The sequence below is a fragment of the Anguilla rostrata genome, chromosome 18 (assembly GCF_018555375.3).
Source record: "Anguilla rostrata isolate EN2019 chromosome 18, ASM1855537v3, whole genome shotgun sequence".
Lineage (NCBI taxonomy): Eukaryota > Metazoa > Chordata > Actinopteri > Anguilliformes > Anguillidae > Anguilla > Anguilla rostrata.
In genome coordinates, this window is record NC_057950.1 from 2,701,439 (window position 1) to 2,844,237 (window position 142,799).

At 42.9% G+C, this 142,799-nt stretch overlaps 11 protein-coding genes and 2 long non-coding RNA genes across 19 annotated transcripts in view; 9 read left to right on the top strand and 4 right to left on the bottom strand.

The window, feature by feature from the left end:
- LOC135244503 (AT-rich interactive domain-containing protein 5B-like) overlaps positions 1–11,772 on the top strand; it is a 75,327-nt gene extending 63,555 nt beyond the window's left edge. Inside the window, exons 9-10 of the mRNA XM_064316834.1 lie at positions 5,373–5,556; positions 7,140–11,772. Coding sequence (XP_064172904.1) covers positions 5,373–5,556; positions 7,140–8,867 — 1,912 coding nt within the window. The 3' untranslated portion in view covers positions 8,868–11,772. The remainder of the gene's footprint in view (positions 1–5,372; positions 5,557–7,139) is intronic.
- A 1,692-nt stretch (positions 11,773–13,464) lies between these two features.
- On the bottom strand, positions 13,465–22,957 carry rtkn2 (rhotekin 2). Of its 3 annotated transcripts, none has more exons than XM_064316836.1 (12): positions 22,747–22,957; positions 20,797–20,999; positions 20,355–20,413; positions 19,755–19,808; positions 19,334–19,451; positions 18,599–18,799; positions 17,938–18,032; positions 17,449–17,555; positions 16,516–16,644; positions 16,067–16,238; positions 15,069–15,176; positions 13,465–14,703 (listed from the first exon to the last, which is right to left on the bottom strand). In XM_064316836.1, the coding sequence occupies exons 1-12, from the start codon at positions 22,888–22,890 to the stop codon at positions 13,937–13,939; spliced, it is 2,157 nt and encodes a 718-aa protein (XP_064172906.1). In that variant the 5' UTR covers positions 22,891–22,957; the 3' UTR covers positions 13,465–13,936. The 3 variants fall into 3 exon arrangements, with proteins under 3 accessions (XP_064172906.1, XP_064172905.1, XP_064172907.1); XM_064316835.1 differs by having other exon boundaries at positions 16,516–16,647; XM_064316837.1 differs by lacking the exon at positions 22,747–22,957 and adding an exon at positions 22,077–22,202 and having other exon boundaries at positions 16,516–16,647.
- A 75-nt stretch (positions 22,958–23,032) lies between these two features.
- On the top strand, positions 23,033–31,114 carry znf365 (zinc finger protein 365). Of its 2 annotated transcripts, none has more exons than XM_064316839.1 (5): positions 23,033–23,318; positions 25,712–26,508; positions 28,128–28,299; positions 29,119–29,165; positions 29,630–31,114. In XM_064316839.1, the coding sequence occupies exons 2-5, from the start codon at positions 25,724–25,726 to the stop codon at positions 29,799–29,801; spliced, it is 1,176 nt and encodes a 391-aa protein (XP_064172909.1). In that variant the 5' UTR covers positions 23,033–23,318; positions 25,712–25,723; the 3' UTR covers positions 29,802–31,114. The 2 variants fall into 2 exon arrangements, with proteins under 2 accessions (XP_064172909.1, XP_064172908.1); XM_064316838.1 differs by lacking the exon at positions 23,033–23,318 and adding an exon at positions 23,333–23,741.
- Positions 31,115–31,322: 208 nt separating this feature from the next.
- On the top strand, positions 31,323–35,383 carry LOC135245152 (uncharacterized). The gene is made up of 3 exons (XR_010327166.1): positions 31,323–31,541; positions 33,478–33,584; positions 34,814–35,383. It is a non-coding gene; the product is annotated as an uncharacterized LOC135245152 (long non-coding RNA).
- Positions 35,384–42,113: 6,730 nt separating this feature from the next.
- Positions 42,114–55,819, top strand: LOC135244696 (uncharacterized). Of its 4 annotated transcripts, none has more exons than XR_010327038.1 (5): positions 42,114–42,213; positions 45,007–45,150; positions 52,319–53,675; positions 53,907–54,013; positions 54,465–55,819. It is a non-coding gene; the product is annotated as an uncharacterized LOC135244696 (long non-coding RNA). The 4 variants fall into 4 exon arrangements; XR_010327036.1 differs by having other exon boundaries at positions 52,319–53,374; positions 53,495–54,013; XR_010327037.1 differs by having other exon boundaries at positions 52,319–52,465; positions 53,495–54,013.
- adob (2-aminoethanethiol (cysteamine) dioxygenase b) lies at positions 42,138–44,224 on the top strand. Its single transcript, XM_064317186.1, has one exon. It carries the CDS (start codon positions 42,429–42,431, stop codon positions 43,182–43,184), a length of 756 nt encoding a protein of 251 aa, XP_064173256.1. The 5' UTR covers positions 42,138–42,428; the 3' UTR covers positions 43,185–44,224.
- On the bottom strand, positions 46,496–48,704 carry egr2a (early growth response 2a). The gene is made up of 2 exons (XM_064317185.1): positions 48,367–48,704; positions 46,496–48,016 (listed from the first exon to the last, which is right to left on the bottom strand). The coding sequence occupies exons 1-2, from the start codon at positions 48,527–48,529 to the stop codon at positions 46,998–47,000; spliced, it is 1,182 nt and encodes a 393-aa protein (XP_064173255.1). The 5' UTR covers positions 48,530–48,704; the 3' UTR covers positions 46,496–46,997.
- Positions 55,820–64,947: 9,128 nt separating the features above from the next.
- Positions 64,948–104,375, bottom strand: rassf4a (Ras association domain family member 4a). The gene is made up of 11 exons (XM_064317207.1): positions 104,034–104,375; positions 85,073–85,155; positions 84,808–84,883; positions 73,060–73,205; positions 71,182–71,273; positions 69,380–69,546; positions 68,137–68,238; positions 67,972–68,023; positions 67,079–67,200; positions 66,669–66,766; positions 64,948–65,909 (listed from the first exon to the last, which is right to left on the bottom strand). Exons 2-11 carry the CDS (start codon positions 85,126–85,128, stop codon positions 65,840–65,842), a joined length of 981 nt encoding a protein of 326 aa, XP_064173277.1. The 5' UTR covers positions 85,129–85,155; positions 104,034–104,375; the 3' UTR covers positions 64,948–65,839.
- Positions 77,025–78,235, top strand: LOC135244967 (protein DEPP-like). Its single transcript, XM_064317687.1, has one exon. It carries the CDS (start codon positions 77,402–77,404, stop codon positions 77,897–77,899), a length of 498 nt encoding a protein of 165 aa, XP_064173757.1. The 5' UTR covers positions 77,025–77,401; the 3' UTR covers positions 77,900–78,235.
- On the top strand, positions 86,991–89,810 carry LOC135244947 (interleukin-8). The gene is made up of 4 exons (XM_064317640.1): positions 86,991–87,145; positions 87,606–87,735; positions 87,903–87,983; positions 89,151–89,810. The coding sequence occupies exons 1-4, from the start codon at positions 87,079–87,081 to the stop codon at positions 89,257–89,259; spliced, it is 387 nt and encodes a 128-aa protein (XP_064173710.1). The 5' UTR covers positions 86,991–87,078; the 3' UTR covers positions 89,260–89,810.
- LOC135244707 (growth-regulated alpha protein-like) lies at positions 91,029–96,845 on the top strand. Its single transcript, XM_064317209.1, has 4 exons — positions 91,029–91,165; positions 91,258–91,369; positions 94,073–94,153; positions 95,773–96,845. The coding sequence occupies exons 1-4, from the start codon at positions 91,096–91,098 to the stop codon at positions 95,831–95,833; spliced, it is 324 nt and encodes a 107-aa protein (XP_064173279.1). The 5' UTR covers positions 91,029–91,095; the 3' UTR covers positions 95,834–96,845.
- On the top strand, positions 97,987–101,825 carry LOC135244706 (C-X-C motif chemokine 3-like). Its single transcript, XM_064317208.1, has 4 exons — positions 97,987–98,146; positions 98,229–98,361; positions 99,938–100,018; positions 101,228–101,825. Exons 1-4 carry the CDS (start codon positions 98,080–98,082, stop codon positions 101,286–101,288), a joined length of 342 nt encoding a protein of 113 aa, XP_064173278.1. The 5' UTR covers positions 97,987–98,079; the 3' UTR covers positions 101,289–101,825.
- Positions 104,376–108,119: 3,744 nt separating the features above from the next.
- Positions 108,120–116,488, bottom strand: tmem72 (transmembrane protein 72). The gene is made up of 6 exons (XM_064316647.1): positions 115,779–116,488; positions 113,777–113,816; positions 113,462–113,509; positions 112,971–113,042; positions 110,776–110,915; positions 108,120–109,657 (listed from the first exon to the last, which is right to left on the bottom strand). The coding sequence occupies exons 1-6, from the start codon at positions 115,846–115,848 to the stop codon at positions 109,221–109,223; spliced, it is 807 nt and encodes a 268-aa protein (XP_064172717.1). The 5' UTR covers positions 115,849–116,488; the 3' UTR covers positions 108,120–109,220.
- Positions 116,489–142,799: the final 26,311 nt, after the last annotated feature.

A 142,799-nucleotide genomic window follows, 5' to 3' on the forward strand; every position in this document is an offset into this window, starting at 1 on the left:
GGTAAGCAGATTACATTGGACAGAAACACAGTAAACATCACTCCACTTTTTTAATTTTCTCCATCATGGAATAGTGTGCCCTCTAATGATCGATAAAAGGAGTTGCATCAAAAGGATATAACATATAACAATTTTGCAATTTTGTCATTATTTCATAGAAATATAAATTCATACAATGCCATTCTTACTGGCATGTATTGTGCACTGGCTTACATGGTGTGATAATCCATGTTATGTACATGTGTGCGCTTGCCCTCAGAGACACACTGGGGAAGGTCAGGGTAGCAGAAGGTTTGTGCAAACCGCAGCCATGTTTATTTTTTTCCACCTCTGTATGGTGAAGCCCGCGCTCCCCACTTCCTGTTCCTGACCCTCCCTCCAACGGTTCAAGTCTGTCGTTGCTCACCTCCTGTGAGCAAGAAAGTTCCATTTTACCCCCAGCTGGGCCTGGCTTCCTACACACGCACTCACACTCATACACACACACACACTCACACACACACGCGCGCACACACGCGCACACACGCGCACACACGCATGCACACTCACACTCTACACACACACACACACACACACGCGCACACACACGCGTGCACACACACACACACACGTGCACACACGCATGCACACTCACACTCATACACACACACACACACGCGCGCACACACACGCGTGCACACACACACACGCGCGCGCACACAGTGCAAACGGTGGCTGCGCAGGATGTTGCAAAAACGGCACGTTTATAATCGCACCGTCCAAGCGTGGCTTTCGGAACGGAACGTCACACGCCTCAGTCGCTCCCTTTAAAACGAGAGCGGCCGTTCGCAGCGCATCGTATTCTCTCACCCCGTGGTACTGCGTTAGCACGTGTGCAGCGCCCGTACCGGTACTTCATTCCTACCTGTGTACCGGTGGCTGTCTGCACTATGATGCTCAGTCCGCTCACAGCGCTGCGTGTCCCAGGGGGAGGGACAGCGTGACTCAGAACCACGGGTCAGAGCCGAACACAGCGAGCGCCTTCGTGCGATTACGTTCCTCAAGAGACGTTATGTAAGGACTCTGCGTTTGGAATGGTCCTTATTCAAATGGCCGTTATGCAAGATGGGGATTCGAAGCTTGCAGGACAGTGGACACTGCAGATGAATCTCATTACCCTTGCCCAAACAGTGGCACCCCTCTAGTGGACACTTGGGGTATCACAAAGGCAGTGTGTTGGCCAAGTTGGCTCACAGCCAGCCCTTGAAGTATTGGAAACTTCACCCACTTGTGAAGTTTACAACAGTAGGCAAAGAATACGGTAATGAGCTGTGTGTTGAGGCAATCTCGATCTTTTCCAGAGTCATTTTGGTGCCTGGGTTGGTCTGCTCTTCCTCAACATGTGGCGTAAGCCACACCCACTTTTCTTAGAGAACAAAAAAAAAAGAAACAAAGTGTGGATTTCCAAGGAACCTTGACTGAAAGGGATTTCTAAAGCGATCAATCAGTATGTCAGACAGTCAATTAATCAGTGGTACCCATTTACACAATGAATTGTGATTTCCCAATGAATCAAGTACACAGTTGAAGACGTTCTCTGGAAAACCCAACTGGGAAACATTTCAGGACATTTGCAGACTTGCCCCTTGGGAAGGGCAGTCATTTACACGCATTATACTCTGAGGCACAGCTTGTAATTGAGGACGAAAACCATGTGGTAAACTGCTGATGACATGTCTATTCATGATTCGCTTTGATTGAAAGTGTTGTTTAAGTGTTTTCTTTAGGAAAGTGTGGAAAGAATGTTCCACCCACTCATTTGCAGTGAGTAAATCGTTATGCCCTGGTTGTGTACCAGGTGATATATATATATATATATGGGGCCTTTCTGTGTGGAGTTTGCGTGTTCACCCCGTTTCAGTGTGGGCTTCCAGGTGTGTCTCCCACAGCCCAAAGGCATGCAGGTTAGGTTCATTGGGAGAGTCTAAATTGCCCCTAGGTATGTGACTGTGTGAGTGAATGAATGGTCTGTGTGTTAGCCATGCGATGGACTGGTGACCTGTCCATTCCTGCCTCTCGCTCAATGCATGCTGGGATAGGCTTCGGCACCTCCCGCAACCCTGACCAGGACTACGGTGGTTAGATAATGGTGCATTGATGGTGTCTGTGTGCATCTGTAGGTGAAAAGGATGAAGTTACTCATAAATTTATTATATGAATAAAATTCATATTCCGATGAATGAAAGAGAAATCCGAGATGCTGAGATGACTCATTGGCAGGCGGCATCGTTTGCTCCTGGACTGGAAGTGCAGTACATTGCCAGGGTTTTAGAACAGAGGACTGAAATTCCACCTCATGTATTTCTGACAGAATCTAAATGATTTATTGAGGGTGGCGATGGTTGGAAGCGGCCTGCACTGACAGAAAGGCAATAATCCGATGCCTGCGGCCTAACTTGACAGTCGGCTGGAATGACCGTGCACTATCAGTCTTAGTTTCGGGGCTGGCATCCTGATCCAGGCTGAAGACATAACCAGGCCTCGCTAGACATGGTCAACTGGAAGTATTAAACGGCAGTCCGTATGTACCGTGTATTTTTCGGTCTATGCCGTGTTCCAGTACAGAAGTTGAGTGAATGAATCCGTATTTCACTTGGCATTAATGAAATGTTCAGCTGCGTCAGAACAGAAGGGCGTTCAGAAGAGTTTGCTGCCTTCAGTTCATTTGTCACTGTGATGCAAATATATAGTTTATGTATTTTATCTGGTAGAAAAGTCGAATTTAACTTCTCCCCACACGACATACAAGATGGCTTCTTTCATTAGACCTGCTCCTGCAGTCACCAGGAAAAATCCCGTTCTTGCAATTTTTTCCCTCTGGAAGGGCAGAAACCATTTTGCCATCTTTTTTTAATCTGCAGCGATGTTGAAGAGAGGGGGGGGGGGGGCTTAATTGTTTTTCCTCGAATGGAAACAGAGAAAATGATGTTGGCATTTGTGTAAGGTAAAAAAAAACTTAATTGCAGTTTTGTACGTCATGAGACCTACATAAAACAAGAGAGTTACAGCTCAGAGTGTGAAAAACTCAACTGGCTTCAGATTTTTTGAGATTTCTCAGCATTAGTTAATACTGGATAAATCCCTATGTGTGTATTAGGTTTTCATTACATTAACATAATTGCAGCATTGCAGTGTGGGAATCGGGCACTTCACAGCTGTGTGCTGTTTTTCTTTAGCTGAGCGGAGAAAACATTTTCCAGCTTCAGCAGCTGGGACTTGTTTAAACTCTCTGTAATGGGAGCTGAAGAGGAACGTTCCCTCTGGCTTCGCAGACCACTTGCCTCACCCGCCGGCAGCTCAGTCTGCACCCTTACTGTCTGCTGGGCATGCTCAGTGTGCACCCGTTACTGTCTGTCTGAGCATGCTCAGTGTGCACCCGTTACTGTCTGTCTGAGCATGCTCAGTGTGCACCCGTTACTGTCTGTCTGAGCATGCTCAGTGTGCACCCGTTACTGTCTGTCTGAGCATGCTCAGTGTGCACCCGTTACTGTGTCTGAGCATGCTCAGTGCGCACCCGTTACTGTGTCTGAGCATGCTCAGTGTGCACCCGTTACCGTCTGTCTGAGCATGCTCAGTGTGCACCCGTTACTGTCTGTCTGAGCATGCTCAGTGTGCACCAGTTACTGTGTCTGAGCATGCTCAGTGTGCACCCGTTACTGTGTCTGAGCATGCTCAGTGCGTACCCGTTACTGTCTGTCTGACCATGCTCAGTGTGTACCCGTTACTGTCTGTCTGAGCATGCTCAGTGTGCACCCGTTACTGTCTGTCTGAGCATGCTCAGTGTGCACCCGTTACTGTCTGTCTGAGCATGCTCAGTGTGCAAGTTACTGTCGTCTGAGCATGCTCAGTGGCACACTTACTTTTGTCTGAGCATGCTCAGTACTGTCATCACTGTTCTGAGCATGCTCAGTGTGCACCAGTTACTGTGTCTGAGCATGCTCTGTGTGCACCAGTTACTGTGTCTGAGCATGCTCAGTGCGCACCAGATACTGTCTGTTGGAGCATGCTCAGTGTGCACCAGTTACTGTGTCTGAGCATGCTCAGTGTGTACCACTGTATACCTGAGCATGCTCAGTGTGCACCAGTTACTGTGCCTGAGCATGCTCAGTGTGCACCAGTTACTGTGTCTGAGCATGCTCAGTGTGCACCAGGTACTGTGTCTGAGCATGCTCAGTGTGTACCAGTTACTGTGTCTGAGTATGCTAAGTGTGTACCACTGTATATCTGAGCATGCTCAGCATGCAAGGTGCATACTTAATGCCTTCAAGCACATTGAGCATAATATGTGTTACACTAAAATTTAGAATGCTACTTGACAAAGAAATGTGACATTATTGAATGTGATTCTGTCTTTGTCATGTCTAATAATCATGTAAACTTTGATGCCCTCTAAAATATGAGATATGTGTGTATGTGTGCGTGGGTGTGTGTGTTTGTGTGTGTAGACACACTTCCCCATTCCCTTGCTGCTCGACTGATTTCGCAGCATCCTGTAGTTGCTTGTATTTTTCATTCTGCCTCAAATTATTCCCACAGTGACTCATTAATCATCTAAACATTTTTTTTTTTACACTGTGATTGCAGCACAATATACTCCTTACAATTACAGCGTCTTATCAGCAGTCTGCGTGGAATGTGGAACGGATTAGATTGGGGCGGAAACTCCGCAGTGTTTAATCTGGTTGAAACAAATTCGGGAGGGGGGGGGGGTGGAGAGGAAGGATATCACATGACGCTAGAATCGGAGAATAAGCCCTGGCTGTGTTTTCCCAAGCTGCAGTCATTTGCGTGGATCCCTGGGGGAACCCCCCCCCCTCTTCCAGAGATCTAACTGGGGCACCGTTACCGCGGCGACAGGGAGGGACCGGCCTCATGTCAGCAGCTACTGGGCCCAGGCAGCCTTGTAATTAGAACCGGGAAGATTGGGCTCCGTCCCCCGCTATCTCAGGAGCACAGAGGTGCGCCTGCTCGCATGCTACTTCCAATAGGCTGTTTAACGTCCCAACACATTCAGGAGTTTGTTTATATTTCGTTTTTTTTTTCTTTCCTAAACTGTGACAAACATTTTAGGTTTGGGAATGTCAGTAATTTTAAAATGCCTGTGCAGAAGGCAATGTAAAGGGGCCAGGTGAGGCTCGTTTGTAATAGGTTTGATAAGCAGGGGGCGTGGTAAAGGCTGGTTTTTGTCTGGCCAATGAGAACTGGCCTCTGACGAGCTATTCCAGAGATGCGTCGAAAACTGGATTGCCGCAGCTGGAGGAAACAGTTATGGAATGAGGAGGGGCGTGGTATCATGGGTCAGCACCAATCAGCTTTCTTCTTCCCCCCCCCAGGCTCCTCCTCCCCTACGAGAGGCACATTAAAGGAGAGGAAGACAGGCCCCTCCCCCTGGTCAAACCCAAACGGCCGGACCCCGGGGTTCAGGAGGGCACGGGGGGGAGGCGCCCCAAAGCTGCGCCGGGCCACAAGGCCCCGGGGGAGACGGAGAGCCCCCCGAAAAGCCCTCCGCCCTCGCCGGTGAGTCCCCGATACCTCCACCTCCCCCGCTCGCCACCAAGCAACTCCGCTCCCAGAATGGGGGGAAAAAAACAACAAACTTGTTTCTTTTTACTCAACCAATAACCTGCCAGCTTTAAAAGGGTGCTGGCAGGAACTGCTGCTGGTAACAGAGTAAATTTAGGCCAAATTGAGACGCAGCGCAATAGAGTGGAAGTTCCTGTGCTGTAGCGACTCTGGGTAATTATGGTGTTTTTACAGTCCTGTTTTTTTTATGAAGTTTGAAATGTAGGAACAACAGTCTCACATTCGTCAGCTGACCTGAGGCGTGTCCAATGGGGGTGGCCGGGGTGGCCATTGGCCATCTCTGGAATTTGATTGGCCACCCCAGGTGCCGCCCCTAATATCTCCACCTAAAATGGCCTTATTATCATTGGCTAATATAACTGTTGGCGATAGTGTGCCTTCCCATGAAGGAAATCCTGGTATCCCCTGCCACTGACTGAGCACTTGAACGATCAAGTAACTCCACCACAGAGCCAGGCCTGATATTGTTTTCTGTATTAAATTACATTCATTTAGTGGACACACTTAAGAAAAACAAAACAATATATGTGCATTAAAAGCAGGAAAACCAAGAGCAGCTGTACTACAGAAAAAGGGCCAAAGCAAGAGCAAAGCATCGTAGTTTCAGCTTGGTGCTTGTGTAACTGCAGTGCGTTTCCTGTTTGGAGCTGTTCTGTATTTAGGCCTGTTTTGCTAGTGCAAACGGCTGGTGTCTGCGGAGATGCTGTAGATCCAGTCTGATAGGCTGCTGTACGAGAAGTGGAGCCATATGTTCCTGTTGCATAAGGCTGTTCCATTCCAAAAAGGCAGCGATTCCGTGGGGATTCGCCAGTTCTCCTAGATAAGCGAAAAAAGGCTCTTTCAAAAGCAATGAAAAATCAACAACGGAATCGTTTTCCTGTGGTTGACCAAATGATTACAATGGGAGAGTAGGCTTTTAGAATTGTGTTCCAACAACAATGCATTTTGAGCACACTTACGTACATGCATACTGTATATGCACATTTACACATTCTACACATTTCTATGCAGTTTATGAAGACATTGACTGCGTGACAAGGCTTACAGCAGTCTGTTCACCTGTTGTAGACCTTTTCTTTTTTTCTTTTAAAACTTTCTGTCATTCAAAGATGGCGGAATTATATGGCACACAAACACCACGGGTGTCACAAAAACACCTTCATCTGATTGTCACTATTCCAGTGGAACTCCCTATACTGTGTGTGCAGTGGACTATCAGTTTTGTGAGGGCTCATTGTAATATGTGCGAGACAGTTTGGATTGTTCTGGACTGGGGGAAATGAACAGTGACACTGTTACCGCGGTGTCGTTCTGTGAATGACAATGAAATGATGAAAATGTCAATGATAGATCATCATTATAAGGAAGAGATTTTAAGGAGCCTTGAGTATGACATAAGTGTATGTGCAGCTGTGTTGTGCAGACCCATACTGATTTGAAATCCTGTGCTTTAAAATGCAGCTGAGGGTTTATTATGGGATGAAGTTAGTCTGGCTCACTGCTCTGTGTGTCTGCAGGATCCTGGCGGTGAGGAAGAGAGCGCTGAACCTGCACACCCAGCCAAGCGGGAGAGGAAGAGTGAGGACGAGGAGGAAGAGGAGCTGCAGCTCACCGTGAAGAAAGAGACTCCGTGCGGCGGCGCGGCGGAGGAGAAAACGCCGCCTGGCGAGGCGACCGCGAGGCTCTCCGGGGACGAGGTTTCCCCTCAGGGGTACCCCGAAACGCAGGCCCGCGCGCCCCCGGACCAAGTCCTGGAAAAGTCCCCGTTCTGCCAGTCCCGCGCTGGAGACCGGCCGCCGGCCCCGTCCACCGCCAGAGAGGCCGCCGCCCACGTGGGCCGCGTGCTGCCCACCCCCCAGCAGAACCCGCCGCAGGCCGGCGCGGGCTCGGAGGCCCCCGCGGACCAGGAGGAGGAGGAGGCGGAGGAGGAGGAGGACTGCCGTTTCGGCTGCAGAGCGGGGGCGCCCCCTGGGGGTAACGGTGGCATCATGTCGCCCCTGGCCAAGAAGAAGTTGCTGTCGCAGGTTAGCGGCTGCGCTACAGCCGGCGGGTACCCGTTCGCCCCGCCCCCTGCCGTCGCCCACGGCGACCACCGCGCGCACGGGCCGGGAGCCGCGGTCAGCAGGCCCTCCGTCATCCGCCACGCTCAGAGCCTCAAGGCCCTGGGCAACAGGAAACAGGAAGTGACCTCAGAACTTTTCCAGTGGGACCCGGCGCAGCCCCGCCCCACTGCGGGTCCGTACCCGGCGGAGAGGCGAATGGGACACCCCTCCCACGGGCACGGCTTCCCAAACTTCTACGCGCCGCACCCCCTGCTCAGTCTGTACCGGCACGGGGAACACGTCCTGAGCGGGGGGGCCTCGTTCACCTGCAACGGCGGGACGGGGCCCCGCTTCGCCCCGAACGCACATCCCGACTGCCCCGGGTCAGGCTACTGCCCCCCTCTGATGGACGAAGACCCGCCCTGTGGGGAGGAGCCGTCCGACGACCAGCCCACGGACCTGAGCCTCCCCAAACCCTTCCCCCACAAACCGTCCCCCTCCCGGGGCGGAAAGTACGCCCACCCCCACCCCCACCCCCACCCCGCACTCCATCGGGACTCCCCGCACTCCGGTCTGGACTATCACCCCAAAGCCTGCCGCGTGCCCCCCATGGCCGTCTCCGCCCCCCGCAAGCCCCTGGACCCGCCCCCTCCCCCGCGGGCGCTGGGGAAAGACTCCGTCCCCGGACGCCGTTCGTTGGGTCCCGCCGGGTGGGGCCCCCAGAGCGTGGGGACGGCCCGGCCCCTGCGCCGGACCCTGGAGGAGCTGGAGAAGGGGCCCCCGGAGAAGAAGATTCGGGCGGTCTCGCCCATGCACCCCGCCAGGGCCCGCTCGCCCGACCCGGAGGCCAAGGACCAGCCGGGGGACGGGTTCGCGAGGGGCCTCAAGTTCCCGGTGGGCGGCCCGCTGTACCGGCCGCTGTATGCGGGGGCTGAGGAGACGTGTGACAGGCTGGCGTACCCCCACCCCCTGCAGCGCTTGAAGAGCCAGCCCCCGCTCCTGCCCCCCCTGGCGCTCCACTCCCTCATGGTGCAGAGGCACCTTCTGGCCTCTGCCGCCGCCCCCCACCTGTACCGCCATCCGGGGGGAGCCACGTACGGAGACCTCCTGCACCACGGCCTGTTCCCCATGTCCGCCCTCCACCCCCCGCCCGGCTTCAGCAGCCCCCAGCTCCCCTCTCTGCACCCCAGTACCAAACTTTAACACCACCCCCCCCCATACCAAACTGTTACAGCCCCCCAATTCTGACCTCCCATTGCTGGGGAACTCCAGCAGAAAAGAAGCCTAACTAAAAGCGTTGCCCCCCCCCCTTAAGGATAACTTATCTCTTCATTTCTCACGTCACACATGGTGCTTCACCTCTCAACAAATTTAGAGAAAGGATTCAGGACCTTTTAATGGAGTTCAGATATAACCGAACCAAGAGTCCAGTACTTATGTCTTAAATTTGGTGATCGTGACTTTGGAAATATAGAGAGAACAGGAGATCACCACAGTACTCTCCGTGAACGGAAATAAAAGATGCATTATATCACTTCAAAATGGTCTTTAAGTGGATACAGATTGAAGATTTCATTTTGACAAATGCTTAGTGCAGGCCAAAACAGTTGTTCTTAGGGTAAGACAAGTACCAAATGATGATTTTTTGGGGAGTTCTTTTAAATTTTAACAGGCCAGCAAGCATGACCTGTCATTCTTTTCTGCTGAGAAGCGCTCAGGCAGAGATTGCGGAAGTGACATCGAACCCAGTAAACCCGGCGCTGTGCGGAAGACGCCGGAATCCAGGATGAAACCTCTTTCACAGAAGATTTTTAGATTTTTCTTTCTCCCTGCTCACATGGATGATTTGCACATTTGTTCCAAAAACGCACCAGTAAGCTTGCTTCAGACCTGTAAAGCAGTTGTCGATCTCTGATTCTGACTCTGATTGAGGAATGGCGAGATCGCAACACTAATGGTGGGGGGGGTGGGGGGGGTGGGGTGGGGGGAGTCGAAAGGACAAAAAAAAAAAAAAAAAACCCTGCGTGACAAATCAATGCAATGTACAGTGCAATTTCTCATTTACAAACCTTTACATTACAGCTACACTGTTTAAGCACTGTATTCATGACATATGGTCAGGAAAGATCAATCTGCATTTCAATATGGCTCCGGTCTGTTCGTTGTGGATTTAGGTGCGCAGTTAGAATGATCCACAGCGTAGTACTTCTGCGTTCATTCAGCACAGCAGCTATCTGAATGCAGCTGAATGCACCCACAGCAATGCAAGAAGCGGCATATTTTCATGGCTACAGTCACGTCTGGCTGAGCAGAACTGAGCAGATTAATGTCCAGCACTCCTTCGCAGAGTAATTTGAATCGCGTTTTCCACATGGAAAGCGTGGACCGATTTCAGCCGTTTGATTGGTGCAGTGTTCCTCAGCTGATGATGTCATTGTGAAATTGTGTTCCAGAGCTGACCGTGTTCTCTCTCATGTACACTTTCAGCATGATAACTTCGTAAAGGAATTTCAAGGAAAAGGGGTTGGGGGGGGGGGTTGTTAAAGCAGTTTAGGATGACAAAAGATGGCAACTGCCACAGTGAAGGAAAAGGGTTCTCACTGCTAATGATGCAATATGTTGTATGAGAAATTTCTGTAAGCTCTGAAAAATTTAGAGGCTTATGTCATTTTTTGCACAAAGCAATTGGGAAAAGAAAAGAGTGAGAGAGATTACTCTGGTTGGGGGAAAAAAAATGTTAAAATGCAACAGCGCCTATTAGAACTCAAATTAGTTGGAATGCGTTTTCTCCAAATAGGTCTGGAGAAGCACTCATGGTTGCTAAGTAACATTATTTGGGTAATAAAAATCTTGTGTAAGTGCTGAACAGCTTTGATTTTTGGTGCAGGAGTCGAATGCTCTTTTGTCATTCTGGGAGTTCGGAAGATTTTTCTTGTTGTATGTAACCACGTCGTTTTGTACACGAAGAGAACAGTGTTAAAGAACATTTCTGCTTTGCAAGTTCTTGTGCCTTTTATGAGCAGCTGCAGTGTATTCGATGATAATCGAGAGGAGGTGTAAGGATGTGTTCGAGCGAAAAACACATAATAGATTAAGGTTTCTTTCTCGCCAGGCATTGGCCTGTATTCTATCAAACGTCGGTCCTGATTTTTCAGCAAACGCGTTATGTAACGGGACTATTTTTCTTCACAAACTCAGTTCAGAGAGTTAAGTCTTGACGACCGGTGAACTTGACAAACTGTGTTTGTAGCTGGAGGAAAAAACAAGAGAGCAAAGATGATAGATTGAATCCCAGCCACAACGATTGGCATGTGCAGGGTATGATTTTACCTAATCATCTCCTGATTTAATTGGCTAAAAAAAATGTTCTCTCCCTCCAGTGGAGCTGCTCAGTGACCAACAACAGAGGATTGTGGTTGTTCTGGGCAGCTCCCAGGTGTGAATGTGTATGAGTGTGAAGCAGGGCGTTGCTGCACAAGAGCATCCGTGCTCAGCGAACCTACCCTGGGTAAATAAAGGTTAAATAAATTTTAAAAGTACTTTATGTGTTCAGTGTAATGGTGAGCGCCAGTCTCACCTTCAGTTACAGAAAGAGCTGTCGGCCAGATGATCATCACAGCCATAAGAAGCACTGGGAATCTAAAAAAAAACTAGAATGTTTGTTCATAGCAGATGATGATTTACTTCATTGTATTTTTGTCGCATTAAGCAGTGTGTGAACTTCAGTCTGTCTGATTGCTTGGGATGACTGAACACAAACCAGTTTATATGGGGTTTCTTTGCTGTAAATAATGTACATTTGAACCTTTAGTACTGTGTTTGTGGCTGATGTACAGTATATCGTAAAGCTATGGTAAAGGTGTAGTTTTATTGTTTTGAAGGTTGAATGACCACATAAGTTTAAACACTACAGGCAGAAAGGTAGTATTGATTTTCACCCTTGGTATGTCTTGTATTTTTAGTTTATTTTATTATTTTTATTATTTGTTTCTGAACTTCTGGAAATGCTTTTGATACTATGTGCTGTCAGTTTCCCAATCACATCACTGGCAAACAAAAAACTTTGTATTTTATGATCCACTGTATAATTAAAATATTTTGCTACCAATTTCAGTTATATTTTAGTTCTTGCTACAACTGTGGCAGTCTACCCCAATGCACTGTTTGCTATGTACGGTTTAAGAGCAATATTTGCATATTGTGCACTTTCCCCAAGTGTCCAAAGTTGCAGAAAGGCCTTCATTATGAGCAGGCTTATGTTGTTCATGCTATGAATATCATAGTGAATATAAATTGAATGATCTGGAGCAGCATTTTCAGATTTAGGGATTTATGTCTCCACGCTGTGGAGATTATATTCACATGCATTTTAACAGATTTTCCCATTCTGTGTTAATATAGCATATGGAATATACTCCAGACTCACTAATGTGAACACTTGGCACCTGCAAAGAACCGCGCGACACAAAGGCGGCAAAGATGTGTGATTGAACCCATTACCTAGGGGTACCTTAACAAGTTTTTTATTTTTTTATTTTTTTTTTTTTAGAGGAAGACTTCTGATGTCATCCAGGTTCTGTTGTTTCGCACAGGTGCGATTTCCTCATCCCCTGTGAGGCGTCCCCCTGGGTCACGGGCATTGCCTCCGGAAATTCCATCACGGGATTACATCCAGCCCCTGTGCCCCGCAGCGCGTTCTATAAACGAATCAGCGTCGTCCCAAAATGGGGTCACCTTCGTGCCTCGTGTCTTACGGCTGTGCAGTAACCCGTTTTCTGATATCTACGGGGCGCAGCGTTTTTAAACGGATGATTCGCCCCCTGTTTTCGGGGTCTGTGCGGTGATGCCGGACCCAGCCCGTCTCTCTGTTTCTCCAGAGCTAATAGCACACCCAGCCTGGGGAGGGAAAAAAAACACAACGACAGCTAATCTGTGAAACGCAGGCTGAGGCTGAATGAACTGTGTCCCGTTGCTTATGAAGGGGAGCCCGGCAAATCAGGTCAGCCAGATTTACTAAAGTCATGTTTTTATTCTAGAGCTGGAACACATCTCAAGGTCTTTAACTGCATTCTCCTCTTGTGAAGTATGCATACATTCAGTCCTCTCTCTCTCTCTCTCTCTCACACACACACACAGTGATCCAAAACTGTCTTTTGCAAACAAAGCATTCTCTTGTGTGACTGGAATGTTAAACCTGGAGAATAGTTGGCCCTGCATCTTTACTGCACCGCCTCGTATCTGTACAGTGGAGTTCCTGCTGCAGTTTGATTTTAGCGCCACCTGCTGGTCCAGAGCGTGCACTGACGTTATTTGCACCCATGGCAGCCAGCATCTCTTGATTAATTAGTCCAGCAGCAGCTACTTAACTGGGAGAGATTCTGACCGGCAGATAAGTCCCCCAGATGGGCTTATCGGTTGGTAAAAATCTGTTTTAATTAGCCCTGCTAAAGTTCTTCTGAGTTGAGAAATGTGCTTTTCCTCTCTAACTGTCAGTGTTTGGAGTATAAATTCTGGACAGATGTTATGCAGCCCCTTCCTTATATGATGTAATGTTTTCTTATTACCTCATAAAACCCCGTTCTTGTATGATCTAATATTTTTTATCTGGCTGGCCTTGACCAAAAAAAATAATTAAAATTTTTTTGCATCTGATCATCACAAATGAGGCTAGTTTTTTTCTGATGCCCGAATGCAGTTGGCCTTTTCCCCCGATGGCTTTCATGCTCCAGTGAGTGTCATAATAAACCATCACTGTTTAGCCTTAGTGAGGGCCAGCGGCGGGTTCCAGCAGTGGGTCCCGTTTGCAAGGACGACATGACTGAGCTATTTATGTGGAAGGGCCAGGAAACGCCTCATCCAAGGAATGTACCGTTTACACAACGGTCAAACAATAAAAAGACTACACAGGAAAATCTGAAATGAAGGAAAATTAATTGCACATCTTCCTGCTATGGACAACTATACATTCACAGTACCTCCGTTAACACAGCTTATACTAATTTCTCACGATACGTTTGTTAAATTCTGTTAGTTCATTGTAGTACACAACTTAATCTTAAGCTAACATGCTAAATAGCCTACTGAGGCTACCAGTCGGTTTCTAAAGTGTATAATGCATAACATTTTTTAAAATCCAAACGTTTTTAGCCATGCGGATGCAATTATTAGTTGATCAACAGTTTGTGAGTTTCACTGGTTCAAGGCAGCATGGATAGGATGACATAAGTGGTGTCAAGTGGCGAGTGGTCTGTCCGTGTTGAGTGTGATCAGTTTCACCAGCCTTTGGGATTGATCTTCTCCCGGAAGGACTTGCGCGCGTGGCGGGGGGCGGGGGCCGGCTTTGGGGGGCGGGGCGGCGGCTGGTTCTCGGAGCCCTGCGGGCGGACGGGGGCGGGCTTGTGGGCGGGGCCCTGGCTCTTCTGCAGCTGCTGGATGATGGCGGAGAACTTGGCGTCCAGAGAGGGTCTGCCGGTGCGCGCGCCGTGCTTCCTCGGCTTCTGCTCGTCCTGCTGGAGGGCGCCGGCTATGTTCGGGGCGTAGGGGGCGCTGTTGAGCGGGGTGTAGGGGGCGTTGCTTATGCTTGAGGCGTAGGGGGCGCTGTTTATGTTCGGGGCATAGGGGGCGCTGGTTATGCTCGAGGTGTAAGGGGTGCTGGGTATGTTCGGGGCATAGGGGGCGCTGGTTATACTCGAGGTGTAAGGGGTGCTGGGTATGTTCGGGGCGTAGGGGGCGCTGGTTAATTTCGGAGCATAGGGGGCACTATTGAGCAGGCCGCGAGGGCTGCTGTTGGGGGCTGGGGAGTAAGGCTGCTTATCGGGCGGGGGGGGCGGGGCACGTCTCTTTTTGGTGCCGCCGCGGTTGGGGCTGGGGGAGAGCACGCTCTTCTGCACCACCAGAGGGCGGGACCCCCCGAACAGCGCCGACCAATCGGGGGCCTCCGTTTCCTCCTCCTGCCCAATGAGGAAGCGGCCTCCAGTTTCCTCTATCTTGTTGTGGATGATGTCTGTGAGGCTTTCAAATTTCCCCGGTGAGCCGATGCCTGTGGGAGAAACAGCGTGGCGTGTGGTGTGTACTGAAGCTGTGACAGTATCCCATGATCACATGTCAAAGAGCACACCAGTGCAGCACCGTGTATGATAACCGTGCTGAATATTCAAAAAAAACCTGCTTTGGTCACATGCAAGATGACTGCTTGGTTTTGCTCAATCACCTCTAACTCAAATCACTTCTCAAATTCAAATTAAAACTCAAATAACACTTTGGGCTGGTTTCTCTGAGCCTACATCTTAACTGAATTTTTCTTTTAGTCTCGGACTAGGATTAGTCCATGTCAGGGAAACCGGTCCTTCAAGCGAAAGTTAAAGAATATCAATATTTAGGCTGGCGTGGGTAAAGGGTACTCACTCAGATCGTTGTAGACCGAATCGGCATGCCTGGCCTGGAAGAGCGGTGGTTTCCTTGGAGACAGCACCTCGATCTTCATCAGCTCACTGCAGCAGTGCTGCCATTCAGCTGGAAGAGGGAAAAAGCCACGGTTACCACAGCATCGGCCCTCTCCGTGGAAACCACCCCGGTTACGACAGCATCGGCCCTCTCCGTGGAAACCGCCCCGGTTACGGCAGCATCGGCCCTCTCCGTGGAAACCGCCCCGGTTACGGCAGCATCGGCCCTCTCCGTGGAAACCGCCCCGGTTACGGCAGCATCGGCCCTCTCCGTGGAAACCGCCCCGGTTACGACAGCATCGGCCCTCTCCGTGGAAACCGCCCCGGCTACGACAGCATCGGCCCTCTCCGTGGAAACCGCCCCTTGGTCGTACAGGTGATGCCAGAAACGGGCACACGGTCGCATTGGTCGTACAGGTGCACAGTCATGGTCAGGGCTCACCTTGGTCGTACAGGTGCACAGTCATGGTCAGGGCTCACCTTGGTCATACAGGTGCACGGTCATGGTCAGGGCTCACCTTGGTCATACAGGTGCACAGTCACAGTCAGGGCTCACCTTGGTCATACAGGTGCACGGTCAGGGCTCACCTTGGTCGTACAGGTTCACAGTCAGGGCTCACCTTGGTTGTACAGGTGCACAGTCACGGTCAGGGCTCACCTTGGTTGTACAGGTGCACGGTTGCAGTCAGGGCTCACCTTGGCCGTACAGGTGCACGGTCATGGTCAGGGCTCACCTTGGTCATACAGGTGCACGGTCACAGTCAGGCCTCACCTTGGTTGTACAGGTGCACGGTTGCAGTCAGGGCTCACCTTGGTTGTACAGGTGCACGGTTGCAGTCAGGGCTCACCTTGGTTGTACAGGTGCACGGTTGCAGTCAGGGCTCACCTTGGTCGTACAGGTGCAGTCACGGTCTGGGCTCACCTTGGTCATACAGGTGCACGGTCATGGTCAGGGCTCACCTTGGTCGTACAGGTGCTGCCGGAAGGCCTCCATCCAGGCCTGCAGCTGCTCCCTGCTCTCGGCTGTGAACACGCCGCTCTCTCCCGCCGGCCCCGCCCCCGCGGGGTTTATTATGGTCAGGCTGTCTGAGCCCTTCCTGTGGTCCTTATCCACCAAGCGTGTCCGCGTGTCCTGCACAGAGGAGAACCGTTTCATCCCCGGAAGCACTCAAAATACCAACAGCACAACCATAACTGCAACCACAAACACCACAACAAAAACAACAACAACCGCAGCAGCAGCAGCAACAACGTGTGGTTGTTGTTTATTGGAATTGGCACTGCATGGGGATGGTCAGGGTGGGCTCCATTTTGGATCTACATTTCCTACATTTTGAGCTTACCTTGTTGATGGGAATGGTCAGGGCAGGCTCCATTTTGGCTCAAAATTTCCCTTGCTTTGAGCTTACCTTGTTGATGGGGATGGTCAGGGCGGGCTCCATTTTGGCCTGTATTTCCTCTGGGGAGTAGTAGCAGGCCAGGCACCCGGCTCTCAGGACGCAGTACAGCGAGCAGCACCTCATCACGCCCCCAACGTTCTGCTGAGCATGCCAAAAGCACCCGTGTTAATTCATCAATCGCATCAGCAGGGAAAATCTGAGGCTCACACACTTGTAGCAGTCACCAATATCCCATGGCGCTTGCTAATTAGTTTCTTTCAGTACGCATTATTTCGTTTTTCGCTTAGTTCGATGTTTCTTATCGATTTCGTATTCTCTCAGTTCGAAATTCCTGTGGCTCAGTGGTTGATTGCAGGGCTATGAGGATCAGCTGCTGATCAGTGCCTTGGAGACTGGCTGTTAATTGATGATTGAGAGCAGCTGTTGTGCATTCTTCTCTCGTCCAATCAGGATGTGACAGCACCCTTCCTGTTGGCCTTAAAACAGGCCGGAAGTTGCATATCCATTTATTTCTGATCCTGTCATGCTCATGTCAGCAGCCTCTATGAGAGGAACGCTATTAGAACTTTCATTTGAGAGTTTCATTGCTCTAGTTGTCAGACTAATGGAGGACTAGTAGTGAGAGTATTGGGAAGCCTAGCTATTTTCAAGGTGTTGCATTTATTAAAAAAAACACACCTTTGCTAGGTGAACGGTGCAAGGGTAGGGTAACAGAGTTAGCTTTGGCTTATCCATTGAAAGTTCAAATGGTTTGCCTAGCTCTTGAATTTAGGTTTTGTTTTTTTTTAAGCCACAAAACCCTCCTTATCTACCTAATTCCTTTTGCAATGATTTATATGTTTTATTGTGCTGTTCTCAGATGGTAAAGCCAGAGATTCCTCAGGATCTTAAGGGTGTGCAGATTACCTGCTGGGCTAGCAGTGACTCAGGTGTGCAGGTTACCTGCTGGTTGAGGAAGCCGCTCATCATTTCCTGGGTCATGCAGTCTGGCTGGGCCACCAAGCGGCAACAGAGGCTTCCGTACAGGGGCAGCCAAGAGGAACACTCGGCTAGACCCAAACACACACACACACACACACACACACACACTCTTATTCAGCAGCACACTCGACGCCTCTGAATAGTTTTTCACTTTCAAGTGACTTGAAACTAAAAAAAACTGATGAGTTCTGATGTGAATTTCCTGCCATTACATTCTGAACGGGTGTCAAACGAAACATTTTGTGTCCACGATGCCATCAAACAGTATGTGATTGCATCCCATTTTAAAAAACTATTTGTGTGAACACCATTGTAGCATGGTCTTCTTACTGATGGCATGCATTATGCAAACTTTGTTCACAATGACCACTGTGCACAGATGGGTAAAAGAAGAGTTTTAATGCCTCCAGATTTTATACATTTTTTTATTTTCCCGTGCAGCGGTCTCACCGTTCTGTGCGACCATGAGCGAGTGGGACTGGAATGTTCCCTCCGCCTGGGCCAGGCAGAGCGTGGTGTACGCCAGCAGGCTGTACCTCGCCGCGCTGGAACACAAGACGCACGCGCCCGTCAGCCCTGCCAGAGCCCCGCCCCCCACACGCCGCTCGGCATGCTGGTCTCACAACCGCTACGTTCACGCTCAAATCAGTCGCGTACTGACAGGCAGGTAAACGTACAGGTGATGCACGGACTATAGGAACATTTAATTCAGGGTAGTAGTGCGGTACAACGATTAGGTAACTGGGCCTTGTGACTTTGCAGAGGTTGCTGGTTCGATTCCCAGGTGTGGAATGTTGTAGCACCCTTGAGAAAAGTTACTAAACCTGAATTGCTTCAGTAAATATTCAGTTGTGTAAATAGATTCTAAGTAAAAAAAAAAAATGTAAGTTGCTTTTGGATAAGTCTGATAAATTAAACAAATGTAATTTGGATCTGCTGTGATGAAATTAAAATGGAAGGAATTCATTCAGGACTCCTAAATTGCCTTTTAAATAACATCCTATATTAAAACACTGTTTGGCTAAGCCTCGGGACAAAAACCAATGAGACGAACTCCGTCATATCAAGGCTGACGTAATGTAACTGGCGAAGGGGGGCGGGGATTTCTCACGGGGATATGGGATGGGACTGCAGGAATGACTCCGGGTCTCCTGCCTCCAGCAGGGGGCAGAGTTTTTTCCCGGAGGCCTTGCCCAGGGAATTCCGCAGCTTCTTAGCCAGCTTCTTTGGCGTGTTGACCAATGACGCGTCGTCCTCCACGGCGCAGCTGTACAGCTCCAGCGTGAGCTCGAACTGCGGCCGAGCGTCGGAGCTGCAAGGGGAGCACACGCGTGTGTGTGAAACGCGAGCACACATACACACACACACACACACACACACACACACGCGTGTGTGAAATGCGAGAATGCTGGGCGGGTCGCCCCCTGCGCTGAAATCACACCGTCGCCGTGGAGATTGACGGCCGCAGTGAGGGCCTGTCGAGGAAGGCGGCCAGAAACGCCGTCCGCTCCTGAAGATTCATTCATTCATTCATTCATTCATTCATTCATTCAGATCTGACTGCATTTACGGCTGGTGTCACAGGGAATACATACAGAGCAACATTTCACTGGAGGCCCCTTGACTATTCAATCACACTTTCATTTGCTGCACACATTCATATGACAGAAAGGACAATAAAATAACCATTTAAACTATGGATCAGTTTTCTATAACACTTGTAAGACTTGAAACATGTGTGACCAGTCAAGTATCAGCTATTGATATTGGTCTACTTGTGCAACATGTAAATTCCACTTTGTGTGCCTATAGATCCATTCAATAATGTCTCCAACTCGATACTTACAATATCGTTAAGCCCTCAAAGCAAATATCTGTTGCAGATTTATCCACCACCACCATTTCTGTGTCAAAAACTTCTGCTCCAATTTTCATCAGGCAAAACACAGCCACTCGTCTGGAGCCTATAAAAAGGATTCATGAATGCAAGGATTAAAATGACACAATGAGGCAATGCTAAAAATATCACACTCATTTCAGCGATATCATTACATAAACTCGCCAGGGACGATTCCCTCAGCAGTCTCTGTAAAAAGGTCAGAAGATAGGCCAGAATGAAATTCAAACTGCTGCGCAGAAACAGATTACTCTTTCATTCAGTATGAAATTTGTGAGTACCAGGGTGGAAATGGTTGAGGTGTTTTCTCTTTATATGGAAATAATTCAAGTTCACAATTTTTTACTGAAAACAGATCAAAAGCGCTTACTTCCTTTGTTGCTGAAGTGGTCAGAGTCTTTCCACATCAATGGTATTCTCAGCCCTGGAGAGGAAACGAAAAGGACACTATGCTACATTACACTGTTTGGCACGTCTGATAAATTATTTGTCACTGTTTTAAAAATACAAATGCGAACACAGAGAGATTGATCTGGAAGGGAGAAGCTATTGTACCCAGTTCATAATTTTGTCTCTAAGGGTTTTTTTTTCCCCAGGTACACCTGTCTGGTCCCATTCTCCCAGGTTACATCCATGCCACTGTCACACTTCCGCATTACACTGTAAACTGTAAGCCTGTTGTAAAAACTGTACACCAACTGACAGATTTTTATTCTTTGCACACCGTCGCAATTGTACAGCCATTTTAATTTCCCAAGGTGGAAGTTCAGCTAAACACTAGTAACAAAAGGCAGCAAACAGACCTGCTGTTCAACATGCAAGATGGCATGAACCATCTGTGTTTACTGCCAAAAATATGTAAACAAATACACGTGCAAAAGTAACATAGATTATTCCTTGTTAATTACACCATTCCTTGTTCTCGTTCAGTTTTAATTGGGCTTCAAATGTCATATTGCGCTGACTGTACCTGAAAGGGCAACTTTCCCCCTGCATGGCACTCGGTCCTCAGAAACTGGATCTGACAACCTGCAAAACACGAGCAGGAAGCTCACCTGTGCTCAGGTCTCTGCATATCAAACACCAATATAAACACACAAAAGTATGGTTCCACTGAAAAGAGCAATGCGTTGCATCAGAGTCACCCTGTTCCTGGAGATCTACCGTCCTGTCTGTTTCCATTTCAACCCTAATTTGGCACGCCTTTTCTACTCAATAGCAGATCTCTAGCTGTGGAATGAAGTGTTCATTGTTAGGATTGGAGTGAAAGCCAACAGGACTGTCGATCTCCAGGGACAGGGCTGGACGTCCCTCTTGTCACATGAACAGTATAAAAAGCAGACTACTTTTTTTTAGGTCTAGAGTAGCCTCCATCCACTAGGGGGCGCTGTTCTATATGAATAGACCCTCACCTCCTGTGAGCTGCGGCCTTTGCATCCAGATGCTCCTTCCTCTTCTGCAGCTCGGCCATGTAGGCCTTGATGCGGGTGTTGCAGGTCAGGAGGCTTTTTGAGGCGTTCAGGATTTGGTCTCGTTTGGTGCTGGCCACCAGTAGCTTGTACGCTCCCTCTCGCATGCGGACTTCGAAGTCTATCTTCTCCTGAATACTGCTATCCTGCAGGCCCCAACCCCCAAATATATATATATATACACATACATATAGACACAAGCAAATGCAGCAGCATCTGCCTCTCAGAATTCCAATGGAACAGATGGCGGTGTATTGCGGAAGAGCGTACACTGACAGGAGAGCGCTCAGCCAAAGACAGTAGCTCAACTAAATGAGTGAAGATGAGGGGGGTGACTGGTGGAGTGTATTTGTGACAATGTCTGAAGGGGAATAAGATTTTACATTTTGGAACAAGTTTAGTGCAGCAAATCTCCAAAAAAACACCATCTGTTCACTTACATAGAAGGTTACATAACAAACACAGAATAAACATGAAGGTATGGGATTTTTTCCCCTAAAAATCATACCTAATCTGCCGAGAGTATAACAGTACATATTAACTTTAGTGCAGGAAAAAATGTAAAAGAACAGTGGCATATAAACACTGCAGCTCTAAAATATGTCACTGAGAATGTGACTCATCTTCGATTAATTTTAATAACCACGTTATTCTCATTTAATCAGTCAGTGCGCAGGCGCAATTAATTTCTAAATCCAAAATCACAACAGAGTAAGCCGAATGAGATACGTACGCATGTGAGTATACGCGACATACTGTACATGAAATATGACGTAAAACAATAACATAAAACAGAATGACGTTGATGCGTGCGTGCTTGTTTGTTGGGGGTGGGGGACTGGGAGTGGAAGTGGGGTTCTGAATGCGAGTCCAAACACAAAATACATCTAGAATCTAGAGTGAACTAGTGTTAAACCGGTGTTATGATGATGTTTATAACAAATCAAATCACTTCGTCCTAAACATGCTAGGTCAGTTTTTTAAAAATAAATATTCTCTTTAATGGAATATAACCTGCCAACTATACGCCACGAAGTAGCCTATAATTGAATCAGTTTTTCTTTTCAGTTTTTTTCTGACAGAAATTATGTGGAGCTGAGCAAGCTGAACCTCGCTTTGGGTTAGACTGCACTGGATTTCATTCCTACTACAGTGTAAATGCAAAAATACCCAAAATTTTGAAAATAACCATCATCATGCACCTTCAACACAGTTTTTTCTACCTTTATTTTCTTAGATATCTGTCGTATGTACAACAAGTTCATGTCCTCTACAATCTGAAGAGTGTCATTCAGACTTGTACACCTTTTCATGAACTTTCCCTGTAAGAACATTTTAGTTTGATGTTAACGGAAAAACCAAAGAAAACAATTAAATTACATGAACGTTGAAATTGCATGGATTGGTTACAGAGCAGACTATTTTCACATACTGAAATGTAAAAAGACCCTTTGTCCTTAGCTTCTCGGTTTACATCTTCACCGATAAGATTACAGACGGCTATAAACGGCGGAAAATAATCAGAGCTACTTCATCAGCTCAACAAACTAGCGAAAGGCTATAACAACTACCACCAATCGCCCTCATTCGCTTTTGTGCCAGCCCGAAACTGCTGAAAACGTTGCTCTTCTACGGGAGAAATATTACAGGATGCTTTTGCATTCATGCATTTGGACATTTTGTACATTTGAGTAGTTGTGTACTCCTGCATTAATTTCTTGGGCACAACATAATCGCAAAGGAAAGAAAATCAAGGTACAGTGGGCGTAAACGGTTTCGATATGACAGAGTATTCCCTAGCTTGTTCGTTAACAGTAACTCTTAGGAACCCGCAAACTTTTTCATAACTAAAGCTAGTTTTCTAAGAGATTGGCTAAAAAGAGGGGGGGTCACCTCATTTGGTAGAAGTACTGTGCTCTGTCGGATCTTCTTTCTTTTTATCTCCATACCGAGGGAAGAGCAGGACGATACAGTAGCCCTGGCCCGTTCGTTCCTGCGGAAGTTTTGAATATCGCGCGGACCATCCATACTCGCCATTCGCTCAGCGCTGCCCAGGCAATAAACAGAGAACAGCTGCCTACGTCTGCAGCGTCACTGAGCCGAGCAAGGTCCGCCTCCCGGAGTCCACAATAGGATTCTACCATATTTCAATATTTGAATTTTAGGAGTTATCACTACACATTTTCATGAAATTTTCCAGTTTTAAACTGAGATTGTACGTTGTGCAACACTTTCTCGAAGACGCATTAATTTCGCTTTAAAGAAAATTGTGCCATTTTACCCTTTGCTTAGAAATGTCTTGTTGATTTACGTCCCCCGTCTTTCTAGGAATGGTTTCGTTCAAATGCCCGTCTCGCTTTGCAATGACGAGAATGCTAATATGTTATGTTAGGAATCAGACTGACAGAGTACATATTTGATTTGATTTTTGAATTTCACACTGTGTGTGACCCGAGGGTATCCAGGTATGCAAACAGCCCTTTCAGGCTCTCGTTTATTTGAAGTGAGCACATCGCCTGTAGTCCCGCATATTTGTAGCTGTTAAAGTGATACCCAGTGGTGGTTGGTGGGGAGGTTTGAAAATGAAAATCTAGCCATGAATCGAATGGTTCGTGGTTTACATTGTTGTGTACTCAGAAGCATCACATTGAATGCAGCGAGTCTCCCAAAACTAGCTGCCGCTGTCACGTTTACTCTTTGAAACCCGTGTTTTATCCCAAGGTAAATTTGGGCAAGTTAAAGTGGTATCCGTGGGAAAAATCCAGGCTACTGATTGGTTCCCTGAATTGTCTGGCCAGTCCGTATCACTGGAGTAGCCAGAATAGCGACCTGCAAGGAATAAAACTTCACGTGCACCACACTGGCTGTATGACGTCTTGTGCACCCAGGTAAAACTTCGAAGAATGTCATAGATAGCTGAAAATAGCCATTTTCATTACATGCATAGCCTTTTATTTGAGCTTACAACAAGTCATAATTGCTATAAAATCACGCTGCCACAAATGTGCCTTCTGATTCAGTCGAAATAACGCAATTGTTCTAAATACCATACTGAAATCGATATGGTCGACTGCTCAGTTTGAGTCTTTTTTTGTGTAATATGCCTCTTTGCATGTGATGTCTTTCTTCGTGACAATGTAGCTAACGCTCCTGCACGGACCTGTTAGATTTTTTCTTCTAAGGGCGTTTTAACGCAGGCGAATAGCGAGACAGGTTTATTTTTTGCCACAAGTAATTTATGTTTACGTATGTAAAATGATCGGGTGGGTTTGATCATTAGCTACTGATTAAAATGCCATTGATTAATTAATTACTGGCTTGTGCATATGCGATTGGTTACAGATTACTGGCTAGCCAGCCAGCTGCAGATATAACCTAACAACGTAGTATGTCGTGCGTATCGCAATTACATTGAGCTGACGTTGCAACTGTAACTGGCGACAGAAGAGGAACCTGATTACAAAAAAAGCCGTGTCTATGTTCAGCATTCACGAAGTCAGAGTTTATATGATTGCTGATAGATCTCCGATCTTTCCCTCTTAAATACATCTGCTTATTCGCTAATACGTCTCAATAGCTGTCCAAGAACAAATTGGACACAGCAGTTTGGTGTGCTGCTGTTCCGTAATTGCTTTCGAATGAAGAATGGTGTGTCACTACACCGCGACCTCCGTCTCTGTGCCGCCGGAACAAATTTACCATCTCTGTCTGAACCAGAAGCGATGTACACCTTTGCTATATGGGTGCTTGTGTCGGTCAGACGCGAAATGGACAAAAGTGGAGGAACCTGGGTGCTGTGTGTTTCCAGTCAGGTTCCGAGTGGTCAGACCTAACGAAACTAACATTGTTAAATCAGAGATAGTATAATTTCTGTAGATTCAGTGTCTTTGGCTAGTCAGCAAGTATGATTGTAATTTGGCATGCATTTATTTTATCCATACTGTGCAACATGTGTCATGCCAATACTTGAGTTGGGGGTTTTTTTTTCCTGCTCCAAACTGATTAGATTTTTTCCAAAATGCTCCAATGTAAATGTCACATTCTCCTTGGGTCTAACATACGGCAGTATTGGGACAAGTCAGCTGCGTGATGTGGTCTTTTGGAAAATCACACTGGAAGTTTCCATGTGAGAAAGCACTGCTGCACCTTCGAGCAAGATACTTCCTTTAGTGAAGTACCCAGCGGAATAAATCCACATTTCTTACCAGAATAACATGTAAAATGTCTGCTGTGGTGAGATGGGAAGAGTGAGATTTAATATACTCCACAATAGGCAGAGTTGGCAGTCAATCACTGACTTGCTCCAACCAATCAAAATATTTTGCACTCTGGAGCCAAAAATGGGGTACGACAGCTCTGCTCATTTCAGGTGTGGTGAAGCCTCACTCTTCCACTGCTAGTCTGCTATTTACATTGCTCCTTATAAGACATGCACTCTTAATGAGAGACAGAGAGAGGGAATTTCAGATAAATTATTAGCTTATTAGCACTAGCTGCTTCTATTTTTGTCTGTACACATATTTTTATTGTTTGTAATTGAAATTGTTTTTACAGGGAGGTTTTTGGCACCTCGTTCGAGCTGTCTGTTACATTACTATACAGGCATTTAGCAGACACTCTTATCCAGAGCGACTTACGCAACTTTTTACACAGCATTTTTTACACTGCATCCATTTATACAGCAGGAATATATACTGAAGCAATTCAGGTTAAGCACCTTGCTCAAGGGTGCAACGGCAGTGTCCTAGCAGGGAATCGAACCTGGGACCTTTCGGTTGCAAGCCCAGTTCCTTACCCAGTGTGCCACGCTGCCGCCTGCCTGTGTGCGATGCGGGCAGTGACGGTCCGCTCGTTCCAGGTCATTAATGAGATGCAGCAGAGGCTGAGCGTGAGGAACCTCCCACCGTGCCGAGAGATCCGGGAGCTTCCGTTCCGCTGCCCGCGGTGCGGGGAGCGGGAGAGGTTCCGCAGCCTGTCGTCCCTGCGGGCCCACCTGGACTACAGCCACGCCTACCACACGCTGCACGACCTGGGCCCCGGCAGCAGGTGGCGCCCCGCGGACGCCGCGCCGCTGCCGGACGGCCGGAGGGCCCGGGAGGGCCGCTGCACGGAGAGGTGCAAGAGCGCGCGTGCGGAGACGCGTCGCCCGGGAGACGATAACGACGACGGCGACGGCAACGCCACCGCCACCATGGGGAAGGGGCGCTCGAAACACGGCGAGGTGACTGTGAAGGAGGTGCAGGGGGAGGCGCAAGGGGAGGAGAAGGAGAAGGAGGAAGGGGGAGGGGCGCCCGAGGGGGCGGCAGCAGTGGCGGTAGTGGCGGTGGGGGCGGAGCCGGCAGGGGCGGAGTTGGCGGGGGCGGAGCCACCGGGGGCGGAGCCAGGCGCCCGCTTGCGCCGCAGGCTGCAGGACATGCTGCGGGCGACGGACGGCACGGCGGAGCGGAGGCTGCTCAGTGTGAGCACCGAGCTGGCGCGGGCCGACTCCGAGCTCCTGCGCCACCGCGCCCGCTCCCAGCACCTGGCGCAGGTGAAGCAGGAGCTGTGCCAGCGGGAGAGGGCGCTCACCCGCCAGGTGGACTCCGCCGTCATGGTGATCGCCACCCTGCGCCAGCAGCTCTGCGCTTCCCAGCAGGAGCTGGAGAGGAAGGAACAGTGAGTCTGCTGTGGAGTGTTTCTGGCAGGTTCCGTCTGTCTGTCTGTCTGTCTGTCTCTGTCCGTCCATCTCTCTCTCTCTATTCGTCCGTCTGTCTGTCTGTCCATCTATCGGTCTGTCTGTCTCTGTCTCTCTGTTCCTCCGTCTGTCTCTGTCCGTCCATCTATCTGTCTGTCTGTTTATCTGTCCATCTGTCTATCTGTGTACATATACACTCTTTGAAAAAAGGGTTCTTCGTCTTGTCTTCATGAGGGAACCCTTTTTAGCACACTTTACAGAGCCCTCTATGGTAGGTGTGAAAAGAGTGAAAGGTTCCCGATTTAACCATTTTGGCCAAAAGAAATAATACCTTGAGCTATGCAGGGTACCTCTATGGAGGCAGAGAATCCTTTTGGAAGCCTCTCTTCTAAGAGTGTGCTGCACATATCCATCTACCCGCCTGCCTGTCTTTCTGTTAGATATGCCAGGCATAGATGGATGTGTATCTGTCAATACTGGTCTGTCCATCAGTTTAATTGGTGTTGGCATCCAGCACTCGCACCATGCAGAAAGCTCCCTATCGCCCATCTCCTGTGTCTGACTGGGCCGCGCACCTTGTTACGGAAAAGTCAATAAAACGGGAAACTTACAATTAAGACGCCATTAAAGAATGCTGGCAGTGAATTGCTCTCAAACATAAGTCAGTACCACGACTCATTCAGGAGGGAAGCTTCCCTTATAATTAGAGAAGAGCGGCAACTACGCCATATCGTGGATGGGACAGACCTGTGCCTTCTGGCGGTACCACTAGGCACATGACTTGCAAAGCAAGCCTTAAATTTTGGTCTCTGCCCCTGTCCCCAGAATAGACGAAGCTCTAATTTTTAAAGAAGCCGTCAAAAAGTAGAAATGAATGTTTTTGGTGCGTAGGATGTAAACGCGTAATATCAAAAGTGAAGGTCCACGCTCAAATTTGTAGTGTTCATTTAAACATGTTCTCGATGACAGTCAGCATGCAACTGTTCTGAGTAAACACTTCTGTTTTGTTATTTATTTATTTATTTTCTGTTAACTGGTGCTTTAAAGGCCAGCTGGCTTTCCCTCACACGTTTGAAGGGCAGTAAGAAATCTCGATAGGCTCGGCAACTGTGACTGCTCTGTGCACTGTGCCTGCATCAATCTTCTTTGCTTTATGTAACATTTGTAGTTCCTGTGCTGTTAAGTCAGATTTTGGATATTAATTGACCAGAAGACCCTCTAAAAAGTTAAATGCCAGGGTCATTCTTAAATATCTCTTTCTCTCTCTCTCTCTCACAAAAATATTAAAATAAAATAGAAATTATATATATTTTTAAATATATAATTTATATAACATATATAATTGGTGTGTACAGTAACACTCCTGTGAAATATCATGAGTTAACAGCTTTATGCAGCTCTGTCATATGGTACTGGCAGAAGATCTGACGGCTGCCATTCCTGTAACTGCCAAGGCCTAAACTTTGGCAGCCCTGTCGCAGAAAGATCCAGAAGAAATAAGCCTTCTCATTTCCTCTCTCTTTCATCCCCCACCTCCCTCCCTTCATCCCTCCCCTCTCCCTCCTCCCCCTCTCATCTTCTCATTTTTAATTCATTCCAGGGAAGTTATAACAATTCATCACTTTCTGGAAACAGCTGTCCAGCACGAGATGTGTGGGAAAGTTCGGCTGCAGAGCTTCATCGAGAACCTCTTGCAGCGCATCAGTCTGGCGGAGAGGCTTTTGAAATACTATCAGAGCTCTTCCAGTCAGCCCAACTGCACAGCTCACTGTGTAAGTAACCCAGAGGGTAACACCTGTGTTCAAGATGGCCTGCGTATGACTGCCGACACCTTTAACCCTTTAAGGTGTGAGGTCACAAACATTCTAATGTGATGTCACAATCGCTGCTGGTAATTGAAAGCCAGTGGAGTTCTAGAACTGTTTTTGTACTGAGACACGAGAGCATGGATTCTAACAACATCCATACCCTGCCTGATTCTGTAAGCAGTAAGGTCCAGTGTCCCTGTCTGTTGTTGTCTATGCAGAAATCAAATCTGATATGTTTGACTACATCGTTTAGCAGGGCTCCTTTTCGGAAAGTTCGCTCTTTTTTTCCAAGGTTATTTTTTGGCCTCCATCCTTTTACTGGACTATATCTTAGTTAGCATTCGAGACAGGTTTGTAATTTAGTAGCCTATTTTCTTTCATCCGAGGGCTCATCAGAGATTTATCTCAGCGTTAAGTGAATGCGTTTTGAACGGCGTTCTGAATCGCCATTTATTCACTTGAAATGTGGACACAAAATCTCTACTGTCTGGCTTCAGGGGTAGAGTGCTGGAGTGGCGCATATGTTGACCATTAGGAAAATTAGTTTTGAAAGTGAGAACTAAACAGCGGCCAAAGTCGGTTTGAGGCAGAAGTAGGAAATGGTAGGCAATTTCCAGAACAATTTCCAATCGTTTTTTTTTTTTTTTTCCCCTACAATGTCCATCTGTTAAGGCCACTTGAGAGATAAGATCAGAAATGAGGGAGTGCCTGTCTCAGTTTCATTTTCGGGGGATAAATCCGAAACGCCCTTGTGAGCTTGTCTCATTTTGTCATTCTTTCCAGATGTCCCACACCATTGAAAATGGACCTCTGAGAATAACCAAAAGCAGGTAATTCTGGCAAAGCTTTTTTTATTGCAGGAGCAGAAAATTGCAACAACTAGCAGATAGGTAAATGGTAAATGGACTGCATTTATATAGCGCTTTTATCCAAAGCACTTTACAATTGATGCCTCTCATTCACCAGAGCAGTTAGGGGTTAGGTGTCTTGCTTACGGACACTTCGACACGCCCAGAGCGGCGATCGAACCAGCAACCCTCCGACTGCCAGACAACTGCTCTTACCTCCTGAGCTATGTCGCCCCACAGATAGGTGGCTGCGACTGTTTTTCCAAGGACAATTCTCAATTTAATTTGAAAATACCGCACTATCACGTGGTCGCTTCTTTACATAAATTGATTCTGCATGGACTTGTGCTGTGTAAAACCGTTTCCCTTGACTACACAATAGTAAATGCCGTAGCCTGCTCACCGGGGTCAGTAGCCGCGCTGAAAATCTGCCTCTGCAATCACAGGTCGGCTGGTGGCCTCCTGACGTCAGAGGACCCCACGGAGACGAGGGAACCTTCCGATCGGAAAGGGCGGCCTTTCACGAAATCCCCGAGAGAGAGCCAGGGACACTCCCCCGACTACAAGCCGGGAGAAGGGAAGGGCCAGCACAGACAGTTGGCCCGCTACGAGGCCTAAGTGATCTGGCCCAGTGCGGGTGAGCCCTCCAGTGCACCGATCCAGATTATTCCAGATTGTAGCGTAGCGCCACGGGAAAATTGGTCTTCATATAGACACATCTCTGAATGTAGCAAAATATTTAATTGATTGTTTAATGTCATTGCATATCGGACATCATGTTATCAGCTGGGATAGGGGACTGTGTTCCTCTCTCAAAACAGTTGTTTTTGCCAAATGCTGTTTATCATTCACCATATGGGGCGGGTTTCTTGTGTTTAGAATGTCCCACGCTCCATTAAAGGTGTGAATGTTCGTGTGCTTTTATAAGAGCTCAGTCTTACCGATAGGATAACCTTATGATATTTATTTATTGTTGTCTTGTTTATAGTGTACTTTGTATTTCTTTGATACTGTGTATTCAGTAAAATTAAACAGTGGATATTTGGTAACTAAAGGTGATTGTATACTAGAGTTTTCTGAATGCATTTTTAATAGTGCTGTCGTTATTATGATATTGTCGTTTATATGCTTTTTGCTGTTCAATTATGAATATAGAGCAATACTGTGCAATAGGAAAAAATATATATTTTTCTCTAAACTGATACTCCTCTACGTCCAACACTGTGTTTATACTGGAAATGGTAAAATGCCAATGACTGCTAATTTTCACTCATATTAATACTGATGAATATTTAGTAATCCTTAGAATCTGATACTGTGATCTTATGGTTTTGTTGTATATACCTCTGGTAGGTTTATTTTTTCAGATAGCCAGATACTTTTGGCTCAGCTTTTCAGAAATATTTTTAGAATCACTATATTAAATGCATGACCTGGTGATTTGCATATTGTTGGATCTGCATGTGCTTCTTTAGATGGTAAAACCTGTATTGCGATATAATATCTTGCACTATGTACTGTGGACCAAATATATTTTTGTGGTGAAAATTCTGTCGGTGCATAAACAACAATGCAGGTTTCTATATAAAACAGTACACCTGACAATCAGACAGATAAAGCAAATGTGCCAACTTTGTGGTTAGTTTTGTCTCTCGACTATTGTGTAATATCTCATAATGGGTATATTGATATTAAATATGATATAATATATATTATAAAATCTGATATTTTTGATGTTGAGTCCTGTTGGCTTTGCATTCTGCGTTTTAAGTGGGCAATGTACAACACTAGTCCCTTGTGTATGTGTGCCTTCAATTGGGGGGGAAAAATGTAGCCTTTGAAACACTGTGAGAAACACAACTCTGTATTCTTAATTAAAAATTGTGTTGCTCTCCGTCAAATCATAAAGAATAAAATTTAAAATGATGTCCTCTGGCCTCTTATCTGTTTATGTAACAAACGTCCATTTGGTTTTAATTTGTCTTAAATATCTACCAGGGTAGTCACTCAATGTATGGAACAGGCTTTTTTTTATCCAACCCATAATTTTAGATCTTTATCATTTGCAACCCCGTGTACGTTATTTTATGTCTGGAGTTAACGGTATTTATTAATTTATTTTTATTTTTTTAAAGGTATAGCCGCTGTGTCCAGGTGCACTGACTTCCACTGTCGAGAGACATGCGCAGTGAACGTTCGGTCAGCGCGCTTTTTTTAGTGTCTACTTACGCTAGGCTTTGCCCACCACTTGAGCACGCGCCCACGTGCCGCTGGCTAAAGTTCATGAAGCATTTAGAACTCTGCCCGACATTCCGGAAGCCTCTCGTGCCCTCCGAGTGCTCTTCTGTTCCACCTCTGGTAAGGCTCCGGTTTCTGAACCAGCCTAAGTAACACTGAAAACTCATCCCGTTACATCTGCCCTTGCACTAGGTGTTGTAGTTCAAAAATAACTATTTATCAAAATGTTGTTTTTTTATACCGTTAAAAACATTAAAATTATTAAAATTGTCACATTTTATCCTAACATTGAACACAGGTGATTAAAGAATATGCCAGTTTGTATCCTAATACTGAAAAAATGTGCATTTGAGATGAGCTATAAGGTTGTACAGTGTGTAGCATTGGTACTGCCAGTTAAACAGTGTTCTGTGACCGGCAGTGTTGACTGTCGTATTCGCACAGGAATAGCTGACAGTGACATTTCATTGACTTTGACCTGTAACTTTGACACATCCAGTCAGGAAATAAGCTGGTGAAAGTAAGGGAGGGAGGAGCTGAGGACCAGTAATCAAGTTCAACAGTGAATAGCTACTGAAGTTATGTATACTGTAACTGCCCTCTAGTGGTGAATTGGGCATTTAGCAAGATGAGCTTGGAATAGGAGATGGTCGGTTACTGATAATAGGCATTTTTCGCCTATGCGTCACATATGAGTGAATGATAAACAGAATTTTAGATGTCATTTTGGATGTTTTTTTTCTGGATTATAAATATAGTTCAGAATTGCCTACTCCATTCCACTTAGCTTGGATTAACTGTCGCGTTACTATCTCCTTAACGAAGCCACAGAGGTCTTTCCTGACACAGCCAGTGTCTTAAATCTGTGAGGGCTGTATGTGGGGGAAAACATCAGCTTCATATGTAATGGATTGTATGTAAAAACGAAATCTAGAGAGAATGCTGAATTCCTAAATGCAATGTGTGTGAACACAATACACAAAGAGGAATATATTATATTATTTCGACATAATCAGTAGATTAATAATAAAGTCACCAACACAATATTCCATCCAGCTTTCATTTAATTTCTTTAAAATGTAGTTTATGTGCTCATTGAGAAACAAACTCAAATGAAATAATATTGCCATTTTTGTTCAAAAATCTGTGCAGCTGTTAAAAGTGCTGTTCCTGAACTTGAACCCAAATAGATTTAATGTATGGTACAAAAATACAAACTGTGGTCCAGCCATCTTTTAAATGACACTTTAGATTTTTAGTTGATGTGGAATAATTTAGTTGTATATACAGTCAAGGGTCAATCAATGTTATTCTCTTTCTTGTGCGTCAGATGACGTTTTAGTCCACTAGATGGCGCAAAATCCTAACAGCAGACACCATTTGACCGTCTGTTGGGCCAGCAACTGATTTTAGATGCTGACATCATCGTTGAATTGATATGGCCTATTTGACATTCTATATTCCAGTTGGGCAAGCACACAGAAGAGAATTTGTTGTCATTTTTCGTTTTGTCATAAAGCATCTTATGTAATTTTGAGGACTTTGTGCACAAATGATCTATGTATGTACATTAGTTTTGACTTTTATATTATCACGGTTGGTTAACAATATGAATAATTAATGTTTTTGTTGTCCACAGTGGATCACCTGGTACAAATAAGGTGAAACAACAACACCTTGACGTAGCACATGGTCCTTAATTTATTTGGAGAGAATCTTGGTTTGACAAATCCTTAAGACTTAAAAATGCGGCCATTTTATTATCACACAGTACACAACACACAGGCAAGTTTGAAATCTTTAGGTTTTTATATTTTTTGTTTTAGCGATCTTTCATCTTTTTTATGGTACATACAGATCACTGCCCAGTATTTCGGCGTGTAGAGTTTGAAGTCCGGGCACATTATATCACAGAGTGATACCACTCACCGTAAAACTGTGTACTTTGTTCTTCGAGCAAACAGAAAGCCTCAGTGTGGGGTTGTGAATGAATGGTGTACAGTAGGTCACAGAAGGCTGCTTGGTGGGTCCGTTCTCCCTGTCCTGTGTTTCTCAGTCAAGGTCACGGAGGTCATGCTGCTAGGACGAATGAGGATGCTGTGGATGAAGTGACAGAGTACGGAAAAACTCTCTCAGCTGCGCAGACGACAAATTTTGCCTTTGGTAAAAAAAATTGTTGAAGTTGTTGAAATTGGTCACTGGGTGTTTCTTGTCACTAAGGACATTGTCCAATGGGTGGGAAGAAGCAGAAACACAGCTAATCGGCAGCAGATTTTGGATCAAAATTTCTCAAGCCAGTTCCTTGACCACAATCTCAGAGTACATCCAGCAGGTCCTGCTGTGTAAAACCAAAATAAAATCACCTCCTAATACGATGGGGACATAATTTATATCCACTTGTTTAAGTTTAAAGTTATACAAAGAATAAATATTAGAATATATTAAAAGCACATGCCAGAGTAAGCTGTACCTTAACGCTGATGAAAGTGCTGAACAGAATCTGCCACTGAACTCGCCCCCAGCTGTGAGAAGTCCACTGCTGACAAAGTGCACAATAAGATTTCGTTTCAGTTGAGATACTTGACATGCAGAGAACCTTCATTTAGTCACAGGCCTTGGCACTTCCTGTAATGAGACCGATAAAAAAAAACATTTTAGCAAGCTTAAGTTTAATTTTTCATACTTGGAAAATGGATCCAACAACAAGTATGAACACACAGCATAGCGTTAACAAACATGGCCGTCAGCAATGAATAAGATAAACAGGAACTTAGAACAGAGCCATAAACATCTGGCAAACATCTACTGTGCACTGTTGAGTGAGCTGTGATGAGTATTATTGAACCGGACAATTGTTTAGTTCCATAGAATGTGCTGCATTTCAGTTGATTATTTGAATGACCGTGAAGCTAGCCTCTCTCTTCATAGTAGCACGGGCTGACATTTTTACACCAATGGCTGTTGCTTCGGTGTGAAAGGGGTGTAAGTGGGGGGGTGTAAGTTCAGTCTACAAGATTGGCATGTTCCACTCATCATGAGAAACATGGGTAAGACTGTGGGGTCAAAGGTACAATTTCAGACGGAATCACAGCTGCTGTCTAGCAGAGAAATTTGGTGATCTTTAGTATGCTATCTTTAATGGTTTCATGGACATGAATGAAAGATATACTGTAAAACAGTTTATTTTTTTGGCATTGTGCATTGTTTTGTTGAGAGAACTGTGGTTACCAAGTATATGAAAGAGTGAGCCCTTCTAAACAGCTGGTTGTTAATGAATAACTGTAGTTGCCCATGGCAACATCCTAATAAATTGTTGTACATCTTCCAAACTAGCCAAAAGCCGCCTTGGTGTGTTTATGCAATAATACAGTTTTTCAATTCTGTTTTTCCAGTGTATCGACTTCAGCTCGGCCGTGTCCGCTGAGCAGCTAAGCCTGAAGTGGAGAGGAGGAAGTAAAAATTTAAAAAATAAAATTCCCGAACAGACCGGCAAACCAAACTAACGTGAAACGGAGCGCGAGCGTAGGAACGACAAAAACAGCTTGTCCTGTGGAAAGCGCGAAAGACCTAACTGCTGTTCCTTCGGTCGCGCCAGCCGCACCGATCTGAATGAAGAGGTTAAATGGATACGCTGCTCCACATGGCTCGGCTGTTTCAGAGGACTCTGCTGCGGCACGGAGCACAGAGACATGCCAAAGCAGATGGTGGTTGCGCTAGTAGGAAAGGTTTGGAAAAAAAAAAAAAAAAACAGCATCTGCTGTTTTATTTTCAGACAAGTTGGATGCTATGAGAAAGCACAGCACTGGAGTACAGTGCAGAGACAGGGTGTGCAGAGAACTACAAAAGTAATAACTGCATCTGTTCAACCTACAAATTATCAATCCTATTATCTGTGTTCGTGTTCTGAAAATGGGGGCGTATTTGTTTGTCTTGTCTCACCGTGATGTAAGAAATATACCTTTCCGTGTGTGACGAAACACATTAAAATGTGTGTTTCATTATGCGCAACAAATGACCATTGTTTAATTTCCCATTCAATGTCCACTTCTGCCACTGATCTCATTTTATTACTATCTCACAAATATGATTGGTCAAAACCTGTTTTTCTGAATAGGGTTTTCAGGTTCAGATACAGTCCTACTGCAGTGTTACTGTGTGAATATTTTCACACTGCGAAGTAAATAATGTAGAGTTCCACATCCACCACATTTACACAGCAGATGCCCGATGATATTTATAACTGATTTTCAACTACAAATTTTGTCATTGCTACAAATTTATAAGTGAAATTTCTTTGCATGTGTGTGTACGCACCGTGTGTGTGCACGTGCACGAATGCGTGTGTGTGCGTGCATGTGCGCATGTGTGTGTGCGTGTGTGCATGTGTGTGTACGTGTGGGTGCACATGCGTGAATGTGCGTGCTTTTGCTTTGCGTGTGTGCATGCACTTGTGTTTTGCCGGTATGTGGTGGATTCCTGCATTTCGGCATTCCTTCAGCTTCACGGTTGACCTCCAGTGTGTCTGTTTCTCCCTCTCTCTCTCGCTTCCTCCCTTGTTTCAACATTGACTGTCGCAGAGCATGGAGGTCTGCTCCGGGCCCTTCTTCTGAGCTGGGACGTCCCAATGCTGCCCGGGACCTCCAAGGCCCTCCATTTATCAGGAGAGGCTGCAAAAGGCCTCCATCTGCAAAAGGCTGAAAGACCATCTAAGGTGGTTACGTGAAGCATTTTGTGAAGCGTTTTGAAACTCGGTCATTTATATGTGTGGAGATTTGTATCAATTGCCATCAAGCTGTTGAGACAACCCATTGTTGTTTTGCATGTGGGGGAATTCACACGCACATACCATCCTGTTTATCATTTAGTTCTTATCTCAGATCCTGAATGATATTTCAGTAAGGTTGCAGCCGCACCAGTTGTTTATTGAACACAATGACAGTATACAGCTAGAACTGATTTTTTTTTTTAAAAGACCAATGTAGTATTCCCAGTAGATTTACAATGAAATTAAAGAATGGAAAATATAAGAAATGAAATGTCAAGGGGACATTCAAATTGAGTTATTGGTCACAGGAATAAATACACAATGAAATATAAGTGCAGCCCAAATGATAGAGGAACAAATGGCACCAAATAGCACTCAGGAATCTTCAGCTATGGCAAAAAATGTGTTAATATTCCAACCATCATAAGGGAACATAGCATGTGTTTAGCTGTTGCTCCTTCCTGTGTGATGGGTTCGTGGTGGAAAATCTCATAGTCACTGAGTGATATCCGTCACCTCTTTATAACAGTGACCTCTGACCTCTGAGCTGAAACAGCAATACATAAGGTTGGATACGGAGAGTCTGAGACCTGGCAGATAGTATTTTAAAATTTTTATTTGACATAATAAAAGTGTCTTGGAAGACAAAAACATTTTATAGCGAAAACATTTTCAAAAATATATGTTTTATGCCCACTACACAGCACAGTAAAATATATGGTTCTTGAGATTAATACATGAGAGGCATGTCCCCTACAGGGGACAAAAATGAATTTCTGGGTCTTTGGGGGTACAGATTGCACAGATTCAAATACACATGGAGTGTCTGTGTCTATATCTTCCTGTACACGGCACTCAGGATCTGCGCTCTTGTGCTCATTAGAACGAAGATGCTAAATTTCCAGGAAAAACACAAATACAGACAAGGGGCCAGAATGTGTCCAGAGGAAGAAGCTCCTCGGCCAGAATAAATAAACTTTGCGGATCGGAAACATGCGTTAGAAGCTGAGCCCAGGACAAACTTTGACCCCAGCCATGATGTGGGGATCGAAGACGGGATTTTTTTTTTTTTTTTACTGTCTTGTCTCTTTGTCTGTGCGTTTTATTGGGCTGTGATTGTCTGCGAGTGTTTGAGAGGTGATCAGTTGTCCGCGTGTGCGCGCGTGTGTGTGTCTGAGATAGTCTTGTACGATCTGGGGAGGGGAGTGGAGGATGTAGATATGTAATATGTCCAGTTAAATAACTGTAAGGAATTTTATTGGCTGCCATTGCCAGTGGTCTTGGAAGTGCTGATAACCCCTTTTTTTTTGTTTTTAGTGCTGATCTATATTTCAATCGGGCTTACATACAGACAGTGACAGAAAAAGAGGTTCCTGAGGCCATGCAGAATTACCTTCTTATTTTCCGTCTGTCATCTGGTTTGGATAATGTATGTGTGCAAACGACTAATAAGGACAATTGGCTGAAAAAGGAAGAAAAGCTACAGGCCAGGACCTCTGATGTCATTGTCCACTCTGGAGCGCAAGATGTGCCCGCCCCCCCCCCGCGTCCCATCCGTCCGTCCCATTCCAATCCATGCGGCCGATGGAAGCGCGCGAAGGAGCCTCCTTACAGGACGGGGACAATTTTAAGTGCTGTGTAGCGCCTTGTCACGAACTCCCAATCCTCAGCTCGCATGCTATTGCATTTTTAAAATATTTTGAAATTTAAGAGGTCAACGGTCCAAGCCAAGGCAACATCTCTTCCCTCTCTGGCCGAATAAGGGTGACAGTGGTGAATTTCGCAAACTACACGCGAAGCGCTGAATATAAAGATTTGCATCCTCTCACTGACTTTTGACCTGAAATTCCCTCTAAAACCTCCTCTTCTCAAAAATTTTTTATACCTCTTCTCAAACCAGGTTCTGTAGAACCACAATATCTGCCGTTTCTTGATTCTTAAAATGAATTCAGAGCCAAGGAACTGTATCGGATGACTCGACTGTCTAATGAATTGATTAAATAGACCAGTAGTGAGTGACAATAGGAACCAGTTGGCCCTGCAGATTTCCAGGACCAGGGTTGGACACCCCTGGCACAGGTAACGGTGTCTGATGGATGACCTGCATGAATTCACACAATGAAGACACCTGACGCACGTTAGGGTAAAAGAGCCTCATGCCAGTGTAAACGTTATTGCACCCAGCAGCGCTTCTGGTTGGTAGAAAGGCTTATGGGGCCTTCACAACGTACTGCTGTCTGGGGCTCTGTGAAGTCCTCTGTGTCAACCAGGCTGTATGGTATTCATCATCCAGTTATTCACTCTTCAAGCCTTTCATGCTGCCCAACGCATCCATAGTAACCATCATGCTTTCATTTTGTTTTCGTCAGTTATTAAATAACCAGTGGGGACAAATGCATTTGAATTCCCTTTTGGATATTGTTTCTGAAATCGCTTCATAATTTTGCAGTAGCCTATGAAAAGTGAGCGTCTTTTCAAAAAGGATCGTTTTACAGTGCAGCATTGGTGGAAAATGTCAGATGATGAGCGAGCTCACAGTCGAATCTTGCGCATTTTCAAAACGATCGTTTTACCGTGCAGCATTGGTGGAAAATGTCAGATGATGAGCAGGATCACAGTTGGATGTTGGCGGGTGAGTCGCACGGCAGAAGTGACCCTGCCGTATGGCTGCAGATGTCTCTGAACAGCTCTGCTTCCTGGATATACCCAGTGGGATCGCAGCAGCACAACGCACTAAATGATCCAAGGGTTTTTTTCCCCCTCTTTAAAATGACATTACATTACAGGCACTTATCCAGAGCGACTTACCCAACTTTTTACATAGCATTTACATTGCATCCATTTATACAGCTGGAATATATACTGAAGCAATGCAGGTTAAGTACCTGTATCAAGGGTACAATGGCAGTGTCATTGTGGGGGGGGGGGGGGCACTAATGCTCATCTAGCTGAGTGGAAGCAAATACTTGCAGCAATGCACTAACATAAAGCCTTCCCAGAAGAGTGGAGGTTGTTATAGCAGCAAAGGGTGGACCAACTCCATATCAATACTCATAATTTTGGATGAGATGCCAGATGTCAGGAGTTATACTTTTGGTCATGAAGTGTATCTACAAAATGTCCTAATATCAAGAATATTTATAAATGTCATACTATAAGGACACCTTCTGGTAAAGTTTGAGGATTTCCACTTCCAAGGAATACCTTAAAATGCATACTTATGTCATTAGTTTACATATCTGCATCATAGTACTCATTTTGCAATTCCTTTAGACCCTGGAACAGGAATAAATATTTTATCTAGCAATTTACAGCCAAAAAAATGCTAGGTGAAGCTAAATACTGTTGTTTTGTTTGGGCTGTAAAGTAATTCAAGTTTTCAGTTGTGTTTAAGTTTCATTGAGCTTTAAACTATTTGTGAAATGTGATCTTTGACATAACAAATGAAAATTCCATACTTTCTCTTCGATGATCCCAACTGTAGAATATCCAGATGGAAACAATCACATACGACATAGAATCCTGCTGGTGCTTAGTAACTATGGCAACTAGCGGTTCCCAAAACAAATTAAACATGGTCACGCATTTCAATAGCTGCCTGGTGAGAACAATCTATTTCAGTGGAAAATCTGCTGTGTAAATGATCGATCTAGCTTTAGTAATTACAATTTCAATACTATTACTACACCCACTGCTTGAACGGAATGAGTGGTTTGTTGAATTGGTATTCATTTAAAACATAAGCACACTGGCACAGTACCGTACATGGTCATAATTCACTATTGCACAATATTAGAATGTGCAAGAGAACATACTGATGCTATCTTAATCTGTAGACAATCAATGTCCCTGTCTTTGGGCCCATCTTTGATGCTTTGAGGAAACGTGGCCCGTAGGTATTTCAAAGAAACACAACAGAAATATAGAAGGTTTAGGCAGTTTGGTAACCACGGCTGTAGAGGTCATGAGAATTGCTATAAGGAACTGAGGCCTCAATGTGGAGCCTTAACAATTAGCCTCTTGCTCTTTAACATGCTGAAAATATTCTGTTATTTTGGTTCATGAAAATGATTAAATAGCATAAAAGAAACAAGGAAGAATATCTACATCAAAAAATTCCAACTTCAAAATCTTTTAATAGTGTGCATTAAGTGGGCACATTAAAATATAAATACAACCACTAAATGTACACTATTTTAAGATTTTTAAACCAGCTCTAACATGATTTCTTTATGTATATGTGTGGTGTTTTTTAAAAAATTTAATTTCTTTATTTTTGTCTGTGTCTGAGTGAGTTCAAAAATGACCTTCACAAGAACCATTGCCCATTGATCAGTGTAAGGAACAAATATTTGTATTGCATCTCTGTTCTAAAATATGCAAGTATTTCTCTCGAGAGCAGCCAACTTATGAATTTTCATAACTATCCAGAATGGTTAAGATATTTTTTTTTCTGTTTCTTGGAAGATCAACAATGGGTTCATTGAACCTATGACAGACTCATGGGTGTAAAGAATAATGACAACAAAACAAAAGAGACTGCAGACTTATTGAAACAAAGATTTTCAGAGAATTCATAACATCAGTGCTCCACAATGCCATGAGTGTTGATTTCAAGAGAAAGGGATTCCTCTGTACATTGAGGGCTTATTTGCTAGGTCTCCACAAGAAACAAAGTTCACTTCTGTGCGATGCGAAAGCTGCACATTTTAAAGAGATGTGAATAATGTTTCCTTTCTTTTCTAGATCATTAACAAACAGGGAAGCCGAGCGGGGAATTGTGTCTTCTTTTTCACTAAACTGCATGAATACTAACACATTCAGAAACTCATTCTGAGTGTCCAGGAATGGAATGAGGAAATTAATACAAGTCACAAAGTGTACATTTTTGTTTTTCCTTCTTGTTTTTATTTATTTATTTACCTTTATCTGGATGGGCAGCCCTTTTGCACAAAGATATTCATTAGCAGCATTTGCGGACCTGCAGATGATTTTCGGTATGCTATATCTCCAAATACTGTACATATTTCACTGGCATATGGAAACATGCTGTGGATTGGGCAAATAGGAATCTCAACAGGATAACTGGCCAAGTGCAATTGACATACAAAGTTGTGTTCAGTGAGTACTCACAATTTAGATCAATTTAGATCAAACACTGCACACATTACATTTTAACCTCCCCCCAACAATTTAGTGTATGTAATGGCTGTTGTGTGTCTGCTTGAAGTTTCCTACAATTTTAGCTGAGCAATGGCAGGATCAATACATCCACCCATTTATTGTCTCTCGCAATGCGACGTAATGTGTGGTAGCCATTTTGTCTGATTTGGCTATTATTTAATTATTGCACTGATTACTGTACATTTATCAATTTTTATATGAAACGGTTGTAATTCATTTGTAACTACAGTATGGTAAGATACATGCAGCTATGAAAAAAATGGGGCCTATTAAATTTTTCTTCTAAAACAGAATTGAGGGCTTTAAATCTTTACAAAGGACTGTGGAATAAAACTTCTCAAGATCTCAAGAACGTATTACATTGTGAAAATAATGCCGTCAGTACGCCTACTCCAATGTGCATAAATAAATAAATAAATAAAGAAATAAATAAATAAAGAAATAAATAAATAAATAAAAGGTCAATGCACTGACTGCCTTTGCCCCTTGCGCACACCAATGAGTGTGACATGATACGCGGGAAAGTGGGTAATGTAGTGTAATTTTAATCAAATATGTTATTCGTTGTGATTTCTGATTGTCGTGGGCAATCCATATATGTTTATATCGAGCAAATCTGATTTTAGTGCCACTGTTCAATACTTTGAACTCGGTTTCAATCAATACTTTAAAACTGTGCTGTCGTCTTCGTAGAGAATATTACATTTTTTAAAACTCAAGAAAAAACCACAGGTCCCAGAATGCAACATTTTTACGTCCGTATGTGACGTCACTGCGGACGTGTGAATGAGATGTGGACGAATGGGGAGGTGAATAGACGCAGTAAAGATGAGCGTTCTGAAGGTAAAATTTGATATTACTAAATTATTTTATATTATTGAAATACTAGTTATAGATATTAACAGTTGCAGCTATATATAGACATACTCGTGATTGTTATTTAGGCGTAACGGGTGGAAAACGTACAGATACAATACGGTTGTACAGCAGCTGTGCGAGGCTGCGTGCTTGATTAAAACGACCATCGCTCCATATAGCCTACTAACAAGGCAGATACAATGCCCCGGGACAACATGACCTCTCTTATCCAAAAGGTTGCCAGACAAGCCTTCAATACCTTCAGAAACCCGTCCACATTTGGGGATAAAGTATTTTTGGAAAATCAAAGTAAACTTACTAGCCTTCTGACGGAAATGAGGGCGGCGGATCTACAGATTGTACCGCGGAAAGTTGAAAGCTCCCCAATATCAATACCCCACAACCCGCCGGTCACATACATGCACATATGCGAAACCGACACCTTCAGCATGGGTGTTTTCTTGCTAAAAAACGGAACTTCCATTCCTCTGCACGACCACCCGGGGATGACCGGAATGCTGAAAGTTCTGTACGGCAAGGTGAGGATCAGCTGCTTTGACAAGTTGGATAAGCAGTCGGAAGCAGCCAGCGAAACGCAGTTCAGCCCGCCACTATTGCCTTTCCAAAAGGACGCCCTGAGGAGATCGATTCTCCGGTCGGTCGGCGAATACACGCAAGAGAGCGACCCTTGCGTTATAACGCCAACTAGAGACAACCTTCATCAGATTGACGCAGTGGACGGGCCGACTGCATTTCTCGACATACTGGCACCCCCTTACGACCCAGACGACGGGAGGGATTGCCACTATTACAAAGTCCTTACTCCGGTTTCGGACCTGGTAGAGAAGAAGCCAGGTTCTCAGGAGCGGAGGGAAGTGTGGCTGCTCGAGATTCCTCAACCTTCGGACTTCTGGTGTGGCGGGGAACCCTTTCCCGGGCCCGAGGTCTGTCTGTAAAACATTGGTTCGCGCGGAGGGGGGTGATCAACGAAGCTCAACGGTGGATATAGACTGCAGTTATGAAACGAACTAGGGTATACACTCAGGACGATGAAAAAAAAGTTTGAAGGAGCGTACCTATTTCTTGGTGTATTTGCTTGTTTTTCTTCAACTATCAGTGGGATTCTGTTTTAATTGATTGACTCAGCCGTGTTTTCATGTTTAGTGACATCAGGTACTTAAGCCATAACTTCCGCGTTCACGCTTTATACAAGTGTTTATGTTATTATGTAGGCTATGTCCCTATGCTTGCTTCCAGCGCATGAACTCAATATCGTAGTGACGATCAGCTACACATCTTATAGGACTGTCCTGAAAATACACTTGATTAATACAAAATTACAGTCTGTTCAGTCGTATTCGTTGCATTATTGCATTCGGGACGTATCGTGCTATTATTTTTAAAAAATGAAATGTATCCGTTCAATATTTTCCGAGTGATTCAACCTCCAAATGCAGTCATTACGTTTATTTGTATATGACGTAATTATCAATGGTTCTGAAGCAATAAAGAGGATTATTGTTCAGCTACACCATTTAATTTTTTTTAGTATTCATAAATTGACTACTTTAATCTACTGTTCGTTGGTTGTTTCCTTTCATTCATCAGAAACAACCTCTTGACAGAATTTATTTCACTAAGGATGCTGTACAATGCTAGTTTTTTGTCCTTGTTGGCAAAACCATTACTTAAAAAAAATATTCGATATGCTGTTATTGTTGCTGAAAAATGTACAATGCACAGTAGGTATTGCTTGTTTCTCAAAAATTGTTACTCACAAATTATAACATGACTAATTGAAATGATATGTAAAGGTGCTATTTTTTTAAATTGCCTAAAACATTCAGCCTAGTTAAGCAAGAAAGAAAAATAGCACTGTTTTTGGTTTGATGTGCTAAGTTGACAACAAGGAGATGGCCTTTAAATTGTATGTTTATTGTGATGGTTGCATTCATACAATGAATCATTAAATGTAGGCCTATTTCAGTTCATTAAAGTCTACCTGTCTTTTGTTCCAGATAAACAGCCTTGCATTCACTAAATAATGTTAACTGCCCATGGTGGAATTGGGATTTTGATAGAATGAGTGAAATCTATTTCAAATTAGTGTATGGCATCTTAAATGGTTCATTTGAAGTAGAAAAGTGTTGTGATTCGTAACTGTAAAACGAAAGCTAATTATAAGAGACATGTTTTCAGGGTATGTTGAAATAAGTTATGCACAATTTGCTAATTCTGGCGGTCGATATTCATAACTAATATTTTACTGGCCATATTGGTCAATGCTGATCCTCACCTGTTTTATGTTATAACTGTATGGCTATAACAAATATATTGCATGACAAATATTTCAGCTTCCTTTATCAATAAGCAGAGTCTACGGAGCTGCTGAGTTCTCTGTTGGAAAACAGTTATGTTGGAAAATGTTAAATGGAAATAATAAGATGTTCAGAAGACTATGATTTGGCTATTTTGTGTATTATATTTTCACTTAATTTAGAGCATCGGCAGCACATGCAATGGGTCACTTGTCTACAGCATGATTCTGGCATCATCCTATTAGCCATAATCTTATTAGCCAACAACATAAACTTTGTTTTAAGATGATAGCCTATTGGCTGATTCCAATACAGCCATGTTATTTTCATGCGGCTGTAGTTGAAAGAAAGTAGCACCTGGGTGAACCTTCAGTCTAAAGGAAGCGGTTTTCTGCAGTTACTTCTCTGCGTCTTTGGTTTCAATTATGGATTGCATTTGTATATGGTGTTTTCATTTTAGGATCTCAAGTGCTTTACGGTGAGGGGGTTGGACACTCATCTCAACCACCAACCAGTGTGTAGCAACCGTTTGGGTAAAGCAAGGCAGCCATTTTGAACCGGAGCACTTACCACACGGCTGCTGCAGGTGATCGCCCATTGTGAGGTGTGTGCTACCAGTGGTATTTCAGTCGCCCTTCACTTCTGTGGTGTCATATGAGCTGCCATTTTGGCTCAAATGTTAGGAGAAACAAAGGAAGATTGATAGAACTAGATCCTGAGGAAGAGTATGGAATATTCTTGACTTGAACACTCATTGCCCAGTGGCACTTATTAACTCAAAGAAGAATGAGACTTTTTCTTGTGTGCTTTTAACCCTTTCAGGAGTAGGTTTTTTGGAATGTTTTTTTTTTTTTTGTCCAACATTCCAAGTCAGTGTTCTAGAGCTCTGTTGCTTTCAGTTACCGGCAATGATTGTTACAATCAGCATTACAGTGTTCAGTTTAGAACTTATTAATAATAACGTACTTGTGATCTCGCACATTGAAGGGTTAATAAAATGTACATCTGATGTCTAAGCCTTGAGTTGAGTGTGTGCTGTGTATGTGGACTTGAAGTAGCCTATATATTCAAAAGGACTCCATATGTAAGTATCCTAGTGCTGAAAACCTTGAGGTACAATTTCTATATTTTTTTGATAGAAGAGACTGAGAGTCAGTAAAATACTTTTCAGTCATCTAGCGATGCAGCTTGTTTACAACTGTTCGTGTTTGGCTTGCCGGTCCTGAAATTTGCCAGGGTAATCACAGGTTGTAATGGGAACACAAAGTTTCAGAAAACCCCAAATTGATAGAGCTATATGACCATCGTCATTGACCATCTGATAGGGATGAATTAGTTATTATATTTATCATTTTGCCTCATGAAATCAATATTACCATCTGTAAAGTGAGTAAAGTTTTGCGCCATCTTGTGGTTATGAGCGATATTGCGACACTACTCACAATAATAATGTATTTTTGGCTTACATTTTCTGTTACATTTTTGCATCCCTTCAGAGCAAAGTTAAGCTACAAGCTAGAAACATCTAGGGTATTTTCAAATCAAATAATTGCTTAAATATGATCTGGGCTGGACAAAGTTAGAAGAACGTCACTACTCCAGCACAGATAGGGATTCACATTCTGGCCCACCACAGGTCAAATTGCGGAAGCCTAGTCTACATCATTTATGTTCCAGAAATCTAAACAATTTCCTTTTAAACTCTTGATTTATGTTGAGAATTTACTGATTTGTCACAATAATATTTGCTGTTTGTTTAATTGACAGCAGGGCCCTGCAGAGACCTTTTTAAGGGCAGGTGCCGAAAGTGAGAAAAAATCACACCAACTTGGAAAAATGGTTTTGCCACACCCAGTTACAGTACAAGACTTGTTTTACCCAAATGAATGAATTAGGATTCATGACAACACAACAATGACACAAATATATATATATTTTATAATATGAAAGGGCCACAACGAGTACTGAGGGCAAAATAGGCAGGTGCACCTGGAATTTATTAGTAAACCGTTGGCAATAATTTTACGAAGACTAATATTTTCAAGTATTACAGGGAATGCTGGTACGTATTAACGGTATTAATTGAATTATTTACAACTTAACACGTATTTCACATGCGTCCGAATATGTGCCATTAGGTTATATATATATATATATATATATATATATATATATATAGCCTACTGCTTGATTAACGTTAGAGTATCTTATTTTTCCTGTTTTAATATTTATGCATTGGTTCATTTAAGGTCCATGAAAAAGGGGAGCAAGATAATAAAGTTTGTGCGTCTGTGTCGGCTAAAACACGACGGTGTGTGTTTTCTCTGACAAAACGACAGCTGTGAATAATGCATTTTGCCAGGTTTTCAAGTCAACTTAGTGTAGGTTATTCAGACCTTGGCAGGGCATGAACACGATTTCCTTGAAGTTCCCCTGTGGATATACTAATAATTAACTGATCGTTCCTTGTTCCGAGCCACCGCGTATAGTTGATGATTGCCTTTCTTTCTGTCTGAGGTGAATTTTGGTGTGTCTCCTTCGTTCGTCACTTCTGGCGAATTTTTTGCCACAGTAATCACAGGGAAACGGCTTCTCTCCCGTGTGCGTGCGGATGTGTGTGGTCAGGTGGTCGCTGCGACTGAAACACCGCATGCAGATTCGACATCGGAAGGGCTTGTGCCCGGTGTGAATTCGAATGTGTCTGGCCAACTCGTCGGAGCGCGAGAACCTTCTGTCGCAGCCGTCCGCCGGACACGAGAACGGCCGCTCGTGCACAGGTGTTTTGCACGGTCTATTCGGATACTTCCTGGGCCGCAGTATAGGTCTCAGAGGCAAATTCTGTGGATTGTGAACCGTAGGTAATCTTAGGCCGTCTAAGCTCGACCCACCTAATGTAAAATTCCTTATAGTGTTAAGAGGAGTTAGAGGGGGCTGGACACGAATTGAGTCCATTGGGCATTTGAAGGGCTTTCGGTCAGGAATAACCTGGATGTCCCGTTGGCATGCAGATTGAAATAACTGTGCATAGTCCGAGTTAATGGGGTAAAGAGAACAGTCTGTGGTCGTCCTTGGTGATGGGTAGGGCGGCGGATGGTACGAAACGTGAGACGCGGACGTTGAAATGAAGACAGATGTGTCTTGGTAGACTTCTCCGCCGTCCGCGTAAAGTGGTGGTGATGAGTATATGCTGTCCATAGGCTGGCTTTGCGCCTCAGCGCAGCTCGCGGCGTCCGTGAACTGGTTCGGAGAAACTGGGGGTATCAGTGAAGAGGGCGTCAAGCACGACTGGGTCATGCCTAGGATTCCAGCGTTGACGATGTTAAGGACACCGTCTGGACTCCAGTTACTACCTGAAGAATCGATAGAGAACTTCCCCACATAGGTGAAAGCTTGGTCGCGAGGCGCTGTTGACTGCGCAAAACTGTTTGAGTAGAAGTCGAGCGGACGATTTTCATGTGTTACATCGCCATCTGTGAATTAAAAAAAACATTATCTGGGTGGACTTTGATATTGTAGGCACAGTAGCAGCGATATATGTCATATGGAAGTTAGAATAAGTGCATGTCAACACGCAAACTGACGGACTGCGTAAAGCTAATGGTAATTCATTACGATAATCTGTTTTGAAGCAATGTAGCAGCGGTACAATATACTACCAGATCGCAGATAATATTTTAGAGAGGTGCTCTTGAAATCAATCTTCATATAATTACTTTTACAGAACCGCAAACTTTCTGCATTGTATTAATACAGGTAAACCGTTCCCGCTACGCCACTCTTAAATTAGAAAGAATGAGAACACGTGACAATCTAAGCTTACCTCCTGAAGTTCCACTGATAGGGTCGTAATGCCCTCCCAATTCCGCATCTGGAAAAACGGTCGCTGAAGTTTGCTCAGCAGCATCTTCTGAGCAGTTGTCTGGGAGAGGACGCCCAAAACTGAGGTTTACCGGGGCTTTCTCCAACGATTTGGCTGTCATCATTTAGTCTGGAACGGGATGTGCACAGCCCGCGTTATTGTAAAACTGTGATTATTTTAGATTTGTGTGGCGACAAACTGATTACAGCCTGCAGTTCTGCTGCGATGGAACAGTTTTGTCGATTTCGTTGTTAGAAATTCAGCGCGTGCCACTGTACGTTGTATAGTGGCCTAGGTAACGGCTGATATATTGTGAATGACCAGGCTCGTTGTATTATGCATTTATGGAGAGTCTATGAATGTGCCATTGCGTCATTGACCATACAAGGACTGGATTTTTAAAAAATGGCTTTGCGGGGATGAGGCATCGAAGAGCAGGCTGTTTATCAATGGGGAACTCGTAAACTGTAAAATTAATAAGGAAATGAACAAAAATTAAATAAAACAAACAACTCTAGTTATGCGACTGCTTTTAAAAGGGCAATCTAACTTGATACAAATAGTTTATTTTAAGTATAGTACGGGTCGTGCTATGGAACGTGGGAGGGATTCACATAATTTTGAAGCTAAAGTAATTTCTATTTGAGAAATTCCGGTTCACCTCCCACTCCTTCATAAAAGGTTTTATCCGGTAAAGGAAAAGACTCCAACTCCCACACGAGGGCCAAAATAAAGAAGTGAGTGAAACCTGAGTGGAGCGGAATATCTTGCCTTCAGAAATAACATTTTTCACTGGGAAGTCTTAGTCAGATCTTAGTCAGTATTGGCCTCTCGGAAATTGCAGAAAGTTTTCTATTTTTCGAGTAGGTTCCTATTGGAAAGTAGAGTAGCTATTTAAAGGTGAAATTGTTTGTTCCGCAAACCATCCCTCGTCATTTAACAAAACCCTTTATTTGTTTTGTTCAGTTCAGAGGTGGATGTGGGACATTCTGAAATATTAAGCGACTAATTACCATTTAGCCTGTCGTTTTTTGTGTACGTAAGACATTGATAAAAGCAATTTATTTCTTTTATTTTATTTAGAAAGAGGTTATCACGAAATATATTTATATTTATGTATTTACCTGGTATTATACACTGCCGTTATGCCCATTTTATGGTGTTTTTTTTATTCACTGAAGATAACAGCCTGAAAGATGTATGCTAGTACTATCAGAAAACAGTAATTAAAACCTCCTCCACCGATGCTACTACCACTAGTCTATTATTATCATTACCGTTGCAAGTAATTGGGCCCAAACTCAAAATGGCAGAATAAGTCATGACTGAGTAGTGAGTGAGAGTGACTAACACTAAGTGGGATTGGTCAAACATGTCTCCCAGATTTAGAGATTTAAATGTGCATGAATGCATACTGAACTCAAAAGTAAAATCATAGCTGAAATTCATATTCACGTCGTCTCCTGTGTTCAAGGGTACAAGAGATCACGTGGAGGAGGTGTTTGAAGTGATTTTCTATGATGAAAAGCTGAATGTGAGTTTCTCTTCATTGATTATTATATCAAATAATTGTGCTGTGTCTCATGCCATCTCCTTGTTCCCAGAACCCGATCTGGTTTTACAGGCAATTGCAAAAGTCAGAGTGGCAACATGTTGGGTTGGCATGCAGTGTACAGCAGTGGGGAGGCAGTCGACATCCCTTTACACGCTGACCTTTAACCCTTTGAAGAGCATGTTTCTTGTACTGTTTTTTTTTTTTTATTTGTTTTTTTTTATTTTTCAAAATTCTTAGTCGGTGTTCTAAAACTCCATTGCTTTCAGTTACCAGCGGTGATTGTTACATCAGCATTAGAATGTTCAGCAAAGAGCGTTCTAATCGCCTATTTCTGGTCTTTGCACCTTTAAAGGGTTAAAGAAAACCTTTGGTTTGGCCGCAACTTTATGTCAGAAGTAACCACGAGAGAATGTCAAGCACTGATGAGTTAAAAGGCACAACGCTGCTAAATTCTGCAGTGCGAACAGAATGCACGTTCTCAAACAGAGGGGATGTGGGTGGAAGGTGCTAAATGGCAGTTTTATCGGAGAAGTTGAGTCACAGTGACCGCTCAAGACGGGTAGCCTGCATTTTCACTGCGCAAGACAGGCTAGGTAGTTAACTTTTAGGCATGGTGTCTGTCAAACCTGAGTCAAAGTGCATATTTGAAATAATTTAACTTGAAATACCTTAATAAAGTTGTGTAAGTCTCTCTGGATAAGAGCGTCTGCTAAATGCCTGTAATGTAAAAGCTTTTTATATGGTTGCCAACATTTTGAAAACACTTAAGGAATTTGGGTTCATTTGCCATGTTCCAGGGTTCTGCTGGAACACCCCAGTGGGGTACTGGAATAGCTGCAGTCTTTTTCTGGTGTCCAACCCGCTACACCACTTTGGTGTTCTCATCTTCTTCTCAGTGTCTTGATGGTTGCTTCCTACAGGGCACATTTATATTATTTATACCTACTGGGGTGTCTGTAGGTATAAATATGTAAAAGGTGCAATAACAGGACATTGCGGTGGCTGGCAGCAGATTGTCCAGTGAGGTAATTCCTTTGCAAAGTATCCTCAGCCTTGAGTCACAATCTGGTGTGTGTGTGTGTGTGTGTGTGTGTTTGTGTGGTGGTGGTGTGTGGCGGTGGTATGTGTGTGTATGTGTGCATGTGTGTGTTTGTGTGTGTGTGTGTGTGTGTGTGTGGTGTGTGTGTGTTTGTGTGTGTGGTGGTGTGTCTGTGTGTTTGGTGGTGTGTGTGTGGTGTGTCTGTGTGTTTGTGTATACATCTTGGCTGGCTCACTCACAGCAACACCATCAATTATTTTAAACTGCTTCTGGACTGGATACACTGTGACACTTGTTTTCAGTTTTTTTTTTTTTTTCTGGATATGTCATCCCATCTTACGTTGGGGAAGTTATTTTGATGCCTTCTTCAAGAACGAGGAGCAGCTGTTAAAAATTGTGAATGCTTCCAGTTTAATAAAACACCTCTGCAGTTCTCATCTTGGGGTTCACCCTCTCTCCCCCAAAATGAAAATGTAGCCCAACACATGATCTATAATGGAATTAATTTATTTCTCAGCATATGTCAAACTGAATGTACATTATCCCATGTGAAATATACTACACACGCAGCACACAAGTTTAATTATATAACCTTCAAATGTATACTTCAGGTATGCTGAAATCCCCCCAATGAGCCACTGGTGGATCCGAACCCACAGTTTGGGAACTGCTATTTAGAATTTATTTATTTATTTGTTTTATTTTTTTCAAAATTCTGAGTCAGTGTTTTTGAACTCCATTGCATTGCTTTCAATCACCAGTAGCGATTGTTACATCAGCATTAGAGTGTTCCGTTAAAAGTCAGAGCCTGAGCGCTTATGGAACAGCGGTAAGATGGCCGCTGCGTTCACTAACAACATTGCTTGCAGTGAATCTCCAGCCCTTGTCCTGGATGGCAACAGGGTCTGTTGGTTTTTGTTTTTAAATTAAAATGCGCAGCCAGTTCAGACCCAAGAAACTCTTCTGCGGCTGAGATTCTATCAATATTTTTCCTGAAGGAATTCAATCAGCATTTTACCTTAACTGTTCTTGACTAAATTAAAAGAAAAAATATGTTTTCTTTACCCTGGCAAGTTCTGCGTTCTCTTAAAAATGCTAGAGAAATGTTTATTCAGAATAGGCTAAACACATATACTCTGTATTTTAAATCACAAATGGACATCCCTAATAAAATCATCATCATCAATCATCAATCATCTTCTTCTTCTTCCTCCTCCATCTTCATCTTCATCCAGGTAATTCAGTAATTTGCAATTAATGCTAAAGAATACTAATAATAGTATTATTATAGTTATAGTCATAACCAGTATTTTTACCAGTGAGCCTCTGCTGCTGTCCATGGTGCTGAAAGCCTCAGATTTTGGGAGACGGCTGGAATTCCTAATGGTGGCCAAAAGAGAAGGGGGAGCCCCTCCCCTCTTCCTCCCCAACCCAAACCGCCATCACATTTCCCTTATTGCTCAAAGGTAAGCTGATTTCGGGGGGTAATGTTCCCCTTAATTAAGAATTAATACGAGAACGCGGTCCGCAATATGAACTGCCAACATAAAGACATGCTGTGCGGCTGTGGCTGAGAGCGACTTGCTGTATGTGTTTGGGCAAATTGCTGCGTTTCACAGATGGATGGTTGCCTGGGGGTCACTGTTATGAAATAATCTTCATATGTGCTGCTGTGAAGCCTAGCTAACTCTGGTGCTCTAGCGCAGACACGTCCAGGCCGACAACTACGCACGCCGAGAGAGGAGCAGCATGATGTAACATGCAACAGACATTTGGCATATCGCGCTTACTCCACTGCCAGGCTTCGGATCAGAACGGACTCATTAATTACACCGTTGAGAGTATTTATATTTCCCTGTTCTTGTCAGAGGCGAGCGTGATGAACTGTCCACCCAGAGGTTGTTATTGTAATTGGCATTTTAAAATGGCAATTAGCACAACAACAAAAAAAAAAGTTAAATTTGAGATTGCAGTGCAAGACTCACGTTGCTGTCCAACAAGGTAAGTTGTCATTTCACAAGAATATCAATGAAACACTTGTGATGCTACTTGTTGATGCTCGCTTGTCTGTGCTTACGTGTCTTGTATGTTCTTTTATGCTGCTCGTAATGCATCTTGTTAATGCTCAATAGTTTTTTACTCATTTGTCTGTGCTTATGTGTTATGTATGTTCTTTTATGTTCCTTAAACCATCAACCTGCCCAGGGACTACAGATGAAAATTAGCCTGTATGAGTAAATGTGGCACATTTACATGATGCATCTAAGTTCTCATGTTTATTAATGTGCACTGTCCCTTTCTTAAATAAAAAAAATATCTGCCACTTCTAGATGACTGGATGATTGCTGTCTTTCTTGGAGGCTCATCTTGTTTGGGTACCCATTGTTATCCTGTTAATGTATCATCACTTGGTTATTTATTAAAAAAAACCCATTTTATTTTATTTTTTTACTTTGGAGTACTGAACTGTTTCTTGTGTCTTCTCCTTGTTGTAGTGTCCTCAGTGAAATCCTGGAGAGCGAAGATGGGCACTTTCTGACTCCTGCGGACCAATAAAATAATCCCATTCACTCCTGCAGACCAATGAGATAATGCCACTGACTCCTGCTGACCAGTGAGATAATCCCATTCACTCCTGCTGACCAATGAGATAATCCCACTCACGCATGCAAACCAGTGAGATTATCCCGCTGATTTGTGAACACCAATGAGATAATCCTGTTGATTTGTGAGCTCCCTCCTTGGCCAATGGCAGTTGTTCACTGCGGTTGTTAGCCACAGTTTGTCGTTTCTCTGCGTTGAGCCTTCTCCAATAAAAGCTGAATGGGAAACATTAATGCCATGAAGGTAAGTGGAGTATTATTTTGTTCTGTGTAGAATCACATGCGTGTTCTGTTCTCTCTGCAGAAGCCCTTCTGGTTCAGCCTGCCACGCCCAGCCCTGTGTCAGAGAACAGGAGAGACTCAACTTCCTGGATCCTCTGTCCATGCGAAATACAGCATTATACACAGGAGGTAGTACCTGAAAGGGAATCAATGGGTCTGGAGTAAATGATTTCGCTCACAAATCAAATTAGTAATTTTTTCAATAGTTGTTTAGTAACGCTTAGGCAGCCAAGTTAATATTCTGATGTAACTGCAGACTTGTCACTTCTGCGATATACTTTGTGTTTTATGTGACAATACCTCCATTATACATGGTGTTTCCTCAAGCATAAATTGGATTGGATGAAGTTTTATGCTGGGAAGCTGGCCAACAAATATTGGCCAGCTTTCCAGCAAGCTCGTGAGATAATTAACTTGTTCTGCTTGAATATTCAAGTACATCCATTTTCTGATTATTTAATCTCAATACAGGGTCCATTAAACTTCCCCGATGGACTACAACACGCAGCCAGTGTTCTCCAGCGACTTGCATTATAAAGTGTATACATTTTTTTTTTCCCCCACCACCATCTTTGTCCAGGTCCAGGGAGCTGTGACATGCGAGAAGGCATCAGCAGTGATTGGTTCCAGCCATTGTCCTATGAGCTGTCACAGGGGAGATGCATGCGCATAAGACTCATCCGATGGAAAGACTGCGGCCAGCAGGAGGACTTACAAGCAACAACAAAAAAAGAATCATAGCTGACAACCCTTTCTTTCTTTGGAAGAGAGTGCATGCTTGTTGCTCTTCTGAAATTGGTGGAGGACATTGCATTGCATTACAAGCATTTAGAAGACGCTCTTATCCAGAGTGACTTATACAACTTCTGTATATTGCATCCTTTTGTACATACACAGTTCCTTACCCATTATACTACACTGCCACCCTATCACACCAGTGAGGCGGGCCCATGAATGGAAATGGACTTTTGAAATTTGAAGGAAATAGATAAGTTAAGGTTGCAGAATTGGCCCTTTGAGGAAAGGATCACAGACAAAATAAGTTGATCAATTTCTCATAATCAGAGAGGGTAAGCAATGCCCCCTAGTGGTTAATATTGTCCTGAATTTAGCACATGATTGAACATCAAAGCAAGATAGAAAGCAAGTCTTGGAAACACTGCCCTAGAAACAGTTGCAAGGTTGCTGAAATTTAAATAAATTAAATAGAAGCATGCACATGCATTAGAGTTAATGCAAAATTAGGCTTACAGTATGTTTAGGCATAAGGGAAAGGTTAGTCCCTCATGTGGTTGGCCAAAATGTTTGTTCACTATTTTGCTCACTTAACCTTAAGCCTAATATATGATTTTTCATTTTTCAGTTATATATCAAAAATGACATTCTTTTGTTAAAAAATACTGATATTTGAGTTGACTGCTAGGGCTAAAACTAGAATTTCTAGGATTCGCAGTAGAATCCTATCTGGCCCACTGTTGCCCGGGTACTTTACAGCTGTTAGTCCGGCTGCTGTGTGTGTGTTGGTGTACAGACTGTCTGTTTCTATGGTGAACAGGATGACTTCCTGTTGTATTTTTATATTTTTTATTTTGTTGATAAAATCATATGGGTCTTTGATGTAGCTGGTGTGTTTTGTGGATAGTGCACTGTGAAAATAATGTGTGTATTCAGCCATCCCTGTAGGATTCACTTTTGAATTCAATCTGAAAAAAATGGATCCCCTCTGCTGGTGCCTCATTTTGTATGCTCCAGGACTGCAGTGGCTTGTGTATCTTGGGGGGAGTGGTGGAAAATCCTATGTCTGGGTTTGTCCTCGGCCCTCAGTTCTTTGTTCTTTAATTATTTCTGTATTTTCTAAAACCGACTGTATGATGTTCAGTAGTTCCGAAGCTGTGTCAGGTTATGTTTGGGTGCATAAAAATAATTGTAACATGATGTGTTGTTGTTTATATAATTCATGTGTCTATTGAATTCTGTGCATGATAACTATGGCAATACACGTATCTGCAGGTTTGATGATTAAATGTTTCTTAGGGTACAGGGTTAGGGGTAGGATAAGGGTCTGCTGTATTTTGCCATTTTCCAAGAAAACACTTTATTGATCATAAAATGCTTAAAACACATCATAATTCATTTATTTCACCACAGCTGTATTATAAACATGATTGTGCATTCATCTGCAACAAAAACAGACATTTTTAATTTTCCATAAACACTTTATTGATCTAAAATGCTTAACAGTAATAAGCATTTGTTTTATCGCATTGTGTTATTAACGTGTTCCACCTCTGTACCAAAAAGAGCATTTTGGAAGAGTTGCCACTTTGACCTCATTTGGACATAGCCTATAGCCTTATGTTTTTGCCATTTTCCAAGAAAACACTTTATTGATCATAAATGCTTAAACACATCATAATTCATTATTTCACCACACTGTATTATAAACTGATTGTGCATCATCTGCAACAAAACAGACATTTTTAATTTTTCCATGAAACACTTTATTGATCATAAAATGCTTAAACAGTTATAATGCATTTGTTTTATCGCAGTTTGTTATAAACGTGTTTCCCATCATCTGTACAAAAAGAGCATTTGGAAGGTTCCTTGACCTCATTTGGACATAAGCCTATGCCTTATTTTTTGCCATTTTCCAAGAAAACACTTTATTGATCATAAAATGCTTAAAACACATCATAATTCATTTATTTCACCACAGCTGTATTATAAACATGATTGTGCATTCATCTGCACAAAAACAGACATTTTAATTTCCATGAAAACACTTATTGATCATAAATGCTTAAAACAGTATATAATGCATTTGTTTTATCGCATTGTGTTATAAACGTGATTTCCATCCATCTGTACCAAAAAAGAGCATTTTGGAAGAGTTGCCACTTTTGACCTCATTTGGACATAAGCCTATAGCCTTATGTTTTTGCCATTTTCCAAGAAAACACTTTATTGATCATAAAATGCTTAAAACACTCATAATTCATTTATTTCACCACAGCTGTATTATAAACATGATTGTGCATTCATCTGCAACAAAAACAGACATTTTTAATTTTTCCATGAAAACACTTTATTGATCATAAAATGCTTAAAACAGTAATAATGCATTTGTTTTATCGCATTGTGTTATAAACGTGATTTCCCATCCATCTGTACCAAAAAAGAGCATTTTGGAAGAGTTGCCACTTTTGACCTCATTTGGACATAAGCCTATAGCCTTATGTTTTCCATAACACTTATTATCATAAATGTTAAACAAATCATTTTACCAGTGTTAAATGATTCATCTCGCACAAAAAACACTTTATTTTCCATGAAACACTTATGATCATAAATGTTAACACATCATAATCATTTATTTCACACAGCTGTTATAACATGATGGCATTCACCAAAAAAACAGACATTTTTAATTTTTCCTGAAACACTTTATTGATCATAAAAGCTTAAAACAGTAAGCTTTGTTATCGCATGTGTTATAAACGTGATTCCATCCATCTGTACAAAAAAAGGCATTTGAAGATTGCCCTTTGACCTCTTTGGCATAAGCTATCTTATTTTGCCATTTTCCAAGAAAACTTTATGTCTAAATCTTAAACACATATAATCATATTCACACGCGTTATAAACAGATGTGCATCATCTGCACAAAACAGACATTTTATTTCCATGAACACTTATGTATAATGCTTAAAACAGTAATAGCTTGTTTATGCATGTTATAACGTGTTTCCCATCCACTGTACCAAAAAGAGCATTGAGGCCACTTTGACCTCATTTGGACATAAGCTATACCTTATGTTTTGCCATTTTCCAAGAAACACTTATGATCATAAAAGCTTAAAACACATCATATTCATTATTTCACACAGTGTTTATAACAGATGTGATTCATCTGCAACAAAACAGACATTTTAATTTCATGAAACACTTTATTGATCATAAAGCTTAAAACAGTAATATGCATTTTTTATCGCATTGTGTTATAACGTGATTTCCATCCATCGTCCAAAAGAGCATTTTGGAAGAGTGCCACTTTGACTCATTTGGACATAAGCTATAGCCTTATGTTTTTTGCCATTCAGAAAACACTTTATTGATCATAAATGCTTAAACATCATAATCATTTATTTCACCACAGCTGTATTATAAACATGATTGTGCTCATCTGCACAAAAAAACATTTAATTTTCATGAAACACTTATGATCATAAAAGCTAAACAGTAATACTTGTTTATGCAATTGGTTTACGTGATCCCTCCATCGTACAAAAAAAGAGCATTGAAGAGTGCCACTTTTGACTCATTGACATAACTTAGCCTTTTTGCCTTTTCAGAAAACACTATTGATCATAAATGCTAACACATCATATTCATTTATTCACCACAGCTGTATTATAAACATGATTGTGCATTCATCTGCAACAAAACAGACATTTTTAATTTTCCATGAAAAACTTTATTGATCATAAAATGCTTAACAGTAATAAGCATTTGTTTATCGCAATTGTGTTATAAACGGATTTCCATCCATCTGTACCAAAAAAAGAGCATTTTGGAGAGTTGCCACTTTGACCTCATTTGGACATAAGCCTATAGCCTTATGTTTTGCCATTTTCCAGAAAACACTTTATTGACATAAATGCTTAAAACATCATATTCATTATTTCACACGATTAAACTGATTTCTATCCACAAAGCTTTTTAATTTCCATGAAAACACTTATTGATCATAAAATGCTTAAAAATAATAATCATTGTTATCGCATGTGTAAACTGATTCCATCACTGCAAAAAACAGAATCATTTTTAATTTTTCCATTGAAAACACTTTATTGATCATAAAATGCTTAAAACACATCATAATTCATTTATTTCACCACAGCTGTATTATAACATGATTGTGCATTCATCTGCACAAAAACAGACATTTTAATTTTCCATGAAAACACTTTATTGATCATAAAATGCTTAAAACAGTATATAATGCATTTGTTTTATCGCAGTTGTGTTATAGACGTGATTTCCCATCCATCTGTACCAATAAAAGAGCATTTTGGAAGAGTTGCCACTTTTGACCTCATTTGGACATAAGCCTATAGCCTTATGTTTTTTGCCATTTTCCAAGAAAACACTTTATTGATCATAAAATGCTTAAAACACATCATAATTCATTTATTTCACCACAGCTGTATTATAAACATGATTGTGCATTCATCTGCAACAAAAACAGACATTTTTAATTTTTCCATGAAAACACTTTATTGATCATAAAATGCTTAAAACAGTATATAATGCATTTGTTTTATCGCAGTTGTGTTATAAACGTGATTTCCCATCCATCTGTACGAAAAAAAAGAGCATTTTGGAAGAGTTGCCACTTTTGACCTCATTTGGACATAAGCCTATAGCCTTATGTTTTGTGCCATTTTCCAAGAAAACACTTTATTGATCATAAAATGCTTAAAACACATCATAATTCATTTATTTCACCACAGCTGTATTATAACATGATTGTGCATTCATCTGCAACAAAAACAGACATTTTTAATTTTTCCATGAAAACACTTTATTGATCATAAAATGCTTAAAACAGTAATAATGCATTTGTTTATCGCAGTTGTGTTATAAACGTGATTTCCCATCCATCTGTACCAAAAAAGAGCATTTGGAAGAGTTGCCACTTTTGACAAAAAAAAAAAAAAAAAAAAAAAAAAAAAAAAAAAAAAAAAAAAAAAAAAAAAAAAAAAAAAAAAAAAAAAAAAAAAAAAAAAAAAAAAAAAAAAAAAAAAAAAAAAAAAAAAAAAAAAAAAAAAAAAAAAAAAAAAAAAAAAAAAAAAAAAAAAAAAAAAAAAAAAAAAAAAAAAAAAAAAAAAAAAAAAAAAAAAAAAAAAAAAAAAAAAAAAAAAAAAAAAAAAAAAAAAAAAAAGAAAACACTTTATTGATCATAAAATGCTTAAAACACATCATAATTCATTTATTTCACCACAGCTGTATTATAAACATGATTGTGCATTCATCTGCAACAAAAACAGACATTTTTAATTTTTCCATGAAAACACTTTATTGATCATAAAATGCTTAAAACAGTAATAATGCATTTGTTTTATCGCAGTTGTGTTATAAACGTGATTCCCATCCATCTGTACCAAAAAAAGAGCATTTTGGAAGAGTTGCCACTTTGACCTCATTTGGACATAAGCCTATAGCCTTATGTTTTTGCCATTTTCCAAGAAAACACTTTATTGATCATAAATGCTTAAAACACATCATAATTCATTTATTTCACCACAGCTGTATTATAAACATGATTGTGCATTCATCTGCAACAAAAACAGACATTTTTAATTTTTCCATGAAAACACTTTATTGATCATAAAATGCTTAAAACAGTAATAATGCATTGTTTATCGCAGTTGTGTTATAGACGTGATTTCCCATCCATCTGTACCAATAAAAGAGCATTTTGGAAGAGTTGCCACTTTTGACCTCATTTGGACATAAGCCTATAGCCTTATGTTTTTTGCCATTTTCCAAGAAAACACTTTATTGATCATAAAATGCTTAAAACACATCATAATTCATTTATTTCACCACAGCTGTATTATAAACATGATTGTGCATTCATCTGCAACAAAAACAGACATTTTTCATTTTCCATGAAAACACTTTATTGATCATAAAATGCTTAAAACAGTATATAATGCATTTGTTTTATCGCAGTTGTGTTATAAACGTGATTTCCCATCCATCTGTACCAAAAAAAGAGCATTTTGGAAGAGTTGCCACTTTTGACCTCATTTGGACATAAGCCTATAGCCTTATGTTTTTTGCCATTTTCCAAGAAAACACTTTATTGATCATAAAATGCTTAAAACACATCATAATTCATTTATTTCACCACAGCTGTATTATTAACATGATTGTGCATTCATCTGCAACAAAAACAGACATTTTTAATTTTTCCATGAAAACACTTTATTGATCCTAAAATGCTTAAAACAGTATATAATGCATTTGTTTTATCGCAGTTGTGTTATAAACGTGATTTCCCATCCATCTGTACCAAAAAAGAGCATTTTGGAAGAGTTGCCACTTTTGACCTCATTTGGACATAAGCCTATAGCCTTATCTTTTTGCCATTTTCCAAGAAAACACTTTATTGATCAAAAATGCTTAAAACACATCATAATTCATTTATTTCACCACAGCTGTATTATTAACATGATTGTGCATTCATCTGCAACAAAAACAGACATTTTTAATTTTTCCATGAAAACACTTTATTGATCCTAAAATGCTTAAAACAGTATATAATGCATTTGTTTTATCGCAGTTGTGTTATAAACGTGATTTCCCATCCATCTGTACCAAAAAAAGAGCATTTTGGAAGAGTTGCCACTTTTGACCTCATTTGGACATAAGCCTATAGCCTTATGTTTTTTGCCATTTTCCAAGAAAACACTTAAAACACATCATAATTCATTTATTTCACCACAGCTGTATTATAAACATGATTGTGCATTCATCTGCAACAAAAACAGACATTTTTAATTTTTCCATGAAAACACTTTATTGATCATAAAATGCTTAAAACAGTATATAATGCATTTGTTTTATCGCAGTTGTGTTATAAACGTGATTTCCCATCCATCTGTACCAAAAAAAGAGCATTTTGGAAGAGTTGCCACTTTTGACCTCATTTGGACATAAGCCTATAGCCTTATCTTTTTTGCCATTTTCCAAGAAAACACTTTATTGATCATAAAATGCTTAAAACACATCATAATTCATTTATTTCACCACAGCTGTATTATAAACATGATTGTGCATTCATCTGCAACAAAAACTTATGTATTATGTATTTTGCCATTTTCCAAGAAAACAAAAGGTTTAAACCATGACAGAATACAACCAGAGAATGGTAATTTTCCCAGAAACAATAAAAAGAGGACAAAGTTACTGAGTTAGGACTGCAGTCCACAACAGCAAGGACAGTTAGTCAATTATTTCCATAACAAGTGAGATGGTTGATTCAATTAATCTATCTGGTGTAATCCTGAACTCAAGAAGCTGAATTTTGTGAAGCTAAATAAATGCAGCCATTCTAAAAAAAATATGCATTAAAATATATATTTAAAAAATAATAATTACAATAATAATAATAATAATAATCTTAATTCATACTGAACAACATTTCTATGATCTGCCTACTTGGTTGATGACTTTTTAAAATTTTTATTTACATGAACAGGCCTTAAATGCCCTGATAATGGGGATATTCTACTCAAGGAATCATGTGTAGAAAAATAAAACTTCAACTTCATGAAGTTCTGCTTAACATTTTTATAATCAGCACACCAAGTTTATAACAGGGCTGCTGCAATACACTAGACGACAAAATAAAGGTATAAAAAATCTCCTAAACCTGGATGAAATCTAAATTACAGGTTATAATAAAGGCAGTTCTGTTTCATGCATAATGTGAAAAAATATTAAGTAGTAACCTGAAATGCACAGGTAAAGGTACATTATTACATGATATTATAACCCTACAATATGCCCTAATATGCAATAAAACATCAATGAACTTCGATCAGCATCTTTTCCAAAGCAGTCCTCCGCTGCATTTCAGTCCAACTAACTGCCACTTAACCACGTTCTCATATAATTAACATTAATTGAAATATAACAAGTCAAAATCATTAACACAGCCCTGTAAACACTTGCGCAGTCTGTGTGTAAATCACGTTATTTAGGTTTGTGTGTGCGCATGCGCGTGCCTCTTCAACTGTGAGTTGAATACACACGTTGTGAAAACCATAATTCACTAGCTTTTTAGCCAACGATGAATACCAGCTGCCAAGCTAGCTAAATCAGTTTCTAAACTTAAAAAAAACAAAGGCTCACGATGGACAATTTAACGCGAAATGCGGTCGGTATTCATTCTGTTTAATTTCTCGTCTACAGTAAGGCGTATATGCATATCAGGGTTTTAGGATTTATGAAAGATCTATAGCCAACATTCACCCTGTCACCATAACAAACCCTACTAACTTGTCTACATGAATGGGTGCATGAGAGGCATCGATTGTAAAGCGCTTTGGATAAAAGCGCTATGTAAAATGCAGTCCATTTACCATTACATGCCTGCAGCACATTCAATGTATCACAAAGTTAGTAGGCTACATATCATATCATAACGCTTTCCACAGGATTGGTTGTAGTCTGTCCGATTTTACTGAACTCGGTATTCTAGGTTCAGCTTGCACAACATATTGGTTTGCTAATTTTGCGCATTTGTCACTATCCAGCGTCTTTTCGGACCACCTGCAACATTTGTCCAAAAACAGTGCCTAGAACTGCCATTCCAAATTTACGTGAACTTACCTTCCACAACAAACGTGGCAGCTGCGCCTCTGATTGATGTTCTCCTCCCCTTCCATTTTAAACGTTTCTGCCCAGAAGACGGCGCTGTCCCCCCCCCCCCCAATTTGCCCGTTTTCTTACTGAAGTTTTCTTTAAAAAATAAATAAATAAAAAACAACACTACGCAAAAGAACATGACCTAGTACAGTGGAAAGGTAAAATGCGTCATGTGGCCAATAAACAAATAGTTTTGTAGCACCGAAAAAATAAGCATTTTATTATGTAAAACTGTACCAAGAGAGAGAAAGTGACCAGCAGAATGCAGTCGGTCTGAACCTATATTGGCATGCAGCATTGCATGCTGGGATAGCTCAGGTATTTCTGCAGCAGGGATGTCTAATTGTGTCTGAAAATGGTGGGTGTGTGTACAGATTTTTTGTTTAAGCCCAGCAAGTAAATCACCTAATTCTACTTATAAAACTCGACTGAAGACCACAATGTGGGCTAAAGCAACAACCTGCACCCACGCCAACCCTTTTTGGTTTAGATTGGACATCCCTGTTCTACAGAAACCTAAACATATTACACAAGCTCAGAAGTGGTGATTTCCAAATCTCCTTTATCCTCCTCCTTTCCACACACACACTAACCCAGGTCTTTTAGGGTGGCAGTGATGCATCACGCTGCAGATACATGCAGGACCGCTCAGGCTGGGGATGTTGGCCCAGAAAACAGATGGTCCTTATTCTGTGGGGAAAAATCAACTGACGAATAATCACATTCACACTCAAAGTGAACTAAACTGATGCATAGCCTCCATCTTCAGTTAAAATTGACATTGCACACATTCACACACACACACACACACACGCGCGCACACAGACACAAATATAATAATAAATAAAAGTATGTTTTGTTAAAGTGGGTGAACCTGGGATTATTTTCTTAGCAGTTTTACTACTACTTTTATCGTTTTTATTTTTTATTTTTTTTAAATCCCAGAAAATTCGAACTCCAGTATTGTGGCGGCTTTCCCTGATTGAAAGTTCCCTGGGAACAAAAGCGCCTTCTAGTAACGATTTCTGCGATTTCTGTTTCCCAGGACCCCCCTCCATTGTCAAACACAGAAAGGGCAGGGCCGCAAGAAATGATTTCACCTCTCTTACAAAGCAGCTCCCAGAAATAGCTCATGGGAACCTCTTACAAGCACTCCCAGCTCTACAGAAACATTGTTATGAACCCACTGTGGAAGAACAGGAAATAATGAATGGTAACGTTTTGTGCCGGCAAGATAAAAAATAAATAAATAAATAAATAAAAAAACAATACACTCGGAGATGTTGACACGCAATTCAGAGAGAATAAGGAGAAGCAGTTAGCTCATTATTCCAATAATAAAAGCCTCTGTTGTTGGTGAGCAATTATGTGACCAATTTGGCCTAACCTTGGTTTTTGTAACAAATGGAAACAGTCCGAGACATACTGTGCATTTGTGAAAAAATAAAGCAAGCACTGGCTTTGATTCAAACAACAACTGTCCTTAACTTTGAATAAAAGTTTTTTTTTTAATTCCCTCTTTTTCAATTGTGTCCTGAATTATTATTTTTTACATTACTCTAATTTAATAAGCAAAGGACATTATTAACACAAACACAAAAGACACACATTATAGGAAATACATTAATAAATCTTTATTAAACATTCTTCCTTCAAAAAGAATATGTACATCTGCATATTTTATACACTGTGCATTATAATCCAAAGCATAACTATAAAGGCTTATTCTACAAAATGATTTTACCTCTCCAGATACTAATAAGAAAATAATCAAAAACAAACAAAAAAAAAAATTAGTGTTCTGAGCTACTGTACAAGTTCGCTCACATCTGTAGTATATTAAATATATTCTACCTTTAAATTATGCAAGTATCACACAGCTTTGATTTTCTATAATTAATGGCTTCTCTGTGTTCATGTGATGAAATCAGCAGGTGAGCATTAAGGGACCTTGAGCATCAAAATTCACACCGAAGGTGACACAGATATCCCTAACTTTCTTCAATATTAACATTGTATCTTATCGCCTTTGCATTTTAATGTGATGGATTCGCTGGAAAGGCCTTTGTATTCCTCAAAGTAATTCAGTGAATTTAGAGGACAATTCCAATGACACAATGTGGGAATAGTATCTGTACAAGCCTTGCAGCAGAGATAGTCTTTAACATATTATAATCATAGTGGGTTTTTCAACATCTTAACTTTCCAGCAAAAACTTTCAGCGCTATTAAATTGTCATGATTTGAGGTTTGTACATAACTTTAACCAGCAGATTTTAGCGAGCTTTATATTTTTGTTGCAACAGAAATAGCCAAGCTGATAAACTGATGAATGCAAAATTCTGAGGTAAAGCAACAGAAACGCATTGCCACGTTCGGAATTCCATTTAGTCAAAGTTATGGACAAAGCGTCAAAGAGGTGGGGATTGAATAGCGGCCATTCTACAGTGCCAGTGCATGCTCACGGCAGTTTTGAGCTGGGACTGCGAGTTTACCATATATGGTCATGTCCTCAGATACCATCCGGACTCTCAGAGACGTACTCCAGCTGTTGCATGATCATAGACTTCAGTGTGACGTATCTGTCAGGGAGGCAGCCAGCAGGGGTCATGAAGAGCCATCTCTTAAAAAGGTTTTATGTCATTTTAAGAAATTTCTTATATAAACACATTTTTAAAAATATTCTCCTCGATTTGGAATCCCCAAATTGTCCCGCCTGAGTTAGGCCACCCACAGGCAGGCTCACGACTGGAGTGTTTACCTATAAGCCAATCACCCTACAGGCTACACAGTACTACAGGAGAGTCTGTGACTATTTTACACCCTACAGGCCACACAATACTACAGGAGAGTCTGTGACTATTTTACACCCTACAGGCCACACAGTACTACAGGAGAGTCTGTGACTATTTTACACCCTACAGGCCACACAATACTACAGGAGAGTCCGTGACTATTTTACACTCTACAGGCCACACAGTACTACAGGAGGGCCTGTGACTATTTCACATTTAACATACAAATGTGCCTTAAATATAAGTTAGACAAGGAGAAAAGCATTGCCCACTAACACTATAACAGGTAACCTGTGGGTACCTGGCATTTTGCTTGAGGAAGCTAATGTAATGGTAAGTCTGTAAAGGTTTTTGGAACACAACCTATAGCACAGATCGAGTCCGCTGTAAATCCCCCCCCCCTCCCCATCTTCTGTACGTGGGAGGGGGGCAAAATTTGTTCTTCCTACACTGTGGCACTTAAGTACTCCAGGACAAGTAACATCTTTAAGAACAGACAGACAATAAGCCAAGAAGCCGTACAAAAATGTTGCTGCTGCGACTTACTTTCTGGTCAGTTTAGAAACTTCCCTCTCTTCTTCCTCCTTCAGCTTCTGTACGAAGCTGTCCAGCACAGGCATTTCAAACTTGATATACTGAGCCACCTGGAACAACGTGTGAGACAAGCAGCCATTTTCAACTTTGTGTCTGTGTTCCACGACCAAAACAGAGAAAAACGTAGGCCATATATTATCAGTGACAGGGAATGACAATAATCTATTTCACAAACACAGCAGGACGGCCTGCTTCGAGCCAGAACCCATTGTTGAAAATATTGCCCTAACAGGAAGCCATCAACAGGATTCTAAAATTAGATAATGTCTCGAGTAGAATTCAGGAGAAAACGAAACACAGCAGAAACTACAGGATGAGCCCTTGTTTAGACTTCACTCGCTCAATACTGGCTCAGTACTCACGTCGTAGGTCACTTCTTCGCCCAGGTCGGTTTCCATTAAGAATATCTTTGCTATTTTTTCACAGGGCCCATGCAGGAGGCGAGTTATCAAGGGATATTCTGAGTCTTTCAGTTTCGTCCTCTCTGAAGAACACAGTGGTCAGGGTCAGGGGATGAATTCAAACCTGCAATGCATTCACACTTAACACTGATAAACAAATGTTGGCAGGTTGGCAAGACTGTTTTTTTTTTTACTCTGATGATAAATGAAATGAAGGAAATACATGAGCTTTGCAAGAAATTTTTTAAAAAGATCGCACACAAGCTGTCATCTTCGACGCCCAGAGAGAAACAACGTGGTCACTATACATGTATGCGGAACGCCATAAACGAAACACAGGAATACTGAATTAGAGCTAAATATGGGTTTTTGATTACATATAAAAATTCCTATAACAATATCAATAACTTGCTGCCTTCCTCAAGAAGCACCGATTACTATTAGAAAGATAAATCCAAGCTGCAAAGTGAAATGCGTTCTCATCCCTAAAACTCACTCCTAGGGAATCACTGAATTGGATGGCTTCGCATTTTAAGCACACTGATGTGTCATAACTAATCAGTGTACTAATTTGTTTATTTGGCATAGTTTAATACACATCCAAAAAACATTTTTACTCTGATCCGTTTTCAAATGCGAACACAATGAATCTGTTGTGAAAGAATTATTGCAATTAACTGAATTCTGATTTGGATAATGCACCTATTGTCAATACAGTCAAATAGAGCCCAATTAAGAGCACAGACCTAATTAATGCTAAACACTCAGGAATCCCAGGATCATATGTGGGGAAAAGCTGCACATGAATTAAAATAAAGTCATTTAAAATAGAACCTTAAAAATGTGAGACCTACCCCCAGACTCGTGAACCACGTAGAGAGCAAACTCGTCTGACTGATTCTCAACCTGTACTCATATGAAATGTGAGAGACAGCCGTCACTTCATAAGCAATATAGCCAATGCAAGTTAAAATAAATAAATAAATAAAATAAAATAAAAAATAACAAAGCTCACTCACACGGAATTTGTTGAGGAGCAGGTTGAGGACTTGGAGAGTGGTCATGGAGCTGTTCACACGGACGTTAGTGACTGAGCCATAGGCCGGGGTGAACACTGACGTCTGAAACACAAAACAGGGGGAATCGTGTCAACAATCTCACCACACAGGCTCTTTATTTGATTTATTTTATATTCTAACATGACATGACAAATGAACCAGGACTCAAACTGTGGTTGTTTACGACAACTGAATTTTACCCAAATAAAGTTTGAGGCTTTTGACCCAACCTCATTCTACGGTTGTTCTGCAAAAAAAACAGTCCAGTTTATAACAAAATCATCATTTAAAATATCCATCTATCCATCTAAGCTGAGCCTGAAATTAATTTAATGTTTTCAGAAAAAAAAATCCTGAAATATCAATGTCAGCAGTTCACCTGACAGCTATTTCATATGCATTTATAAATGGTGCTTGTGTTTCTTTGTGATTTGGAATGATAAAGCCATACGGTCTGCCAGCTCTGCTTCTTTTCATTCCGCGGTCCACTAGCTCAGCTGCGCAGTCATCGCGCTGGAAGACTACGCCGCGTGCGCAGCTGGCAGATGACAGGCTGCAGTTGGCCGGTTGACCACAGGAGGTGCTGTGATTTTTTTTTACATCTCCATGGCTGCCAGTGTACTGTATGTGCCACACTTGTGAACTTTTCACCACTGGCTACATGCTGATGGGGAATGTGGGCTTCCTCTGCACTCCGTGGGCTCTTTGCGAGTGTTGCAGGACCTTTCCACCCCTGAGCAGTGGGGCCGATGACCTCCAGGGCCATTAACGAGAGAAGCAGGTGACAGGCCATTGTGTTGCTCCGAGTGCAACGAGGCAACACCTACACAGGAAACAGTCTTCTCTGTTTCAGCGCGCTGCGGCCGTCTGCATAAACACCCTCCCCCCTCGCCCCCCTCGCCCCTCCCACCCCCCCTCTTCTGGAGCTGGCAGAGCAGCAGCTGGCACAGACTGGGCCCTCACCTTAGCCCCGTGATCACAAAAAAAAATTAAGAGTGGATACGCAGGAGGCCGAGCCGCAGCCTTGTGGTTGTATAAATGTCAGTTAATGGCGGTATTGTCAGTTAATGGCGGTACCTTGTGGTTGTAGAAATGTCAGTTAATGGCGGTAATGTCAGTTAATGGCGGTACCTTGTGGTTGTAGAAATGTCAGTTAATGGCAGTAATGTCAGTTAATGGCGGTAATGTCAGTTAATGGCGGTACCTTGTGGTTGTAGAAATGTCCGTTGATGGAGAAGCGATGGCGCTTGAGCCGCTGCAGGTGGGCGGAGCTTCGCAGTTTGGACCTCCTCTGGACGTCCATGACGCTGGCGTCGCTCTGCGTTCTCATCAGCTGCGGCGCTTCCTCCTCCGAGCTGCCGACGTCCGAGTCTGCCGAGCGACAAGCCCCGCCGTCACATGACCACGTCGCTGTGCAACAAGGTCACGTGACACCCCCCCCCCCCCCCAGACCACGGTTCAAATCTGCTGTCTGTCCAACCTCTACCTCGCAGGGTCCTGGAACCCTGAAGGTCAAATCCTAAAAGATCTCAACACACTTACCGTCTGGGATCAGCATTTAAACATAACAGCTACAGGTAGGACGGAGTGTAGCACAGTGGGTAAGGAACTGGGCTTGTAACCGAAAGGTCGTAGGTTCGATTCCCGGGTAAGGACACTGCCGTTGTACCCTTGAGCAAGGTACTTAACCTGCATTGCTTCAGTATATATCCAGCTGTATAAATGGATACAATGTAAAATGCTATGTAAAAAGTTGTGTAGTGGCTCTGGATAAGAGCGTCTGCTAAATGCCTAATGTAATGTAATGTAATGTATGCCAGGGACCAACCAGCTCAGACACGGTAGGCTTTATTTTCACCCTGCTAGCCTCAATCAATTCAGACCCAGGAGCCCAGGTGACCGGTTATCATGCCTTAGGGTGAAGCCACGCATCCTCAGACGAAAAGCGAATCTGTAATCCGGAGGGTCAGGGAACGTGGTGTAATGAACAGTCAGATTAAAGATCAGACGTGTAATTTGTCCCCCATTTAAAAACCGTAATTGGCCCACAAGCGGCCGACTGCGGGAGGCGAGAGCGATGCCAGGTGAGGGCGTGCGGCTTCACCTTTAGTGTTGCGGTCGCGGGAGGCCCACGGGATGGAAAGACTGTCCTCTCAGAGAGACAGACAAAGATAGATCTGATCCGAAGGTAATTCTGCTTTAATTCTGTGATTCCCAGCGGCGTGTTTGGAGGGGGGGGGGGAGTTGGGGGTCAGGTGCAGGGCAGATTAAAAGCAGGACCGAACACTGAGGAGCGCGCCAGGACAGTCCCCCCGTCCACCAGAGGAGGTGAGAAGCACGCGGCAGCACGTCCTGGAAGTCCTTAATCCTCACGGGGCCCGGCGAGACACAGACACAGACACACACACACACATACACACACACATTCAGACACAGACGCAGACACACACACACACACACACACACACACACACACACACACACACACACACACACAGACGCAGACACACACACACACACACACACAGACACACACACACACATACACAGACACACACACACACACACACACAGACGCAGACACACCTACACACACACACACACACACACACACACACACACAGACACACACAGACACACACAGACACACACACTCCAGAGAGGGTTACCAGCACTCCTGCATTAGCGGGGACATCCTGTGTATCAGTCAAAAAAAATTGTCTGTACCCGACAGATTGTCCTTTGTCCCGTACATAGTGCTCTGATGACTATCTTCCCAAATTCTGGTTGCTACAGGGCTGCCACGCACAGATAATGTAGCTAATTTGCTAAATAATCTTAAAAAACTGTATTACACATAACAACCCCCACCCCCATCTACACTTCCCTGACCACTGGTCAGTAATTTTATCAGATTAATGTATAATATTTCCAGAGGCATTCAAGGTTTTAATGCAAAGGTGTTTTCCTTTCTGAAAAATGTAGTTATGCCATCTGTGTACTTACATGCTTGAGTAGGTGGAGAGGCTTTTTCATAGAAATTGTTGTTCGATTCTAATGAGGTCTGCTTTTGCAAAACTTTCTGAGTCTTTTCCATTCTGTAAAAAAAAGACAGAACGTAAATAGTCTAGTACCATTATGTACTTATGTATGATATACATATATATAGCAAATAAAATACCAGGATATGTACATCCAGACAATACTATTTGTTTTAACTACTAGTACATGTAAACACATAAGCCTTCTATTTAATTAATGACCCCAGAATTCAGAGAAAACTAAACCCCCCTAATACTCTTAAATGCACAACAGAAGTTTTTGGCTGCTGCCTGTCCTTGGTCTACAATGAATGGCTCAGTTCAACAGGTGACATTCTGACAAAAGTGCAAAAATATAGCCCTTTCATATATTTATATTTATATAGCCCTTTTATATTTCAACTTTTGCCAAAAATGAATTCTTCATTTAGCGATAAAGGCCAATTTTAAGACAATTGACTCTCCACAACCAAAAAAATGGGCATTCTTTATCTGCTAATTTAGACTCTAGTTTTGAGTATGGGGTGTTCTGACTAATGTAATTGTGCATTATTTTGATGGGTAAATCCAGGACCAGGTATTCCACCTCGTCAGTGACCAACACGTTTCCGCAGCTTAACGATTCTGTTTACAGCGCAGAGATCTGCACTGCTAATCCAGCAGGGCGCTTATCGCAGATTAATATTTTCCATGATCACACGAGGCCGAGGAGAGACGGAGCGGTCGCTCACGTTTTCCGATCGGCGCGGGCCAGAAGCTACGCGCGCGACCGTCCGCCATTCCGTGAAGTGCGGCCTCCCATTATATATTGCAGTATGTTCCACAGAAATATATACTGCTATACACTGGAAGTAGGTAGATGATAAATTGATTTAACAGCAATGTAGTTTTAAAAATATGTATTGCGAGGAAAAAAGCAACCACAGTATTTTATGGTACAAAACAATTAACAGAGTAGGACTTTGTGTTGGATAATCCATGACCCTACATAAATCATCTGTAATGTTGCCAAATGAGGCAGCGACTCAGTACCGCTGAACAATCCAGTCTCCACAAAACAATTCACTTACTCAAGCTGTGTGTGTGTGTCCTACTCTGAACTGGCCTGTGTGAGCACAGGTTGTGGACTGCAGCGAGACAGGGAGCAGCAGCTTCAGTATTTTAAAGGACAGTACAAGCTGACCTGCTCTCTCCCAAATTGATAGCAGATGTTGCAACAATGAGTGTGACTGGAGAACAACTGCACATTGCAAATTTTCAAGAAAAGGGCACATTTTTAGCCCGATAAGGTGCGAGATCACAAATATGTGATTAGAATGTTCTTAACTGAACATTCTAATGCTGATGTAACAATCACTGCTGGTAATTTATAGTGATGGAGTTCTAGAACAATGGCTTGGAATGTTGGAAAAAAAAATTCAAACCGGCTACTCTTCCAAGGCGTTTAAAAAAAATGCTGATTGTCACACATCCCACCTAATAAAACCAGGGTGCCAGAGAATGTAGTCGATTACCCACCCGACCCTAACTGTGTGAAAATTCGTAAGTGATTACGGTACCTGTCCCATCCCGTACGGCACAGTGCCAGGATGCGGGCTTGTTTACCTTCCCCACCCTGGGCCTACCCCACCCCTGAATCCCACCCTGCCCTTCCCTGCACGTGCACAATGTACTCAGGAAATGCTTGTTCACAGTTCAAGAAGTGCAAGTGGTCTAATAAGCTGTGGAGGAGAGATGATGAGAGAAACAGATTATGACAGAGCCAAGCGGCAGAACAGGACAGGGCGGGGCGGGAGTGGGGTGGGCCGGGTTGAGGGACCAGAATGCTTGGTACCGTGCCCACCTGTTGGTCTCCTGGGAATCGAGCCTCCACGGTCCCACGACAGAGAAGCGGATTCGCTCGTAGTCGTCCTGCATCTGCAGTCTGATTGGTCGCTTCAGACCCCAGGAGATGTTGAGCAGGCCCTCGATGATTAATTCGCCCTCTTCCTGCAGCCATAGAAAAAAAAGAAGTATAACTTAATTCTCGTATCACGGTGTGGGGGGGGGGAGGAAATCCTGCAGGCCTGCGGAGGGGATGGGGGGTGGGGGGGGGGGCGGGAGCGAGCGTACGTGCTCCGAGGCAGTCAGGAGGGTTCTGTGTTCCCGCTGCCTTCGAACATGGCGGGGTTTGGCGGAAACACGGGAAGGGCCAGGCCCTAGTCAACCTGCGGACAGAGGTCACGTCCCAGCCTCCTCGGAGAGAGCGGTGTGAGTCAGCGCCGCACGCGGCTAAACGGCACGGGCCAGGCACGTACGCAGGCCAGGGCGCAGGCATTACATCACGATCACAGAGCGCACGCCTCTCATCCACGCTGTCATCTCATCCGTGATGTACTTGGTATCATCGTCCTGATGTTGTAGCCCGTAACGCCCACTAGCCTGACTTAGGTTAGGTCAGAGTAATATTCACTGTGTGAACTGGACTTTGTGTTCTTGGTAATGAATAACTACATAAAGAGTACTGTATGTCGGACCTGCGTTTTGTATTTGTTCCAATGACCCTTAGTATGCACTTATTGTACGTCGCTTTAGATAAAAGCATCTGCCAAATAAATGTAATCCAGAGTGACTTCTATCGCAAGAACAACCCAGAGCATTCACGTGAAATATACAAACACCAGCGATGTAGGCCAAGCCGGCCAACCGCTTAATGTAATTATCACATAAAACCATTTCATATCCTCACATTCTCTGTTCACAAGTTTTCCACTACCTTACAAAAGGTCATGAATCCTGGTAATTACATGTATTAAAGGACACACAATTGTGGGGAAGATCCCTGAGAATCAGTGCTTTTGTTACACCAGTAGCCACGGTCCTGGAGTGCCCGTGTGAATAATTTACCTTTTTATGTAACTGTTTGCAGTGCAGCACAATAAGCACAATATGAACATGGGAATTTTATTCTTCATGGCACACACAGCTATTTCTGACATAATGTGACTTAAGTGGTTAAATAATCCCTCTAAACACGAATTAGGAAAAATTAACAACTTGTTGAAATTCGGGAATTTCAATTGTGGCTGGAACAAAACCAGCGTACACAGGGGTAACTCCAGGACCGAGCTTGAGAACCACTGTGTCAGATCACACGGCACAGTTGCCATATCAGACTTTTATGTGTGTAGTTCTTCTGTGCCAAACCACAGACTATAGAAACGCAACAGACAGTTAGTTTGTGCACAACCCCCTTCTCCTAACCACGGAACGTTCCGGTTTATTCCTTGGGTTTCTGAAGCTATATTAAATATTAAATCACCGAATGACAGCTGCCATACCCATGTTGGCGAGGCCTTTGGCCACGCCCCTTCATAAATTCAAGTGATTCATCAAACTGGAATGCTTCAGCTTCAGTGGCAGAGAGACGGAAAACTCTATTTTCGAAGCACAGAGCTGAGCACCTGGCAGCTCAACAATAAAATGTGGCCCAACCCAGTCCATCGTTCTTTAATTTAACCACTTCTCTTCCTTACCAGCGCCGCTTCCATAAAGGGCAAGATAACAGTGCTGTGGCAGCCATATTAGATTCCACGGTAAGGGAACCTTCAGTTTGGTGCTTTCTTTGTGTTAGTCAGTCAAGTTGCTTTACAGAGACGTGAAGGCAATTTGAAAGCCTTTTCACGGTTTGTAAGTCCAGAACTTTGGGGTGTCTTACCCTCAAGCAAATCCCACAATCCTCTAGTCTACTGTGAAAATGGAGTTACTGGGAAAACTTTCCCTGGGCACTTCAACACTTAACTCTTAGTAAGACTTAGTTACTCCTAATGTGTAGTAACTGTATTCACAGTGTACTTTATGAAGCCTTTTCATGGTTTGTAAGTCCAGAACTTTGGGCTGTCTTACGCTCAAGCAAATTCCACAATCCTCTAGTCTACTGTGAAAATGGAGTTGTCATTACTCATTCTTGAAAACATTCCCTGGGCACTTCAACACTTAACTCTTAGTAAGACTTAGTTACTCCTAATGTGTAGTAACTGTATTCACAGTGTTCTTTATGAACCATAAACTGTAGGTAAAGGCACACATTTAATTCGTTATTAGTCTACTTCAGCCTTTACCACATCTTTGCGGATGTTACATTAGTCCAATTTTTACATTTATTAATACCTTCTGTAAAATATTCAGCAGTCTTTCAGACATGCTATACTTTTATAATGAAACAACACTTTGTATATTACTTATTTTCCATTCGATTCATTTACATTTTGCATGTGCTGTGTTGGCATATTTTCTTTGAGTGTTCCTGGGTCTGCACGTGTACATTTGGCTGGTTTTCATTCTCATTGAGTGGAAGCAAAATTAGCCGATATACATTTTATGGGGAGATGCCACCCTCATCTCTGTAGTCATTTCAGGGGTACCTAGCTGACCCCATTCCCAGGGTGTCATTGGGGGGGGGGGGACACTGATTTCCCAGCACACCTCAGGAGGCCACTAGTCTCTGGCTTCACTGCTGAACATTCTCTCTCCTACCACCAGCAGTCACTCGCACCCAAATCCCACTGCCTCTGGCTCTGGCTCAGACTGGATAAATCAGGATTGACGAGGGGAAAAGAAGAAAAAAAAAACACCACCACCGCCGCCGCCCTAGCGGATGGGAACAGGGAGGAATGCTGTGTCCAAGCTGCGTTTTTTTCCAGGAGATGCGGGTCCCTAAACCAATCAGGAATGTGCTCGGCCGGTCGGACAGGTTTCTCTTCCGTTCCCAGGATACAGCCCCGTCTGACCGCCACGGTTGCTTGGAGATAAAAATATGCCTGCGCGGCACGTTAGATAAAAAAAAAAAACACCACCAAAACACAAAAGGGGCCAAAAATAGCCGCTTGTAACCGGTCTCACCGCTCTTATCCCATCTGGCGTTTATTCTGCTCCACGTGCAGGTCCTCACGGGCTTGGAAAGGAAAGCCAAAAGCAGACGAGGATGTCTCAGAACCCTGGCAGTGCTGCAGCCCTGATATCACTTTATATAATTCTGCACTGACACGTCTTCATTTAAAAGTAATAATTACTCTCCAGTATGGATTTATTTAAGGCTTCATTCACTTTCACTCACTAAAGAGTAATACTTCTGCCCTGATGTCTCTTCATTTGGGTGAAATCATCATTTAACTTCAACATAACTAACTTTTAGTTATGTTTTTTATGTTTTAATATTGGTGTCCAGTGGGGGAGGCCCTAACATGTCCAACTCCCACCATAATTTGAAATGTCTGACTATTTGTAACCTCAGCTGCGTTCATGAACGAACCCTGCAGCTGATTCCGAAGCGTAGACATCCACAGTTCTCCCCCAAAAACATGTGGTGTCCTCCAATCTGCTTCTTTTCACACCACGACCCACAGCCCAGCTCCCACACCTTTAAACTACACTATGTATCCTGAACTATAACAAATGTGCAGTACAAGGAAAAACCCTAAGCTCATCACAACAAATTCGATCCCATGAAGAAAAAGAAAAAAAAAGAAGAATTCTTCGTGTTTGGGATGAGGCAGCACCTCGAGAGAAGACGGAATCCATTGTCAAAGCAGCGTAAACACTGGGGCAGCTGGTGCGGTGAACCTTGATCGGCTGCCGCACCAGCGCTTCCTGCTCACCCGCAGCCGCGCACACACACACACACACACGCTTCCTGCGGAGGGGAGCGAGGTCGGCGCGGTGCTATATTTAGCGCGGCTAGCCTTGGCTCGCGCGGCGCTAACACCGCTGCGGTATAAAAAGGCGCCGCCGCGCACTCGGGTCCCTCACACGGCTCGACAGCTTCCAACCGCCGACAGCTCTCTCTGCGCTCCGAGGTCATTACTGCTTTACTGCACCGAGTCCACCGACCATCACCTCCAAACGCAAAACAGGTGAGGCTTCTCCACATTTGAGCACTTTTTCCACGCGATGTTTTGTGTGTTTACTTATCTATTTATGAACACTTTGAGAGCTTTCGGTCGCAATTTCTGATGAATGTTTTAATGAGTCAAGCGCCATTATGGGACCAAAGTACTGAAGCACTTATCTTTAATATACCTTCATCATGTGTTTTAATTTTTAATTAAATGTGCCTTTAGTATATAAAAAAGTAGAGAAATTACAGAGAAAGTAGAGAAATGAATTAATGTCAAGAATTAATGTCAGTAACGAATATATAAAATACCATGTTCAAGTTTTTTTTGTCGAGTTTTGTTATGGTTAATAGTCCCGTTCGATGCCATACTAGGCCTAATATTTCCACGTTTCCTTGCAGAATGAAGCCCAGAAGGCTGCTCTTGTCCGTGGGTCTGTTGCCCACGATCAGCGAGACGCACGAGGAGGTTTCCCAGGCGGGGCCCGCCGCCCAGGCGCACCAGTCCCTCGAGGACTACGTCGACTCGATTAAGGAGCTGGCGCAGCCGGCCGCCGTCCCCGGGTGTGGCCCGCTCCGGGTCCAGCGGACGCAGCGGCCGCGGCTCTTCGCCAAACACGCGCCGCCCGCCTCCGCGTCCCGCCGCGCCGTCCGGGTCCGCCGACCCCGGGCCGCCGTCTGCCAGGACGGCGTCGCGCTGAAATGCGACGGCAGGACGGACCCGGTGGACTGGCTGTTTGCGCAGACGCAGACGCAGCAGGACGTCCCGACGACCAGAGAGAACATCCCGGCTGCGCTGTGCCTCCTGTGACCTCACAAGGCGGGAGACTAACCGCGGGACACGTCCCGTCAGCTGGGCGGCCCACCTCGGCGTCCGCGCCGAGAAGACGCGCGGCCGAAATCAAACTTTCACCTTCTACCCGCTGTTTGAAAAAATAATAATTTAAAGTGGTGTGCGTCAGACAGAGGACAGTGCAGAAGGAACGGCGCAGGTGCAGCGACCCCCACTTTGTCACCTGAAGAGCTCACAAAGTCGGACTTGTCTAATTTATTATTTATGCAGGGGCTACGTTCTGGTACAAATGTTTACAATTGTTGAATCTTCTTGTAATTTTGTTAATTTTATAATAAAACGCAGAATGTTGAATTTTGTGTTTGTCGTCAATGTCATTAAGGAGGAGCGCAGGGTATGACTGGGCTGAAGACTACAGACGTTATTTTGCATATTCATTACCATCACCACGCATTACCACATCTGTTTCCTCAGAGCGCTTCAAGCCATCTGTTCACTGATTTAAAATGTCATTTTAAAAGCACAAATAATACAAACACAACCATTATACAGAGCAATCAGCCAACAGCTGTGTGCCAAGATCCTAGAATCCATGGCTGACAAATCTCTGCAAAAAGCATTACCACATTCAGAATAATCATTTTCTTCAATATGAGAAACTAAAAAACTAAAATATTCTCCAGAAGTATTGAAGAAAAAAAAAAAAATTTCTATTAATGAGTAGCACTCCACCAACAGCACTTGCCCTTGTTTATGATTTCTTCACACCTTCTCTACTCCCGCGTAGCATCATGAAATCCACATCCTACTATTGTAGAATATTGTCCTGTCCATCTACATCAGATCCATATAAAATGGCAGTTTTATGGACAGGTGCGTCTCCCTGACGATGATCCTAACAGCGACTCCAACCCCATGTGCAGAGACTCCACAAAGGCCTGGATTAAATGGGTGCATTACTGCCTCGAAATCAAACGAAAGTCAGGTTTTTCTTTATAAACACAAGATGGAGATTTCACATTTTCATCAGTCTCCGAACTCACAGATGTTTTGTAAGAATAAATGTAACAACTGTGTTTGTTTTCAAGCAAAAGTTAAAGGACATGTTATTACCTTTATGCCAAAATTATCCCTGCCACCCAGACCAAGACACACACACACACAATACATTCTAAATCCTTTTCCTGACTACTGCTCAATTCAGTAATATACTCAGAATGTGTCTGTTGTGGCATTGCTTTATTGAAAACATATGCCAACAATTAAAGAGGACAATCCGCATGTCCAGAACACAATCTGTTACTTCTCCTTAGTATGGAGCTTTTGAACTGTCCCAGGTTTCAAACTATAGATGTCAGTAACAGAAAACGGGCAACTTTTCAGTTATCAAAAAAAAGCAAATCCTAATTAGCAGAGGTGCTGAGCAGAGGGGGCTATGGAAAATGCAAGCACAACACTCACAACTCCAGCACACACCTTTCTTCTGAAAAACTGACAAGATTGTTCCGTTTACCTGAGACCTGATGAAGATCCCAAAGGGTCCAAAAAAAAAAAACTTTGACGGTTTTGCACAATAAAGGAGTGTACTGGAGCTCACAGGTGTTGCAAGCTGTATTTGCATTATTCAGCCATCTTGTTATTGCACAAGTGTTTTTTTTTTTTTTTTTCCACCAGGAAATAAAAGGGTACTGTACAATCAGTACAATAACATGTCACTGGCTGTCATGGGAGGAAGAATCTAACTTCGGCCACAGAGCTCCTGGAACTGCCATTTTTCAAAGCACAGGGGACAGGAAAAGGAAATGGAATGAATCATGTGACAGGCAATCTAAAATACCCGGAATGTTACACTCAACACACCTCTGTGAAAAAACCAAAAAAAAATTGCATTTAATCCTTTTGATCCTGGGTAAGCAACGAGTGACATAATAGTTTGGTTATGCCCGAGATTTGAAACACAGCCAGCTGAGGTCAGGACGGAGAACCAGTTGAGCCGTGCAGATTGCACGAGCGTTCACGCAAAGCTTTTCCCCGTGAAGCATAAACACCAGGAGCACACACAGGTTCTGGAACACTGGGATTCAACACTGACGTAAAAGCAGACGAGGCCTGTAGAGCTGGGCATTGTGCAGAGCACCTGATTCTAAAGGCTGTGCACAAGTCCATCCGGGCATTTGATCCCAACCATCGCACCCTGTGAGCTGCGATCCCTTCTTCATGTGACCAGCTGCCCTGTCTGCCAGCCTGAATAAGACAACACCGATGCCATTCTTCTACTAACTACTGCTACTCACTACTAACTACTACAAACTACTACTACTCAATACTATCATCTACTACTCACTACTACCTACTACAACCACTACTGCTACCTACCACCACCACCTACTACTTCCATTAACTACTACTGCTAAAAAAATAAAAAAATAAATAATAAAAAGGTGGACTGTCTGTTCTTTTAGAAAACAAGACAAAAAAAGCAAGCAGGGACATGTTTTAAAGACAAAGAACATCAATTCTTAAAGTTGTGAGTTATTTTTGGTCGAGTTCTCCTTTAAATTAAGACCAGGGCTGCATGGATAATGATGACACAGATGCTTTTCCAAGCAATTACGGGTCAAAACCTGTCATCCAGCATGAGCTCTCTGCATCTGACAAATGGCTGCTCTCTGCCCTCATTTCCGCGGCTGACCGGGCCAGATATTTCCATCTGGACCACGACATCGTCTCATTCAACAGGAACACTCGCTTCCATTTTCACACTGTTCCGTCGCAAGGAAGCGCTGCCACAGCTGCACACGACATAGCTCAGGAGGTAAGGCAGTCGGAGGGTTGACGGTTCGATCCCCCGCCCCTGGGCTTGTCGAAGTGTCCCTGAGCAAGCCGCCCCTAACCCCTAATTGCTCTGGTGAATGCGAGGCAACCAGTTGTAAAGCGCTTTGGATAAAAGCGCTATAGAAATGCAGTCCGTTCACCATTTACACGAGTAGCGGCTTATGGAAGCGCATGCAACGTGAAACCCACGAAATACACGCCTTTGCTCCTACGCTGGAATTCTGCCGGCAGTTGTTTCAGAAAAGGGACGAGACGAAAAGCTAAAAATATAATGAACGTGATGGAAAAGCAGCAACACATTCAAGCTGCGTGTGCGGAGAACCTCGTGATGCTACCCCCCCACCCCAAACAAGACGAGCCCCAGCAGCTGCACCGACATTGTTCTCTCGCCTGAACAGGATTTCCCGAAACCCCCTAACTACAACCACCCCCCCCCCCCCCCCCGAGTCCCCCGCTTGGCCTAGTATACAGAAGGATAGTGCCCATTCTTTGAAGACAATGAACTGGAGGGTAATCATATCCACACTCCTTATTAAAAAGTGGACAAACAAGCACATAGCCTCCATTTTCAATTTCTAGTCACACAGCCAATTGCTAAAAAAGAAAAACACACACACACACACACCCGCGCCACCACAGTTTCTTCATCAGCACTGTCTGCTGCTGCAGCTGTTATGCAGCATTTGACCACTAAATGGCAACGTTGCCCTAATAATGGGATCCACGAAGCTTTGAATTCTGTCTGGTTCTGTGGCCCTTCTTTTAACGGTTTTCTGAAACATTTCTAAGCCTATAACCCAGCCGTGTGTCTTTCTAAATGTTCCTTCTGTTTGTCTGTAAAGCATCTTTAGACTGGCGTTTCATGCGGCAAACGCCTCTTACTGTCCGGTTCTTTAAGTCCTACGGTTGTTTCGCGTCATGCTGGAGACTGAGAAGGACTGAACCGAGCGCCTGTTCAGGAGTTCACACAGGTGCAACGGCGGCGCTGTGAAAGACAGGCATAATCACCGCTCTGCCATAAATCCTCCGGGCGTGTATTGACACGGACGCCGATTCTACGCGATTTCTCTCCCTCGCGCCTGCCCGCGGGCGCAACAACTCAAACAACAACTCCGCTTGTGTCCTCTCGCTCATCACACAAATCCAACTTAAAAACACGACATTATGCGTAATGTACACAGCGCCACCATTGTAAAGGCTTACAAACTCGTTTTAAAGTATCTATTGTTCGTCAACCCACAGACCTAATTTAGCCTGTGGACAGCAATTAGTGTGAAGCTGTATAACGCTTCCAGTTTCCAGTTCAACAAGAAAAACGGACTTCAACACACAAGGGAGAGATTTTCTTACAGTTTGCTGAACACTTTCACGTGAGCATCAAACCATGCACTCCTCCCTTTGTGGTGAAAAAGGTCTTGTCACAGTTTAAAAATCTAGAAAGGCAGGGAAACACAGCACACATTATATGTAGACCAATTCTGGCGTGCTTATCCAAGCTGAAGTTTATATGTATGAAAGCTTATTTTTCCCTTGTGTTTATGTTTACCAGAGAATGACATTGGTCCAATCAAAAAACAATGACATTTTACCCCTGAAGATGCAATTTGTGAATCTGGCTCTCCTCTCCTCTCCCCCACCCCCCTTACCTGCTCTTTAAAATACAGTCTTCATCTTAAATGAACTGAACAGGCAAATTTTCATTGATGAATCTGTTTAGTTATATTACATGCAGGGTTATGGTACACACATTACATATGTAAGTGTATAGCCAATACCACACACAACCTTATATTAATTATAACATTTATTGCTTATAAGATGCTAAATTTGTATTAAACAAAAAAACAAAAAACAAATAAGGGCTGTACCAATATTAATATATTAACCAGACTAGTTAACGAACTAACATATGATTGTCGACTAGTTTTAGATAAAAATTGATCAGTCTTTATAAATTTTAAATATGTAATGCTTGGTTATTCAGGAAAAATTGAGTTGCACAGAATCACTAACATCTAGGCACTCGCAATAGAGTTTGTGGGCCAAATAAATAATACATTTCAAGTAACTCTAAAGCAGCTTGCACAGCATTGTTGTATGAGACCATAAACCTCCAAATACCCAATGCCTGCCATTCTAAAGCATGCTGTCAGAAATGCATTTAGTGTCTACAAAATATATATTATGTCTACAATATATTTTGAGTACTACCAACGTATTAATATTTTGTATACTGAACATCAAAAAGCCCAGGCATATATTAAACAGATTGAACTATCTCTTCAGTATATTCCTGGCTCGATAATAGCTACCAAATACTGTATATGTATGCCCTAGATCTAAAAAATACACACAGGCATGCACTCACACAATCTCAAATTCATCTTTGAAAGACTAAGACAAATCACTCAGTTGTTGAAAGCTGCGAACAATGAAAAAAATTAGGTCGCCCAAAATTCAATACACATGTGTGACTCATAACCGGTGAAGACAGACCGATCTTGTCAGACATTGGCACATGCAATTAACTGAACAACTTTCCCATCACGCAAACATTTAGAACATGACACAATACACACAATAGACTAAAGACTAAAGATAAAAAGATTGTTAGCATAATTAATGAATTAATAAAATTTATGAAAGGCATGTTTTGTCAGGGTGTGAAATTGAAATCATAGTCGTATTGGCTATAGTAGCTATAGAGTACCGGCTCCAGTGTTTTAAAATGCTCGTGCAACATTTCCGACGTGCAAGTACTTGGAAAAGCATTCACATAACCTCCGAACCACTGAACCGCATATATGTTATCAAAGTTCACGCGAGCTCTGCGTTGGAAATGTTGGTCTCGCGCCTCAGGGACTGACATGCTACAGCAGGAGAAATCTAAACATATGCGCTTGTTTTCTACTGCGACCGGCTTGGCTTCACCTCATTGGCCATTCATATGGTGATGTCACAGTTGGGGGGGGGGGGGGGGGGGTTCCAGGACTCATTGTGAAACTCCTAACAAACAGCCTGCAAGTCTCAGTCCTGCCCCCGCTCTCTGTTTTCCCAAAGCTCGGCAGGTAAAACAGCCTTGAGCACTGTTTTCCGTTCTGTACTTAAAACTTTCCAAAAGAAAATTGCCGAGGGACACACCAAAATATCTAAATGACTTCATGTTTTGAACATACATTCCTTAGTCATATACCAATAAAAACAGAAAATTATCATAACAAATAAAAGATTGGGCTTCCAGATAAAGCAGGTGATTATATTAAGAAAATGTTTAAGCTTGATCTCTCGATGAACAAGTATTTTATTGTGAGTGGTAAATGCAGGACATTGCACTCATCCTTTGGGGCAGATTAAGTGTTCTGCTCTTCATGAAGCTTCACAAAGCTTTATGAAACATGCAGAGATGCCAGGCTACATCCACACCAGATGAGCAAGGGACTGTGACCTTGAGAACTGTACCTGGTAATTACCTTTAGACAAACACCTGCTACTGTCTGGGTCACTGATGGAAACTGTTTGACGGAGTACCTTGGACATGAACTGTTAGTATTCAACAATGGAAATGCACAGTTGGACTGCATAGCTTGGACATGAACTGTTAGCATTCACCAATGGAAATACATTGTTTGACTGCGCAGCTTTGACTGGCTGTTAGCATTCACCAATGGAAATGCATTGTTTGACTGCGCAGCTTTGACTGACTGTTACCATTCACCAATGGAAATACATCGTTTGACTGCGCAGCTTTGACTGACTGTTAGCATTCACCAATGGAAATACACTGTCTGACTGCATGGCTTAGACACCTACAGTTGGCATTCACCAGTAGAAATGCACAGTTCGACCGCGTCGCCTTGCCTTACTTTTAGCTTTCACCGATGGAAATACACCTTTTGACTGACTGTTAGCAGTCACCAGTGGAAACTGACTCGAACAGCTAGCATTCGCCATGGAAACGCACTGTTGGACTGCAGAGCTTTGAGCATCCACCAATGGAAACGTAACGCTTGGCCGTGCAGTTCTAAGGCAGAGCGTTGGTATTCACCAGTGATTTCCCACTGGACTGTTCGCATTCACCAATGGAACCTTACCTCTCGACTGCACAGCTGAAAGTTCCTGCCCTCATGGTAGCAGTTGTACGTTTTCAGCAGGAAAAAGAGATCAGTTCTGAAAGGGAAATGAATTCACAAGTGGTGATTTTGTTTGGTTAATGGACAGAGCACACTACCAATAATTTATTTATTTTTATTTTTATTTTTTAAACTAGCATTCCCATCATACAATGGTCAAAATGTGTCCCCACAAGCAGTGTGGTCAAACATGCATCCATCCAGTGTGAACTATGGAAATAAGCACCTGGCTATGACCCGGTCCTCACTGACTTTTATGAAAGATGTCCGACAGTCGTCCATTTTCTAGTGTGCGCCACTTTCACAGAGCTGAAGGAGGAGGATGAGAGAGGTAAATGGTCAGATCGTAGAAATCCAGTACAAATGTTTACATTTGCTCATTTTGAATATTCAAAGTTCTCACAGTTACAAGAAAATGTATACCAGGTGTGGTAGATATGCAAAAGATAAAGCCATAAATACGTGTCCACATATAAACACACAAGTGCATTCAGTCTTTATATTACATTTATTTTATAATTATAATTATATAGCACATACATAACTTTACACTGCACATTTCATACAAATAGTGCAATGTGCAAATACACCAAAAACAATAAAATGTTAATGCAAAAAAGTACGATAAAACATGGAAAGAAATGAATTAACTGAAACACTCAGTCACCGTGAGCCCTGGGAATTAGGGGAAATCATGTGGTATGACCTGGACCGCAGCCAGACTCCCAAACAGACAGACTCTCACGGCTAAGGAAAGGAAAGGGAATTCATCTCATGACTGCCCCAGTGTGAGTCACCAAAGCCGCCTCTCATTGAAAAGAAATAAAGAAAAGAAACCAGTCTCTACAACTGCTGCTAATGTTTATGTAAGTTAGGTCAGGTTACAGCTCACATCAATGCACCTGGATTACACATACTTCTTGCATACAAAGAGAGCAAGGACAGAGGGGAAATATCCCTGACAAATGAGGCTGGGGCTGGGGCTGGGGGGGGGGGGGGGGGTAAAGGGGTTTGGGTTAGAGGAGTCAAATCCAAAAGTATCAAGAAATCGAATCCAAAAGTGCAATGACAATGTATTTGACAAATGCCTTCCTTCCAAGTTTTTTTCTTTTTCCAAAACCTCTATGCAAGTTTTTGACATGTGTCCTATGAGCCATTCAAGGGCTCAGAATGAAGACAGAGCACATCCCTTTTCAGATGGGGTCACAGAGATTTTTCTGGTGCACGCTTGGTGCAAATGGTTTTTGTTCAGTTTACTTTTGATGGCACGCTTCCCAAACATATTTAATTTAACAGAGCACAGCTGACATGTCTGAGTATGGTACAATGTACAGGCCCTTAACATTACATTACAGGCATTTAGCAGACGCTCTTATCCAGAGTGACTTGCATAACTTTTTACACAGCATTTACACTGCATCCATTTACACTGTATATATACTGAAGCAATGCAGGTTAAGTACCTTGGCTCAAGGGTACAACAGCAGAGAGTCCTACCCGGGAATCGAACATGTGACCATTATTTAGGTTACAAGACCAGCTCCATACCGACTGTACTACCTTGCCGTCCCTTAACACTGTGATGAGAGAGCCTTGCAGCTTCCCAGAAAGCCTGGTAAATAAAAAACTTGGATGAGCTCCAGATTCACTGTTTTGCAGGTATAATGTCCTGTACTTTGAACCCCCGGGCCACTGAGCGGTTACCAAGCCCGCCAAGGACGCGTATTCCATGATCATGTTTTTACGAGACCGTTTAAGGATTGTGCCGGCAGGTCAGAATAGTGTTCACTGTGTGAACTAAACTGTGTTCTTGGCTAGAAATAGCTGTACACAATAAGTATTGTACCTTACTGAACCTGTGTTTAGCAGTTGTCTATGACCATGAAATGCACTTTTTGTACGTCGCTTTGGATAAAAGCGTCTGCCAAATAAATGTAATGTAATGACCCAAGAGGGCCGGGTAAAAAAAAAAAAACAACCAGCTCTTTAATCTAAACAAGAGCCTGGGTCGTTTTAAAAAAGGTTATTTTAATCGAAATACTCTAATATGGGATTTTTCCCAGTTTCCCCCTTCTCCAAGAGGTACCTCCTGAGCCGCATCTCCAACAGCTCTGGGGGGAATTCCGCGCGGGGTAGAGGCTGCAAGGGGCGCGGCTTCGGCAGGAGGGAAATCCCAGCATGTTTCTATAAATCCAGAGCGCGGGTTAGTCTTAAGCTCATTCTAGCTTCACAATGAGGTTCTACGTCCACACACTGAGCGTCCTCGTCGCTTTCACACTCTCCATATTTCTCAACAAAGGTAAGACCTGAACCTATAGACGCAATGCTGTGCACTTCCAAACCTTTGAGTTTCCATATCGATACTTTCGTTAAGAGGTGTCTCAAAAACTTTCCGTAACATGTCCAGTGTTGAGTCAATTCTGAGAGCATGTTTTACTCTGACAGCGCACATTTGATGCATATTTGACTCATAAATGGTTACAGTTGAAGTGACACCTATGAGTAACACCGAATATTTCACCACGTACTTTGTAGAATATGCCTACATTTTTACAGTGCTTGAGCTGCATCTCTTTCCGACCTTCTGAAACTTTACCCGAAACACTGATTACGTCTATTTGAAAATCAGTTTGCAAACAAAAGGCGCATTTCCAAAGAAACTAAAATAATCCGACACTGTTGTAGAGCTTGTTAAATGAAAACCAGTTTGGACATATGAGACATTTTGGTCAATTAAACAAATTTTTTTTTCTTTACAGACCAGTTGGGAGAGAGCGCATTCGTTCCAAGGAGATGCTTGTGTCCACAGACCAACCCGGTTATCAGACGTCCCCTTATTGATTTCTTAGTGATCAGGAAAGGCCCACACTGCCCTACACCTGAAATCATGTAAGTATTTAAATGCTGTCTCTGTCACTTAAAACTGTAGTGCAAATTTAAAAGCCTGACGCCATTTTTTTACGAGCAATTTGGGAAAGACTCACACTCAGGGATAGCCATTCCCCATATTGTTCCATTTACTAATAGTGTCTGCATTTTTTTCTCCACCGTTACAGAGTCAAGCTGGCGAACAATAAGGAATTATGTTTGAGTCCAAAGGGCCAGCAGGGCAAAAGGCTGCGCAAGTGCTGGAACAGGTGAGAGACTCCGTAAGCCCGAACGGATCAGCAGTCTAACCTGAAAATCATGTGCGACACTGTTCCATAAAAAGAGCGCTCCATGCTGGTGGGCCTTTCAAGACCTTGTAGCCGACTGAGCCATCTGATGGCATTCAGCGTGTAAGATGGCACGCCTCTCACTTTAAAGGGGAATTACACTTTAAAACACAACGAATGTGTCGACCTTCATTTTCCGATTCGTTATTTCGTCTTGTTAATATTTTACGATGTTCTGCTGCTTACCTTTACAAATTCAGGAAGTAGACCTAGGCAGCATATCATTGCGCAACTTCAACGCTATGCTTTTTTTCTTCTAAGAAGAAAAAACTGAAAACCGTACTACTATGTGGGCTTGCGCTAAAAAAAAGGTCTTTGTTTCAAACGTTATACATTTAAAACGAAATAACTAATCAAAAAATTAAGGTCGACGCATTCATTAGAAGGCAAATGGTAAATGGACTGCATTTATATTGCGCTTTTATCCAAAGCGCTTTACAATTGATGCCTCTCATTCCCCAGAGCAGTTAGGGGTTAGGATTTGAACCGGCAACCCTCCGACTGCCAGACAATCGGTCTTACCTCCTGAGCTATGTCGCCCCAGAAGGACAATAGAAACAAAATAAGCCCATGTGTGTTTGAAAGTGCAATTCCCCTTTTTAATAAAATGCATTAAATAGGTTGCGTCTAGATGGGATACAGGAGATTTCAGGAGGCGGTGTCCTATCCAAGACGTTCGCCACAATGGAAGAATTTAATTGTGCCTCCTTCCAGGAGAAAAGTTTGACCTCATTTGTTAGCCAAATTTAAGGATAAATCATATGGACCGAAAGGTAGCCAAATGAAAGCTGGGGAAACTAGCAACACAGGCTACCGAGCTTTACTTGCCTTACCCATCTTTCATAGTTTCCCCATCTTTTTATTTGGCCACCTTTTTGTACAAATGATTTGTCCTTAGTTTGGCCAGCAAATGCAGTCAAACTGTCCTTGATTTAAATTCTTTAATCGTGGAGAATGTACTGTGGCGAACCTACTCCTACCTGGAAACCACATCCTGACATCTCCCATGTGCCATCTAGATACGGCCCATTAAACACTACCAGTGAAATCAAAAGCACCGTTGACGTTTCTTGTTCCCTGTTTTTCAAGGAGTGAGAAAAATGGAGGGGATAAGAAGAAATGCCTGCAGAGGAGGAGGAGGAAGGCACAGCAGAGAAAGGGGTTGGGGCAGACCCCCGGAATGGGGGACACTTCCTGAATGGCTTCAACACGCCCAACTGATGGAAGAGCAAGGCATTCTGGGATTGAGTTGATTGTGCTGGACCTATACCTCAGAGAGGACTTCCGCTGCATATGCTTAGGGCATGTTTCAGGAGCTCAAAATGGCCCCTGGATCCACCGAGGGTCCAGCACCTGTACATACAGCCACAGAAGAGATGCCCGGGCTGCTGGTCGGTCTGGTTTGGGTGGGGAGGTACCCAGAAGTCTGTGCATTTAAATCCCCAGTATGGCGAATTGCTTGGTTTTGGACTCTTGACCAAAGTGACTCTTGAAACAAAATTCCAGTGTGCAAAAGCTTGAAGAATATGACTTTTGAAAAGAAGACACAAGAGAAAAACGCTACTTAAATTAAAGTGGTCTTTCCCACAGAAAAAAATCTGTCATTAATATATTATATATGTATCTTAAAAGGATACAAAAAGCTTTAAGGATACAGTGTAGCATAAATGTTTTTGTATGTAACTTTTTTATTTTATTATGTAACTTTATAATGCACTTGAAATGAAAAATAAACACAACTGAATTTTTTTTTGCTGTGTTCATTTTCAACCTGTGATGCTCAGTTACGCACATTGTCTAATTTGGAAACCCAACAAGACTGTTCCCTAATGTCCCCAATGTTAAACAAAAAAAAACTGAAGTTGTACACCACTAAGACACTAAGCTACCCGTTAAAATATAAAATTAAGTGAAGGTTATATTTCAGATTACCACAACTCCTCACTTTAATCCCAGAGTCGGATCGATAAAGAGCGTGTGTGGCTACTCAATATGAGCTTCTGTCACTCCTAAGCAGGGCTAATTCTCTGTACTGCAGAGGAAACCATTAAAAACAGTTCATAGCAATTTGTGACAAGTCCTATTTGGGAGAAAATGAGAACCATTTCCTCCAACGAGGAGCCATTTCAAGGGACAGTTGACTTTATGGGGGTTACTTGATAATACATCAGTTTTAGTGTACATTTTAAATTGCCCCAGACAGTTCTTGTGTATGATTTAAGATATTTTAGATATGTAGACAGGCTTAGTGAGCTGCCAGATTTACAATGGCAAGTATAGGACATTCAGGGGTTCATGGTCTAAAGCAAGAAAATACACTAAGTAGCTCCAAAGAAGCCTGTGAAACAATGCTGTTTAGATGTACACAAAATATGAAATATCAAAAAAACCCATTAAGTGAACTATCTTTTTAAATTTTGTGGTTGCTTTTACCAAATTGAGGAGGAGGGCTGCACTACCCACACATCAACAAATACAGATTAATAGGCTTTTCTTTCAAGAATAATAAATCATTTTTAACCAAAGGCGGCTACTTTAACCAACTGACAGGATGACAGCGTTTTCATGCAACTCTTAAATTAATGATTTCAGAGGTCGAAGTTTGCTAAGAATTATGCATACAAATTTAACTGCTACATACTTTTAAAACACGCATTTCCACCAAACGACAGCGAGCTCAAATGAACAGACGTCTCAAACATACATGCAAAAAGCGGGAATGATTCGCAGCAGGAAGTAGCGAACAATGCTTTGTTATTTTAAGTTAATCATTAACCTTGATAAATATTTAATAGAAATATAGAATATTGTCCGCCTGCCACATGTAGGCCAAGTCCACGAACGTGTGAAAATGTGCGTGTCCTAACAAGCCTGAAGTGTCTGGCACAACCTGAAGCGACACAAGTGTACAAATGGTGCTTTTCTGTAAATCAGGTGGTTAGGATGATGCCGCTCAATATGGTCATTCAGGAAGCGTCTTGTATTAGTATCTTGGAGAAAGTGAATCAGCACGGACATTGTAGCAGAGTCGGTCATGCCTGCCAGAAAAATTTGCGCAGTTTTCAGCTCGCTGCTTCTTTTTTGGGTCGCGTGGGCAGACGGAGGTAAGTTCCGTGACGGCCGCCGTCTGAACCCTAATCGCTCGGTAGTGCACCGCTGTTAATTATTTTAAAATTATTTTCAAATGTGTTTACAGACATGCGGGGTAGATGCGTGTGTCCGAACAAAGTTGACGCGGTGCATCCGAAGCGCGTCGCCGATATCACAGTGCTACAGAAGGATGCGTTCTGCGGCGAGACTCAGATAATGTAAGTGTCTTACAATCAGCACAGAAATGTCACGGATAAACTAACGAGTGATGATCGGTTTTAAGCTTCCATTTTTCCAACATTGCAGTATTGGAACTGCCACTTTCAGGACTTGCAATGCTGTGAAAAAGTATTTACCCCCCTCCTGATGTACTCTATTATTGCTTACTTGTTACATTGCATTACATTACAGGCATTTAGCAGAAGCTCTTATCCAGAGCGACGTACAACAAGTGCATTAGTTCAAGGTGCAGAGGTGCAAAAGAAACATACTAGAGTGAAGTAAAGATCGTAGTGCCAGAAGTGACCACATAGATCAGGTTACACTGTTACACTGAATGGTTTCAGATCTTAAGACAAAATGTAACATTAGACAAATGGCACTCGAGTGAGCACAAGACACATTTAAAAAATGATTTCATTTAATGAAAAACGTTTTCGAACACCCATATCACCCACACAAAAGTTTGTTACTCAACAAATTGACCAAATTTTACTTGATAATTAGATTCAGCTGACTGAACACAGCCAGGCTTGATTGGAGCTAGCCCTGTTGAATCTAAACCTCACTCGTATTGAATCATCAGAGTGAAGTAATCACCACAAAGTTTCTACTAGCCAACTATGCCACGATCGAAAGGAAATCGTGGAAAAGATGAGGAAAATCTATAATATATAAAACATATCAGTCTGGAAAGGGTTACAAAGCCATTTCTAAGACTCTGGGACTTCGCTGAACCACAGTGAGAGCCATTTAAAACAGAGAACACTTGGAAACGTGATGAATATTCCCAGGAGTGGCCAGACTGGCAAAAGAATTTCTCAGAGGGCGCAGCGACAACTCATCCAGGAAGTCACAAAAGATCCCAGAACATTCAGAGAACTGCTGTCATCTCTATGGGATTCGTGCGAGAGTAGCAAGGTGGAAAACACGGCTAACCAAGATAAAAGTTAATGCTACCTTTGCAAAAAAAGCACCTGAATGATCCCCCAAGCCTTTTGGGATAATGTTCTGTGGACAGATTAGCCAACAGTGGAGCTTTTTGCATGACGTGGGACCCATTATGTCTGCGGTAAAGCAAGCACCGCCTTTCACAGTGAGAACATCACACTAACGGTCAAACATGGCGGTTGGTGGCGTAGGCATGCTTTGTTGCCTCAGAAGCTAGACAAATGGCCATTATTGTAGGAATCGTGAATTCTGTTCTGTACCAGAAAATTCTTAAGGTGAATGTCCGTCCGGTCATCTGTCCGTGAGCTGAAGCTGAAGTGTAATTGGGTTATGCAGCAAGCCAATGGCCCAAAACACAAAAGTCCACATCTGAATGGTTGAAAAGAAACAAAATTAAAGTTCTGGAAAGGCCTAGTCAACGTCCTGACTTAAACCCAATAGAGATGCTGTGGCACGACCTGAAATGAGCAGTTCAAGCTCGGAAACCTACCAGTTCTCTGAATTAAAGCAGTTCTGCAAAGAAGCGTGGGCTAAAAATCCTCCACAGCGACGTGAAAGACTGATATAAAATTTAAAGCCGTTCAGTGTGACGAATATGCAATAGCAGCGTAAATCAGACACTGTACCACAAACGGATGACTGATTTAACATAATGTGTTTTTGTATTAAAGGGTGATTTAAGAGCCAAGTGTTCTATAACTGTTCAGTTTTCCATGACAGCGAGTCGCTGTAAGTTGTCGGGGCATGTTTCATCAGTCAGAAATCATGACGGTGATCTTACAGGCTGTGTGTGAAAGCCATTTCCCGTAAATTGAATAGGCCTACCACTAATGTGAGAAAGGCAACATCAGACATGCACCTGCTTGCCACCGTGTTATGAAATCCGCACCTTCCTTTTGTCCAAACGTTTCCAAGATATCACTTTGCGGTTGCGGTAAAATGTTGAGCGTTGCGAGTTTATTAGCGATTGTGATTCCAACAGATTAACACCAAACATTCTGCAGCGGTTTAGAACAGGTCTACTTGACTCTGGTCCAGGAGGACTGTGTTCTGAGATGTTTCTCCAGCTCTTTCGAGGGAAAGCAGCCAGTTGCAAAACAGTGCAGCTCCTCACAGTGTTCAGTGTGTGTACCAAACATTTATGTATTTGTTTGTTGTTTCACAGGAATATTAAAAAAAAAAAAAAAAAACTATGTTGAAAAGAACAGACGTTGCCTCGGGCTCAGCTCAGACAGTCTGACTTTCAGACGGCTTCTGCTTGCAGAGTGAGGAAAGGGGTGAAAACGTGAGTTTAGGGATGAGGAGGATAAAGAGGAGAAGGAAAGAGAAATTTCAGCAAAATTATGATTTAAAAAAAGAGAAGACTAGAGGAGGGGAGTGAGGAAGAGTACATTTGATTCCCAGGTAGAGCCGCATTCAACTACCCTCTCAGAAAGCTGCAGTGCTTTCGTTTGTAATATTACCGCTACCTTTTGTTACTTTGCAGGCACTTAGCAGGCATATTATGTAAAACTTGTACAACTTTATACATTTTTTTTTATGGATACTGTGTATATCCTGAACCAATTCAGGTTGAGTACCTGAGTTAAGTATTCAGGTTAAGGGTACAACGGCTGTGCCCTAACCTGGGAACTGAACCCGCAACCTTGAGGTTACAAAGCCCAGGTTCCTGGCGCATTGTACTGTCCTGCAACCTACTTAATACGGTTTGTGTGTTTCGGTCTAACGGGTACAACTGCTCTCATCTTCAGACTCACTCTGAAGCAGAACGGCGAGGTGTGTCTGAACCCAGACTCAGAACAGGGCCGAAACATCCAGGAATGCTGGAGGAGGTGAGTGGGGGAAAAACAAGCTGCTGACTGCATTCAGAAGACTGATTTCACAAAGTCGTCAGCAGTAGGACAGCCCAAGTCAGGCCGCTGACCGACTGGGGCTGGATTCAGGCCTATAATCCAACCCCAATTCAAGTCACTCAGTGAATTAATGCCACACAATTCTCACATCTAAAGAGGCAGTTATTCGGCACACTGCCGAATATGTACATTAGAAATGTAATGATCTGTCTACGCAGGGACTTAACAGAAGATAAATGCTAAGGAGACTGCACCGCACTGCTCTAAATACTACGCATAAAATTTGATTAATAGCCTCAATTAAAAATAATTACTGTAACGGCTGTAAAAATATGGCAATGTGCTGCATTCAATGTCGTGCAAAATGAAGACTGTAAAGACTGGAAATACATAGGTGGAATATGTTAACTAAATACCTAACATTATGCCCTTGCATAAACTGTAATATCTATTTTTATTATCTTTAACAGTGTTGATAACAGTTTTCAGTATGTGAAGATGGAGTACAGCTTCAGATTTTAAAGACATGTTTGTTTCAGTCTTCAGTGCAGTAGCAAACACTGCCATCTAGCGGAAAAATATATTATTTTCAAGCCAAGCCCCCTACTTAAATATACAATTTTAACCAATAAACATCCAGCCATTAAAAGTACACCACTGAGATTTATCGCTGTCACTAACCACTAGAGGGAGCCAGGACAGAGGCCAGATTAATCTTTTGGAAAATTCATGTTTGGAAATCTCAAATTTGCTCTTTTCTACTGACACACTAATGTAGAAAACAAAAAATAAACATCTAAGACCAAATATATACTATATATTATATTTAAAAATCTAGGGTGCCTAAGACTTTTGCACAGCACTGTATATTTGTAAGTTAAGGAATATTACATTACTTGCCAGAGGTCCGGTTTTGACCAGAATGACTGATTTCCAAATTATCTGTATATGTCTGGTTTGTGGTTCCAACCGGACAACCTAATGTTCGGCCCGAGTACCTGATGGGAGAAATTTACCGGTAGATTGTAATGAATTTGCGTCTCAGTGACTCGGTTGGTTGCTCAGGGGTGCGAGTGGGCAGAGTTCAATACGGAAGAGGAGACTTCTTTGATTGCAAACACAGGACCACAGCGAAGCTAAAACAACCCCTGCATAGTATGCCTTTAACACCAGCAGCCAGTCTACATTAACAGCCTTCATTTAAAAAAAAAAAAAAAAAATTCCTCACACAGATTTTTATTTGTCTAAGTGTTGCTTTTTCACTTTTTATTTTATTTTTACTTTTTTTTTTTTTAAGTAAGCAAAAACAAACAAAACAAAAGGGCAGAGGTGATAACAAATTCATAAAATACTGACCTAATCAAACCAGAACAAAACAGAAAAAGAGGAAAGAAAACCAATAATCAAACAAAAAAGAGAAAGAGAGAGAAAAACAAATATATATATATATATATATTAGTTTTTCTCTCTCTCTCTTGTTTGATTTTGTATTATATATATATATATATATATATATATATATATATATATATATATATATATATATATATATATAGTGGTCATAAATGCCTTCATTTCTTTATCTTCTTGCTTTCCAGCCATGACATGGACCCAGAAAAAACAAAGGCGTGCTTAAGGAAGAAGAAAACAACCCACTAAGCTGACCGCACAAGACATCACCATAATACAGTATAACAGCGCAATACTCCATGTAGGCTGATACCCCAGACATGTTACAGTTGCGCTTTTAATCTCGCATATGAAGGGACCTCATATAGTGCATGCGCATGGTTTTTTTTTTGTACCTGTATTTTATATTAAAAACAAAGAAGATAATTAAAAAAAATAATAATATCTAAAGCCAAGATTGTGGGTGTGTTGGCAGTTGCATGCTTTACGTTATTTTGCTGTTCAATTTAACAATGATAAGTAAAAGCATTTAATAAACACCTCACCATCTTTTAAACACGAACCTTTACTCCAATGATTGTGCAAACATACCCAGCCCTTCTTGTTTAAGTAACTGTATGTAACTTGACGCTGAAATACGAATTGCCTCTCTGAGGACATTAAAGTTTTCTAATCTAATCTAATCTAGTCTTAGTCTCAAGCCATTTCATAATTATTGCAGAGCAAAGCCCTGATGGCATGCAGGTAGAAATCAATTTTCTACTATTGTTGCCATTCCTGTCAGGATTCTGCCGTTTGCTCCCTCTTTAGTTACCCCTGTGTTAATTGTATTATCGTTTTCAATTATTCCATCGTTGTTTTTTCTTTGTGTCTCGTTATCCCTTTCTTTTTGGGTTTGATTGTGTATTGAGTTCTCCCTGTGTCTTGTTAGAGTTGTGGCTATTTAGGTTCTCTGTTTCCCTGACTCGGGTGTTGTGTTTCTGCTTGTGTTTGTGTTTATGCCTGTGTGTCTGACTGTGTTTATGCCTGTTTGTTTCCACCTTAGAGTATCTGCCTGTGTGAATCTGCCTGTCCGTTTCTACCCGCGCTCTGTCTGAGAGTTCTGCCCTGCCCGAGTTCTGTTTTCCTCGTGTTTTTTTGGCTTTTAAAAATTCTGCTGTTTTTGTTTCTTTTTGTGTTTTTGGAAGTGCCCTGCGTGGCCTTGTTTTTGTTCCCTGTTTTCTGTCACCTGCATTAGATTAAAGTCTTTGGTTGGATTTGCCTTTTTGGAGTTCCTGGTGTTTTTTCCTTACTCAGCATTTGGGTCCTCATACTTAAACAGTGTAGACAGACATGTACACATACAAAGAGACAAAGACATTCACTTTCCATTGTTAATGCCAATTCCTATAATTGTAGTGTAGATACAAATGGACCCTAATTAGGTATTGTTACGCACCTTTTCTCAGTCATAATAAGGCACATATTCCCATTCTATCTTTCTTTCTCTCTCAACAATGATTCCTGTTATTCCAGGTGGGGAAACACCTAGTTTTTTTTTCTTATAATACATTTTTTTAAATGAAAAAAGTACTTAAATACTCATAATCTGGAATCAGTGCCGTAGCCTCCACAATATCTTTTTAGGCCAATGCAAGGCAGTTTTACACCAAAAAAAAATATTAAATAAGTATGTATGACACATTTTGTAAGTGGTACTCTACAAAAATCTATTTAAGGCATTTTTTTGGAAATCCTTCAGCTCACAGAAGCTACTTGTTTAAAAGCATTATTTCCACCATAACGCTAAATTATTAAGACTAAGGACATGGGGAAGCACTGAGAACATATTTAATGTAAAAGCTAGCAATGTTACATCATGAAATATGAACATGGATATCTTCTGCAGCAATTCCAGTATGTACAGTCACACACACAAACAAACACACACACACACACACCAAGTCAAGACAGCAGCCTAGGTGACCACCCTCGTCACCAATGCCTAGAGCCATCCCTGAAGTAAAGCATAGAACAGCTACATATCTAATTTCTTTGTATTAAATATGCTGTAGTATACCATGCATTTACAGCCCATGGAACTGCAGTACACATTCTGTTATTCAATTACACAGGTCATTCAAATTTACACTCATATCCCTCCATAGTTTTTTGTGGCATGGGAGGAGTGAAGTAGGCCCATTTTATTAGTAAACACTGCCTCGCTAATTCAAGTTAACCATTAAGCTAAATATTTAAGAAAAACAAACGACACATTTGCCCACCTGCCACAGGCAAGTCAAAAACGTGTGGAAAATTAGCAGGTCTCAACAAGAGCGCGGTATCTGATGCAGTCTGAACAGATACGCTTTTGAGACCAAGCGCACTTTCTGTTTTGTAAACCACCGCTGAATATGGTCATTCAGGAAGCATCTTCTTCTTGAATAGCTTCTCTCAGAATAAGTGAATCCGTTCCAGGCTGACATTCCTCGGCTGCAGGGTGCTAACCGTCAGCCATGCTTTCCTGCAAAACCTGCGCAGTTTTAAGCTCGCTGCTCCTTTGGGTCGCGTGGTCAGGCGGAGGTAAGCTGTCCGTGACGGCTGCGGTCCGGTTGCTACGTGAATTGGTCCACCGATGTTTAATTTTTTGTTTGTTCGGTTGCAGACGTGATGACGCAACGTATCGGCTTGCGGGCTAGATGCGAGTGCGTGGACCAAGTCGACCGAGTGGGTCTGAGGCGCATCGTTGAAATCGCAGTGCAAGAGCCGAATGCGTTTTGCAGCAAGACAGAGATCATGTAAGTGACTTAATGATCCTGATGCACAGAAATTGCACAGATAAGAAACGGTTTGGAACAAAGTATCCGAGTGTCACTGTTGATCGGTTAAATACTATTTCATTTTTTCCCCTACATTGCATTATTGGAAATGCCCGCTCGCAGAACTTACCATGAACTGGTGAATGATTTAACATCTATGATATCTTTAAGGATGATTTAGCTTGCCACGGGTATAACTGTTCAATTTTCCCATGATTGAGAGTTGCTGTAAATTGTCGGAATACGTTTCGTGACAGGTCCGGATTGACATCAGTCAGAAAACTAAACACCGAGAAATGATCACGAATTCACAGGGCTGCCGTTTTGCCACCTCAGTCTAGTTAAGACAGGCAAATGGTTATCGTGTGTGAAATCAATTTCCCTGCAAACTGAATACCACTAAGGTCTGGGAAGCAACGTCGCCAGACATGCAACTGCTTGCCACCAAGGTATGAAATCCACATCTGGCTTTTGTATAAATATTTACAAGACATTACTTTGTGGTTGCAGGAAAAAAAATGTTCAGTCTCACAAGTTTATTAAAGAGTGAGACTAACAGATTAATTAATTTTACTGCTATTTAGAACAGGGCTACTCAACACTGGTCCAGGAGGACCGTGTTAAGATGTTTCTCCAGCTGTTTTGAGGAACAGCAGCCAGTTGCAAAACAATGCAGCTTCTCAGTGTTCAGTGTGTGTACCAAACACAGTGCTCAGCAGTGTCCACCATGTACTACTTGTCATTCTGAGGCATAGACAATGAAATAAAGGTGAACTGGGTTCAACAGAGTTATGACTACAAGTGTTGATTTTGACAGACCCCCCAATTCAAACACCTTGTATTTCTGTAAATGGTAAATGGACTGCATTTATATAGCGCTTTTATCCGAAGCACTTTACAATTGATGCCTCTCATTCGCCAGAGCAGTTAGGGGTCAGGGGTTAGGTGTCTTGCTCAAGGACACTTTGACACGCCCAGGGCGGGGTTTGAACCGGCAACCCTCCGACTGCCAGACAACCGGTCTTACTTCCTGAGCTATGCCGCCTTGTTTTTATTACAGCTCATGACTCTCTTCAAACTGTTTGTGACCACAGAATCTCACCCCTACATTAACCAAGGGGTCAAACGTCCAGAGCCATTTGTCTCTGATGGTATGGACAGAATTGCAGGCTGTTTGTGCGCAATGCTGAATGAACACTCACATTCCCTCTGAAACAGGGATGAAATCCAGTCTGTCTCTCTGGTGTTAATTTAATAAATCACATCACATCACATCACATTACATTTGGCAGATGCTTTTATCCAAAGCGACGTACAGTAAGTGCATACAAAAGGTCATTGGAACAACTACGAAACGCAGGTCCGATAAGATGCAATAGACCAGTCCAGTTCACACAGTGAACATTACTCTGGCCTGACCTATGCTAAGTCAAACTAGGAGGCATGACTATATACACCGTCAAGACAATGATACACAAGGCACAATAAGTGTTGTGTTATTACACAATAATACAGGCTGTGTTTATATGATGGCTACACCTGCTCTCATCTTCAGACTCACTCTGAAGCAGAACGTCGAGGTGTGTCTGAACCCAGACTCAGAACAGGGCCGAAACATCCAGGAATGCTGGAGGAGGTGAGTGGGGAAAAACAAGCTGCTGACTTGCATTCAGAAGACCTGACCTGACCTGACTATTGCACATTAATTAATTGCTACTTGGGATGTTGGCGATTTACGAATCTATAGCTTATTTGTGCACTAATTGTAAGTTTCTCTGGATGAGGAGCATCATCTAAATGCCTAAAACGTAAAAATGTAAAATCAGCGAGTGATCTGACTTGGACTGTCCTGCTGCAGAGGACTTTGTGAAAAGAACAAATTAACACGTGCAAGGGAAGGAAGAGTTGTTTTTTTTTTTTTGGGGCGGGGGGGGTATGTGGTTATGGGGGAATAAAGGATAGACAGATAGATATATTTAGCCTCAATGCAAGTTATTTATTGAATACAGCCACTGGCAACACAATTAACCCAACACAATTCTCATATCTAAATAATAAGCTGAATACATACATATGGAAATGTAACAACCTATTTATACAGGCACTTAGCAGAAAATAAATGCCAAGGAGACTATGCACTAGACTGCTCAAAATATTATATATAAAACTTGATTATAGCCTCAAATTAAAATAATTACTGCATCAGCTTGAAAAACTGTCACCCTCCCATTTCCTTCATTAACCAAAATCTCTACCATGTTGTCTGAAATATCAGCATTTATCAAGATTCTAAATGTATTATATAAATGGAATGAGCTAACTAATTACCTAACATTAGCCCTTAGATAAATTGGAATGTCTACTTTATGGGTTTTTAACAATGTTCACCGAATTTTGTACATTGTTGTTGCTGATACAGCATTAGATTTTATGGACATTGATTCCGCGATTGGTGTTAAGTAGCAAGCACTGCCATCTAGTGGAAAAATAACAAAATGCAAATCAAGCCCTAGTTATTATGAACTCCTCCCCTACTTAAACGTTCGATTTTAATCAATAAACATCCAGCCGTTAAAAGTACACTAGTGAGAATTCACTCTGACCGCCAGAGGGAGAGGCCAGTTTAATCGGAGGGGACATCAGTATCACCTCTCATTGCACCTGCTTACGTAAAACGTTGACCATATTCTGAAAAATCATAAATATATATTCAGTATGTATATTTAAGGTCTAAGAATGAAAAATAAACAGCGTTAACAGCAGTGGCTGATTCTAAAAATCAACAGCCTCAACACCGCTGGCCAGGCCAAATCAGACTTAAACTTTTGACTCTCTTGTTTTTCAGCCATGACATGGACCCAGCAAAAATAAAACCGTGCTTAAGGAGGAAGACGACAACCCCCTAAGCTCACCACACAAGCCAACACCAGAATAGAGTATAACAACTCAATACCCCATATAGCCCAATACCACAGACGTTAGGAAATATTTTTTTCCACACAGGGAGTGGTCAATGTGTGGAATAGCTTGCCTGGACATGCAGTGGAGGCAGAAACACTGGGGGTATTCAAGGCCCGGCTTGATACAGTGTTAGATACTATTTAGCTTTTAGGTAAACTAAGCATTAAGTACAGTTTAGTTTAGTGGTAGGAATAGACGAGCAGTGTTGGGCAGAATGGGCTGTTCTCATCTTACGTTATGTTATGTTGTTATGTTATACCCCAGACATGTTACTGCTGCGCTTGTAATCGTGCATACGAGCTGACATTATACATTGCATGAGCATGCTTTTTTTGTACCTGAATTTTATACATTAAAGAGTAAAGGAAAAAAAATCAAAAGCGAAGATTCTCTGGGTAGCGTTGGTCGCTTTATGTTCTTTTGCTGCTCGATGTAATACTGCCAATTTAAAGGGTCTAATAAACACCTCACCATCATTTAGACATCAGCCTTTACTCCACTGACTATACACACATGCCCAGGCTCTCTCGTCCAAATCTTGGGCCATTTCAAAATTACAGAGCGAAGCCCTGACGACATGCAGGTAAAAAACCATTTTCTACGGTTGCTGCCATTCCTCGTACTTAAACAGTGCAGACAGGCCTGGACACACAGGAAGACAAAAGGCACTTATTTGCCATTGTCAATGGCAGTTCTAATAATGATAGTGTACAGTAGACACACATGCACACACACAGATAAAGACCTTAATTAGGTATTGTTAATATCTCCATCTCTCTCTCTCTCAACAGTGGTTGTAGTTTGTATGTAATCACACAGCATATGTGCTTTACTGTTATTCTAGGTGGGGAAAGAATATACAGTCTTTTTTGTCTAATACATTTTAAGCTTGAAAATACCCATATAAATGGAATCAGTGACATGGCTTCCATGATGTCTTGTTAGGCCAATACAAGGCATTGTCCCACCAATCAACGTGCCACACATGCTTATTTAATAACCAGCATTCTACAAAATGCTACGTGCATACAGCATTGTGAGAAAGAATTTTTCCAAATCCTTCGGCTCACTGAAGCTACTCATTTAAAAGCATTCCTGTCTCCATAACAAATTATTATGGTCACGTGGAAGCGTTGAGAGCATATTTCACATAAAAGCTGACAATGTTACATTATGAAACATGAGAACGGGCTGTCTATCTTAACCGTTCCAGTATACACAGTAATGGACGACTACCCTCTATCTACACAAATGCCGTCAAATAACGGTGCTCCACACGTTTAACAAAATTTCGCTGTGGCTCCCGATTAATTACTGGATACCAGCAGCGGGAGCCCGTCGCTGAAGGCGTGATTAAATTGACCAGGGAGACGCATTTTATGAAACAGTTTTAAATTGTTAATTATGCTAGACGGCTTATAAGCACCGGCTCCTACTGATAAGCCTTTAAAAAGATAACGATTCCAAGGAGTTACCGATATGTATTGCACATGGCAAGGGAATTTAACGGTACTGTACACACACGCGCGTTACTAACATTATTTCAAGTAACTGGTTGTGAAGAGCTCAAATGTTCAGTGGTTAAGTGGAAATATTTCCTGTTCCATTTGGACTAGACCTGGGCTGTCCGACTATGTTTCAGGAGATCTACAGTCCTGTAGGTTTTCACTCACATAACCATAACTAAGCACACCTCATTCAACAGCTAGCGATCTTGTTGAACTGCAGAATCTGCAGGTGTCAAATTGGGGTTGAAATGAAAACCTACAGGACGGCAGATCTCCGTGAAAAAGCTTAGACATCCCTGGTCTAGATACATTAAGAGTAAAGTGAAAGGTAAGTGCTGTGCTTCAGGGTGTAGTACTCCAAGGATTCATTACATTACATTACATTATAGGCATTTAGCAGACGCTCTTATCCAGAGCGACTTACACAACTTTTTACATAGCACTTTACATTGTATCCATTTATACAGCTGGATATATACTGAAGCAACGCAGGTTAAGTACCTTGCTCAAGGGTACAACGGCAGTGTCCTTACCCGGGATTCGAACCTGCGACCTTTCGGTTACGAGCGCAGTTCCTTACCCACTGTGCCACACTCCGATAATTGATTCCTATCAATTATCTCAATATTCTGCCGACTTAAAAGGTTTGCGGTATTTCGACATACATCATGAAAATAGATCAAAAGCAAAATACTTCCATCAAACAATGCACAGTTATGATTTTTACAAACAGGTACCGCTGCAAGTCTTGCAATGTTCTTTTTTTTTTTTTTTTTTTGCCAATCTTGGTATTTCTGTGAGTGTTTTAAATTTAACCCGGCAATTGTACACTTCGCACTGCTTGCTTCCGTAAACGCGGAAGACAAAGAACGAGAGGGAGAATAGCGACAAATCAATTTAGCATCTCGTATCATTTAAGAAATTATAAAACCACCCTTGCCCGATTGCCCCGGTAGCGGATTTGCCTGTTGGCAAGGCATGTTTTTCCAACAGGTAAAGCGTCCTTTTTCACCACTTAAAGATTATCCAGTCAACTCACGCTAAAGTCCAGAAGGCAACCGCGTATACAATAATCTATGAATTTCAAAAGTCATCTCGCGCAGTTTTAACGATTCGGGCAATTTAACTCCAGTCGTATTGTAGGTAAATTATTGTGCCGACTATTAATGCATATTTCCTTACCATTTCCCTTCGTACAAAATGAGCGCTTCCTCTTTCCTCCGTCCAACACAACTTCCTCTTGCAGTCTTTTCTCAAGTTTTCTTGTCTTCTATTCTGCATACCACTTGCTTGACCCTGCTTGTCCTGGACGACACCTCTACTGAAACACCATCCTTGCGGACACGTTTACTGACAGAGGTATCATCCAATAAGATTTCGGAAGAATGAAAGAAAGCCAATCCACGCTGACGAGGGCGGGAGAAAGTGCGCCTTGTGGGAAAGACAGTAGCGCTGAGGTAGTATCCCAAGGTATTCGTGATTACTAAATTACACGTTCTTCACGTCTGTGCTCAGGCCGATAACCCTGGTGTAATCGTTGTTTGCCGCTTATTCCAACATGTATAGTCATAACGCTGAAATATGAATAATTCCGAATTCTAAAGTCCAGTTTGAAGTGTTGTGTGTTTGAACCAATAAACACTTTTTGAAAAATAAATGAATAAATGAGATAAACATGAATACTTCGCTTTGAGTATTTGTTCTCTTTAACACCGTCAAATGACTTAAAACTCAAGTTGAACACATAAAATATTAGGGGTTATTGCAGAATATCATATTATTTAAGCTTGTAGCCTGTAAAATAATTAAATCTTGCTGCATCCTGTTGTGACATGAAACTCTGGAAATACCATCTAGGAAAGTGTCTGTGGACAAAGCGTTGATAATATTTTCTGAGGAAGTTGATTTTTTTCAGAAGCCAGGACACTTCCTCAACAGGAAACGTTGCTCTGCTTTAAAGGAAATGATTATGATGAAGTGAATTCCAAAAAAGGAAAACAACTTCTCAGCGTGTGGAAACTGGCACACAAAAAGAAGAAGAAAAAAAGAGATTGGGAATCCATGGTGTTCCACCGTGTGGTGCAAAATAAACAGTCTGTAGGCGTTTTCAGTCTATGTCACGTGGCTCGTAGGCATTGTGAAATGAATCATACGTCCGTTACCTCACGGATTTGATTATTTTTTAATGATAATGACAGAGACCCGCCGAGGGCAGAAGATGTTTCCTCCGATTTCTTTCACCCCAGTTCCCTCATACAGAGAGATGTGTCCGGTGCCTGTGTCTACTCAGATGAAGCCATTCAGCACAGAACAATGACAATTAATGGTTATCAGGCTTTCTTTCATCAACTCCAATTAAACAAAGAGCTTTTTGGCCCAAGAGTACAGACGATGCTCTGGACTATCATTCCCTCTCAGTCCTGCAGGTCTTTATTTATCATGCTACTCTCCACACCAGGCCGTAACAAGCAAACATGGTGATACATTAACAAAATAAATGAGCCTAATTTTCGCATAGACCTACGTAACTTTTGTGTTTACGTCCTTGTATCTGAAGGTTAGAGCAGTGGAGCATGTCAACCGAGGCCAGACTGAACAGGAGACCAAGGCCCTCGGGGGATTTTTTGTGAGTGTTAAGTGTTACAGTATTGGAGTAACTGCCCAGCCAACAGTGTGGTTAGACACGGATTGATGAATGGCTATTTCTTCATCCTCTTTATGTTCAGTCTTTGGCCTGGATGATCCAAGGCAGCCTAAGGAGATCTCTTGAAGCAGAAGACCCAGATAAAGATAAAGATGTGATCGTGTGTGTGCTTGTGTGTGTGTGTGTGTGTGTGTGTGGGCATGTTTTACTATCTTTGTGAGAACCAAATGTCCCCACAAGGATAGAAAGATGAGGAAAACTACGCAAGGTGGGGACTTTTTGCTGGTCCCCACAAGTTCAAGAGGCTGTTTTAGGGTTAGGACTTAGGGTTAGGGTTAGAATTAGGCATGTAGTGGTTGGGGTTAGGGTTAGGGTTAGGGTTAGAGGTTACGGAATGAATGTAAGTCAATGGGAAGTCCTCACAAGTATAGCAATATAAACGTGTGTGTGTGTGCTTGTGTGTGTGTGTGTGTGTGTGTGTGTGTGCGTGCATGATGCATGCATCTGTGAGGAGTGGCTATTTTGCCATGGCCAGTTTTAATCGCACCATTGGACGTTCAGCCAATGATGGCATTTGCTCAAGTAGGAATTCTGTTCTGGACTATGTGGTGTGTCGCTGTATGAGTGGCCAGCAGTCTGCTTTACTACGTCACCCGAAAATAAATTCTAAAACCTGAGACGCCGACATTAAAGATGACTGAGAATGCATCATCTCTCAGTCTTTCTGTTTTTGACAGACTACTTCCAGTGTGCACTCCCTTTCTCTGCTTCAGGCTGGTCTGGAAACCTCAGAATAAGACACGGGGGGGTGAAAGCTTTCGTCCGAGCATTTAGACTTTCATTTCAGTCGCCTTTGCGGTCGTTAATAATAAATACGCACGTCTGTTCATCCCGCAGTTCGCTGAGTGGCTGCCCTACTCCAGAGGCTGCGGTCTGCTTCGGTCTAGTTCTCATACCTCTGGGTGTGCATATCCGTGTTCTACATGAGAAAATGCAACGAAGACACAGAAAACTGTCACTGACAGAAAAAGCACACTGATCCCCTTTCAGTCCCATATGAAACGAGGGTTAAAAAAACACTTCTGGAATATTCCAGTTGAAAACCCTTTTTAAAGGACAGTTTATATTAGGTGACTGGTGCAGCCAGTCCCTCAATACTTAATAACCCCAGTGGCAGCCATACTGGAACTCACCAAATATGGAAAGTGCCTTTATACACATTTTTGCTGGTTTAAGTATCAGTTGTATTAGCTTTTTTCGCTGTACTACCCGGCGGACACGGTGGCGTAGTGGTTAGCACTGTCGCCTCTCACCTGTTCGAATCTCGGCTTGGGGCCTTTCTGTGGCCCCAAGTTTGCATGAGTTTGCATGTTCTCCCCGTGTTCGCGTGGGTTTACTCCGGGTACTCCGGTTTCCTCCCACGCTCAAAGACATGCATGTTAGGTGCACTCCTGCTGGTGCCCTTGACCAAAGGCACTTGCCTCAGAACTGGAGTTGGTCCCCAGGCGCAGCACAAGAGAGGCAGCTGCCCACTGCTCCTAGGTAACTAAGGATGGGTCAAATGCAGAGGACAAATTACCTCACAGGGTTCAATAAAGTATATCTTCTTCTTAACTCTTCAGTTTAATGCTTTTTAAAAAATCTTGCCGATAACTTTTTGAATAAACTTTCTTTGCATACCTTTTTAAAATACTGTTTACTTTATCCATATGGACCCAGATCGGCCATAAAGTTCCGCACAGAAGCCTGGCTGGTTTGGACAATGGAGAAGTTTCCATGGTGACACGGAACCATTCGGACGCACTCAGTGTGTACGCGAGAGCAGAGCTGCAGGACTAAGAGCTGGTCTTGGTCTCAAGACCACGGTTGTGTTTGACTGAGAATGATCTGTGTTCTAATTAGAGCACACAGCTGCTGTTCAGCTTTCAGCCCAGCAGTCCGTGTGCTGTGGTTTTGCTAACACGCTCAACAAAGTTTAAAAATTGAAAAGCATGCAACTTGAATTCAGCTCATCAGTCAAAAGTGTTATGGTTGTCGTGGGGGGGCCAGAGAAACCACATTTTGCATTCGTGCCAAGTTAATGCAATGCATCCATCTGTTTCGAAACTAATTGTACACCCAGTACATTAACAATCTGTGCATGTTTTTTGAATCAAGAGAAAATCTGTTATGAATGCTTAAAAAGACTGTAAAATAATTGTTCATTACACCGTCCAACTGTATTATACCTCTTGAGATAGAGAAAGATGTAATGATATTTGGTATATTTTATAGGCAAGCCTGGGCTGATTTAATTGGGACCAGCATTCAATATTATCAGATCATTCGCTTGACAGTCTTCTACAAACCTACTTGCAAAACATATGTTTTTCCAGCATAGAATTTTATAGTCATATTTTTTGGCTGGAAGAAATAATAATAATAATAATAATACATTTAAAAAATAACAATAAGACCTACTCTGATTGGCCCCAAATAATAAAAATAGCAAATTGTGTGCCTATGTTACTGCAGGGCTAGGCCCCCTAATTACCTTCAGAAACATATTCAGATGCTGTGTATGTTTGAAGTGCTAATTCTTTCACAAAGTGAAAGCTTAGTAATGTAATGAAAGCTCAAACAGCTGGAAATGCAGTATTTTATTTTTGCATTTAAGATGAAGACCATTATTTGGTCTTGAGAACTTGGTAGGATATGGCTGTTTTACTGAAATGTGCATGTAGAAATACAAAGTTAAAAACACTAAATTTTGGACAGTTATGACTATGGTCATATAAGACACTCAATTATGATCTCAATCTCAAATGAGGTTTACGGCCATTCTGTTCTTGGTCTTGAATCAGACCTGTAACATTATCAGTCGTATTCTACCAAATCAATTTGTTCTGCTACTTTACTCTCTCCCAAACACAAGCCCACAAACAAAATCATTTCAGAAGAGTTTTCCCCATGTAAAGTTTTATTTGGAATTGATAATGATATCTCAGTGTTTGCAAACTTGAAGCACATATTCCATAAATGCATGTGTGAGGAGGACTGATTAACAGGAAGCACCAGAGCACATGGTGTATTGTCATGTGTACTGATTCAAAAAGAAATTTGAATACAAATATGTATTTCTTTCCCTCATAATTGTACCACTTCAAAGCAAGCAGATGTTACATAAATGCTCATTATAGCAATAATTACAGCCTAAACAAGAGTATATTATTGTGTGGCGCTTTTATGATTGCTGACAAGACACATTGGACGATGACTGTCCCAGATTTGTCAGGAGGCCACCTCTGACCAATCAGAAGAGAGAAGTGCATTGTACGAAGAGAAAAACAACGCAATCAAAGTGTCACCTCGAGCGGTTCATCAGTAGTGGAGTCTGTGGCTCTAGCTGTGATTAGATGAAAGTGATTCTTGTGTCGCCCCCTGGTGGCGGTGTTACACAAAAAATTGCGACAGTCAGATTCTGTGACCATAGCGGGTGTCGAGAGCAATTTCACCTAATTCACTGCCGGGTCACATATTTTGATAGCAGTGTTACCGTAACCGGTGGCCATAACTTGTGTACTGAGCCCTGTGAAAATTGCTTTAGTGACAACAGCAATGAGTGTGAGACTTCACCTGGCTATATTTGGTCAATCTCTCAGTCTTTTTTTTCCATAGTTCAGACCAAGTCACATGCTACTCTAGGGTCACAGAATTTGACGGGTTATGGAGTGCGACGGCAGTTCTCACGGTCTGATCATCGGCGCTTTGTCTGAGGTCGTCTCCTCGTGCTCCGCGTCCTGGTATTCCTGCATTTTGGTCTCAGTCTCGCTCTCGACGGCGTACTTGTCGTTAAAACAGACGCGTCTCTTGTCGCGCTTGCCGGAGGGGACCTCCGACGCTTCCGCGGCTGGTGGGGCCTCCGGCGTCGCCTGGGCGCCGTCTCTCGAAGGCCGCTTGTCGCCCGCGCCGGGGAAGTAGGACAGCGCCGAGGTCCGGTTGCCGGCGGCGATGCGGAAGAAGGAGTACGTCTGCTCGGCCTCCCCGCCGTCGCTGGCGACGGTGGTCACCGTGGACGCGTCTTCGTAGCGGCCGGCCGCGCCGGCGGGCTCCTTGGCCGATGACCCGTTCTGCTTTTTGCTCAGGAGGAAGTAGGCGAAGCCCGTGACCAGGAGCATGGTGCCTGCAAATCATTTCATAACATCATAAAATAGAATACATTTTATTTATATAGTCCCTTTCGAGCAGAGAGCGCAGAGTGCTTCCCAAAGCAGATAAAAGTAAGGTGTAAAATAACAACACAGGGAGTAGGCTACAATAAAAGCAGAATACAAGGGAAGAACGAACGGCAAATATAATAGCAACATAGAGTGTAGAAGAATAAAAGGCAATATGAAAACTCAAAGAATAAAACGAAGAACTAAGCACAGCAAAAGTGAAACATGATAACAAAACAAAGTAAAAGAACAGTAGCATTAAGACCCTACAATTAAAAAGGAAAAGGCATTACATTACAGGCATATGGCAGATGCTCTTATTCAGAGCTACGTACAAAAGTGTATAACCAAAACCAGGAACAGGTGTGTTGAAAACCCTAGAGGGAAGTACAGTTCCAAGTGCAGGGAACGACCACGTAGTTTAACTTGGACCCTGTAGGTTAATCTAGGCACAGAAAATAGCCATCAGTCATTACAGTAGGCGGTTTTGTTTAAAAAAATAAAAAATAAAAATAAATAAAGGGTTTTTAAGCTAGTTTTAAAAGCAGAGACTATATCAGCAGACCTAATATTGTGTGGAAGGCTGTTCCAGAGCCTAGGGGCCATTATATTGGGTAATGGCCCCTAGGCTCTTACAGGTAGTGAACAAAAAAAAAAGGAAACACCAATATCTGTTACATCCAGTCTACCCCTACTTTATGCCAGGCTGGCCGGTGGAGGATGGGTTCCCCCTCTGTAGCCAGGTTCCTCCCAAGATTGCTTATAATCGGGGAGTTTTTCTCTCGCCATCATTTCAGGGTTTTTTGTTGTCTTTTTTTCACCCTTTTTAATGTGCTCTGCTGTTTGGGGGCACAGTCCTGGTTTTTGCTCTTTTCTGCTACTTTGCAAAGCGTCTTTGTGACAGTTTTCTGTAAAAAGCAGCATACATATAAAACTGTGGAACATCACACCAGTCTTCCCAGAGAAAGTCTCATTAACTCAGGTTGAGCTGATGGCAGCCGAAAAACACTGTCTCCGCCATTGTTCCAGAACATCCCATAAGTCCTTATGGGGTTCAGAAATGCCCTTATTTGGGGTTCAGTACCTGGGATAACGGCATGCCACAGCAGGACGGGGTGCAGGAAGCACACCACGGACATCAGGGTGTAGTAGAGAAACTTCTGGAAGCCTCCCAGGGTGGCCAACTTCTTCCACAAGACGAACACTTTCCACTTGGGAGGGCACCTACAGAGGGAGGGAAACAGAGGTTCACTGCACCCCGGGAAACGCAGGCCAGACCTGGGTCAAATATCAACTTCAAACATTTCAGCTAATTTGGTTCACCAAACAAACACGCAACTGAACCTGTGTTTAGCAGTTGTCTACGACCATGAAATGCACTTTTTGTACGTCGCTTTGGATAAAAGCGTCTGCCAAATAAATGTAATGTAATGTAATAACAAAAATTATACAATCACATAAGACACTATATATTTTTTGTTCTGATAAATTATTAGACTGTGTTAGATGCCAGTGAAATCTACACATTTTACTGGCATCTAAAGCATCAAAGGCGGGAATGATCTACATTATGAAATGCTGCCCCCTGCTGGATATTTATGGGATTTTATCATGAATTCAAGGTAAGCGTTCTCAGAGTACATTTTCTCAGTAGCTATTTAATTACACTTGTTCTGCTGAGCTCACCACGGATCTTCAGTTCATTTTATGGGGATGATAATAACTGACATGTGGCCATGAAGAAGTACCCCTATAAATCCATAGTAGTCATACCATATATGGAAAATTACTGAATGGGATTCCACCCAAAAATCATAATTATGTTCATATATATGTGTGTGTGTGTGTGTGTGTGTGTGTGTGTGTGTGTGCAGGCATGCGTGTGTGTCAGAATAACTGATGTGACCTGTATCGCATGTTTCAAAAATATGTTTCATCCATATGTTTCATGCATATGACAAATTGAGATAAACTCTATTATGTCGCAATTATATTATGTGAAATTACTTATCTTTTGTATTGGAAAATACTGCAGACTAATGACACATCAATTATTTTCTCTACATTCCTATACTCATGAACACAATATTTATGACACTGGGATGGTGCTCTGTACAATTTATTTGTTGTGAACCAAAGTTTTGCACATGAATACCAGCATATTAATTCATTTGTTTTCGTCTGGAGTTCCTCCTTAACGCTCTGAAGTGATTCAACTTCCTGACGACTCACTGGCGCCACCTACGCCAATGAGGTCAGAGAGGGAACAGCGCTCCTGTGGCTCTGCACTAGACTCCGCTGCTATAAATCACCCAGACATGCAGCAAATTGCACTTATTCATCTTACAAAGGCATCTGAGAGTGGAGGCATGAACTGAGATATAAGCTGACCCAATACTGCTGTGTTTAAAATGTGCAAAAGGTTCATCAGATGCATCTGACACTGTCCATGGCTCCTAGGGCTGGGCGATATGGACAAAATCAAATATCAGGATATTTTTGACCAAATACCTCGATATCGATATTGTGGTGATATTGGGGGGATGACTATGGGTACTTTCACAAAATTACACAATGAGGTTTTGATAAATAATCATCAGTAATGCCTATTGTAATAACTAAGTGGGTAAAGGCAAAGAATAGAACAGCTAGAACAGTCAGGTAAGTTCAGAAAATTACATCACCTTACCATAACGCTGCCTTTAAAACCAGGAAAAGACAACACTTATGCCATATCACAATATTACGATATACAAAATCCCAGACGATATGGAGTCTCATATCATGATATTGATATAATAACGACATATTGCCCAGCCCTAATGGCTCCTACTCCCCAATTGAGCAAGTCAGCCTCAAAGACCATTTCAGCCCAAAGGACACAGCAGAACATATTCTCGGTTCGTTTAAGGCACTTTGCATGTTTTTGGTTCTTTTGCTGAGGATGATGTGCACATGAAAGTTCTGCCTTCATGTGGTGTACTTGGGTGGCACAGTGGTACCAAGTTTTCTGTGTAGAGTTTGCTTGTTCTCCCCATGTCTGTGTGGGTTTCCTCCAGGTACTCCCACAGCCCAAAGACATGCAGGTTAGGCTAATTGGAGACTCTGAATTGCTCATAGGTATGATTGCGTGAACGAATGGCGTGTGGGCCCTGTGGTGGACTGGTGACTGGTTCAGGGTGTATTCCTGCCTCTCACCCAATGCATGCTGGGATATGCCCCAGACTCCCATCACCCTAAGCAGTTCAGAAAATGGACGTGTGGATGTTGCGTACTTACGGCAGACACCACATCAGCAAGATGTCAGTGAAGAAGGACAGCTCAAACACCAGCATCCCCGCAGAGGAGACACTACAGACGGGACGCACAGAAAGATTTATTTCAGACGAACACTTGCTTTGGCTCTCCTCTGATGTCACATCGTAGTTTCTGTAACTTTTTCATGCCTGGCCGGGTTAACGGAGCGTTAGCCAACCCAGCACGAATGGATCATCCTACTGAGGTGGGTCAGAACCGCTCCTCAAAATGGTTCTGACCCAAACTCAAACACCGACTGTGGAGTACTCACAGGGGACAAACAGCCAGACTGTGGAATACTCACAGGAGATAAATGGCCAGACTGTGGAATACTCACAGGAGATAAATGGCCAGACTGTGGAATACTCACAGGAGATAAATGGCCAGACTGTGGAATACTCACAGGAGATAAACAGCTTGAGACTGTGGAATACTCACAGGAGATAAACAGCTTGAGACTGTGGAATACTCACAGGAGATAAACGGCTAGGCTGTGGAATACTCCAGGATACAACTGCCAGCTGTGGAATACACAGGAGATAAAGGCTTAGGCTGTGGAACTTCAGGAGTAAAGGCAGGCTGTGGAATACTCACAGAGATAATGGCAAGCTGTGAATACCAAGGAGATAAATGGCCATGTCTGTGAATAGCACAGAGATAAATACGGCAGGACTGATCCGGAAAACTCAACAGTGAGATAAATGGCCAGGCTGTGGAATACCACCAGGAGATAAACCGAGCTTGAGCCACTGTGAATACTTCAAGAGAAAGCAGCTAGGCTGTGGAACTCTCCCTGCCTCAGTGTCTCCACCCCAACTGCACACATCACTGTGGGGGGGGGGGAGAAAGAGAGAGAGACAATTTAGAACCTGTAACTTTCTGGTTTAGTTTGACTAAAGAGATTTGTGGGAATCTCTGAAGATAGCAACATATAATTTTACCAAGAATATATATTTGAGTCACATTGTTCTGTTCGCTAGACACACTGTGAACACATCACCAGGAGCGGGAACAGATCACGCTGAAAAACTGCAACAGCTGAAAAGGATCAGACAAGCCGCTGCATATTTAAACCACCAGGTGGCAGGGTTTGCACATAACTGTACCGAAGCGCTGTAGTTCAGTCTCAACTGTAAATCACACTTCAAGAGAATGCCGCTATTGCGAACGTGTTGGATATCAAAATGTTTTCAAATAATAATGAAATGAAATAGTGGTTCACCTAAACAATATAAGAAATGCAGAAAGGCAATTACAGATGTGATATTATTTTGGTGTACAAACAATAGCCTATAAGCAGAAAGGTATCTCTATCCGTCTGTAAATAAATGGTTGTATTATTTAAATCATATTAAACTGTTGATATGCTGAATAGTACGCCTGGTGATTTCTGTACAGCAAACACAATACACCTTTTTTTATTCCACTAAGGGACATAAATAGGGTCAATACAAATACAGGTAAATGCACTAAAATTAAGAATAAAATTTATCTGTAAAGGACCAAACGTATAAACAAATTACACGAGATTAATAAAGTGTAAGCATAAGCAGTTAACGCGAGATGTAAGGTCTTAGAGGGCGGCATGTTTTCCACATAAAACCAGTCCAGCAACACGTTAAACATATCTGAGAAGTTTATTTTTACAGTATGTAGAAACGGAATGCACAAGCGGCGAGGTTAAGATGGTATTTGCTCGCGCCAATCCAGTCGATTAAACAAATTCCAAAGTAAATAATCAGGCTATTCGGCGGTTGCCAGTTCCGCATCCAAGAATGTAAATATATATATATACCACGTCGTCATCAGTCTCTCTCTAACGAATATTAAACAGCTGACATGATGTAGGCTATTTGTTGCGGAGCTAATTATTACACGCAAAACGCGCAACAGTAGCTACATGCAGTCATTAGCCTACTTCCATACATGGGGCGAATTGTTCGACCATTTATCGACCCGTGCGTTAAACTATGCCCTTGCTAATATATTCGGGCCATTGCATGAAATAAATTACTTTATCTCTTCATTCCATAATCGTTTTGCATAATCCTTCATCACATGAAAGGCTGTTTTAGCCAGCCAGCTCTCCTTATTTAATTGCTCTACCGGGTGGTGTCTTGACCGATGGCCTGTACTGTACTGCCCTATTTTCTTCTACATGTTTCGCTCATGGAAGTTCTGGGGAATGGACGGGATACGGGAAACATCGCCTCTGTGCAGAATTATCCGGACGGAAGATAAGCAGCGGGGAGCAATCTGTCGGTGAAGAGAGCAAGTCAAGAAATCATTCCGCCGTATAATTCACACGGAGAGCTTTCCCCCTTTGACCGTCCCGCCTTTAAGCGGCACTGTTGCGAGTTCACTTTGCGTTTAGGGGGTCGCCATGGTAATCTTGGTAGGCTAAAAGGGTTCGTGATATATTACAGCTAAGGTAGAAATCTCAGGTGACTCATAAAAAGCACAGTTTTTATGCCCGAGCTCTACGGTCTTTCCTGACCTTCAAATTTATTATATGGGATTCAGTTTACATATGTGTGCATATTTCTTTTTCACTGCGTTCTCGTGGGAGACTATACGCAGGACCTAAGTCATCTTAAAAAAAAAGTCCAGACAGGTTAGCCTAGCTTAATTGCGCATACACTCGCATGTTGGTTTATTGGCAAATGCCCCTGGAACCGATTTTAGGACTAACGGCTCTGCATAATTGAGATTCTTTCATTTATAGTGTACCAAAATTAAATCTCTGATCATTGCAGACATTTATACCATGGAGGTGGAAGGAGTCCATACCTGCCGCTGTTGAAACGCCAAGTATCCTGCAAGCACACTCCACCACCATCCAAACAGCCGAAGTCCCCATCCTCCAGTTAAAACCTGCTTCCCTTTAATAACAGCTTTCACTTCCCTAAAGTCTTTACTTGCTATTGTAACATAATCCCATTATAAGGCAAAGGGGGGAAAAAACAAAATTGTTTTCCGAACCGCGGACCTTTGCATTTCTTTCAGAATAATAAATGGCACTCGTTTCTACCTTCACCCAGCGCGAGAAGGACCCCCACCCCTCGGGAGGTGAGCTCTCCGCAGTTAATCAGCCTTCGCCCTGTGCGGATGGCGAAACGCTGGACACAAAATGCGGCAACTCTCGCCCAGTTCTCCTCGCTTTCCAGGTCAGCTGCACGCTGAAGGTGAACGGAAGACAATAACGTACTTTTTTTAGAGGGCCCTTCAGAAATGTGGGTTAATGATATACTTGACAAGAAGACCGCGATTATTAAGTGGCTATTACGGGAACACCGAAACGACCTTGCCGCGAGGATCAAGGCAATAACGCCCTCGTGCAGGACTAAAAGGCCACCACATATTTCCCAGATTAACTGTTTAGAGGCTGTCTAGATCAGCGCTGTGGCAAAAAAAAAAAAAAAAATCTAAGCACACACTAGCATCATTCTCATTCACTGGTTAGGGAACTGTCTGCAACCGGCACAGATCAGCTGGAGATCGAGTGGCTCCAGTGATCTTCTGGTGATACGGTCATTTAAACAAAGTACGTATCGCAAGGTCAATCATATTTAGTAGCACGTTCAAAAACTGTAACTGCTGGCATGTAAGCTCCCCCCCCCCCCTAATTAAATGATTAATGGTGGTTGGCATCGGTCTGTGGCACGTGGTTTTAATAAAAAACCGACCCCGACAATTGACAGATGTTTACCAAAACGCGAGGCGAGCGCAGCACCAGAGGCAATCTCCACGAGCCCATTCGTATCGGTGTCAGAGGTCACGCGGATTGGTTCATTCTTGGTCAAAATGGATTATGATGGATTAATAGCACACATGGCTGCAGCCTCCTTCGGCGTCTCGGATTACTATTCTGAGAGAAAGCAGCGACATTTTCTACCATGCTTTTATTGCAGTTTCACGTTACAACTAAAAAACAGCAACGTAAAGTTAATTATGACTGTTCTGTAAGGAAGAAAAAAAAAGTTTGGCTAGAAAACGGGCTGCTTAATAAGCTTTAGCAAGGACCACTGACTTGGCTCCTTTTTCAAATACTTTCACCCAGAAAAAAAAAAGGTATAACAAAAGTAAAGTTCATCCAAAGCTGCAATTCCCTTGTTAAACTGAAAGGTCGATTTGTACAGAGGACGATCCTGGGAACCTTGAAAACAAGTTTAGGAGTTTATAGTCAGTTCACCATAGCTTCACTAAGAGTCTGGTCCACGGGGTGAACGTTTCCCCGACCACATGATAAATATACAACTATGTGAAAATGCACATGGGGTCCACAGTATCCTTCACTAAGCAATAAATACATCATGTTTATCTCATACAATACACTTTACACTACTTAAGGGAGGAGCGATCATCCAAAGCACTTTATCAAGCTCTTATCTAAAAACATTCACATCATATATTTTGTATATATTTGTATTCAGGTTTCATCGGTGGACAAAAAGCTTTTTTTCCGTTTCCTCGCCAATCTCCCATTTCTGCGTGATTAAGTTGGGTGGACTGGGCAGAGGGAGACTAGAAACACTGTGCTTTATTCTAACGGATCAGCAGTAGACTATAAAAGGGTTATTTACTGCTGTGCATTGCATCGCATACTTCTCGTTTTCCAAATCTTTTTTAATTTCTTTCAGTTCATCTTTTTTCCTTTATTCCCTCTTTATTGTAAACACTCCAAATTCATTTTAAAAGGATGAGGCCCAGTTTGGGTCGCTCCCCTCGCCCTGCAGGGGCAAATACAAAGAAACAGGCCAAAATAAATGCATAAATAACTGAACGCGATATAGCTACCCCTATAACTCGTCTGTGGAATACATTCACCCGTCTTATGCAGTTCTGCGGGTGGTTCTTAAAACCCCATTACGCGGTCAGTAGCCTGAGTTAAGTCGTAATGGCGGTCCGGTTATGAATGACTAAATTCCAGCTCCACCTGGTTGGGCACGCGCCGATTAAACTCAGTGCGTGAATTTAAGTGAGGTAAGCGTTTGGCTGAGAAAACCGAGAATGGCACTACGATTTAACAAGACAGGGTAAAAATTGACACAGTTTGTTCTCTCGAATGAGATGAAATGGTGTTCTTCAGTGGAGTGGAGCGTGGTTTACCCAAACTCGCTCTCACGGAAATGAATCGGGAATACACGTAATATATAAATATTAAATACAGAAATGCAAGGAAGTAGACAGCTAATAAGACTGTATAGAGAGAGTAAATTCACAAAAACACAACCACGGCCTTTAAGAGTCAGAAAACGTTGCACACGCGGGGAAACTTCATGACGAACAAAGGCCTATTGATCGATGGAAAATACAGCCTTCCAAAGCTGCTGGACTTCCCCGGAGAGCTATGAAGACAAACTGTAAATTACAGTAAGCCTGCCTTACAGCACACTACTGGCGAAAACAGAGAACCGTGGCAATATACAGCTTTGAAATGCAGGCTGACACTTGTTGAGAAAAATGCTAATCCCACCGCATTCAACAAAGATTCCTTTGTTTCCTCCCGGGTCCACCCGTTTCCAGATTAGTGACCTTGTTATTTGTGGTGTGTGCCAGCATTTTGCGTCGCTGTATGCCAGTTACTGATGAACACAGACACAAACACAGCACCCCTCTAACACACCATGACCGGCTAATGCAGTAATTCACTCAATTCAGGACCAGAAACCTGACCTTGCACAGAGAAACGCATTTATTTATTTGTTTATTTATTTGCGTGTTATGTATTGATGTAGCTGAATGTTTACGGATCCCTGCACATGCACTGTACTGTATACATTTATCAGATTTACACAGATCTTTGTCATTTATAGAGCTGAATGTCAGGATAAGCACCCCGGTGCAACGGCAATGTCCCGTCCGAAAACTGAACGTGCCACCACTGAGCACAAGCACACGACCTTAACCCGGGTAGCCTACCACACTGCCATCCCCAAACTACTGAATGATCAATTCAGTTCTTAAAAGCGACACTGTACACCAGAGGCACAGAACAAAAGCCACACAGCTCACCACGGCAGCAGGCATAAAATGGCTTATCGGCGCAGAACCAGCTGAAACTAGCGAGGCTTTCGCCAGCAGCTACTACGGCCTTTCGCAATATTAATTAGCTGACATCATCAACAGGGCTACAGAGACAGAACCAGGAACTCTTTTTTTTTTTTTTTTGCACAAGGAAAACATATAAACATGTATAAACAGACAGACACAACAGCAGCTACATACTGATTATGCAGGTTGGGGGGGGGGGGGAGATCAAAAGGGCTTACAGTACACCTAGTACTAATCAATCAAACGAAACAATAAACAACAATGACAACAAAAGAAAGAACAAAAACGAAACAAAAACTTGCTGCATGTTCGTGCGCATTACAGCTGCAAATCTGCACTCTTTCTGCTGAGTCCAGCTCACAGCATGAGGCCACTGTAATTAATTCTAACCGAACCGCAACGAGGAGAATGCAAGCTGCTCTCCTACATAAAGTGTGGCCTTATGATGTTCGGGTGCTGTGCTAGATTAGTTCTTGCAGGACCATTTGTCAGTTGCAAGTAGCCTTAAAACACATGCTTGCATTCTTCACATTTGACACTCACTACCAACAAATGATCTGACATGAATTGGCAAACAGATTGCTTTGTGACTGAAGCATGCTGTTTGAGGCACCAGGGTCAAAAAATAAAAGAGGAAAAAACCCAGAAGAGCTGGTTCATTTTATTACATATGCTTGAAAATATATAACCACCTAAGTCCAGCTAAATAAATGCAATAATTCTGTCTGCCAGTTGACCAAAGGACAGCCAGTAGGCCTTTGCTTACAGTGTTGTCCTTCCACACTGAGTTTTTGGGTGTTTTTTTGTAAATTAACTTCTTGGTTCTCACTGCCACATAACATTAAACAAACACATTCAAATATAAAATAATAGCTACTTCTGCCAAAACCACTTCATAAATGGACCGAATCAGGCCAATTGTAACTGAAGTAAATCCAAAGTCAGCTCTTTACAATAGGCCTATGCATCAGCTTCTTCATAAAATTTGGGGATCTCATTTTTACAAACAGAAATCTTTCTTACAACATTACTGTACTTCAAAGAACCTAGAAACAACCCTGCTGAATTTTTAACTCATATAATTTATATTAATTAATTCACCAACAGTGCTTAAATTTTTTAAATCTCAGTGAGGCCAACTATCTGAGACTGTTACAAAGTATAGTGCTGTTTGAAGGCATTGTAGAAATGTTGTGAGTGTAACGTAGGCCCAGTCGATGCAATGTGAAAAATGCCCCATATTACCATAAAGTTGCTGAAGCATTTTTCCTTATATGTAAAAAGCCCAGGGTTACATTATTTTAATAGCAAAAGATTAAGGGGAAAGATTAATGCTCGCTCTCTCTCCGCATTCTTATCGGTCGGTCAATGCACTCTCAATGGAAAAATAGCTGGGGTTTAAAACGTCATTTGAATTGAAATTCTGCGGAACACATTCCACGTGCAGTTCGCGAGACCACCCACTTCCTGCCTCGATTGGAGCTTGGTTTCTGGGGCAACTAAACACAGTTGGGGAAAAAAGTACTGTACCTCCAATAACAAACATCGCGCGGGCCCCACAATAAACACTTATTTACCTTCTCGTGTCGTAGGCGATATTACCACAGCACGGTTGTGAAATGAACGGTTTGTTCAAACAACTGAAATGCCTCGCTGTCTATCTCAAACTAGCCACATGAGACACACATGCACAGATCATTTGTGAATGTTGGACTCGTGAGAACATGCTTGCTGGTGTGTATTTTCACTGTCCGTTATAAACGCTGTCTCTTTCCCCTCGTTTCAACGGTGCATTCCATTGGCTTGTTTATCTTCCGTATCTGCTTCACACTTCTGCTGTTTTTCTTCTTCTTCATATTTACATGCAGCGTTGACTGCTTTCTGGCGGCTCGTAGCCTACATACTGGCTTCGGACTTCGCTCAGTCGGTTTTTATCCGTCAAGTGTTCACATTGTTTACTTTCGACTTGTCTTAATATATGTGGGCCTCGATCCGCTGCCGCGTGGGAGTGTAGCTGGCTGGGGAACGCTGCGCTGTCACGCCGACTTAAATCGTACACCTTGGTCAGACAGGTCCTAAATCCGAAGAGAACCCATCAGATTTGTGGAAATGTGTTGATCTTCCTGTCCAACACTGGCGGACAGTTTACTCTCTGCGATAGGGTAGATTTGCCAGAACCGGACAGAGAATGGAATTCTGAGTCCGACAGGACTGACGTCGTTAATGCTTCAGCTACGACATGCACTGAATTCTGCTGGGTGTCTCATTTCGAGAGACAATTTACAGAGAGGTTAAAACACGCGATCTTTGCAATTAAGAGTGATGCATTTCGTACAATATCGGTCTTGATGGTGTCGAATCACCTTATGCTAACGTGCAGAAATACAAAAGTGTTTGGAGTCACAGTTTACAGCCTCATTTTAATTATAGCCTATCCACGATATGGATTTCACCTGAGGATCCAATACAAAAAGGAAACTGTAGTTCAATTTTAATATAAACTGTATACACATATATCTAGACATGGTAAATGCTCATTCAGAAGAAAATGTATAAAGCTCATACGACTTTAGTCATGCTATTTCATAAGCTGTTCTTTGTGAGCGGAAGATAATTGGATCTATGCTATAACTCAAGGAGCTCCCAACAGACGTATAAACACATTTGTAGCAGACATTTCAGACTGCACACTTCGAGGTCCGTAGCCATACACAGGGTCTGAAGAGAAGAGTTATGGTTATGCTGTTGGGACTATGGTTAATTTAAACGAGCTCTGTGGATCTTCTTCATACAGAAATAAACTTCAATTCCAGCTCCTCTGTGAGCTGGAACGGCTAGTTCGCAAGTCCGCAATATAAGGAAACTACTTTAATATCTATTTTCAACGGCAGCTTAAGTGGCTATATTAAATATTACTTTTAATTAATCTGTATAAAAGATTAACAGCAGTACATGTAAATAGAAAACAAACGTAGAATGATATTACTAAATTACTGTATAAAGTCAAGCATGAACCTATAGCAAGATATTACTAATCTCAATGAGACTGAAGCCATAGGCGTGTCCGTGAATTCTGGCAGACTGGCTGGATTCATGTGTATATAGTAGCAACTATTTTCACACGTGCGGTTGGAGAAAGTTCGCAGGGCAGGGTTTTGTACTGCTCAACAGTGACATCTTGTGGTTGAGACCGCATCCGCCTTCTGTGTGATTAACGGTCGCACATAAAACCACTACGGGGCCCGTGACCAAATTTATGATTGTTAGTGAAATTCGTGAAAGGCACTCGCTCTTTCGTAACGGTTATTAAGTGTTTTTTTTTAATCCTGGCTCACATCAGGACTGAGCTGATCATAAAAAAAGAATGTCATTTAAATGACGCCCTTCGTTATAAAAAAAAAAATCTGTCAAAGTGAACAGTACACACATGGGAATAGTACGCGCACGTGCGAGCCAGCCAGCCTCCCTCTCAGCACGCGCCTGAGTGAAAATACCTACCTTATTATCCTCGAGCTGGTGTACAACAGACAAACAGTCAATATGGAGAAGGCTACTAGACGCAAACAAAGATTCCATAGGTATACACACTAGCTACAATATGATAATCAATTATAATAATTCCATAATAATATTCCATATGACTAGCATTTGAAGTTTAACGCAGACCACGGCGCCAGTCCCCATCGTGACTGGGTGTTTACAGGGCGCTAAAATCGCTCAGATCCTCCCGCGTTATTACTCAGAAATGCATTGCTGAACCCGCACACAGCACAGCTGCGCCGTGCCAGAACGGCTCACTGTGTTTTATTGCATTTACACCGCGGTTTTACTGGTTTTTACTCAAAAATGTTGATAAATGCATTAATTAAAGTACAGTCAAAGGGGTGGTGCTGCAGGTTTCTTGGCAGGTGGCACAGAAGTATAACCATAAAAAAGGCAAACAACCTGTATTAGATATGAAATACACATTTCAAGTTTCAATTTGAAATCTATGAATAGTAACACAGAGATTTTATTTTTAGCCAATGGGATCCCAGCAGGTCCCTGCTCGTCTGATCTTTGCCCTGTCTTACTGGGGTTCTAGCTTGCCTGGAGGACCAATGGAGACCTAAGGCTTGATATGAGCAGCTTCTTATCTCACAAAAATGAGTTTGTTTCCATTTTGTTCTTGCCAAGAGCTGGGTTTATGTCCAAAATGAGGAATACATTTATCAGATCAACATCTGAAAGCAAGGATGAAAGCGAGGAGCAAAATAAATTTGGGTTGAGCACAGACTGATTAAAGGGTTTTATTTAACAGGGTCCTTAGCGTTATCTCTGAAGTGTTGCCCTGCGAAACTGGAAATGTGCCAAAGCAAGACAGACTGGAGACAGAGTCCTGGGTTCGAGCCTCATTCTCACATCCTCTCCGCTCCTAGCACACAGGCTGTTTCCCATCTTTGTCCTTTCAGTTTCTCTGTGGGTACACCAAACCGCAGGTTCAATCTATCCACAGACTGAACACCAGAACCCAGACTCAATCTACCCACAGACTAAACCCCAGACCCCAGGCTCAATTTATCCACAGACAGTGAACACCAGCCCCCTGGTTCAATCTATCCACAACATTGTGAACTTACTGGTGACTGACGTCAGTGAAAGGTGTTTGGGGGTTCAGTGTTCAGCTGAGGCACTGGCTCCTAATGCAGAGATGTGCTCTGCAGTGGGGGACTGAATCCCGACCGTGCCAGTTCCCACAGTAACAGAGCTGATATGGAGCGGCACACACACACACACACACACACACACACACACACACACACACACACACACACACACACACACACACACACACACACACACACACACACACACACACACACACACACACACCACACACACACACACACACACACACACACACACACACACACACACACACACACACACACCTTGCTGTAGTGTTGCCCGGGGAAACAGGGTTGCAGGTGGTGGGGAACTCCTTTAGTAGTAGCAACTGTGCAGCTCAGCTGGGAGGCCGTGGGGTGGGTGCAGGACCGTGGGGGTGGTGCAGGACCGTGGGGTGGGTGCAGGACCGTGGGGTTGGTGCAGGACCGTGGGGTGGGTGCAGGACCGTGGGGTTGGTGCAGGACCGTGGGGTGGGTGCAGGACCGTGGGGTTGGTGCAGGATCGTGGGGTGGGTACAGGACCACGGATGGTGCAATGAACCCACCAGGGGTGACACTGAGCCAGTCCCAGACCAGGAACTCCCACAGGAGGGACTGCAGTCTGCCATCGATCCCATCGGGGCGAACCCAGGGTACTGGCGGGAGAGCAGGAAAGCTGTGAGAAAAAAAAAAAACCACAATCTTTAAATTACAGAACGTGAAAGATATATGTAAACTTACTGAATGTCACTGAAATTGCTCATTTACAAACACAGGTCAGCTGCTATGTGCGCGTTATACTGCTGATGGATATACAGAGAACAGTCATCGCTCTCCCAGTCCACATCTGTGCACGCACTTCGTGTGTTGAGAAAACAGGAAATGGCGATAACATGGCGCTCCAGAAACCTCAGAAAGTAATGCAGCAGCGGTGCCTCAGGTTTTTAATTGCTTTTCTTTCCATATCACCCTGGCTACACATTGCCATGGCTGCCACACCGAAGAAGCAGGTCTTAAATGAGAAAAGTAAACATTTGCTCTGTTTCGTCTCCCCCACATCACATAAACCCGTGAACCACTCAATGAAACTGAATGTGGAAATTATGGCTTGGGCAGGCTGTGGTTCACCTTCATAAATGCGTTCAGCATGAAATTAGTGTAATGAGCTTTATATAATGGGTGCCAGGCTTGTCCCTTTCAGTGCGTGAGAACGTTACTCTGAAGTTGCTCCAGAACAGTGCACGCTCCTTTATTTCCACCTGAGAGAACTACTTTTTTTATACAGGCAATGTCAGCAGGATTTGGCCTGACATGTTTATGCCATACCCATGATTGGAGACACGCGGAAATGTGTGTTGCAGGAATAATTTGACATATTCCCTTGTAAAAACACCTCAGTGTTATTAAATCCCTGGGATTTTCTGGTACAGCATATTATTCCAAGATAGGAATCCATCCATTTGTTATGAAATATCCCACTTATTAATCCCCCCATGCGAGTGCACACACACACACACATGCGCACACACACACAAACACACAGACACACACACACGCATACACACACGCACGCACACACACACACACGCACACGCACATACATGCACAAAGTCATAATCACAGAGCAATGCTGGAAAAGGTCCTCTATTGAGATCATACCTTCTCCTGTTTCTTATTTATAGACTCATTATTGTGTCACATTGACAAGGTAATTACCTCAACTCCAGTTGGCTCAGCTGTCTTAAAAACAGATAAAATGCCCTCCCACGTCTCTGAGAAGATATAAAAATATATGAGTATCCAGTATAAACTCACACGCCGTTTCAGTGTGTCTCTGTGCATCTCTCTCACTCACACACACACGGACACACACACACGCTCACATGTGCACAGACACACACATGCACACGCACACAAACGTGCTCACACACATGCACGCACATACACACACACACGTGTTCACATGCACACACACACAAGCATGGACATGTGAAAAATAGACATTAAATGTCATTTAAATTGCCAGTTTACAAATACTGGTTGGATGCTATTTGTGCGCTATGCTGTCGATATACTGTTTGTATACAGTGAACAGCCATGGCTCTTTCAGTCCACATCTGTGGACACATCTTGCGAGTTGAAAAAACAGGTAATAAATGTGGCCACAGGAGGGCACAGCAGTGAAGTGGCAGGCCAACAGTTATGATCAGGATTTCCAAATTGGAGGACAAAAAAACAAAATAAATCAATAAAATCCAAAATAGCAGGACGAACAATGGCCAAAAAAAAATACACATATCTGTGAAGGAGGCATGGGAGACAGGCAGACAGGCACTCAGGAGAAACCCCAGCAGGCACTCAGGAGAAACCCCAGACAGACACTCAGGAGAAACCCCAGGTGGCACTCAGGAGAAACTCCAGCTGGCACTCAGGAGAAACCCCAGACAGGCACTCAGGAGAAACCCCAGACAGACACTCAGGAGAAACCCCAGGTGGCACTCAGGAGAAACCCCAGACAGGCACTCAGGAGAAACCCCAGACAGACACTCAGGAGAAACCCCAGCAGGCCCTCAGGAGAAACCCCAGACAGGCACTCAGGAGAAATCCCAGACAGACACTCAGGAGAAACCCCAGACAGACACTCAGGAGAAACCCCAGCAGGCACTCAGGAGAAACCCCAGCAGGCACTCAGGAGAAACCCCAGACAGGCACTCAGGAGAAACCCCAGACAGGCACTCAGGAGAAACCCCAGACAGGCACTCAGGAGAAACCCCAACAGGCACTCAGGAGAAACCCCAGACAGACACTCAGGAGAAACCCCAGCAGGCCGGGGGAACAGAAGCAAGCAGTTACGCTGCTGTTTGCGGAGTGTGAGAGTGCCGGAATGCACCGGTAACGCAGTGATAATAAGCCGGAATATATGAGCGGTAAAGGGCTCGTTAGCTATACGATACGACCACGTGCAGCGCTAACACAACAGCTGGGACGTCCCGTACGGGGAGGAGAGGTGAGGAAACGCTGGGAGTGTTCCCTGTTCGGCTCTCCGGAGCCAGCAGGACAGGTCTTAAGCGGAGCAGCCAAACACAGCACACACATCTCTGCTGTAGATTCACAAGATGGAGAGAAACCCTCCAGCTGCACCACTGGCACCAGAACTCCCTCCCCCCTTTCAGAACAGCACATACACACTGAGAGAATATGCACGAATGAGCAAGATAGAGATGCGCACACACAGGCAGGCACAGAGGCACACACACACGCATACATACATACACAGACACATACACATACATACACACACACAAACACATACACATATATATACACACACACACACACACACAGAAACACACACATACAAACACGCATATACACACACACACACACACACATATACACACACACACAAACACTCAAACACATGCACGCACACACACACACACACGCATGTGGAAACATTACACAAACCATGAAACAACCGCTTTCCCACATAACAGGGAAGCCCCCATTATGAGTTATTTTGTGAGTTATTTTATTTTATACTGTGTACACCCCTCAGACACTCGCTCCAGGTACCGACCTGACCAGCAATCATTTGTGAATAATGTTGCCTAGTTCACTGGACACAACAGCCATATTCCTTTACCCTGAACATCAGCTGTGCTGCATCACATCTCTCCCCCCCAAAAAAAAAGTAACACAGGAGAACAAACAGCCTCACATTACAGCGGGACATTTATTTTATGGCTTTCCTGTTTGAGACATAAATATGATAAAAAGTTGTGCTTCACGCTATAAAATGGAGATTTATGCATTTATATAGAATAGAAAGAGCTGTTGTGAGGGGCTGAAAGGGCTGGGCAGGGAGGCTGTGTGCAGCGCCCTGTGCTTTTAACACGGCTGGGAGTCCTCAGTGCTGAGCTGAGCCAAGCGGAGAGGGACTAGCCTCTTCAATCAACACTGAACTCACAGTGTTCACTGTGAGGAGGGGGAGTCCTGTTAGCAGGACAGAGAGGGCTGCCTTTATTTATCGTGTGTGTGTGTGTGTGCGTGTGTATGCGTGTGTGTGTGTGTGTGTGTGTGTGTGTATGTATTGGTATGTGTGTGTGTATATATGTGTGTGTGTATGCGTGTGTGTGTGTGCATGTCAGTGTGCGTGTGTGTGTGTGTGTATGTATTGGTATGTGTGTGTGTGTGTGTATATATGTGTGTTTGTATGCGTGTGTGTGTGTGTGTGTGTGTGTGTGTGTGCATGCGTATGTGTACATGTGTGTGTACATGCATGTGTGTGTGTGTGTTTGTGAGAGAGAGAGAGAAACATGTGGGAGGACATTTTATCTTAATCCATTTTTTAAGACAGTCAAGCCAACGGGAGTTAAAGCAATCATCTTGGCAATTATCATTTGCACACTGTACAGCCAACTGATCAGCAATCAAGATGGGCAGGACTTCAAATAAAGATATCTGAAATACGCATCTACATACATATACGTTTCATACGCAATGCGAGTTGCTTGCCTTTTTATGGTATATTATACATCTGTGCTACCTGCAAATCAACCGGCACCTCCATCATGTTCTGTGGACCCTGCAGGTGTCTGCATATCTTCACAGATGCAGGTAAAAACACCTAATCCAGCAGCACTTAGCTTTAATATCAGGGCTAAGTTTGGCTCTTTAAATATCAGAGTGATAAGTTTGGCACTTTGTTTTAGGGTGCATGGCACCCTCCTGTTCTAAACTTTGTCCCTGTGAGGAATCCCCCTCCACACAAGCACAGGATTAACCCACCCCTCCCCCCCCACTGCAAATCACTATTTTACTACTTTCTCACACTCTCTTCCTTCTACGGCTGCATTGTTCTGCTATGGACTATATTCATTCCATAACGGGTATACAGATAACACAGAAACGAAAAACAAAAGTCAGGGATATGGGATGATTCAATGAAATCAAATTTAACCAGAAATGACACAGAATTTATAAACACTATGTCACGCTGTTGTATCTGAAACAATGACCCGCTACAGTACATTTACAGAAGGACTGCATGATGAGGTTGATGTGTCATGTCCAGTTTCCATTACATATCAGTTTGTGCAACTTATTAAACAAATCTGTAAGAATTCGAAAACAGAGTTTTTGAGTGTGGATAGCGTGGTGCACTAACAAACATTCTCAGGGTCCACGGCCCTGAAGTAGACAAAGGTACAGATGAATAAGTTAAGGTTAAATTCTCCTCCTGAGTTTTATTCCCTTGCAGTACCACCCATGGGGTCCGTTTTTCTTTACATTTTTTATTTAAAACGTAAATCTATTTGATTGAATTACACCATTGTACTTGGTCAGGGCTGGAAGGATAGTGTGTTTAGATTCAGGGGTGCTGGGTTGTGTCCTACAGGAGTTCGGACAGCAGTCAGACACGACTCAGCCGTGAGATACGCAGAACATGCCTGTTAGCAGACGGAGGTATTCCACACTTTGACACCGGGAGTGTGTTTTCGGGAGAAATATACGGCCTAAGTCGCGGCATTTGAAACGGGCCTGATCTATGGGAAAGGGTTTGTTTGGAGTCGTGACTTCTCGCACATGACTTCAGCGTTTCAAGCGAAGTGCTTTCACGTACTGATTTAAACGAGGCAGTGTGCGATGGCGCTGGCACCGTTCGGGGCACGCGTTCCTTTCAAATTAACACTGGTCCATTTGCTCCCAGATGCAATTGAGCAGAATAGAGGTTCAATCAAGATGGCCGCCGCTCTGAGTTTATTGAAGTTGGGGCCTGGGAGTTTAGAGAATTTGTTCGTAATCAAGTTCACAGTAAAACAGAGAGGGATTAAGAAGACATGAGGACTGAGAAGTGTGTGATAATGCCAGAGGAGTCGTGACTTCGGTGTCAGACGGAGCAGACCGTGCCGTGGAGCTCGAAGGGGATTTAACGGTTTATTGTGCTGACTGTCTGACCGTCCTCCAACCCCAGACCCCACCCCGTCCCGTCCCGTCCCGTCCCGTCCCGTCTGAGATCCCCTTTGCGTCAGAGAGCCCGTCTCCGCATTGTTACCGCGCCGAAATCCTCTCGCCTTCACCCCCATAGATCAGCCGGGCCTCGCTGTCGGGACGCGGGCTGGCCGTTTAGTGTGCCAGAGAACAATGAGCGCTTCATTCTGGCACAAGCCAGCCCTTTGTGTGTGAGCCGAGCGAACAGTTCAATCATAAAAATGATGAACGGCCTTGATCTGACAGAGCAGGGCGAGCCGCTGGCTATTAACCGATTGGTCAGCTGATAAAAGGTTGGTGTTGGGTTCCAGGTCAGGTTACGTACTGTAAATATATCCAGCATGTAGGCTCTAGGGCCAAATCCACTCGGCACACCTTTTCATTAAAGAGAGACTTCTAACTCACCAGGGGCTGATGTGGGTGGTCAAAAGACTGAGACAAATGCAATGTAGCCCAGAATCTGTCTATATTCAGAATTTGAACATAGCAGCCCGGATCACCTTATTAAAGTACGTCCATATACTCCACAGATAATTTCATTCAGTTCTACACAGTACCTACACAGGCCACTTTTGGCCAATTTTGGTTTATCAACAATGGTATTCCCACTTGTCGAGTGTAAGCAGCTGGTTTTCAAATGTCCTCTCCAGAATGTTACAGTTGTATAACCAGGACTTTTTTCCCCCACAGAAAAGTCCAGAATACCACCACCCAACATCACTTTTTATGAGTATTACTCAAAGAGGACAGCTTCCAATGAGTGTGGCTCCCTTCAATCTGAAACGAGTCTTTCTTTGCCACAGTCATCTTTGGCTTGTTTTGAGGCGGTCGGGCCAGGGGATGCTGTGAAGAGTATTGTGTCAAATTCCTTGTAAAATGTGCTATATAAATAAAATTTGATCGAACTTTGTGTTTTCACACTTTTTTTTTTATAAAGATTTATAAATACCCTTACATGTGGACAGAAAAGCACAGTTCATTCTATGATCAAGACTATAAACTTCTCAAGTGGCACTGACAACTGTCTTAAACATTTTTGTGTTTTTTACTCTAGGATAAGAAAAAGTTTTTTGTATTTTTTTTAAGTGTAAATACACCTTTATTAAAAAGAACAGTATAATCACATAAGCAGATTTTATACAATATACCACTCACACACCGGAACAGGGCCTTAACAGATACCAGACCGTGGGGCCCATCCACACACTGGAACAGAGCCTTAACAGGGTGAGCCACCCAGCAGCACCCTCAGTAATCAGTGCTGCTAAGTCCCAGTCATCTTGCACAATGCACAGAGTAATGTGGGTCAGGTTCCAGTCACAGTCAAAACAGAACTGATGTAGCTGGCACTGGAGGATTTGACCATCTGGCTTCCAGACTCGTCCCACATCCTCACTTCATATTGCAACTGCCCACCCCCAGTCCCATCTCAATTTAACATTGGGGGGCCTCCAGCACCATCACAAGGAGGTGGAGCAGGAGATACCTGGCCAGGGATCTGAGTGCTTAAAGCCTAGCCCAACCGCTGGGGACTGAGGGGGGGGGGGAATCACAGTAAACTCTGGGCTTGGACACGACAGCTCAAATCACATCCCTCCCCCGCATCATCAGCAGCGTCGGCTCCCCGGGCACGAAGCCTCGCGGTGAAATACTCTCTCCTTCGGCCAAAAGAAGCTGCGGAGCGTCTGGACGACGTCTCAGCGAGCCGCTCGAGCACGCCGAGGCTCGCTGGAGGTCCTGCCGTGTTATTAAAAGCCCCATCGACCCCCCCAGAGAGGAGCTTCGCCGGTGTTATTTCATCTCACCAGCAGACCGTGGCGCGGAAACAGAACACAAACAAGGTCCATCGCGAGCTTCTGAGGCTTCAAAACGTGCAATCGTCCGTTTTAACTAACCCGTTAACCACAGATGATCAACTCTGAACTTCGAGCTCCTGTAATCTCCTTTTCACTATTAGTACGTGTAAGCTGGTGCATTAACTGGAAGGGGCACATTGGCAATAGTTAAAACGCTTTGCACAATTCAGTATGGATGGACATGACAGGACAATGCAAAACATCCTTCAACCATTTTGGTCCAGGACATGTAACTCTTCGAAAAAAGGGGCACAGACCAGAACTGCGTGATCTTGTTTTAATGGCATCGAATTGCTTCAAGTTATTATGTTCTTTACTGTAAGTGTTCTTTTTTCTGGTGGGACAGAGGGCCGATCAAATCAAATGTTCCCTTGTTAATAGCACGAGCCAAGCACATGTTCTACAAAAAGATGTTGGGAAAGGGCTTAGGTTGTTCGGGGCCAGGACTGAGAATACTCGATGGATTCATGCGCTCGCAACCTTTGGATGAGCAACAGCAAATGTTGCCCCCGCAGTTTTCACAGGAAATTTGCCAGTCCCCAAAAGACTGAATATTTGGACAACATCAAACGCTTCCCAAGAGCCGCATGAGGCTCCCGGACTTTTTCTGTGTAAAGAAAGACTCGCTCGTGAAGAGATCAGCATTCAATCGCTCATTGAGGTTCTTCGGCTTTCCATCACAAATACAGATTAAGAAAAACTTTACGTTGGATTTTTATTTATTTATTTTTTCTCTCCAATTACTGATTGCAAGAATCATTCAGTGGTCTCACAGTCAAGGACTCAAATGATTAAACACCACTTGATCTCTTCCATAGAAGTGAGCAGGGTCAAATGCTGCTCTCCCCCCCCCCTCCCCCCAAAAAAAAATAATAAGAACATCGGAGGGCCCATTAGTCATTAGCGGCGAAGCCCGTGTGTCGTAAATGTCCCGTCTCGGTTACGGCCATTTTAATTTAATTAAGGAGTATCAAAAAACCCCAAAAGCCCGCCGAGCGTTGGGGGGGAATTCACTGCCCCCTTAAGCTCCGGGACCCGCCGTAAAGTTGTCAGGAGGGAGTCCGCGGGCCCCATTACCCGAGCTTTAATTAAATCAGGGAACACATCGTTTCCACATCTCTCCCAAGCATTTTTTTTTTTTTTGGCTTTTAATGAGCAGGCCCCCAATGACGGATGATCTCGGAGTCCAGAGACACGGCAAGTTACGCCCCCAAACGTACGTTTCGGGAACCAAGAATTCCGTCCAAAAAAAAAAAAAGAAACAGAAACAAATACTAACATTAAAATATGTTCCCGGTCATTGGAACAATAACTCACTGAGCGTGTACTGAAGAAGCAAAAAGTATTTTGGAGCTAAAAGGAAACTTTCCCAGCTTGTTTCCTTGAATCCGTATTGCATTGCCCCCAAATTCTTATTTCTGAGAAATATGTGGATTAGCTATGATCTCACCAACCGTCAAAGGAACTAAAGCTAAGGTCCATTCACAGATAAGTTCCACATGGTTAACCCAGTCAAATATGTACAAAACACGCCTCCTTATTAACAGTATTTATTTACTTGCATGAATGGCAGCAAACAAAGGTGCTGCTGTACTTTTTGTAAATTTTAAGAATGTTTATGCTGTAATGAATGAGACCAAAGGCCATTGTATTACTCTTCGTAGCAACAGAGGAAAGGCCAGTGCTTTTGTCAATGGTTTGATAGTAACAGATGTCTGCATTATAAATTGCCTGCGCATATTTAAGAAAACACTGCATATTCTCGGTAACTTTCAGCAACCACCACATTTGTGCCTGGCGTAGTGAGAACTTAACCATCATTTAAACTGCTTACCGCACAAACAACAAACACACAGCCTATTTTCTGCTGTTTTCAAAGAAACTCCAAAAAGCTGCAGATACTGTGGCCCTCCAGGACTGGAGTTTGACACTGCTGGTCTAGACCATAGATACTCGCATATGTTCCTTGAGGCTAGTAGTAATGGTGTTTTTCTTTCCTACCTGATTGATTGATTTCCATGGTTGATTGATGTCACTCTTTGGCCCAAGATTCCACTCATTTGGTGTCCCCAGGTCTAAATCAGTCCCTGATTAAAGGGTAAAAATTAAAACCAGCAGTAGCCTAACACTAGCCCAGGGGGCCAGATCTGAGCATCTCTGGGCTAGACTAAGTGTAACATTGTTTACCATCCATAAGGACAAAAAGAAACTGAACTCTAATGACATTTAACATAACATAATGATGAGAACAGGCCATTCAGCCCTCAAAGCTCACCATTTTCCTGACTAAATTAGTGCTCTGATTACCTACAGACTAGATAGTATCTAACACCGTATCAAGCCTAGTCTTGAAAATCCCCTGAGTCTCTGCCTCTACTACATGACCTGACAGACTGAATGCAGAGTATGTCACCTTTACATCGAGTTATCACACGTCTATGGTGTAAGTTACCTAATGAAACTGATTCGCCCCAAGCATCCCAGAACACAGTGCAATAGCTATGACGTTTCACAAACTGCAACAACGCTGATTTAAAAAAAAAAAAGACTTATAAATAAGTCCTGTAACCACATCTGTGTTTTTTCTGAGAAAGTCCGATGGCACAGGAAGACCAGGGAACCACTAATCTTGAAAGGAGAGAAGTTTTCAGAAGTGAGTGCAGCCACAACTGCGTCTGTCACAGAGGGCATGGGGCGGGGGGGATGCGGGGGGGGCGGGGGCCGTGTGGGGTAAGGGGGGGTCACACCGGTTGATGGTTGCTCTGGACCCAGGGCATCACCCGGGACTCAGATCCATTAACCGTCCCCCTGTGAAGCTGACCTGTGCAGATGCTGTCGGCGTAGGGCTCGCATGCACATGAATGACCCCCCCCCCCCCCCCCCCCGCCGCCCCCCCGGCCTACCCATAAATGCCCGGTCAGCAGAGGTCACGGACGAGCAATAAAGCAAATTAGCTTCAGTCGCCTGTCTCTCTGTCTCTTAGACGCCTATGACCTCACATGGAAACACTGAACCCCCCCCCCCCCCCCCAGTTAATGAGCTGGCATGGATGTGGATTCCATCGAACATATATGTGATATACAGTACAGGACGCGTACCCAAATGCATAGAGCTCACTTTGGAACACATCCCAAAACGCCTCCTCATTGCTCTTTTTTCAATCCCGGATAAAGAGTTCAGATTGTCTTCTCCGGCGCTGGAAAACATAAAATTGATGTGATGTGGTCATTGTTTTTCATAAGATTTGGACATTTTCCCCGCTCTTTGAAAACAATGAAGTCCACGCCGCTCTTCGGTCGAAGTTTACAGCGTGATGAGCAACTGAAAGGGAAGGAAATTCCTTTTCCACGGAGGAAATCCGCAAATGAAGTATATTAATTTTTCCCTCTACCCGCGAGGCTGAAAGCAACGATATTAATCCGATGAGCATTTTAACAGTGGGAACGAGGAAACGGAAGCAATTTGTATGAAAACTCTTGTAATCTGCCTGTGCACTTTCACCGTTTACCCAGAGCATACGTCATTCTGGTGAGCAGTCTAATTAGGGCGTTTGAATTTACTGTGTGTCTTACGATCCCGGCTTTGATCCGTTTCCTCAAATACTTAGGTCAGTCCGCTTCAGGGGCGTCTCGCCGCTAAACCAACATAACCCACGAAATGTCCACTGTATGTTGTCTCACGGTTTCATCTCTCAGTTTATTACAGGACCTGCAATTAATCTATTTGATTACTGGCCCTGCTGTGCACACAGAAGACTCGCAATGACCCGTAGGCCCTGCTTCAACGAATCGAGTTGCGCGGTTCCCCGAGCATCCCGGTTCTAATGACAGTGTTTGCTTTATCGCAATATATCAAAAGCATTTCCAAGAACACTTCTGACACATACTTTAACAAAATTATTGTAAATACCGTACCACGGCATTCCCTTTTTTTTTATAAGAAATATGGATGAATTAAAAGTGCTTCTTAAAAAATGATTAATGCCTAAAATAAGACCTATAACTGTTTTATTGATGACGGTTGGTAATAATTATATAATAATATTATTATGAGTTGGATTTGTTTAGCTTGTGTAGCCTTGTCCTATCTTCTCGTATATCAATGCGCTTTAAATGAAATTGGTCTTTAAAATAACAAAGATGCATGAAAATAAACATTTATCTTTAAATGGTCGCGAGCAACACTAAACGAACCTGTAAATGACATCAGAAGCCGCCAGGTGCGGTACCCATGCCCTCGCGCTGATCCTGTTTTGCGTTTCATAAATACTGACGCTCGCTGAAAGCAGCCATGATCACTTCGCCGTGTTATTTGAGAGAACCGCAGCGAGATCTTTGTTTAACGTCAAGGAAAACAAATAGGTGTTGTCTGCTAGTTGATACTGCGATAAAACCACCGTTGACATCTGGCAACCCCCGAGAATAGGGCTGGGTCGCGCGCTGAGGGAATCTATCGACAGCCCTCGGTTTCTGTAACTGCGGGCAGTGGTGATGTTTCCACGTGCGTCTTGTTCTGTTCTACGAAACATTAACGGCTATCGGGCTGTGAGGGCCATATGTTACAAATCGCACTACTCACCTCCAGCCTGCTGGAAGACAGTTTCACAAAAAGAAAATGGCTAAATTATGAATAGCCTATACGTGCTCTTAGGGCAGAGTCCCCGGTCAAAGGTTTATTGGAGGTCTCACATTCGCTGACCTCGTATTGATTGTCGGTGGGTGGTTTGTGTAGGCTACAGGCTACATGTGTGTAGGTGCATCTGGCATAATGACAGACACCATTTATCACCCACAGTATTTGGTAAAATAACAAGAAAAACCTAAAACGGAAAAAAAGAAACACGATTAAAATTGATATTGATTATGATATTGATATTGAAATATGTAGGTGAGGGTCGATATAATAATAATAATACATTTTATTTGTGAAGCACGTTTCCCGCGCTCAAAGCGCTGCAATGTGCAATAAAATACATAAACAATACAGAACACAATATCAATAGCAAGAGTAAAATAAGAGCAAAGCAATTAATACAATATGTAGCCTACAAGGAACCGCGAGAAACAGGAAAAACCAACACAGCACAGCACAGACGAGCATCCTATATATGACAAACTGTGTTGTAGGCTTTCTTATACAGGTAGGTAGCCTACTTAATTGGGTTCAAAAAGAGTGGATGGAGTTTTAAGACCTACACATCATAAATGTTATGCGGTCAATAACTTTTTGTAGACTGTTGCTACAGTAGGCCATTTCAGGTCTGTACACGCGCAATTCTACCGTGTGCCAAAAAAAAAAACATCCGGATTGCTCGTACTTTGGTTTAAATTGCATCCGAACGGGTAGGCTGCTGACAACTGACATGGCAAATCTGTCGGAAGTACATTTTTTAGTGCTAGGGCTACATATTTTCAGAGTAAATGAGCAAAAACCCAAACGGAGTTGTATGTTCTCTAATCTGGTATTGAAAATGGCTACTTCTAAATTAAATGTGTTTGTGGTATAGAGACTTTGCTTTAATAGTTGCTGTCAATGGCAATATAATTATTTTCGCATAGTAAATGTTAAACTAACTTTGACAATGTACACATGGTTCATATTGGACTCATATAAACTCTGTTAGAGTCGACATTTTATCAAATCAACGTCGAATTCAAAACAAGATTATTGGCTATTGTTTTTAAAGACATAACTGTATTTTATCATGTTGCCATAATTAAAATAAATGTGCAGTAGCACAAATAACAATGAAAACGTTAGAATAAAAATATGATAGACCTACAAGTGTTCGTTTCAATAAAAATGAAAAGAAAATGCTTGGTTGAGCATGGCTACAAAGGACACTGAAATTAGACTGTCCAAACATTAAATGTCATTCCGGTAGATTAGTTTTGATTACACTGAGACTGCTTCCATCGAATTTTATTGAGATACTGTATAAAGCAACACCCTCACTGACTTAAAAATAGGCCTAAACTTACATCACGTTAACGCGTTTCTTTCGGAGAGATCAAAAAAGCTTTCTGTTACTTTTTGGCTTAAAACAACGGGCTCCGATATCGGCGAATCTGTATTTTAACATTATCATAATCAGGGATGGCAATAGCGGTGGACGTTTTTTCGCGATCCCGGTCTGTTCAGTGTAACGTGTGACGTTGCAGGCGCAGTTAAAGCCACTCCACCGAACTGCTGAAAGCAGATATCCGTGACGAGAAAGAGGGAAACGGGTAGATATTAAATATCATTACTTCATTAGTCACAATAAAAGGCCGCTGTACTTTTGGTTTCTTCTTAATATCATCTAAATCCGTACATGTACGTTTACAGCACAGTGTGGTTTTAAGTCAAGAGTCTGTTTTAGAGATAAATGTTTTCCTGAATTGAGTTGGACATCTGTGAAAGACGAAGATTAAGCACTCAGTCTAGGGTTATGCTGTCCTCATATCTGTGTCATTTTTAGAGGCCAGTGCATCAAGTTCCTTGTATCCATTAGAATACAAAAATGAAATACTGAATACATATAGAAGAGGTTTGTATTACTGGAGAGAATTAAGTCACTTTCAATTATCAGAGCCTGGAGAAATCTATTCCAAGGAGTATACAAAAAGTGTGCAGGGTTTGGTGTGTGGGGAAGATTCAGGGCAATCGGAGGACCTCGCCTATTGGTGTGTCCGGCCACAGTTAGGTTATGCAAACGCATAAGCCTTTTAAGTGTTGGACATTAAGTTCATCATAGGCTCTCGTCTACAGTACTGTGGTCATTACTGATACATGTTTTACCAGGATTTAATCTAAAAACCACACACACACACAAACTCCTGAAGGTCAACGACTAGCTGTCCAAAAACAGACAGAAGGACGGGGAAACATGCTTCTGTACTGCGACGTTTGTGAGAAACCAGACATGGTGAAGTCATTACAGAGACCTCCACAGTTTGAGCTGAAAACAACGACTGTTTCATTTTCAAAAAGATGTGATGACAGTCCTAACATAATAGGCCAATAGGATCATTAGATGTCAGAGAACTCCTAGAACAAGTCAGTTGTGAAAACAAATAACAGTTTGCCTAATTCGCCGTCTCATGTTTTTAGGACTTTCCTGTGACTTTCGTGTCACATGCCCTTACACTAGCCACTGTAAAGAAGAGAAGTTCTGTAAGGATGTAAATATCCTGCATCGCACACAAAAACTGTCTGGACCAATAAAGAGCATACAATAAAACACTCTAAAAAAAAAAAAAAAACTCCAGAAAGTGAACTATCCTTTTAACAAGCAAACTTGCACGTGCTCCACCAACCCGCTGGTTTGCGATGAAACTGAAGCCCAGGCATCCCTGGGTACTGCAAGAACCAATTGCGTGTCCCTCTGTGGGGATGCCAGCCAATCAGAACTGGTCCACTTTGGATTTGACACCAGATTCAAGGCATAAGTGACATAGGTGGTTGTGTATGGCACCACCCATCTGTAGGGGGGTGGCAAACAAAGTACCATGATAGTACCCCATCCCCTCCCCCTTGTTAACAATTGCTAAATTGCAATCACTGACAACCCCACCCCCCTCCCACCCAGCGCCAGTCCGCAATCTTGCCTTGGGATGGCTTCAGTACACGCTAGAACAGTGCCTGAACAGGACAAGCCACCCAGCAGCTAAGTTGCAAAACGTGTTCCTGGACAGTTCAACAGTGGCCTGCATATGACTTGTGAAAATCGTGAATCAAAGCCGCAGTTTCCAATTCGATTTGCGAGCGGCAAAAATGCCCGCCCACCACGTTTTCATTTGGCCTAGAAAACACGGGCTGATTAAGTGACAAAAAACATACATGGATTTCACACACTTACATGGCTGACTGCTTTTGCCCGTTCAAAGTAATCCATCATATTTGTTGAAACATTTACAGTACAGACGAGTGACGCTGTATTTACATTAGGGGGGCTTGTCATGTGTGAGCGCCCAATCACACGAGAACTCACAGCAGCCGGGACGAAAGGGCGGGAAACTCGGGGAACCAGGGATGTTAAACATCTCTATGAGTGAGAGGCTAAAATGGAGGTTGTCAGATCCCAGCAACGAGGGCCATCTGCTAACTGTTATCAGACAAGTAGCTCCCAGGCTGTGTACACAGCACTTGTTCCTACTGCTGTACAGTCCCTGCCATCAGGATGGAGTATGGAGAATGTATTTTATTACGAGATACCAAATACTTCCTGAATAAATGTATAGACTCAAAGCAAGTTTAACCTGTTGTCTAACCTGCCATTTGAAATTTGAAATATTTGTTGAAGTTGTGTTTATACTCATTGCATATATGAATTTAAAATGTAAAACAGGTTGCTTGCTTGTTTTTCTGTCTGGTTTATATATATTTGCCACCTGCAAAAGAAACACACACACACATGCTCACACACACACAAATACACACACGCACACACTCACAAGCACAAACACACACACAAAAGCACACACATGCATGCACGAACACATGCATGCATATACACACACGCGCATGTGCACACACACTCACACACATACGCGCGCACGCACACACACTCACATTCTCTCTCTCTCTCTCACACACACACACTGTACAGATGGGGGGCTCAGTCATTTAATGGCGATCTCTGATAGTGTGGATTGTGCTTTATCGGGTGTAGATCTCACAGATGCTTTATATCAGCGCCCCATCACAGGACTGGGGCTCACCCCCCTCAGCGCCCCCCACCCCCACCCCATTATTTCAGAGCTCCATTACAGGACTGTAGCTGGGGCTCTCCCCCCTAACCCCCACCCCCCATTATGTCAGAGTCCCATTACTGTACTGTAGCTGGGGCTCCCTCCCCCCTCCACAGCCCCCCTCCCCCAGCCCCCCCCCCCCCCAGGAAATGGCTGAGTAATGGGCCTGATCCCCTCTGGATGTGAGCCGTTTACACAGACCCTGTGCCACATGGGGGCTGCACCACAGTCCCATTTTTTAGCATTTATTCCTCACCTCCATTTACCCTAAAAAACACCTCCTGAACCCCATGCAGCATAGCAACAATGTATGTAAAACCAATGTATGGCTAACAGTAAAGTATGACAAACAATAAATGAGGCTAAGGTATGGCTAACAGTATTGTATGCCTCACAGTAAAGTATGCCTGAGAGTAAGGATGGCTAATAGTAAGATACTACTTCTGGTTGTGATGTGGGGTGTCTGAAATGCCCCTTATGTTCCCTTCCTTGTGTCCTCTCTACAAGAGTCAGGAGAGGCAAGAGAACATAAAATATGCCCCAATCAGGAGACCTGTTTGTGTAAAGCGGTGAATAGCTGTTAGCTATCCGCTAATCCGTCTAAGTACTGGGATCCCCGCTCTCAGGTCAGGAGAGGGTGTCCAGGGGGTATGGTGGACACTGCAAAATCTGCTCAATTTTGATTAATCATGAAACGTCATCACACAATACCTCTCAATAAAGAAAATTCTGGTTGGAGTAGAATTCTTTTTTTTCTTCTTTTGATTGGATTGTTAATTTCTTGGAGGCCCTTGGGCCATTACAGTTACATACATCTTGCTAAGTGGTGCTGGCAAGTCCATATTTTACCCATGATTGCAGCCCTCACAGTACAGACTAAATGAAGCTGGAGTTGTAACCCTGTCCTTTTGGTAGTGAGTCAACTGCATGACCTCAGTCAGGCCAAGTGGAGAAGGCCTGGTTAAGATGAAGTTTCCGATTACTTTAAAATTCTGTGTTGTAGTGGACTGAAAAATCAGGCTGATGATGTCATCAGGCCAAAACGTGAATGAGCAATATCAAAGTAAAATGTTGTGAAAGGAGTCAACTGCCATTTTACTCTTTTACAACATTTTACTCGGACGTCGTTCATGGCGTGCCTCTATTTTTATATACTGTCTGAAAGTAGAAGTAGAAACTCCTAAGTCAAATGAAACCGTTCTAGATGACACTACCAGACACTATTTAACAACAGAGGCACCCCATGAACGACGTCTGAGTAAATTGTTGTAAAAAGAGTTTCTACTCGTAAACCAACGTGTGTTCGTTTAGAAAGGGTTCGCTTGTGTACCTATAGGCGTGTAGCAGTAGCCTACACTGTGGAAGTATCATACACAATTACAGTTTGGTAATCCTAATAACTCCTGCAGTCTTCCATTACAGGGATTCAACTAAAACGTGCGTAAATCTGCATCTATTAGTCATCCAAGTTTCAAGCTGTGTTCAGCACTTGCATGCGACAGAAAATACCGGAGCATCAAAGCCCTCACAACCTGAATGCTCCGTGTCTTCTAAATATGTGAATGCACTTTTATTTATTTATTTATTCATTCATTCGTCCTTGTGAAAAAGAATTCCAATGTACTCACTATAAATGGCCAATAAACTTTGAACTTCGTAAAGGACACCGTTTATTAAATTATTTTCCCCTCAACTTCTACATGGGCACAGACCGCAGGTTTTCCGCCAGAGGCCGGTGTCCTGGCCCGCGTATAATTAATGGCTCCACGCGCGGCTTTATGGAGCATGCAAAGCCGCTTCCTGTTCTGGCTCGCGGGTTTCTCAGCCTCTTCAGCAATTTGTACTCTCTACTGCGCACGCTACACTTACAAGGTCGACGGAAACGGCTCCGCGCGCGACCGTGCTTATTTATCCATGTGGTTTCTATAAGACTATAAAAACGCGCCGCGCTGCGCCGGGCTCTTGTTTTTCCGCGAGACACTTCCCGGGCTGTCAGCGCCCCCTCCCTGAGGTGATAAAAGAGGGAGGGCTGTTGAAATCGCATCCCCCTGGTGCCGTTTCGTCACCTGTGACTCTCCTCTCCGAACCTGGCACGAGCGTTTCCCTTGCCCCTTACCAAAAACAGTTTAAAAATAACCGGAGCTCATGTCTGAATTCCGGAGAACAAGGATCTCTGATCTCAATCAGCGCGCTAAAGTCAATACATGTAAGGAAGTACGCGGCTGGAAAAAAATTCTGTTGTTTAGTCCAAATCGACGAAAAGCAGTATTTACTGGTTTTTGAGCCTCTCAATTTTACATTTTACGAGTCAACAGCACATCTGTTATATTATCAGGTGACCACAACAACTGGTCCAAAACGGCTGCTTAATTCTCAGAATTTGGCCAAAAAGGACCACAACAGTACATCACTGTATCTGTGGGGATTCATTAATTCAGAATCACCCACTGTCCTGCATTAAATTTTTTATATTCTGAAAATGTGGGCTAGTCGCCATATAAGAAACATATTTCTTATTAAAGTTACTAT

Bases quoted from the DNA above. Each gene is read 5' to 3' on its own strand.
- rtkn2 (XM_064316835.1), bottom strand. From the start codon at position 22,890: ATGGCGAGTATGGATGGTCCGCGCGATATTCAAAACTTCCGCAGGAAC. The intron at 19,809-20,354 runs GTACAGTCAGCG...TTTCCTCTCCAG, and splicing joins GGGGAAAGTTGCCCTTTCAG to GGCTGAGAATACCATTGATG. The intron at 15,177-16,066 runs GTGAGCCCTGAC...TCCCTCTTCCAG, and splicing joins GCAGCACCTGTACGACCAAG to CTGAATGGCAGCACTGCTGC.
- znf365 (XM_064316839.1), top strand. From the start codon at position 25,724: ATGCAGCAGAGGCTGAGCGTGAGGAACCTCCCACCGTGCCGAGAGATC. The intron at 26,509-28,127 runs GTGAGTCTGCTG...AATTCATTCCAG, and splicing joins GAGCTGGAGAGGAAGGAACA to GGAAGTTATAACAATTCATC. The intron at 29,166-29,629 runs GTAATTCTGGCA...CTGCAATCACAG, and splicing joins CTGAGAATAACCAAAAGCAG to GTCGGCTGGTGGCCTCCTGA.
- adob (XM_064317186.1), top strand. From the start codon at position 42,429: ATGCCCCGGGACAACATGACCTCTCTTATCCAAAAGGTTGCCAGACAA.
- egr2a (XM_064317185.1), bottom strand. From the start codon at position 48,529: ATGATGACAGCCAAATCGTTGGAGAAAGCCCCGGTAAACCTCAGTTTT. The intron at 48,017-48,366 runs GTAAGCTTAGAT...TTTAATTCACAG, and splicing joins TATCAGTGGAACTTCAGGAG to ATGGCGATGTAACACATGAA.
- LOC135244967 (XM_064317687.1), top strand. From the start codon at position 77,402: ATGTTCAAGTTTTTTTTGTCGAGTTTTGTTATGGTTAATAGTCCCGTT.
- rassf4a (XM_064317207.1), bottom strand. From the start codon at position 85,128: ATGGACGACTGTCGGACATCTTTCATAAAAGTCAGTGAGGACCGGGTC. The intron at 71,274-73,059 runs GTGGGCACGGTA...TTTTTTTTACAG, and splicing joins GATTCCCAGGAGACCAACAG to AATGGAAAAGACTCAGAAAG. The intron at 69,547-71,181 runs GTAAGTACACAG...GTCGCTCGGCAG, and splicing joins CTCTCCACCTACTCAAGCAT to ACTCGGACGTCGGCAGCTCG.
- LOC135244947 (XM_064317640.1), top strand. From the start codon at position 87,079: ATGAGGTTCTACGTCCACACACTGAGCGTCCTCGTCGCTTTCACACTC. The intron at 87,146-87,605 runs GTAAGACCTGAA...TTTTCTTTACAG, and splicing joins CTCCATATTTCTCAACAAAG to ACCAGTTGGGAGAGAGCGCA. The intron at 87,736-87,902 runs GTAAGTATTTAA...CCACCGTTACAG, and splicing joins TGCCCTACACCTGAAATCAT to AGTCAAGCTGGCGAACAATA.
- LOC135244707 (XM_064317209.1), top strand. From the start codon at position 91,096: ATGCCTGCCAGAAAAATTTGCGCAGTTTTCAGCTCGCTGCTTCTTTTT. The intron at 91,166-91,257 runs GTAAGTTCCGTG...ATGTGTTTACAG, and splicing joins GGTCGCGTGGGCAGACGGAG to ACATGCGGGGTAGATGCGTG. The intron at 94,154-95,772 runs GTGAGTGGGGGA...CTTGCTTTCCAG, and splicing joins ATCCAGGAATGCTGGAGGAG to CCATGACATGGACCCAGAAA.
- LOC135244706 (XM_064317208.1), top strand. From the start codon at position 98,080: ATGCTTTCCTGCAAAACCTGCGCAGTTTTAAGCTCGCTGCTCCTTTGG. The intron at 98,147-98,228 runs GTAAGCTGTCCG...GTTCGGTTGCAG, and splicing joins GGTCGCGTGGTCAGGCGGAG to ACGTGATGACGCAACGTATC. The intron at 100,019-101,227 runs GTGAGTGGGGAA...CTTGTTTTTCAG, and splicing joins ATCCAGGAATGCTGGAGGAG to CCATGACATGGACCCAGCAA.
- tmem72 (XM_064316647.1), bottom strand. From the start codon at position 115,848: ATGGGGACTTCGGCTGTTTGGATGGTGGTGGAGTGTGCTTGCAGGATA. The intron at 113,043-113,461 runs GTGAGTATTCCA...TCCCGTCTGTAG, and splicing joins AGCCTAGCCGTTTATCTCCT to TGTCTCCTCTGCGGGGATGC. The intron at 109,658-110,775 runs GTACTGAACCCC...AATGATTTGCAG, and splicing joins GTGGCATGCCGTTATCCCAG to GCACCATGCTCCTGGTCACG.